The sequence below is a fragment of the Rhea pennata genome, chromosome 24 (assembly GCF_028389875.1).
Source record: "Rhea pennata isolate bPtePen1 chromosome 24, bPtePen1.pri, whole genome shotgun sequence".
Classification (NCBI taxonomy): domain Eukaryota; kingdom Metazoa; phylum Chordata; class Aves; order Rheiformes; family Rheidae; genus Rhea; species Rhea pennata.
This window is the reverse complement of record NC_084686.1, coordinates 1,638,207-1,770,560: the sequence shown is the minus strand read 5'-3', so window position 1 is coordinate 1,770,560 and position 132,354 is coordinate 1,638,207. Positions and strand designations below refer to the sequence as shown.

General features: G+C 57.7%; 11 protein-coding genes and 1 long non-coding RNA gene across 17 annotated transcripts; 8 read left to right on the top strand and 4 right to left on the bottom strand.

Moving 5' to 3' along the window:
• The first annotated feature begins 26,830 nt into the window (after window positions 1-26,830).
• On the top strand, window positions 26,831-29,283 carry LOC134150655 (uncharacterized). The gene is made up of 4 exons (XR_009960703.1): window positions 26,831-26,898; window positions 27,534-27,675; window positions 28,060-28,281; window positions 28,946-29,283. It is a non-coding gene; the product is annotated as an uncharacterized LOC134150655 (long non-coding RNA).
• Window positions 29,284-34,439: 5,156 nt separating this feature from the next.
• On the bottom strand, window positions 34,440-47,105 carry ZW10 (zw10 kinetochore protein). Its single transcript, XM_062594685.1, has 16 exons — window positions 46,970-47,105; window positions 46,658-46,792; window positions 45,424-45,525; window positions 45,160-45,237; window positions 44,861-45,020; window positions 44,255-44,404; window positions 43,372-43,563; window positions 42,544-42,707; window positions 41,706-41,888; window positions 40,969-41,207; window positions 39,432-39,503; window positions 38,289-38,458; window positions 37,564-37,694; window positions 36,898-37,029; window positions 35,383-35,585; window positions 34,440-34,575 (listed from the first exon to the last, which is right to left on the bottom strand). The coding sequence occupies exons 1-16, from the start codon at window positions 47,090-47,092 to the stop codon at window positions 34,455-34,457; spliced, it is 2,355 nt and encodes a 784-aa protein (XP_062450669.1). The 5' UTR covers window positions 47,093-47,105; the 3' UTR covers window positions 34,440-34,454.
• A 186-nt stretch (window positions 47,106-47,291) lies between these two features.
• Window positions 47,292-48,894, top strand: LOC134150592 (T-cell surface glycoprotein CD3 delta chain). The gene is made up of 4 exons (XM_062594633.1): window positions 47,292-47,582; window positions 47,690-47,821; window positions 48,222-48,265; window positions 48,568-48,894. The coding sequence occupies exons 1-4, from the start codon at window positions 47,297-47,299 to the stop codon at window positions 48,628-48,630; spliced, it is 525 nt and encodes a 174-aa protein (XP_062450617.1). The 5' UTR covers window positions 47,292-47,296; the 3' UTR covers window positions 48,631-48,894.
• A 2,604-nt stretch (window positions 48,895-51,498) lies between these two features.
• LOC134150555 (T-cell surface glycoprotein CD3 epsilon chain) lies at window positions 51,499-57,848 on the bottom strand. Of its 2 annotated transcripts, none has more exons than XM_062594573.1 (7): window positions 57,796-57,848; window positions 57,565-57,679; window positions 55,726-55,746; window positions 54,816-55,031; window positions 54,031-54,183; window positions 52,964-53,010; window positions 51,499-52,609 (listed from the first exon to the last, which is right to left on the bottom strand). In XM_062594573.1, the coding sequence occupies exons 2-7, from the start codon at window positions 57,611-57,613 to the stop codon at window positions 52,553-52,555; spliced, it is 543 nt and encodes a 180-aa protein (XP_062450557.1). In that variant the 5' UTR covers window positions 57,614-57,679; window positions 57,796-57,848; the 3' UTR covers window positions 51,499-52,552. The 2 variants fall into 2 exon arrangements, with proteins under 2 accessions (XP_062450557.1, XP_062450558.1); XM_062594574.1 differs by having other exon boundaries at window positions 52,964-53,005.
• A 5,604-nt stretch (window positions 57,849-63,452) lies between these two features.
• LOC134150634 (myelin protein zero-like protein 2) lies at window positions 63,453-68,411 on the top strand. Its single transcript, XM_062594696.1, has 6 exons — window positions 63,453-63,507; window positions 65,871-66,037; window positions 66,696-66,906; window positions 67,155-67,299; window positions 67,722-67,809; window positions 68,356-68,411. Exons 1-5 carry the CDS (start codon window positions 63,453-63,455, stop codon window positions 67,780-67,782), a joined length of 639 nt encoding a protein of 212 aa, XP_062450680.1. The 3' UTR covers window positions 67,783-67,809; window positions 68,356-68,411.
• A 1,329-nt stretch (window positions 68,412-69,740) lies between these two features.
• Window positions 69,741-75,961, top strand: LOC134150637 (myelin protein zero-like protein 3; the record flags this gene model as incomplete). The annotated part of the gene is made up of 6 exons (XM_062594699.1): window positions 69,741-69,765; window positions 70,701-70,867; window positions 71,861-72,071; window positions 72,848-73,013; window positions 73,846-73,909; window positions 75,926-75,961. Coding segments are annotated over 6 exons (660 nt in total), but the record flags the coding sequence as incomplete, so codon positions are not given.
• A 5,887-nt stretch (window positions 75,962-81,848) lies between these two features.
• Window positions 81,849-84,617, top strand: LOC134150475 (junctional adhesion molecule-like). Its single transcript, XM_062594399.1, has 6 exons — window positions 81,849-81,977; window positions 82,344-82,569; window positions 82,743-82,869; window positions 83,327-83,387; window positions 83,781-83,876; window positions 84,089-84,617. Exons 1-6 carry the CDS (start codon window positions 81,849-81,851, stop codon window positions 84,254-84,256), a joined length of 807 nt encoding a protein of 268 aa, XP_062450383.1. The 3' UTR covers window positions 84,257-84,617.
• A 1,454-nt stretch (window positions 84,618-86,071) lies between these two features.
• SCN2B (sodium voltage-gated channel beta subunit 2) lies at window positions 86,072-90,855 on the top strand. The gene is made up of 4 exons (XM_062594561.1): window positions 86,072-86,267; window positions 88,235-88,401; window positions 88,831-89,041; window positions 89,122-90,855. The coding sequence occupies exons 1-4, from the start codon at window positions 86,105-86,107 to the stop codon at window positions 89,319-89,321; spliced, it is 741 nt and encodes a 246-aa protein (XP_062450545.1). The 5' UTR covers window positions 86,072-86,104; the 3' UTR covers window positions 89,322-90,855.
• Window positions 90,856-94,951: 4,096 nt separating this feature from the next.
• SCN4B (sodium voltage-gated channel beta subunit 4) lies at window positions 94,952-100,642 on the top strand. 5 transcript variants are annotated; one of them, XM_062594714.1, is made up of 5 exons: window positions 94,952-95,008; window positions 98,949-99,112; window positions 99,748-99,973; window positions 100,107-100,236; window positions 100,325-100,642. In XM_062594714.1, exons 1-5 carry the CDS (start codon window positions 94,954-94,956, stop codon window positions 100,416-100,418), a joined length of 669 nt encoding a protein of 222 aa, XP_062450698.1. In that variant the 5' UTR covers window positions 94,952-94,953; the 3' UTR covers window positions 100,419-100,642. The 5 variants fall into 5 exon arrangements, with proteins under 5 accessions (XP_062450698.1, XP_062450702.1, XP_062450700.1 ...); XM_062594718.1 differs by lacking the exon at window positions 94,952-95,008 and adding an exon at window positions 95,021-95,102 and having other exon boundaries at window positions 98,949-99,090; XM_062594716.1 differs by lacking the exon at window positions 94,952-95,008 and adding an exon at window positions 95,082-95,102.
• A 2,426-nt stretch (window positions 100,643-103,068) lies between these two features.
• Window positions 103,069-107,716, bottom strand: TMPRSS4 (transmembrane serine protease 4). The gene is made up of 13 exons (XM_062594397.1): window positions 107,492-107,716; window positions 105,641-105,674; window positions 105,446-105,559; window positions 105,187-105,339; window positions 104,972-105,101; window positions 104,771-104,872; window positions 104,660-104,700; window positions 104,378-104,540; window positions 104,102-104,268; window positions 103,912-104,007; window positions 103,690-103,829; window positions 103,288-103,437; window positions 103,069-103,151 (listed from the first exon to the last, which is right to left on the bottom strand). The coding sequence occupies exons 1-13, from the start codon at window positions 107,714-107,716 to the stop codon at window positions 103,140-103,142; spliced, it is 1,527 nt and encodes a 508-aa protein (XP_062450381.1). The 3' UTR covers window positions 103,069-103,139.
• Window positions 107,717-113,970: 6,254 nt separating this feature from the next.
• Window positions 113,971-117,616, bottom strand: IL10RA (interleukin 10 receptor subunit alpha). The gene is made up of 7 exons (XM_062594719.1): window positions 117,475-117,616; window positions 116,701-116,821; window positions 116,417-116,595; window positions 116,115-116,281; window positions 115,854-116,004; window positions 115,650-115,765; window positions 113,971-115,557 (listed from the first exon to the last, which is right to left on the bottom strand). The coding sequence occupies exons 1-7, from the start codon at window positions 117,536-117,538 to the stop codon at window positions 114,673-114,675; spliced, it is 1,683 nt and encodes a 560-aa protein (XP_062450703.1). The 5' UTR covers window positions 117,539-117,616; the 3' UTR covers window positions 113,971-114,672.
• Window positions 117,617-121,716: 4,100 nt separating this feature from the next.
• Window positions 121,717-130,670, top strand: TMPRSS13 (transmembrane serine protease 13). The gene is made up of 13 exons (XM_062594713.1): window positions 121,717-121,741; window positions 127,117-127,288; window positions 127,562-127,663; window positions 128,326-128,448; window positions 128,533-128,662; window positions 128,887-128,979; window positions 129,074-129,117; window positions 129,352-129,511; window positions 129,614-129,786; window positions 129,944-130,042; window positions 130,127-130,269; window positions 130,344-130,496; window positions 130,599-130,670. The coding sequence occupies exons 1-13, from the start codon at window positions 121,721-121,723 to the stop codon at window positions 130,611-130,613; spliced, it is 1,428 nt and encodes a 475-aa protein (XP_062450697.1). The 5' UTR covers window positions 121,717-121,720; the 3' UTR covers window positions 130,614-130,670.
• Window positions 130,671-132,354: the final 1,684 nt, after the last annotated feature.

Sequence of the window (132,354 nt, the reverse complement as noted above, 5' to 3'; positions counted from 1 at the left end):
TCCGCGACGGGCGAGTGAAGGGGAACACACGAACAACCTCTCCTGAGCAGGGAAACCAGGGAGCACGTTACTGTGGGAGCCAGCGGGCTGCTCTCTGAACGCCCGTTCCTGGCCGGGATTTAGGCAAATCTGAAATACCGAGACACTATACACACAAACCGTGTCCTTCCGTCTGCGACTCACCGCCCAGAGCTGTGTGTGCTCAGCATCGCAAATACCCTATCATCCCTTTCCAACTTGCCCTTAGCACAAGGTCAGTGGACCAGTAACCCTTTTTTGGCATCCCAAAATGCTCAAGGAGTTTTTTTTCCCTTGTTGGTGCTAACAGTAAATTCTGAAGCTACTTTTGAAAGCAGAGAAAGAGGAACGGAAAGACAGGCAAACGCACAGGGTTCATTTTGCCAACCCTACTTGAGCCCCGGGAACAGGAGCAAGGACCGAAGCTCCTGTAGCTTCCTCAATAAAGTTGCCCTAGTGCATCAAGCAGCCCTGCTGTGCCGCAGGCAGAGCAGCATCATCCATTGCACAGCAGTCTGGAGAACCCCAGATCCCCCAGCTTTCCTGGGTGACCGTAGACAGGTAAATATGAGCTGCAAGTGTCCTGCACTGTTAGGTCCAAGCAGTCCTCAGGCAGGCAGCTGCTGTCATAGGTCACCTCCGAAACCCTGGCCTTAGCCCTGACTTCTTCCTCGTCTGGAAAGGGACTAGCAACGCTGCCTTCGTGACTTGCCGGGAAGGAGGGAGCCCGCGTGAGGGCACGGTTTGGGTCAAGCGGGTTTGAGTCCCCGCTCTTTGCGGTCTCTGCCGTGTCCCTTAGCCCCTCGGTGCCTCGGTTCAGCGCGGGTGAAGCAGCGGTGAGTTTGTCCCCGTCGTACAGAAGCGCTGCGCGGACGGCACACGAGGCTGGGAGGCATTCAGATGCTATGGTAACAGGAGCTGCATAAGTATCGTGGATGAATGAAAATTGCTTTATCACTGCCGTTATTTGTTAGTAGATGAGATGTCCTATTTCCTGTGCTCAGGTGTCCCTTGCACTAAGTTTTGCCATATACTGCAATTTATCAGAAAAAATTTCATTAGGATTAAAGAATGCGCGTAACAGGCTACATGAATATTGGTAGCAGGTGTCAATGAGCGTGATTAGAAAGGTACTTTCCTCTAAGATTAGGACTAAATTAGAGAGTTTTATTAACCCCAGGGCAGTCCATCTCCGCTCAGCATACCGAGCAGGCCATCAGTGAAAAAATACCAGCTTGTTAAACCCACAATGTAACCAGCTCTACTTATAATTGCCGAAGCGTGAAGTCATCACGCAGCAGGGCGTCCGTAGGTAGTTCGATTTAAAGTCGTCACCGGCCGCCCGGGGCGCTTTGCCGCGGACACACGCCGAACCGCTGCGCAAGCCACGGATTAGCCGTGGAGCTGCCGTCTAGCGAGCGGCCTCTGTTTTTACCGCCGGAATAGGGCACTGCAGCTTGCCGCAGCCTCCTGCTTGCCGCATGCCCCGTCCAGCTGACACGTGCAGCAACAGAAAAGGAAAGCTGTCAGATTTCCCCATGAGAACTTAAATTTGAATCTCCTGATACGGATGTCTTTACATAGGTCCAATGGATTCAGGGGAAAATGCAAAACCTTACAGGCTTCAATTACAGGATTATTTAACCAGCGAAAGTGTCTCCTGGCCCTGCCAGTGCAGGACTGACATCTCTTGAAGTAGAGAGTCATTGTCCTTTCCAAAGCCTCCCAGTTTGGAAGGAACGCTGGGAGTAAGATGCTCACCTTGACATACCGTAGCAGGTTATTCCACAGCTCTGGTAGTCCCTGCTTTCCACTTGTTCTATCCATCCTTGCCGTATTTTTGCATATGGTTTGATAAAGGGTTGCAGATACCTCTTTTTCTCCAATTCAACCTCAGGGAAAAATAGGAGAATCTACGGCCGGGATGGAAAGCAAACTAATCACTTAACAAGACCTAATTATCGAGGGATTCTCACACGGAAGCCGTCCCTGGGTAATGGCCACTCGTTATCGGGTGAGTATAGGAAGACAATACAGTTTTAAGAAGCTTAATCAAGAGGCAAAATACTGGTAGCATCCAATAGCTGAACCCTACTTGATCAGAGCTTGAGTGGGGAGAGTGCGGAGCAGTTATTTACCAAGGGTCCTTGAGAAGCTCACTGGGTAGCTAATTAGACAGATTTCCACCAGCAGCTCTCCCAAGACCTGGTCTTTTGTAAACATCTGAAAACTAGCCGCGCAGGTTCAGCAGTTGTGTTTTTGCACTTCCTCGTTTCTTCTCCATGTGGTGGCCGGGGAGGATCCATCTGGACGGAAACCCCCATCGGAGGAAGCTTCGGGGCTGCGGGCAGGAGTCCCGGGGAGCAGCCTCCGGTCTCGCTCCTGCAGCAGGTCGCCCTGAGCACAGCGCAGCGCCAGGCAGGACTCCGGGCTGCTGCCCTGTGCTAGAGATGAAGGTAGGCATTGCACTCAGAGCAGAAAGGATGCAGGAGCCGTGCCCATGGCTGCTGGAGCTGCTTTTCGTCCTCTCCGACCCCAGGTCTCTAAGTATCCATCAACTTTTTTGGCCTCTGCACGCCAGAGAGGCTATTTTGGGGCGCCGGGCAAGGGCTGCTGAAGGATTTGCCTTCAGCGTCTCCTGCTGCCTGCGCTCATCATGCCGGTGCCAAACACAGTTGTATCCAACAGCGTCTCTGGTGCTACAACAGAAAACCACTTTCTTTCGAAATCTTGCGGTCTGAATTGAATTAGCACCAAGACTGCTCCCGCCCCTGCGTGCATCGCCCTCAGAGCACCGACCGCCGGGAGGGAATTGCGCGGCCGTGCAGTGTCCGGCGCAGCAGACCACGGCTGTGGCCGAACCATTCCTGCTCGTTTGATCGCCGAGGTAACAGGATAGCTCACCTTAAAAACATTCGTGTTTGCGTCCCTACTTCCTGCAAGACAAGCGTAGCAGCGTTATAGCTGCAAAAGGCCTGCGTGCTCCTGCAGCTCCTGCCTCTACCTCCGCGAGCAACTTCTTCTGTTAGCATGATAAACACATGCTGCAGAGGAACAGTGCTAATTATGACCCTGTCACCTTCATCAGCGCCCCACTAATTGTTTTGGCTTTTTTTAATCTCGGTGCTTGGAAATGAAACATGATGTTTGGTTCTGAAAAGGAGTTGAAAAAAAAAGAGAAGAGTCACACTTTAAAATAGAAGCATCGGGTAGATCTTTAAGCTGGATTTGACATTCAAATGACAGAAGTTATAACTATTTTTGTGCCATTAAATCAAGGCATGGGAAGTTTTTAGAGAACTTTCTGGGACTGTCCATGGCTGCCTAAAGAGATGTTTCTATTTTACCAGGCGTTAATAATCAGGAGGAAATGCTAATGTGTGCTGAACTTTGCATGCAGGAAACTTTTGCTGAGCTCGTAGCAGTCACCCCCTTCAGGAACGCTTCCCCGCAAAAGCAGGATGAGAGCGAGCTCGTGCAATGGAAGAAGAGCGGCGAGAAGTTGGTCTCAGCAGCCCTTTCCTCGAGGCTGAAGGAAGAAGCGAGTTCGTGCCGAGCGTCAGGTTTTGGAGTTAGGCCCCGGGGCACCGGGGCTGCCCCGCTGCTGCCGAGCAGCAGCTCTGTCCCCAGAGCCACGCAGGCTAGGAAATCTTCCAGAGAAACCCGCAGGTGGCAAGTTTCCATCCCAAATCCGGGCAGCGAAAGCAGCTCCCGATGTTACGGACGTTCACCGTAAGCGGCTGTAAGACTGATTTAACAACTAGAGCAACCGCCTGAACGTTTGATTATATGTCACGATTAATTTGCAAACATAAACATACTTCGGAGGTCCGTTATTATCCCGCAGATTTGTTAAGCTCACGCATGTTTTGTTTGTAGAGGACGGCCTGTCTTTGGAGCTGACCCTGGAGCTCTCAGAGACACCCGTAAGGGCCGGCCCTTTGCGAGCAGCTCTTCCTTCTTGGCCCCCCTCCGCTTATTCCTTCTTCCTGTGCGGGAGGAGCGAGCCCTCCTCGCCGGAGTCCCCCCGGAGCCCGAGCTGCCGCGTTGGGAACGCAGCTGGCGCGTGCCCGAGCCTGCGTTACGGTTACAGACGCTAGTCCCTACGGAGTTAAGTCCCTGGGCTTTGGCGTGGGACGCTAGGGAAGAAGCTGCCTGAGGTTTCCCCAAGGTGAGAAATGAGAAATCGTTGCGACTATTTCTCTATACTGTGGTGAAGCCCAAAGCTCCCAAGCGCGGGCCACCGCCCGCTCTGCCGGGTGCTCGGTATGAACACGCCGGAAGATACGGTTGCTTTCCCACAGGTTTCACCGTCTGCAGCCGGGGGAGCTCCGGCAGCGAGGGGCACGAGGGGGTGGCACCCGTGGAAATGTGCTCTTGCGGGTCTGTCGCTCTCAAAGTGCTTGGGAAACGCAGGGCCGAGACAGGTTGGTTTTAACTGTCGCACGGCGTGCAAGCAAAACAGGGATCAGGATGCCGGGAGGGCATCGGGATGCGTGTCTCTGGATCCGAACGAAGAGGATCGGCCTGCGCTTCCTGTGAATTGGCGTGGATTGGAGGCAGAGTCATACATATACATGATTTGCTCTGCCACTGACGCACGGCGATCAAACACAAACTCATTTATCTTTACGATCCGGACTTTAATTGCAAGCCCACGTCTATCTGTGTGTGTAGGCAGACGGGAGCACGCTTCACCCCGCTGCAATTGGATGCCAGCTTTTGGGGGAGAAGGAATTGCTGAGAGCCGCCTTCCTCCAGCGCTGAAGCTCAGAGCAGGCTCCTCGGGCAAAGATACCTCGAGCTCGGCACTCGGGTTCGCTGGCCTTTGTCGCTCTTTTCACCACCGCGGCCTCCCTTATCTTGCAGTTTTATATTCAGCTTTGCAACATTTAACTCCGTCATACTCACATGCACTGCCCTTCCTCACCACACTATGGAGCACAATCCACCTGCTCTGCGCCCCCTCCACGCACGCCCGTGCCGGTGCGAAGCCCCAGCAAGCAGCTTGAGCCGGGTGGCGATGCCACGAGGGAGAATTGAGAGACGCTGAGCGCGAGGGAGAGACTGAGCACGACAGGTTCCCCGTGAAGGGAAGAAGCGGAGAGGACAGAAACCTGCCACAGCTTGGGAGAAGACCTCGACAAGGACGGACTACTAGGCAAGCGAGGGACGTGGGGCCACGCAGACGGCGTGCGCGTCGGTAGGGCGAGAGGAGGTTCGTTCTGCCGTGAGGGTCAGCCGGCTCTCGGTCTGAGAGCCTCGCGGGGTTAAACAGAAGAATCTTTAAATCTGCGGAGGAGTGAGACGGTAGTCATGCACGTGCCCGATCTCCTATTGCAGCTTTGCAGAAGGAATTTTATCAGCGCAGTTTTATTTTTTTTAGCTCAACAAAATTCCTTTCCTTTTTGATGAATAATGCAGCAGTGGGGAGAAGAAACAACCCTCCGTGGTTTAATACCAGAAGCAAACCTCAGCAGGGCGTTTTCCAGAGCCTGGGGGCTGTTTCCGTACGGAGCCCGGATGCGCCCTCAGGAAACGAGAGAAAAGGCTTTTTGCTCCACGCTGTTTTTAGCAACGTCGCTCCTCCTCCTCGGCCGGGAGCAGAGCCGTCGAGCGGACGGGGAGACGCCGTGAGTCCCGCTCGCTCCGAGTAACTCCGCTCACCTCGTTTCCGCGGAAGCCAGCGGTGCAATCCCATCCGTACGGAAAACAGCGCCGGCTGAACCCGTTTCTGGTTACGTAACTTCACGGCTTCATCTGGTGGAGGCTCGGTGCGAGAAGCAAACCGTCCTCCGGCGGATTTTCTAAGAATAAACCTGTTGTTCCGCCCCGACGAAGTCCCGGTCAGCGCGGGCCCTGAGCCGTGAAGCCATCAAGGGGCACAGGAGATCCATGTCACCCTCGGGTGCTCTCTCAGGGCTGCCTTTCCCAAAGCAGGCGGAATAAAATTTCGCAGCCTGCCCCGGGGCTTCCTCCGGCGTCGCCGAGCCGCGCTCCCCCGCCCTGCAGCTCCTCTCGCCTGCTCTCGCTCCGGGCGAGCCGCGAGGCGGGCGTTCGGTTTTTCAGCTCACGCATTCACATTTGCGAGTGTGCTAGAGATTTTGCTGAACTTTGCGCTTACGAAAGGGCTCCACGGTCGTCGATCACATTACAGTGAGTGCCTGAAAATTGACCTGCTAGTCACAGCGTGGCCCACAGCCTGGACCTTCCTCTCCCGCTTACCGTGCGAGGTGCTTGCTGCCGGCTTCTGGCAAATGGATGAGATCCTGCTCGGCACCAGGGGCCAGCCTCAGGGCGAGGGGAAGATGAATTAAAGGCTTAATGTCTTCCATTTTTGTTTGATTAGCTAAGAGGAAGAGGCACGAGTCCCTGCTCGCGTGCTACCGGAGGCCTCGTGTCGGCCGTGAATCACGGCTCCCAGCCGCCGCGCTCTGGTTGCACGTCAAGTTAATTACGATGTCGTAGTAAATATTCTTGCAAGCCGAGCCCATCAATTACAGCACGCCGCGCGCAAGCCGCGCGACTCATTTTCCATCGCTCCCCCGAGACAGGACCAAGATGAGAAAACACAGCTCGAACGAAATGGGCACGGGTCACGGGGCCGGGAACGTCTCCGGGAGGAGAGCCAGGAGCCTGCAATGGGTCCGAAGGGTCAGACTCTCTCTGCCCGGCAGCCAGGTGGTACCGACAGACTTGAACTTATCGGCCAGACTCTCTCGGGTACGGCAAACAAATCAAAGTTAGCAAGCAGTCGATAAACCAAAATGTACTTGCACAAAGTCTTAGAGGAAAGTTAAATAATCCTAAACCTGCGAAGGACCAGCAACCAAACAGAGCTTTTTCCTTGTCCTCATTCCTGACGGCCTAGTGTCAAGCTTTTCTGGCCGCCTGCGCACCGTAACACCACGCAGCCCCCGCCCGGGCAGGCTGTCGCTGGTCAAAGTTTCTCGGTGACCTGGCGCTATCCCACAGGGGCTCTGAATTGCTGTTGGCCTTACCGGTTTCCGCTCGGAGCGTCGGCGAGCCGAGCCGGGCCGCGGACACCCCAGGTGCACGCGCACGGCCGTCGACGGCCGGGGCCCGGCTCGGGGCAACGGGAGCACCGCGAGCCTTTACGTTTCCCCTCTCCGTCCCGCTGCAGGCCGGCCGTTCCGTCTGTCAGCAAGCCGACGGCGCTTTCTTCTCGGCTTTCAGCCTCCTTTTCTTAGTTTTAGAGCCTACTACATCAGCGAAAATTTCTTCTCGGTATTTGCTTAAAGACAGATGGAAAGGCAAGGAGGCGATGCCGTGGGAACCTCCAGCCAGCTTTTCTTTCGGTATTAAAGCCTGCGACTGAATCGATCGGTCACTCGCACGTCGCTAACGCTCGGCAGACTTCCCTCGACGCTGACCCTGCCTCGCGCCCGGGGCCCGCGTCCTCGGAGCGCTCTTTGCTCGAACGGCCGCCTCCACCTTCCGCCCCCGGGCGCGGTCTCCCAGGGAGTTATCCGAAACTTGTCCGGCCAGCGACTCTGTCTCGTAAAATTTCTGCCCCCGGATCTCCCTCCTGCCTCTTCTTTCGTCCATACGCTCAATTTCCCGCCAGCAAGCGGGCGCCTCTCGCGGGAAAACCTGTGCAGACCGCAGCCGCGGTCAGACCCCGCGGGGAGGGCAGGCACCGCAGCCGGCCAGCGGCAGCCACGCTGGGAGCTGCCCAAGGCTGTCTTGGAGATTTGGAGCAATGACAGGGAACAAAAAAACTTCGCGCTTTAAAATGTCAAGTAGCGTCTATGCGAAATCCTTCCCAGCCGGGAGGAAATGAAAGAAGCCGGAGCAGTAAAAAGGAGGAACGCCGCATCCAGGGGCACGGCAGAGCGCGCGCCTGCTGCAGCGTCGCGTCGCCCTGAAAAGGAGCGGGCGACCGCTCCCCTCCTCGGACAGGAGAACTGAATGTGGCGTCCCCAGCACGTGCGCGGCGTAAGAAGAGGTTGGGCGCTGCGCCTTTCTCACGCGGAAAGGAAGCCGCAGGTACCGGGCCGGCGGCGAAAGCGAAGAGGAAGGGCGGCGCAGGCGGAGGAGGCGCGAGCGGCAGCAGCTGAATGCACCGCGCCGCCTCTCCGAGCCACTCCGCTTGGAAGATCGTCTGGAAACGCGGGAGATGGCCTGGTGCTTTTTATAACCGCGACAGGGTGTCCGGCGGGAGGAAAAGGTGCGATCGCAGCGAGGCTCGCCGCTTGGCAGCTGCGCCCGCCGAGCACGCGAGCTAACGTGAAAGCTACGCACACTTCCCCCGGGCCCCCCCCTTTCCGTTACGTGCGGGCTGTCTGCACCGACGACCGAAACGGGCCAATTCCGCCAACGCTCGGTGCAGCATCCTGAGCACCTGAAGGTCTCTGCAGCCCCGCGGGGACATTTACTAGGTGCAGCAGCCCCTCGCTCAGGGTGCGCAGGAGCTGGCCGGGCTGCGCGCTCGCTGCAGCCCGGGCGTCGGGAGCCGAGGGACGCGGGCGGCTGCGCCTCCCCGGCCGAGCCGCGGCCCGGCCGGCAGCCTGGGGTCCGCACAGAGGCGAGCAGAGCGCTGGCGTCTCTGCGGGTAGGAGGCGGCCCCGGGCGAGCGCTCCTCTCCCGTCGGGGCTCCACGGTCGAACCGGGGCCCGCGCTCGCCCCGCTCCTGCTGCTCCTCCGACTCTCTTCACACGCTTTCTCCCCTCGAAGTTACAGGTTTGCCCTGTCCTTGAGCTGGCTGATGAATTACGCTTATTTTGATCACTATAAGCCAAAGCCTAGACAAGGAGACCATAAAAAATGACACCGCACTGATATCAACCTGTCATTACTCACATTATTGACCGGCCAGTTTGCAGTAGTCTAATAAAGAGGAGAACACTAGTTGCTCCAATAACAAACATGCATCAGGTTATAAAGCTATATTATTTGCCACATTTCCAGAGCGATGCTCGGTTTTAATTTTTGTCAGCAGCTGAGCGCTTAAGAAGGGTTCCTGGAAACAGAGTTTATTCGGCCACGAAAGTAAGCAAGCGATGCGCTCGCCTGTCTGTAGGGCTGTGCGATAAACTAAATCTCCAGGTGAGCAACAGTAGCCTAAAGAGGGGCGGTGGGGTGCAAAATCACCTGGTCCTGGCTCCTCCCGACCCCCGCCCCTCCCTGTGCTCCGCCTCCGACTCGGAGGGAGCAGTCGTTCCCGCTGCGGAAGCCTTCTCCAGGGGCGGAGGAGGACGGCGGCAGAGCCGCGACACCCGCTCCCCGCGGCCGGCGAGGGGGTTCGGTGGCAGCAGGGCTCTGGGAGGCCTCTGGAGAGCCGAGCGACGTCGAACCTCGTTTTGAAGGTGGCACGAAAGCCGCGCCGAGATCGCTCGTTGCCTGTCTGCAGGTTTCGCAATCAGCTGAATACGCTGCAGGTTTGCTCTCACCACCTAGCAATGGATTTAATGCCATTAATTAAATTAATAGTAATTAATGCAATTAACTGAAGCCACGTTAATGCTGAGCATGCAGCGCAACGTTAGCAGATGTCTTCTTGGCAAGAGCTGTTAGCATTTCAGGCTGTAACTCGGCCCGTGTCGGCCGAGCGGCTCGAGGGCGCTCGCCGGGCGGGTCGGGGAGCCGCGCTCCGCCGGAGGGAGCGCGCGGTGGGGGGCAGGCGAGCCCCCCCTAAGGCAACGCCAGAAGACCCCCCCCCCCCCGGGACCCGTACAGATGCCGTCGGCGTTTCGCGGCGGCCGGCGCTCGCTCCGACCTCTAATCCTGCAGCGAGCCGCCGAGGGGGATTCCCTCCAGGGCTTTCTCTCTTGCGCTTCCAGCTTTACACGGCAGAACAAATTTGCTGCCTCTGCCTTGCTGCGTGTTGCCAAGCGATAGCAGTTGTGGGGGAAATAAACGTATTAAAAAAGAGAGAGACTGGTGAGAGGAGCCCAGAGGAGACGGTAATCTTCATAAAGACAAACCTAATGAGCCGGAAAGCGGCAGAGAAGCGAGATTTTGCCGAGTTCCAGTGAAATCATTTCAAATAAACAAGGGCTCCGCACGCAAGGGATGAAAGTCCCTCATCGAGAGAGGCGTCCGCATCATTCCCGCACGCAGCAGGGGCCTCGCAGGGACTTCTCCCCCTTTCTGCTCGGTAGTTTAACCTTTCCCCGAAGCCTCAGTGACTGTGGGCATGGCGGGGGGGGGGGAGCTGGAGCAGGCGCCCGAGAAGCTCGGCCGGTGACTGCTCGGTCTGGACCCTGCAAGACCGCCCCAGGGCTTCGCCGTATCCGGCCTTTCGCCCTCAGCGTCGGGCGCTCTCGGGCCGGAGGCGGGAAGGGGCGGGCTCCCCGCCCTCCTGCGGCCGCCTTTCGGGGCGTGCGGGCTGCCGCCGCGTCCCCTGCCCGCCCGCTCCTCCGGCCGCTGAGCGCCCAGCCCCGGGTCGCAAGCCGATCGGTTGGCCCTCTCTGCGCTTTCCGGCGGTGACAACTTTGGGAAGGTTACTGCTCCTCGAACGCTTAAAATTCTCCGTTTGCAGCGGCATTTACCGCTCATTATTCGCAGCAATTGCAGATTCTAATTACAAAGCTGTTGTTTCTGCTTAATCCAAACCTTGGTAAATATTAATTTGACGCTTATTCCCCCTGGTACCTGGCAATACTGTGCTGTTATAATTGCTTATAGTAGTTGTTATTTATACGAGGCAGTGCAAAAATAGCACTTTACTAATCGTGCCCTGATTTATCCGTCCTTCCCCGCCCTCCCTCGCCAGCGCCCGCCACGAGGCCCTCGGCGCAGCGCCCTCGAGAGCATCGCACGAACGCGGAGGAGCGGAGCGGTTCCGAGGAGGGGACCCCGCGGGACGAAGGCGCCAGACCGTGTCCCCGCTCCGCGGCACGGCGTGCCCGGGGCCAGCAGGAGCAAAACGCACGTCCCGGCCTCACCGTCCTTGCGCGGAGCAGCCCCGAGCAGCTCCCTCTCCTTCGCACGGGCGGGAGGGCACGGCAAATCCCTCCTCCGGCTGCGCGTGAGCCCGGCTGCGCGTGAGACGGCAGCTCAGCACCCCAACGCTTCGTGTCCCAGTCCCGGGATCCGCCCATCGCAGTGCTGGGGTGAGGGAGCCGGGTGGGATCGGAGGGAAGAGGCCAGGAGCCAGAGCCGGACGAGGAGGCGAAGGCCACGGGCACGGCGAAGAAGCTCACGGCCACAGTCACAGGCTGGTGTTTGCTAAACCATCATCTAAACAGTCAGAACTGAACACTGATTTTAATACCTGCAGTCATGGTTTGCATGAAAATCTCTCTGCAGATATACTGTGGTTGTCATCTCTTTGTACGCCCTTTCCAAAAAAAGCCCCGCAGCAGAACGGCTCCCAGGTTTTCAAACATAAAGCAGCAAGCTATCGGTCTCCGCAAACCTCAGCAATGAAGAGCGGCAAAGCCGCTGCAGGAAATTTTGTGGCAGGCACAATTTGTCAGGAATGCCGTTATCAACAAGCAATTGGCTGCTGTGATCAACAGGGCTATTTTACGAATGACACCTAAGAACCCCATAATAACAGGTAAGGGAGTGGTGTCACGTACCTCGTGCAGGCTGCATTTGCATGTGCAAAATGCCCTGATATGCCCTAAAATAAGAGGGGGGAAAAGTCCATCTAATGCGATGACGCTCTGAAAATGCGGTCTGCTGTTCTGCCCGCCTTTCAGAAGCGCAAAGTCTTGACAGTCTTGACCAAACGTGTTTCCTGATGTTGCTCCTGAACGTCAGCGTATAAAAGAGAAGGAGTCACCGTGAGCGCGGTATGTCGCACGCCAGGCAGGTCCTCCCGGCTCTCCGGCTCTACAGCCTGGGCTAACCGCCGTTTCTATACGCCTAGCGACCCGGTAGCGCTCTTTAACGGTCGCGTCCTTCTCCGGGGACGTTCAGCGGGAGGTGAGGAGCGCTGTGGCCTCTGAAATGTAAGCACCGAGCGCGGGGTGGGGGGAAGAGCCCTCCCAGCGACTGGGCTTTATGATTTATTGCTTTACGGTTTGGCACCCGCCGCGCAGGGCAATTTGCCGCAGACCCCCTTCTTGCTCCCCCATCCTCTTCCGGATGAGTTATGAGCAGACGTTCGCGCCCGGGCAGCGCTAATGCTGCGCGGCGAGGACCGGCACAGCCCGATTCCCGGGGCGCTCGTGGAAGCTGCCGGTCCGTGCCCGACCTGCAGCCCACTAGTCTCCTGTAGCGTCTCTCTGACGCTCCAGCAAGCCACTGAAATGTGTAATCGGTAGCTGACGGTCGTGTATGCTGGCTGCTGTTTTCATTGCTATAACAATGAAAGTTCATGCCGGGAATGCATGTGGGAATTTTCACTTTTTTTCCCCGGTAAAACCTGTGATTTCTACCTGAGGCTGAGCAGAAGCAGCCCAGACTCACAGAGGCTGGCTCACACCATTTTAGCCTTTTTTTTTTTTTTTTTTTTTTGCAATATTCAGGAGATGCCTCTGGTGCCTAGCCCCGCTGCCAGCAGCGGAGGGGAGTCTGCGCGTACCGCACCCCGGGGCCGCCGGCCGCCCCGCCGGCACGATGCCGCGCGCGCAGAGACGCGCGCGCCGCGCCGAAGCTGCGGGGGAAGCGGGTCGCCGGCGCCGCCGGGCCAGGCGCCGAGCGGCCGAGAAAAGCCAGCGCGACGGTCGCAAGCCTCAGCTTCCTTTGCATAAAGTATTATACAGTCTTTGTTGTGTGATTCTACGTTAGGGTATTTCTTACCCAGGGAAGAAAAGACCTCATTCCCAGCGCCGTTTAAATTGCGAATATATAACTGTGCGAGCCTAATAATATTCTTCTCACAAAGCCTATTTTGTTTACGTATGTTTGCTGCTTTTTTGTATTCATTCGTTTCACTGTTGATTTAACCTTAACGTTATTAAAGTTGCTCCGATTTGCTCTACTTAAATCAAAATTCTCCAGGTACCGTGCTTTTGGCAAGAAGTGCCAAGCCAGCTGCTTCCTCTTGCTTTTTACCATCTCTAGCGCCTCACTTGATTGGCACCGCTGACGTCGCCAGCAGGAGGGCAGCTGGGGGTGCTGAGGGCACTCAGCGGGGGGCAGGATTCGGGCCCGGGGCCCATGTGGCCGTGGGGCAGGGCGGATAAAAGGCTGGAGGGAAGAGCTGCTCCCTCAGTCGGGAGCAGGCTGAGCCCAGGACGGAGGTAGCAGGTGAGCGTGGCGGCCGGGACGGGGCCCGCGCCGGCGGGCTGGAGGCCGGGGAAGCTGGGAGGATGCTGGCCGGGCAGCGCCTCGGCTCTGGCGTGGACAAAACGTATTTCCCCCGGACCGTTTTCAGCGGGGTTATTTTAATGCTAGCGAGGACCTTGAAACGTTCGCTTTCGCGTGAGGAGGAGGGAACGCCCGTGCCCGAGAGCCCTCGCTTCGGTCCTCGGAGCTCCTCCCGGCGAAGCTCCCGGTGCCGCCCCGGGAGGCGACCGCCGTTGGCGGGCAGCTGCCGGCGTTGCTGCCGAGCTGCTGCCACCTGCACTGCTTGCTGCTTTTCAGACGTAGCTTCTGCAACTACGTTAAACAGGTTTCCGCCCGGATCGGAGGGAAATTTTCTGGAAGTGTGTCGCTCCTGCGTGGGGGTGGTCTCCTCCAGGTGGACCACCCAGGAAATGGGGGCCTCTGTTCCCCGCGTTAGCGCCTGGGCGCCGTGTCGGAAGCGGAGAGGCGGCTAAAAGGAAGTCTCGGACGTCTTACTGCCGGACAACTGCTTCCGTGTCTGAAGGCAATCTGACTTTGCAGAAATACGTAGTCATATGCTCCAGTGCCTGGCCTTATGGAAATGTGTCCTTCAAGGAGTGAAAATAATAGCGTTCCTGCGATGCCGTCTGCTTCCCCTTTCCCCGGGGTGCTCGGGACAATAACCGGTTCCGGTCTGTGGGAAACGTGACGAGTGTCAAAACTGTCTTTCGTTGCTTCCCTTCGTCTCACGGAGCGACAAATGTTGCTAGAGTGAAAAGCGGAGACGCAGACCCGTTTACGAGCGAACGCAGCCCTCGGTCGCTCCGCCCGAGCATCGCCGAGGTCGGAAGCTGAAGCGAGCCCCGACCCGGGAGCGCCCGCGTTGGCGGCACTGCTCGGCCTCGGGCGTTTTTTTGCAAGCGCAAAATGTTTCTTTACAGTTGTGGGGGTTTGAGGACTGATGATAGGAAAAATAATCCTCAGTGAATTAACAGCAATTTGTATCAGTGTCCTGTCTGGGGAGTCTTATCAGCGAGCTGCTTTTCAAAGTGAAGTCGCTCCCAAGGGAATTGAGCAAGCTGGTAGTGCTGTGGCACAGCAGTCCCGAAAGTCGCTCCTTGCCGCGCACAGCCGCCGTCCGTCGCGGCGCAAGCGTCGGCGGTGCCGTGCAAGTAGCCGGGCCGGGTAACGCTCTCCGGAGCCGCTGCGCGGCATTCGCGGCGGGCCGGGAAGCTCCCGCCCCGGTGCCCGACGGCGGCTCGTGGCTCTTTGCCCCGGTTCGTTAGCCTTTCCCTAGGCTCTGCCGGTGCGGCGTAGCGCTTGACGGCGTCTTAGGGACGCGGCCCAAAGGACGGTTGTTTCTGGCTTGGAAGAGGCTCGGGCTGGAGGACGCGCTTCCCAAGACCGGCCTCCCGAGCGGGCTCTGCAGCGGCGCGACGGCGAAGGAGAGCGCTTTCCAGGATCCCGCGGTGCTTTGTCCGGAAGCTTTCGATCTCGCTCCGGGGCTACGGAAATCGCATCTTCCCGTGGAAAACACGAACGTCCGCAGGAGCGGCGTGTCACGGCGCAGCCCTGCCCTGCTGCCAGGCGCGCGTCCGGTCCTAGGTTGTTTATCCTGTCCTGCCCTCGAACGGGAAAGCGCCGGCAAGCCGCGGCCGAGGGAGGGGGCGCGCGGGAACGAAGGGCGAGCGCCGCGTCCCGCACGGCCGTGCTCGCCGAGCGGCGCGGCGGCGGCGGCGAGCCGGAGCGGCGTGCGCCTGCGAGGGCAGGTGCCCAGCGAGCGGCGGCCGGCCGGCCGGCAGAGCAGGGGCCGCGCTTCCCCGGCAGCTCAGCCGCGCGCGAGGGGGGACCGGTGCGTGCGGAGCGAGGCTGCCCCGAACCGCGTGCCGGGGCTGCCGCGCGAAGCAGCGGCCTCCTCTGCGGCAACGCCGCACGCAGGCCGGCGGGGAAGAGCTGGCTGCTGGGTCGGACGTTTCTTTCTTGCCGTCTCCAAGTCTTTTCCCCCAGCACAGTTTCGGTGGAGCGTCGGGAAGGGAGCGAGGGAGCAGCAGGGCGCACGTGCACACGCGGCATCTCACGGATGCTCCGGGCAGGGGCTGGCGCTGGGTGCAGCCCTCCGCCAGCCCTCCCGTCGGAGTCGGGGCAGGGGGCGGAGGAGACGTGTCCTTCAGCGAGGCTGTCCAGGGCCTGCTGGGAGCGGGTTTGCCGCGTCCCGACAGCAGCGATCCTTCGGTCAGCAGGTACTTGCCGGGGAAGTGCCGCATCGCTCCCTCCTCCCCCTCCGCTAGGGCTGCTGTTCCTAACTGACAACTTTCCCAGCAGGTCTGCTGAAGCCACCGAGGGTAACGCGTGCACCGGCTGGACCCCCCGTCTCCTCCCCGCCTCCAGTGCCCTGCTCCACGCACGCACTCTGCCGGTTCCACCTTTGGGCCGAGCAGCTCAAGAACCTCTTTGCAGGGGAGGTATTTGCTGACGAGCTGTTCAACGCTTAAAATCTAGTTACAAATACGGCTCTAACTTTGGTCCATTTGCAAAGCGTTGTTATCAAACGCTGCCTAGTGAAACAAACCCGCGGTAAGTAGCCACGCTGCGACTAGGAAAGAAATAATCGGCCGTTATCCGAGAGCCTAAACGGCGATCGACGCCGCAGCGGCGCCCGACCTCTGCTGAGGGTGTGCTGCGGCGGGGACCGAGGCTTGGCGCTACGGTAATGGGGTAAGACGTCTGTGAAGGTGAATGGTGAAAGGTAGAGCGTTTGGAGGCGAGCGATTAGGTGCCTTCCCCAAATTACCTATTTGAGCCCTGGAGCAATTTGTTGGGCTAGCGGTTTCCAGCTGACAGGCCGGCGTTTCATCCTTTCCCGGAAGGAAGCGTGGCCGATCCCGGGAGGCTCTCGCCGTTCCTGCCGCCCGGGCGCTTCGTGGGGGACGTGCCGCAGCCGGGCCTCCGGCACGTGTCGGGGATGGAAAGGGGTTGTCGCCCGCGTCTGAGTTCTGCTGCGGGTACTTTACCCGCAAACCTGCTGCTGCCTGAGATCAAACCGAAGGCAGACTGTAAAACGGCAGAAGGCCTTGAGTGGCTGAGACCAAAAACTGTGGGCAAGGGCCTTAAAGTTGCAGTAAACAAAGCCGGGTGATGCTGTTTCACCTTTCCCCCTTAGCTGGGCTACAGAAAGTAATTCCCTGTCTCCTGAAGACTTAAACTCACTGTGACTACTGCTGCAGGATTATGAGACGCTTTTGGTATTGTTGTTTGAAATAGGGTCGATCCTAGCAAAAACCTGGATTCTGTGCTGCGTGTGGAGGTTTTTCTACCTTCCCCCCCCCCCCATGGTGTTACTGAATGCTTTGCTCAAGGGACCGTCCTGTTTGGGGCTCCTGTGACATTCGGGCCTCCTAAATTTCTGCGCGGGACTTTCTTATGAAGCAGACCACCTTTGTCACGTGTGCCCAGAAGCTCTGGGGCCGAGCAGCGTTTCGAGCCTGGTCCCGAGCGCTCCCGGAAGGTGTTGTCGAGCGTGAAAGCGCCGACGCGCTCTCAGGAGTCCCGCCTTTGGTTCCTGCAAACGGTCTCCGCTGTGGCCGTAGCCTTGGGGAGAGAGACCCGGGGCTGAGCTCGGCAGCGCACGTGGCCGAATCCCGGGCGGAGGCTCTTGCGAACGGCCGGCGTGCAGAGGGCTCCCGTTCTGCTCCCTAACTGTTTGCCAGATGCCTGCAGGTTAGTGGATAGCGTCTGCTTTTAACAGAGGCAAAATGCTTTGCTGGTAGTGTTTGGCCTCTGGGTACAGCGCCGTGGCAGCAGGACGTGCGGGAGCGTCTGCAGGCCCGGGTACAGGTTTTCCTGGTGGGGCCCACGCCTCTTGGGATAAGGTCGGGTCCAAAGAACAGATGCAGTTGGCTCTGGAAACATGGTGTGAAGCGGGAGGCTTAAACAGCTCAATCTGTTTCACTTATTAAGAGGAAGGTGAAGGAGCGAGCGTATTCCTTATGTCCGTGTTTACAGGGAGGGCATCCTGCCTGCTACCAGGTTTTTAATCTGGCAGGGAAAGGCAGAATGAGCAGAAACGGCTCGATGGAAAAGTCAGACAAATTCCAATTAAAATGAAGTGCAGACTTTAAATCTGATGGTGTTTAACTGCCGCAACAAACTACCCAGGGAATTAACGCTCCTCCTTCCGAAATCTTCAGATCCAGGCCGCGTGTCGTTCCGGAAGACGTGCCGGAGCCGAGCGCGGGCTGCTCAGCTCTGCGCGGGAGCGGCCGCGCCGGAGCTCTGCGCTGTCCGGGGAGCCAGACCGGAGGATTGCGTCTAGCGTCGGAAGTGTGCCGCATAGCGAACGCTTCGCCGCAGCTGCGTGTGCAGTGCGGGCGGGTGCAGGGGAGCGGGCAACGCGAGGGAGCCCCTGGCCCCTGGTCCCACCGGGACGGGAAATCCGTCTAACAAGCAGAAAGCAGCAACAGCGACTGGCGCGGGGAAACTGTGCCAGGGGTGTCTCTGGGTGGACGAAGGTCTTTGTTGCCTTTGAGGCTTTGATGCGGTGAGGACAGTCTCTTCTGAAGAGGTCTTTTTTCTTCTGGAAAGCAACTGAGTCTCTTGTTTCAGGAGAGTAAGTCGGGATAACATCTCATTTAACAGTTATGGTAGCAGTTCCTCAGCGATGCCACAGAACCCCTTTCCTCTTCTCTCCCGGTTGGCACGCGCCGTTCAGTAGATCCGGTAGTGCTGGAGCCGCCGAGCACCGAACAACGCGGGAGCGGAGGCTCGCCGCTCCCGCTGCCGTAGGAGTCGTTTCTTTAAGTTGCTTTGAATAATGACCTTTTTGCTCGGGACGAACCGAATGTGGAAAGCGGAGAGGAGAGCCTCGCCCTCTGGAGAATCGGCGTGGAAAAATCCACGTACCGGGGAAGGGGAGACTCTGAAAGAGTGCAACTAGTACTCGTGTAATTGCACTGTGAATTCATCTGGTCCAAAAGGAGGATTTTCAAAGCAAATTTAACATATGGCGCTGGAGTCCAGGGATATAATTTATCAGACTGCTGCACTTCCGTGGATTGTGAAGGGCATTTCTTCTGCCGCTGAAGTAGAAGCAGAGAAAATAGAGCCGGGGTAAAGGAACGGTAAATGTTCCCTCACCTCCCCAAACAACTGAGCTTCGGGAGGAAATCGAGCTATTTGCAAATTCCAATCAAACTCAGCGGATAATTTTGGCTGGAGAAAAAATCGTGTATTCAGTGACTAATTGTAATGTTTGCAGGAAGCGAGGGACTCTCAGCGGGTAAGAAGAGAAGCGCGGCGGGCTGTGAAAAGTTATACGAAGTAAAATGCTCCCAGGAGGGAGGGAGGCTGTTAGACTTGAAACCTCATTGGAGTAACGGGTCATTCGTGTTCCGGAGAACGAATTCAGCCTGGAACGGAGCGTGGGCGGGTGGGACGGGGGGACGGTCTCCCGGAAGCCTGGCACGTCTCGTTCAGCCTGGTGAAATGAAGGCTGAGGAGAAAGTAATGCAGAGTAAACGTACTTGGGAGGAATGGGGCGGGGGGGGAGAGTAGCTCGAGGGAGGAAAGCAAAACTCCCTGAAGGGGAAAAGTTCGCTCGAGACAAGTAAACACCGCTTTAAAATGCGAGAAGGAAACTGGCACGTCTCGAAGCGTCCGAGCTACAAGGCTCTGGAGCAGCTTGCTAACGGGAGTCATAGGAGCAAGAAGGGTAACAATTTTAAGATGGCTTTTGATGAACTTACTAAGAGGATAATAGGATGCTTAGCAGAGACAAGGCTGAACTGCACTCGAGCCTGCAGAGAAGGTGTTTTTCGGTTAAGGGTTTTGAATTGGCCATCTTGTGCCGTCCAGGGTATTAGCGAGGTGCTTTCGGAATGTTTTTCTTTCTCCGATACCTATTTTTTCAGTCGCTAAGCCAGTCACGTGTGCAGGGCATTACAAGGCTCAGCCCCCGTCAGTCAGCGCAGAGGAAGCGCGCGCTGTCCCGTGCCGGCGAGCACCCGGGGGGAAGGCGAGCACCCGGGGGGAAGGGCGTTCCCAGCCTCCTCAAATCGGGCGGCAAAGGGCAAGATGTGGAGACTACCTGCGGTTTTACCGGCGTGCGTCAGGGCCAGCCAAAGTCACTGCGGAGAGGCTTCGCCGGCCACAAATCCCGGACCTTTCCGCAGGCCCTGTCTCGCGCCTGGTCGCCTCGCCTCGTTCCCGGGCTCCCGCGGGAGAGCGTGGCTCTCTCCGCCCGTCTCGGTCCCCCAGCACGGCACTGCCGCGGCCCCGGGTCCCGCGGTGCTCGGTGCTGTGTCGGTCCCGTGAGAGTCGCTTTGTAACTCCCGCGGAAGCGCGAGAATGCGGGGCCTGAAGGTTTTGATCCGTCGAACTCCGAGTGCGTCCGGAGGCTTGCCGAGCGCTCTCTGCCGGCCCAAGGGACGGTGAGCGGGAACGCCAGCGGCGTCGCGTTCTCAGCGGAGCTGAAAATGCTGCCGTACCGGTTAACTGCTCCCCGGTTTGATTGCTGCAGGGGTTGAAAGCCTGCTTGCGTTTCTCCAAGGGGAGGCCCGCTTCCTGACCAAACCCCCCACCCCCCGAGCTCAGGGCAGGGAGATGGAGCGAAGAGGGACTGGGGAAGCACGCCTTTGGGCTCTGCGGCTCGGGGCCAGCTGCTTTGCTTCCAGGTGACAGCATGTTCCGTCCTTTGGAGTGCGGTTTTGCAGACTAGAAGGCAATCTGTTTGTTGGCCTCTCTTCCTGCATGTGGGTAACCTCTGCGTAAGGAAATGCGCGTACAAATGTGAGCTCAAGAAATGAGGCAGACGATGTGGTTAGCAGGTCACCGCTGGACCCGTCTCCTCTTCCTAGCTCCCCTTGAGACGTGTCCGCGTGCGAGCGACTGGCCGACGACTCGGGGTGTGAGATGTACGGAGCGCCCCCTCCCGAAAAGCAGAGCTGGAAGTGTTGCGAGCAGGTCAAGGGCAGGTCTTCAAAGCCTGGAGCGACGGAGAGAGGGCGGATCTGCCTTCCCCAAGCATGTCTCTCCAGGGTGGTGGGGTCTAAGCGGTATTAAAAGTTTTAGCGGTGCGTATGCACGTGTCGGGCGGATGTCCGCGCTCTCCAGTCCTGCAGCTGGCCCAATAACGACCGAAGAAGCAGAGTCACTGAGCTGCTTGCTCCTTTTGCCTCAGGTCCCTCATGGCTTCTAATTTTGAGAGGTTTCTAGAAATCCGCGCCTTCTCTAAGAGCGGCTGAAGAATGCAGAGTTGGCGTGGGATTTTCTGGCGCGGGCTCGGCTCCCCCACGGCAAGCAGCCCGGGCGAGCCCCGGCAGCCCGTTAGACGCGTCGCCTCGGCTAGCGCCTTCGTGCGGGCCGCTCGCGGGGAGCGGGCGGGCGTCGGAGTTCAGGGTGGGCTTCGGGCTCCGTGGTGGCCCAGGTGGCACCTGCAACGCGCCCGTGCGTGTCCCAGGGCGGCTTTGCCGCTGGTGCCGGCCGCCGTCCGGGGAGCTGCGTGCAAACCCGGCCCCGAGGCTGCAGCTTCCTGCCGGGCACGTGGCTGTAAGCGCGGCGGAGATGCTGGTGAACCGTCCGACGGTGTCTTTTCCTTCCCTGGAATTTGGGCGTTTGCAGCAACGTGTCAGGAGAAAGCGTCAGACCGCAAAGCGACGAGATGGACCGTGTTCGGAAACGGAAAAGAGTGAGCGTGGTAATAATTGCTCCTAGCAATTACTCTCCTTTGCCTCGTCTCTGAGAAATCTCTCGGGGTGCCTTCGCACCTGAGTATGATAAAGCTAGTGGGAGCATTTCATCTCTGACATCTCGAAATTCTGTGTTTATTAGGTGATTGAGGAGACTCCGGGGTCTGCGCCCCTGCTGCCCGTCACCCCTCCGGAGAAGCGCAGAGGAGCGAGGAGCGAGGCGCGACGGGCCCTGCGCGTCGCCTGCGAGGAGGGCGGTCGGGGACCGGTAAGTTGGGAGCATCTCCCTCGAGGAGGGCTTTTAGGAAGGGAAAATGCACCGTTCAGTAGTAGCATCAGGAGTTTGCCCTCGCTTCTCAGAGCGTCTGGCGGGCCTGAGACGCCTTTTTCTTTGCTCCTGTACCTTTGGTGCTGGATAAGGGAAATCAGTTTGCAGAGCTGGCACTGGCTCGTTGCATTTCCTCGCTTTGCTCCCGGAAGTCTCGGCCTTTGCTCGGGCACCTCCGGGGGCGCGGTTTCTGCCCCCGCCCCAGACCTAGGCGAGGTGCTACGATCTTTGCTGAGAGTTGCCTCTAAATTGTTTCCCCATTTGCTTTGTGTGGTGCCAGCTGCTCTTTACATAAATGGCTGTATCAGGTTCTTAGGGTAGTTCCTCTCCTCAATTTAGTCTCCCGAGAAACTCATTTTCTTGAGGTTGCCTTCGCTCTGCTCTGTAATCCTTACGCAGCAAATTCTCTCGGGAAAGGGGCCGGAATGAGGCAGAGGCCGCTCTCTGCTTTGCGTGAGCCTCTGTGCTGCAGCAGGAGGGGTTGGAAAAAGCATCAGGAAAGCGGATGCCCTTACTGTAGTGACAGAAGTGAAGGGTCTGGGGGATGGGGGCAAAAGCAATTTAAAAGGAAAGAAGCGCAGGTGCCCCGTGCCGCCGTGACGGTCGGCAGCGGGGGAGCGAGGTCGAAGCGGGGCGCTGCCCGGGCTGCCGACGTCGCTGCCTCTTCCCCGGGGTGATTCCTCTCCCTCTGTTAGGGCGTGAAGCTGCCAGTGCTGCGTGTCCTGCGCCAAAGCTGAACCTTACCCACCTGGTACCCGAGTGTGGGAGCAAGCCTGGGAAGCGGTGAGTACCTGCTCGTTAATGGATGTTGATGTTGCACAGGCTGCTCCCGCCCCGGCGGCCGTGCAGGGCTGGCAGCGCGCCCGCTCCCGAGCGGGGGCCTCCTGGCCGGGCTGTCGGAGGGGAGGGAAGAGCAGGGGGAAGCTGGCGCGTGTGCGAGGCCTCAGGGCCGGGGAGAGCTGCACGGTCGGGTGTCGGGCCGGGTGCGTCGGCCCGGAGAGGGCGCTGGGAGGCGGCGGCTCTGGCGGGGACGCGCCGCTCTTGGCCTCGGGCGCTCGCGGGCACGCGGACCCTAACGCCGCTGTAATGATGTATTGCGCGCAGGGCTTTTTTCGCTGGCTTTGCGAGGATGACCTCAGTGGCGGGGAATACGAAATAAATCGCTGGAATGAGCGGTAGAGTGACAACGTGTCAAATCTAGACTAGCAACTTTTTAGTCCTTGGAAATATCTCGATAGGACTGGACATCTCTCTGAAATACGGAGAGATGTGTGGTTCCGTTAGTTTATATCCTGTGTGCACCTGCCCTGTCTAGCTTCCTTTCCGTCTCCGCATCCCGCCGCCCGAGGCGAAGAGGAGCCTTTCTGGACGGTTTCCCGTCCGGAGGGTTGGAATAGGGGCCTCTCTCGGAGAGTAGGCGCCGGCCGAGACGGATGAGCGGCCAGATCCGGTCAGGCGCGTCCTACCTGTTACGGGGACGTGCGGGCTACGTGTTGCGAGGCGCAGATTGAACTCTGCCCTGACCGTGATGGTATGCGTAGGGCAGAGCCATCCTGCCCTTTTCCGGAGGGCTAAGGGCAGAAAGAGCGCGGCGGATCTTGGCTCTGGGCCGTTACGCGCCTGAGGTTTGGTCGCGCCTCTGCGTGCCCGGCGTTGGCTGTGGGCCCCCCCCCCCCAGGTCTTCTGGCGGTGGTTACTACGGATTTTGTTGACTGCGGCATCAACGCTGGGAAAACATGTGCCAAACGTCCAGGCCCATTGGTTGTTTTGAGACTTGGCAGACAGCTACCGGGGTTAGACAGGTTTTCAGCTGTACTTTTTGGCCATTTCTCTCATTGCAGGCTAACAGAAGCTGCCTTATCTCACTGAGAAGCGTGTTTGCTAGACGGGAGACCAAATGCAGAAGAGAGGAGCTGAGGTGAAGGGGGAAGCGGTCCTACGGACGGGGCCCGAGGCGGGGGGCAGGAGGGGGTCCCGAGGCGGCGGCCGGGGCTTCTCCGGAGCCGGCGGCCGCACCGCCTCGCTCCCCGCCTCCGGAGAGGCTCGGGGAGTGCAGCCCCGCTGAGGGCAGAGTTTGGTGGTGTTGGGCGTGACTGTGGGGCTGCTAGCAAATTGGGGATTTTGTCAGCTCTCTTGCAAAGAAGAGCTGGGAGTGTGTGGAGAGCGGAGCAGGCTGAGGAGGCTGTTCTCCTCCCCGTTGCGTCTGGCAACGCTCCCAGCTGTCCTTGCGGCCTTTTCCCTGCCTCTCCCGAGGACTGCCAACCCTCTATCTCTAAGCAGCAGGAATGTTTTAACTGGTGAGCAGGTGGGGGTAATGCTCCTGCCCTTAGCAGTGTTTGTAGCAGCTCCCGCTTTTCTTTCAAGCAGTTCTCTGCATCGTTTCTTCCTCTCCAGGGTCCTCGCTGCACAGGCGGAGCCTGTCCCCTCTGAGGAGGCTGGCGGCGGGGCAGCTGAAAGCTGGGGTGCAGCCGGTTTGTGCGCGGCGAGGCGGCTTGGGTTCCCGGCCTGCGGCCGGTGAAGCCTCTGGGGAGGCCCCCGAGTTTCCTCTGCTCTCTGTCAAATCAGAAAGAAAGAAATGGCGAAAGTTGGCGGTAGGTAAAAGCGCCCTAAGGAGCGCTCCCTATGGCGGTGTCTGGCGCCGGGTGGGAAAGGGCGATGGTGGAGCTGTGCCGGCGTGGGGGCCCTGTGGTGGGTGAGCCCCGATGCTGGGTTTTGCCCCGTTCCTCGGGCGCTCCGCGGGAGCGCAGCCCGCCGCTGCCGCTCGCCCTCCGGCAGCCGCCGGCCCGGCGCCCCGGCCCTCCCCGCTCCCCTCGCCTCTCGGCCGCGGCGCTGCCGCCCGTCTGCGCGCCGGTTATCCGCCCTGGTTTCCTCTGCCTGGGGCCGGTCCCCGTGGAGCTGGACGAGGGTGAGCTGCGCAGGAAGCCTGCGGTTGCCCGTGCCTCGTGCGCAGCCCGGCTGCCCCTGGCCCCGGCTGCTGCGTGGCTCCGTGCCTCAGCAGCTGCCGGATCGGAGAGGGCGCGCGCCTTCGTCCCGGGGCAAACGAGTCCTGCCTGGCTTGATGCTGACCTGGCTGCTTTGCACTAGGTCTTCTCTTTCTCAGCTCCTCTGGGGTGAGCGTGCTCTGCTGGCGGAGACTTTCGGGCCTCTGGGGTTTTGCCGTGGATCATCTGCAATTTCACACTGCAGCGCCTCAGGTATAAGTAAGTGGTAAGCACTGGATGTAGTTCTGGGCCCAGAGTGGCGGCTCACGTGTTGCTTCTCTGAAGGCGAGCTCTTCTGGCGGCTGGCAAGCGTCGGGCTGCTCCGCCTGGACGCGGTCTGAGGCTTTGAATGCAGCAAACGCAGCTGGGAGCTCCCGGGGCTCGTTAAAGCTGAAATCCTGTTCTGCCTCTGCGGGGGCTGTCCGGCTGTGACAGTGTGGGTGGGAGAGCTCGGAGACTGTGGGGAAGACTGTACAGGTGGAGGACATGCGCTATCAGGCTGTTACTGCTGCCTCGGCGACGGGCCAAGTGTGGAGGGCAGAGCCGGGAGCGCCTCCGCTTTTTGGAGCGCAGAGGTCTACGAAGCAGGCTTGCTCTGAGTCGTGTTGGAGCTGGGGAGGATTTGAGTAGAAATCGGCTTTATTTCAGCTCTGAGACGGACACAGCCAGAGCCGCCTGCTGGCTGTAACTGGGGGTCATAGAGCATGCCGTGAGGCAGACGGGAGAGCTTTCCTCCTCCGCTGCGCTGCTCCGGGTGCTGCAGCCGCTGTCCTGGCCGAGCGTGCCTCACAGCAGAGCTTGGCTTTGCGGCGGGGGGCGAAGGGGCCTAGCTTCTGTGTTGGACAAGGTGGAAAAGAAGAACTTGGCTCTGTGTTTTAGCCTGTGCTCTGGTTGCTCCAAGGTCTTTCCAGGAAAGATAAGGCCTGCTCACTGGGGTTTAAAGCAGCTCTCCCTTCCTGAAACAGCCTTTGCCGCTTGCCTTGAGGAGATGTTGCTAAAAGCTCCATGGCCCATAGTCCCTGGGGGGAAAGCGTGCTGGGCAGAGAACGGTTCTTGGCTCCGTCAGGCCGAGCGAGAGGTCTCGGTGCACGCCCGCACAAAGCACGTGGCGGCGGCGATGCCCGAGGACCTGGCTGTGCAGAGCCCGAGCGGTGCCGTGCCGGGTGTCCCCGTCTCGTGCGCTGCTCGGCAGGCCCCTGGCACCCGTGGGACCTGCGGCGCGGGGCGCTGGGCTGGCAGCGGGTGCCGCCCTGGGCAGCGCCGGGTGCCGGGCTTGCTGGGGATATGTGCCCCGGCTCCAACGGCCAGCAGCCCTCACGTGTTGGGTCTGGGGAGGAATGTGTCGGGTAGGGTGCTGAGAAGGCAGTTTCAGGTGCTGAGAAACCACTCCTCTTGCTCATCCTGACTGAGTCAACTGCGGGCGAGTTTTTGCTTTTTGCCGCTGGAATCTGAAGTGTGTCATTTGACAAGGTAGGCCAGATCTTTGTGTTGATGTATGGGGCTGTGACGTGATCAGCTCTGACAGTGTTAGGTGAGAGGAGCTAATGCCCGGCCTGGCGCCTAGCAGCGGTGCTCTCAAGAAGGAGAGCAGCAGGCTTTGCCTTCATTTCACTGGCTCCTTCCTGCCAAAGGTGATGTGCGGGGCAGGGTAAGCTGAGGTGGTGCTGTCGTGGCCGTGTAACCCGCAGGGGCCTTTTGGTGCTGCTGGCAGTGTTGGTGAAAAGTATTTCCATCCATTCTGCTGTCATTATGTTTCCTTCCTGTGTTTGTAGCTTTTTGGCCTTGTTTTCAGAGCAGTACTGGTTCTTGTAATTGATAATTTCAAATGCACTCTCCCATCTTAAAAGCAATTAATGTGCATAATTTTGCTTGCTTGCAGGAGGAAAGTAGTGACTAAGGTGCTATTTCTATCACATGGTCAGTGAGTTTTAAGAGGGGCTGGGCGAGAGCAGCGTGGAGCAGCGCAGCAGCGCCGACGTGCTGCTGTGCCCGTGCCTTGCTTTGTGCGTCGGCAGCCCGGTGGTTTCTGCAGCTGGCCTGCGGCACCCTGTGCCTTGCCCCGCAGAAGCGGGCACCCTCTGCGTCCTGCCTGGGCTGTTCCTTGCGGGGAGAGTCTGCGTGTTTGCCGTGGAGCCTGCGGCCTTGCATGCCTGCTAAGCTGTGCTGTGGCCAGAGGGTGCAGAGCTCATAGGGAGCAGCTGGAGCCGATCCAGGTGCTTTGCAGTGTCTTGGCTCCATTTCTGCACTCCTGAGTGCTCACCTGGCGTCTCTGCTGGTGCTTCCTATCCTCCAGCACTACCTGCAGTTGCCAGCGGATGGGAGACGACGCCAGCACTGGCTGCTACAAGAGGTGAGCAGGGGCTGGAGGCAGGGAGCGGTGGGACGGTCCTGGGGTGTGGGGTCTACTGGGGGGCAGGGCGGTGCAGGCAGCTGAGGAGCAGCAGCCCTGCGCAGGGGGCTCCCAGCCAGGAGTGGTGTCTTGGCTTGCAGCCGGCAGGCTGTGGGGGTTGAAGCGGGGGGGCTGCAGGCAGGCTGTGCTGTGTATCTGTTTTGAGGGCTCTTAGCAGGAGCCCTGGCTGCTGCCGCAAAATGAGGAGTGCTGAGGTGTCCTTTCCCGTCAGCCAGGTGCCTTTCAGCAGCCAGGAGTCAGCTCTCGGGCCAGCTCCCGGCTTCCCATCTGCTGCCCCACCTTCTCTGGGTGCTGGTGGGTGCTGCATGCTGCGAGTGGTGGAGGGGGGCTGCCTCGCACGGGTCTCTCTGTGCATGGCTGCTGGGCGTGCCGGCAGCGGGGCTGGTCTGCAGGAGCGCTGGCACCCCGGAGGTGTGGGGTGCTGCAGGGCTCTGCCTGCACGTGGGGCTCTGCTCTGCTGCCCACCCTCCACCTGCCAGCTCAGGGGGCAGAGGCGGCTGCCTGCCAGGTGCTGCCTTGGCTGGAGGGGCGCGTTCCCCAGGGGCTCCCAGCCGGCGTGGTGCGCTCCTGGGAGCGGGAGTGGGGCTGGGGTGGGGGGGCGTGGGGGCTGGCCCTGGACAGAGGTGCCCTTCAGTGCAGTGCTGGTGGCTCTGTGCAGAGCGTGTGTGTGCTGCTGGTGTGTGTGGGGAGACTGGAGCTGTGTGCAGGAGGCCTGTGTGCCTGTCGCCTGCCTGCTGGGACCTGCTCCCTGGTGCCCAGTGCTGGGTCTCTGGCTGGGGTGACGCCTGGCCTGGCCACGGTGAGCTCCTGCTGCGGCCCCTGTGTCTGCCTCCCCCGTAGGGTGCGTGGGTGTGAGGGCCGGGCTGCGTGTGGGAGAACTCGCTCCCGCTGTGCAAAGCGCCTCTGCTTTTCCTGCCTCCCCGGTGCAGGTTGCCGAGATGCTGAAAGAGGCGCTTGTCCCCCTGATTGATCGGCTCCAGGAGGTGCGGCAGCTGGTGCATGTCTGTGGGCGAGCTCACTGCCAGGATGCTGTGTGCTGGCTACCCGCATGGGCAGATTGGTGCCTGCCAGGTAACGGCCGCCAGGGCCGGGGATGGCTGGGTGTGCGCAGCGGGCACGGGCCGTGCCGGGGCAGGGTGCAGGCCTGCCGTGCCGGCGTGAGGGGCACCGTGGGGGGCCTGAGCTGGGAGCTCCTGCAGGGAGAGCAAGGGGCTGTGGGCCTGAGGCATGTGTAGCAGAGTAGTAAGGGGAATTAGGAGGTGAGGCTCTGTGAACTGAGCTAGCAAGAAGTTTGGGGGTCCATACCTAGCTATGTGCTGTAAACAGTTGGGCGGCAAAATGTATCCTCAGCATCCTTGAGAGGGGAGGAAGCATGAGCACTAGCAGCTTTGCAGTGCACAGCTCCTTTTGGGAAGGATGGCGAAAGCAGTGCATGGCTATGTTGTGGTTTCACAGGCAGGAAAGCCAACTGGAATGGAGCCGAGCTGCTGCTGGAGCAGTGCCAGGCCTTGCTCTGCCTTGCAGGGCGACAGCGGGGGCCCCCTCGTTTGCCGGGATGGATCTGCGTGGTGCTTAGTAGGCATTGCGAGCTGGGGCCAGGGCTGCGGGGAGACCAACTGCCCAGGGGGTCAGACCGATCTGGCCCAGCTGCTGCCCTGGATTTATCACGGCGCTGAGGTAATCTGGAGCAGGTGGGTGAAGGTGTGTGTGGCCTGCAGAAGGCTGCAAAGCACAGCGAAGTGTGCCCTGGTGCATCAGCACCCCTTCTTGGTGTAGGTACTGGCAGAAAAGCAGAGTCATTTTAGTGAGTCAGGTCTGTGCAACTTCTGCAGGACTAGGGAGAGACAAGGAGCAGAAGAGAGCTGGGGTGATGCAGACCCGCAGTTCCTCAGCAGGGCCTTGCGACTGCCTTTCAGTACCTGGCTCTGGGATTAAGGCTCCCGCTTCTGGTGGTCCATCATTTTTTTTTTTTTTAATATAAATCAGAGCACAGCTTTGGGCAGGAAAAAAAAAAAGAACAGGTAGTAGCCAGCAGGGATTTGAAGCAGCTTGTTGGTTTCACTCTATTTGCAGATGTAAGAGACACTCCTGTGACCTAAAGTAGCATGTGGCTGTCGGGCAGCTGCAGCTCTGAGCTCCTTCATTGCATTTGAGGCTTGGTATATTTGTAAGAAACAGTGAGAAAGTCTGGACTGTTATGGCCCTACACTTGCCCTTGGGGGTGGGATTTGCCCTTATTCCTTTATTTATTCATTTAGAGTACTAAGTGTCTCACACTAGAACAACCTCCCACCCCACAAGATATTATTTATTTATTCTCCTCTTGTTTTTCCCTGAGCAGAACTAAGATCTACTAGAAGCAAAGGAAGGAGATGATACCTCCAGGAGCAGACGTTCATGAAGTATGCCTGGACTGTTTGTCACTTACAATTGCATCTGTACCCCCGACAGAGGCCTCACATGACACGGGGATGTAGCACTGACAGAACCCAGTCTGTGCAGTAAGTAAGTAATGCGACCTGCTCATTAAAGGGTCAAATTGAGGAAGAAGTGCTTAATAAGGAAGATAGAAAGCAGGAGAGCAGCATGTATGGTCAAGCATTAGCTCCATCAACCCTGTGTGTGCTGGGTGCTAATAAGTGCTGGAAAGAGGAGGGGGAGTGCTTGTAAAAAAATGCTGACTGCTACTTTAAAGGAAGCTTCAGTATTCCTGACCTGTGCCTGAGTGCTGTTTAAGCCCCACGGCCAAAAATAATAACGCTGTGGGAGAGCTGTTGCTTGTAAAAGTTTCTCAGACAGTGTTACCTACCGCTTATTAGTTGTAAGTTTCACAAGGTAATGCTACCCAATTTTTGCTGTTTAAAGGAAAATTTCATTAAAACCCTTTGACCATTTTTTTGGCTTTCCTACTTTCACCGCTTTCTTAAGCAGGTTTGGCTAAGAGGTGTGCGAGGGTGTAAACTGTACTTTGTTGCTTATATTTCATGTGATCCCTTCCCATTTTCCAGATAGCTAGGCAGGTGCTAAACTGATTTTAAGCACTGATATACATTCATTCACCCTTCCTTTTAGACACCATATAGGGAAACTTTCAAAGCACCTGAGGAGCAAGAGGAGTACAGGAGAAATCCCTTGGAAGGAATTGAGCAGAATTTGAAAATGCATAATTTGTAGATTATATCCTGACTTTGTTTGCAGCTCCAGTGAGCAATGCTCTGTATACACAGAGGTGTGTTCATCACCTACAGGAACATTCTCCTGTAAGACTAGGCAGACCCTTCTCCTATAGCCTAGTGTAAGTAAGTGACCACTTACTGCTTATCTCTGTGTAAGAGTAGCACCTGGAAGGAAGTAGGTCACAGAGGTTAAGAGTAGTACTTACAAAGCAAGTGCAAATACTGTATGTAAGTGACCACTTATACTTACCTAGACCTTTACACCAAATGGCTGAATGCTAAGTACTTGCTTAGTCCATGGGCTGCCTAGTGCTTTTAATAGACCAGATGATAGCTGGCTGTCCCTTCCAAAGGCTAGTCCTTCCTTCCTTCCTTTGATATGTGTGCTGCAACTTCTTCACATGTGTGGGGCCAGCTGTCATCCAGGTGCTGAGGGGGCTGGGGAGGGGAGACCCTTGTGGTCCGCCTGTAATGAGCACAGGTGTGGGGGGTGAGAGCGGGCCTATTGCCCCTCAGTGCCTCACTGATAGGATGCATCCTGCATACAGGAGGGCAGCCCCAAAGTGACTGCTTTCTCACTGAGTAAATGGGGGGAAAACTGCTTGCTTTTAAAAAAGGAAGTTGCTCTATGTAATTATTTTGAAAGACCTTGGGAGATCCTAAACTTAAAGCAGGTACTTAAAAGAAGGAGGTGATACTTATAGCAAGAGAGTAACTTATAAGTGTTAAGCAACTTACTCTCTGTATGAATTACCTACAAACTCCTTTTCCTCCTTCTTTCTTCCAAAACATTGCTTCCTTTGGAAGCAATAAGTTACTTGCTTTCTTACTTACGTACAAGAAAAGGTCTTTTACTTAAAAAACCTTGCAGGACTGATGTTAAGTAACTTTCAGTACTGAAAGCAAGACTCTGATGTCTCAACCCTGGTTGTTGTAAGCACAAAAGCGTGTAAGTAAAAGCAAAGCAAGTACTTACATAACTGTCTCAGTAAGTAGACCTTGGGAAATCCAAAGGAAGTTAGCAAACATGTAATTACAATAGGTGTCTGACAAATAATTACCCACACACCTAAAGAGAAAGAAACTCAACTCAACCTTACTTCAAGTACCGACAGGTTCACTGTTTAATGTCTCAACTCCTCCTTCTAATGTCTCAACCTTATGATACAAGTACTTACTTTTAAATTAGGGGTTTTACCCTGAGAAGCACGTGCTTCTCAGGGATTGCAATACCTTGTATGACCCCTTGTGGAACTAGTGTTGAGGCCCTAGTTGCTTACTTCAAAACCTCTTCTTAGGTGCCTGCTTATCTTTTCATTGTCCTTTTACCTTCAGCTCTTTATCTTACAGGACTGTGAGCAGCTTGCTAACTTTCTCACAGAACAGCATCCCCAAAAAGGGAGTCAACACAACAGATAAGCAAAGCCCTGTGATCACTCACAAGGAGACAAACCAAAATAAAGAGACAGAAGATGACCACGGCCTTCCTCTCCATGACCACCAGTGAGCTTCAGATGAACCCCCTAGGAACTCACACACTGTGTTGTAATCTCCTGGTGCATCCCACACATAAGGGGGGGCAGACTATTTAAGAAAGTAAGCAGCCACAAGCAAAACAGCACTGGGCAGCTGGGGAGTCTCTCTTATAGTATATGTGTGAGGGAGGTGTGTGTGTGCTTTCCTACTTTCAAGAAAGTATAAGCATTTGCAAGTTTGCTGTTGGCAGAGCTGAAAGAAGACTCCTTCCATTGAAAGTGAAGTGAAAGCGATAGCATGTATAAGGACAGGATTCCCTCAGTTGCTTTTGACAAAAAAGCAATGTGACCTAGGTTGAAGTAAGTACTTATCCTAAAGAAGGAAGTAGCAAGCACTTCTAACCTAGTGAAAACAACTCCTCTCACTTGTCTTTGAAAGCAAGTTACTTAAAACTTTTCATAAATTTAAAAGAATTTTTTCATAACTTCAGAACTTACTTACTTTCTTTGCTGCCTTTTTCTTGACTTAAGAAAGTCAAGTGACCCAAGACCTCAGAAGTAGTTTTCCTGCTACCTCCTAACTTCTGAGACAAGTGAGATTTCCTTCTCAGCAAGTAAGACCTTTGATGAAGTTATTGAATAGCAGGGAGGTTAAGACAGAAGTGGACTTACTTTTCTTAAGAATTGTTCACTTGAAAGCAACTTTCTTTCTTACTTAGCAGTAGGATCTTGTAAAAAAAGCAAATCATGTGATTTTTTAAGAAAGTTGCTGTAAAGAAAGTAAGAAAGTAACTTTCTCAAAAGAAGTCTAAAAACAAGCAAAAGCTAAAAATTGATTAGCTGTGAAAAGACCCTATGTTGGGTTGCTTACTGTTACTTCTTTTTTCTGTCCTTTTCTAGGTAAGAAAATTATGAAGAAGTACTTCAAATCACTGCTAAAAAATTATCTGCTTTGCTTTAAGGTTAGTAAGTAAGAAAGTAGCATACCTCTTTGAGCTCTCTCACTTGATAATGGCCTTTCTTCTTTAAAAAAGAAAGACCTTCAAATGCTTGTAAGAAGACTTGTGAAAGTAAAGAAGACCTTAACAACTTTCTTTACTTTCACAAAAGTATCGCGTACTACTAAAAGTAAAGGTCTTTTATCAGAAAGACAGAAGGAGGAAAAGCAGGCTTGCTTTTCCTCCTTCACTGTCGAAGGTTGACTACCTCAGACTGCTTTCTAGAAAGAGCCCTTTCAGGTCGTGTCAGATACTGCTGCAACTGCATTCTCTACCACAGTGATGCGGAGTCCAGTTGGAGGCCCATGGCTTGCAGCATCCTGCAGGGCTCAGTACTGGGTCCCATCCTGCTCAACCTGACCCCCACATCCAGGTCCCTGATGAAGGAGTGCCACCTGCACACCTTTGCCCAGCTCACCCACCAGCTCGGCAGCATTGGCAGAGAGAAACCTCCCAAGGCTCAACAAGGGCAGCTGCACTGTCCCCCACCTGGGGAGGAATAATGCCAGGCACCAGCACAGGCTGGAGAGCAGCTCTGCAGAGCGGGACCTGGGAGCACTGGTGCGCAGCAAGCCAACCATGAGCCGGCAACAAGCCCTGGCGGCTGAGAGGGCCGCTGGTCCCCTGGAGCACGCCGGGCGGACCACCACCAGCAGGTCGCAGGAGGGGATCCCGCCCCTCTGCTGGGCCCCAGCAAAGCCGCACCGTGTCCGGCCCCGGGCCACGCAGCCAAGGAAGGGCCACGAGAGCCACGCCTGGTCAGCCAGGGCAGGAGACCACGGCGGGGGGGGGGGGGGTCTCACCAGCATGCAGGGGTACCCAAAGGGAGGGCATCCAGGGCACAGGGACAACCTCTTTTCGGCAGTCCCATATGACGGGACAAGAAGCAACAGGCAGAGCTCAAGGCGCAGGAAGCTCTGCCCAACTGCAGGGGGGAAGGATTTCTTCTTCCCCAGGAGAGTGACGAGCCCCAGACCAGGTTACCCAGAGAGGCAGTGGAGGCTCCTTCTCCAGAGATGGTCAAGGGCCCACATGGATACAACCCCCTGTGCCATGCTCCAGGTGACCCTGCTGAGCAGGGAGGCTGGACTCACAGAACCACCAGTGTTAGAGAAGAGCATGGAAGGGACCTCTGGAGATCATAAAAGGCTCTGTGTTGAGACTGTGGTAGCTCTGACACCTACAGTCTATTTTTAATGAATTCTATTTGTCTTGCTTTGCCAGCTGTGGAAGTGAGTTCACCCCTTCCTTTAATCTAAAAGTGAACAGTTCCAAACCTTAAAGGTATTTTAACCCAGTAATGTTTTGCACTTTTACCAGTACAAGAAAAAAAAAAAAGTGATAAAAGCACAGAAAAAAAAGGAGTATTTATGGAGTACTTACATACACCAGGAACATGCTTCTGCCCTCCCTGTCCCCATCCTCCCTTGATTTTCCACTCTTGCTCTTTCCTACATGTGTGCTCAGATTTCCCCTGAGGGGCAGACCTCAACTGTTACCTCTCCCAGGGGACTCTATTATGCAATTTGCATAGATCAAACCTCCACAGCTGCTCTAGAAGAACAGCAGAAGCTCTCACAGTCTTATCTTACCTCAGCAATCCTTGCAGTGTTAAGTGTTGATTAGGGGTTTTCTGGAGGGGTTCTCACAGTGGGCAGCCAGGCCCCCAATTAAGCCATCCTGAGATGACAGAGTGCAGCACCACATCTCTTCCATGACTGCCCCCATGACAGCAGTGTCAGCTCTTGCAAAGAGATGATGGATAGAAGATTTACCTGAATTTCCCTATGCTGGGCTAAGAGGAAGTTCAAAGCAAGCAGCATAGAATTCAGCAGACATCATCAACAGCATCTCTTCACCAGGCATGTATGCCCACCAGCTCATGAAAAACAGCTTGGGCCTGGACTGGAGAGCCCTGGAGACCGTGGCCAGAGATGGCCACGTGAATGGAGCTAGGGCTCAAAAATGTAAACAGAGCACAGCCAGTTAGGTTTGGTGGGGTTGGCCTGGGGCCATTGAAGGTGGGTCGCATGTAGACACTTTTTTTTTTCTTCCAGTCAGGGCTCCAGGAAGCACTTTGAGCTGAGGTTCTCATGTATTGTTTGGATGCCTGAGGGCGAGCTGTATGACCCTTTTGTACTGGTATATCACAGGATCACTCTTGCTTTATCAGAAAACGCAACACATAGGAGTTAACAAACTTATTTAATTTTGGCCAGTGCCGCTGCTCTCCTTTCCGTGTTCTGGAACAAGGCTCGAATAAGGCTCTTCACTTCAGCTGGGGAGAATTCAGCCGCAAGAGGTCCTTTCCCATCCGCCCATCTGAACATCGGGAAAAAAAAACATCATTATTTATTTCACCAAAGTGCACAACAACTCCCTACTAGGTGAACTGTACAGCAAGTGCTCAGAGGGGCTATTTTAAGACTGCAGTAAATGCAGTGGTTTAACTAGTCAGCATCTTAGTGATCTGGTTTGTAAAAGCATATAGAAGTTAGATACAGTTAGCAGCATATTACCTCCACACAACAAATTGTGTCCCACAGGCAACCTGAGTTAGACAGGTCTATGTGCTTTGTTACCAGAGTCCAGCAACAAAACATGAGGTGCTTTCCTTTCCCTTTGAAATTAGGGCTACAGCCTGGAGTTTTTAATAAACAGGAAAAGTTGCTCTGCCCACAAGGTTCTCACCCATCTCCCAAACCAACCAAAAAAATTACACAAAACAAAAACTTCCCTCCTCTACCTCTGTCTGGGCCCAAAACTTTCTTTTTGTGTCTCCAACACCATTCCACCAGCAACATAGTGGCCTAAAATGAAAGGCACAAGCCATGGAGGAACTGGGGAAGGAACAGCTTTTCTGCTCTGTGACCAGCCTGAGGAGGACATGGTTCCTCACCATTCAGATGGCAAGTACGAAAGGGAGTACAAAACACACACCAAAAGAGAAAGGTCAGAGGAGCCAATGATACCCAATTCTCAACCTGCTCTGCATCCCTTCCTTAAAGGTATTGCCTCCACAAGAACAGGGTCCCCTGACTGCAGCACCCTGCTGCTGTCAGAGCGCTTCCCAGCTCTCTGTTACTGAAATAAAGGAGCACCAGGTGCAGTGAAAGTTAAGACACCTACTGATCTACTATCTCCTGGAGGTTGGCTTGCAGGATGATCATCAGCTCCTTGAACGTCATCCATTTCTGCACATAGACCGGAACCTCTTCTTGAAATTTCTTATTTTTGTCCTCTTCAGGGAACGGAGCGAAAACTTGGGGCCCTTCTTCAACCATGGTCCTGCAAAGCGAGTATAACCTATCTGCATCCTCAGCAGAGATATCCTGGAATTGAACACACATTACCACAGGAACAGTTAGATAACTTTCGGGAGTACAGGGCAGGAAGCAAAAGGAAAACCAGCAGCTATGCAAACACAAAAAAGCAGTGCATGGACCACACTTGCTGAAAGCAGCCATTCAGGAAATAACGTTCTCATGTCAACATAACTTAATCCTGTACAAAGGCACAAGTTTGCCTCAGTCCCCTCAGAACAATCATCATCTCAAACAGCAAGCGTTTCCTGGTAAGACAGAGTTGTTACAATGAAGTCCAGAAAGTTTTATAAGAAAACTGCTCTGATTACTTGGATTGTGCCTGCCAATAACTGTGGCTTCATTATTGGCCTGGTGTAGGTATCCTGCAAACTAGCCATTACGGGGGAGAGCCATTACCAGCTTACTTCATAGCAGGGAGGCTCTCCATACCTGCTGCACTTACTTATACTCAACACCTACAAACATGACAAACCTCTCTGCTTAAGACAAGATGAAGTTTTCATTAAATCACAGTGGCAGTTTCCACTTTCTCTGTTTGATTCCCAGTTCTGGGTGTAAGCAATTGCCAGGTTATGCTCAGACAGACACTATAATGATGTAACCAAAATACCTTTTCTAGGTAGGAAACTTTAGGGTTATCAGCATCTGACAGTTAATTATCCTTCTATAGTACATAAGAGCTGAGGCTTTACAAAAAATTTTTGCTATGACACTAGAACCTGCTTTATCTGTTCTGATGCAGTTGCAATCTGTACATCTCTTATCTCTGATTTTAATGAGAGATAAAAATGCTGAGCCGTGCACTAAAGCAGTGTGTGCTTCTAGGGGTGACAGCAGACATTCTTCATCATACATCTGAAATAGTCGCAGAGCAGCAGAGGTTACCTCACCTTAAATTCTCATAAGACAGCAGAAAGTATAATGACATTCACAAAGCCTACACAGGAATCTGAGCCCTGGGGCCCTTCAGTCTCAGGACACCAGCTACCTTACTTACCCTGAGAAAGAAGAGACCAATCCACAGAGTTTTTTCCATACAGTAGGAGTGGCATACCTAAATCCAAATTGAGCTGCACACAAAGCCACTTCCCCACTCAGCCCCCTGATTATACAGTTACAGTATCACTGTAAGAGTATATATGGTCTCAAGCAGATGCAAGTTATGGGTACCCTGGAAACTGCTCACACACAGAAACCCAGTTACCAGCTCTGTAGCAGATGATACCAGTTCCCCTGACATCTGATTTGGCTACAAACTTCCAGAGGCCCCAAATCCTAGTCATTAGCCACATTTGGTACATCCATCTCACGCAGTTACCTCTAGGGCAGCGATCCTAGTGACAATCTCTGCGAGGGCTGTGTTCAGCAAAGTCCCCATAGCCTTGCAGTATACATTCACAGGAAGGACATCTTGCCAGACTTTTCCCAGTCTTTTCAGCTGGTGCAATACCTGGAAGATAATGCATAGATAGCACGTAGCTGTTATCAAGCAGACTATATACCAGATATACTCCATGGCAGGGTGACTATCAATGAACAGAACCCAGCTTCAAAAGAGGAGTAAGGCAATCCATTATCAAGCTATCACATGCAGAGCAGACGTTCCTGGAGGAAAAAAAAGCAGTACATTCAGTTGGCATTACAGTGCAAAGGGCGTGACCTTTTCAGACATGCGATATATCTTTTCCTAGAAGACATCAAATACAGTCATTTGGGAACAAGTCTTCCAAGGTTATTTCAAATGTAAGAATTTTTTTTTTTTCTTCCCACCTTGGAGCAAGAACAATTGACCCCAGCACGCTTCAATTTCAGAAAAGAAAACATAGCCCAGGGAGAGAGAATCTAGGCCAGCAAGGACAGCTGTTTTCAAATTCCACTCCACCAAAACACCACACACTTCCCAGCACTGAGACTGCACACCGTACCTACTCACGGACAACAGCTACAGACAACAGCGTGCTCGGCCTCAATTCGCTTGGCTTACCTGTCTTATTGCTTTGTTTGCCGCACAGTAGTTCTCCTCATCATCCATATTGGAAAAATTCCTGGCGCTTGACAGCCTCTCCAGTATTTCCCCCTTCTGCACTCGCATCTGGGCCAGAAAACACTCCATTCCTTCAGGAGCAAACAAGAGCAGAAGGAAGCTACAAACCTGCTACAATGCTTTGTTTTCAAAGCAGTTTCTAGTCTCCAGTCAGCCTCATACAGACAATTTAGCCAGGCCTGCTCTGTCAGTGACAGATCCAATTAATTTCTTGCAGAGCTTGGACTGCCACAACACTTATGAGAAAGAGCCAAGTAGCAAGGGTCATCGTGGATGAGAGGCTCCTGTGAGGCTGATACAAGTACATCTCAGATTGCATTTCCATAGAGTGACCTAAAGAAAGCATCAAAAGACAGAACAGCAAATCTCAAAATACCCGGTGAGCACCGCAACATCTCACCGGATAAGAAACTGTTCTGGAAACCACACGCTGGACAAAGAGAGCCAGGCTAAAAGGAGGAGTCAAGCCCTAAAGACCATCTGGCTAGACTCATAAAACTCTGTCAAAGCACATGACACACAAAGCATGAAAATTCTTAAATAAGACTCCACTGCTCTAGCCACTAGCCCCACTTACTTATACTTTAAACCAGTCATCAACAAATGCCAGAACAAACTACCACTGCACATGCCAAAATACTTCCACATTGTAAAGGTAGAATTACCAAGTCTCCTAAACCCAGGTACCATATCTACAAAAGTCGCCGTTCCATCACACAGGATGCTCGTCAGGCGGTACCGGAACTGGTGTCCCAGGGTGAGCAAGTGGTGCGCAATGTACATGCAGTTGTTGTGATGAATGGCTGCAAGCTGGGGCAGTTTTTGAAGGTTCTCTCTGTCCCAGGAACAAGGAAGAGAAAAGAAGGTACTTTTTTAGACCTGGCTCTGTTAGAGATTTTCCACACCCACCTCTGAGAAACACAGGCTCTGTCTCTGACAAACGTTGCAGGTATCTAACTGCGAGCAATGCTTTGATAACAATATTAGTCAGCACAAAAGCATTCAACTTCCTGTCAGATGCACAGAAAACCTTAGACACAGAAATGGCATTTCATGGCTAGAAAAACAGTACCTCAGCATTCCAAGTGCATGCTGCACCACACCATTTCTACCAGACTTCCAAGCAGGAAGGTACTTTGTTACAGCATGTTGATAAGGGGGGGGGGGGGAATAAAAAGGAAGTCTTCTCAAAAATTACACCACTGATCTCAGACACAATCCTGTATTTTTTAAGTAAGTCTTTTACAGACTGCTTGTTCCTTTACAGAGAAAGGATCAGGAGCATCAGCAAACATCTGAATCGGACCCAATGTCAAAGTTTTGTGCCTGGATTCAAACACAATTGTTGTAAGAGCTACTCACAAACTATCCACAGCCACATAACCGTTCAGAATATCTTACGGGCTACCCCTTGTCCATGTCAAGGTGTGAATCCATTCTAGTAACCCAGTGGAAGGGCATCCTAAAGTTGCGCTGCAAGACTCCGTTAGGTTCTGAGGACAAAACTTTAGCTCCTGTTGCTTGAGCTGCATGTACACAAGGGTCATAGAATCAATGTGCCTCATGTTACAGATGTATTAAAAACAATCATCTCCTGACTCATAAGACTGCAGTCTCAGAACCTGCAGAAACTCAGGCAAATACTCCGTAGGTAATATTTAACAACAGGTTAAGAGCACTAGCTTTTTCCCCACTGGAAGAAGGCTCTAAGTAATCTGGCTTTGGCAGACAGAGAGTAAGTGACACACGCTAGCATTGTTCTCTCTGCAAAGCAGGCCCAGGTAATACACACAGACACACACACTTACTTGTGGTATGTTGGCACTACATCATAAAACAGCTGGAATATATTCCTCACAGAGTAGAAGAGCTGTATACAGCTACAACAGAAATAAAGGCTCACATCAGTTTGTTAGTAAAAACAACTTTTGTTTTCTGTTGCATTCTTCTCATTCAGCAGTCAAGAATACATAATTTACTGGAGATTAAAGACATTTTGAAAAAATGGCTAAATGACTCTCCTTGAACCTTCTGAAAATCCTATCTTTGAGGTAAGACCAAAAAAAAAGGGGGGGGGGAGACACAAAGATGACAACCGCTGCTGCCGCCTCTTAATTTTCAGTCAAAGACCCACTTCAACTACAAGCTTCGGCACCTTCCAAAACTCCCCTTTTCTCACTTTGATTTGCACCTAAACAATACTCCACACGGATAAATCGCAAATATAACATCCCTTTCTCACTGACAAATCACAGAGCACAGAAACCGATGAAAGCGCCTGCACTGTTTGTTTTCCGTTTTTCCCTCAAAAGCTTCTCCAAAACAACCAACCAGGTTTTGTTAGTGGTGAGGCACATTTTCCTTACAGACATGAAGAAGGAATTGTCAGGATAACTTACAGCAATATCAACAAAAGCAGCATTCCGGAGAACTAACAAAGGCTGCTTGCAAAAGCTGCGATGACCTTGTCCCACAGAGGCCAGGCACCTGGCAAGGTCCGCGCTCTGAAGTTCAGTGGGGCAGAGGAGCTTCAGACCACACCTCAGAAGGAGACGCATGAAACCCCACAGACAAGGGGATATTGTCCCTTCTTCCAATAGGTGTGTGCAACACTCAGCCCTCTCTGCCACAACACACTGAAAGGCCCTCAGTAACTAGGAAACTCTCTCCCTCTGCAGATTTGCCATCTCCGCTTTACGAAACAGAGCAAAGCCTTGTGTACGCGCTTCCACAGAACGCCTGAGCGATTTCGCCAGAGAGCCCCGACAGATGCAGACCTGGAGTTCTTTGCTTTTACTCTGCACGTACGCAAAGAGCAAATAAGAAGTCATCTAAGAATGGGCTCCAGCACTTAAAAGAGGAGTGTTTTTTTTTTTTTTTTTTCCCTCCAAACCAAATGTTAACCTTCTCTAAACAAGCAACATCTAACACAGGGTAAAAATCCTAATGTGATTGGAGCAGCAGCATTTCTCCCACCTAGGAAACTGGAGCCACGAACTGCCTTAGGCACACCACAGAGTTACCCCACTTTCACTGCTATAGCAGTTAAAATACAATAAAAACCTACCCGACCGCTCCCTGATAACACAGGCCCAAAAGGCTGCTTGGGCAGAGCACTGCAGGGAGCATCCTTCACAGCTATTCCTGGTGTACCACTCTGCTGCACATACCCAGAAACTCAGCCTCCAGCCAAAACACACACCTCTTTTAACGATCCATTCTAATTTTTGGACAACATTTTCTGCTCTTCTAAGTTTATTTTACCATACTAACACCTGCTTAGGGCTGCCAAGGGCAGCAGGTATCTCACACCCAAGAGCTAGGCTGCTGTTACAGAATTCTTACCACTGATCTGTGCTGGCTGTAGCCTCCAAAAGCGTCTGATAAGCCAGCCCCATTAGTTTCTCGACTGATGAACTGATGCGGCACGTGGGTAGAGAAAACGTGTACTGGCTCAGTTTAGATTCATTCTCCAAATTCACCATCTCATTATGTGGAAGTTTTGACATTCTCTGTGTTTTTACATTATCTCCTGCCCCAGGATCAGGAAGTCTCGGTAGGGCTACAGAGGAATCAGGTGTGATCTACAGGGGAACACGAGAGAGGCATCACATAATTTAGAGCCCACAGAAAGGGGACTGCACAAGACAACGAAACACCCGCTGACAGAGATTTGAGACACTAGATAGGCTGCAAGGCTGCAGAGGTCTCCGCTAGAGCACACCTGGTTTATGGATGATTCAGCAGTCCATGAACCACAAACTACACAGTGTTTCATACCTAAAAGCCAGCTCTGTTATGTGATATCTAAATTTTTCTTGTGCTTTTGATGACAGTCAAAAAAGCCTATAATACTCAAACCTCAAAAATTTTAAGAAACACCATGATAGCAGAATAATCCACTTACTTAAGCATCATTAAAAAAAAAAAAAACACACACACTTTGCCAAAAATCCCAAATAACCAGAAGAAATCAGTCCCACATTAAAAAAAAAAAAAACCTCAACTATTTTAGGCAATCCTTCTTTAGCTAAGCTATTTTTCCACATTAAAAAAAAAGAGTATATTGTAACATTACGCACCTTTACAGTATTGTGTATTTCTGAGGTCATCAGCTTTCTGGCTGCCACAACAACATCCTGGCACTTCTTGTTAGCAAAGTGGGAATTGACATTACGGGCGTATTTCAGTAGGTCAGTTGTGTCTCCTTTCAAAAACTGCATGTTCTTCAATGCTTTTTCAAACTCCTCCGTGGATCTAATCACCTGAGAAAAGCAGACATAGGTGCTACGTTAACACTTGTGCACTCCAACTCACAGTTTTCTAAAAATCCAACGCCAAAAATAAAGTAGGGCATAAACTCTTCCACTCAGCCAAAAGCAAAGTAGGAAACTAAGTTTCAAGGGACCCTAACCATCTACCAGTTCTTCAACAACGCTTTTGAAATAGCCGGCTCAGTTTGAGGGCCAGAAAACACAATAGTACTTGCTTTGCACTGCAAGTTTGTTCCCCCTGACTTTGCGGGCAACCTGATTCCTAAATCAAAGGAGTTATCTAGTCAGATTTCATTGCACGGGCCTACTTGCGGCAAAGGGACAGGAGCGTTTGTACTATCACTGCTTGTGATAGTACACAGCCCCCTCTTCAGGCAACGTTGTCTGGCCACCCCTCACTAGCAGCAGTAGGTTCCGTTTCATTCACTTAGATTTTTAAAAATCTACGTTGCCTACACAAAAGCCCCCGTGACCATTACAATCAAATACAAATACAAAGTCAAACACCGCAGTAACTTTTCAGCCAGCCTGGCTGGCTTCCTATTTCACATGATTCCAGATCAGCAATACAGAGGAGAGACACCTTCTGCTGAAGCTGCCCACCTGGAATTTCTGCCACGTGCATCTGAAAGATTTGGAGCCCTACCTCTACATATTGCTCTAGCTTGCTGCTATTGGTTGGAATTGAATTCACCAGACAGTTCTGAATGAGGCAGTCAGATAACTCTTCCCATATCATATCGCCCAGCAGCTCTGACAGCGTAACCTTGCGTTCCTTTCGGTCTTCCGCACGCTCCTCAAGAGGAACATCTGTATTCGAGAAAATTAATGGATTTTAATACACCTTTCTCCTGGACAAGGCCCTCCATCGGTTCACTCAATCCCTCCTGTCAGAGCAGCATTGCTCAGCTGTTCCACAACCGCTATTAACAGAGGTATTCTTCATATCTAGGCCTTACCAGGCGTGTGGATTCACTCACCTACCAAAAGACAACTGAGTTTCTGTGCAGGTTGAGCCTTCCCTGGCATGTTTACTTTGTGAAATGCTAGCAAAGCTCAAACCAGTTTCTAGCCAAGGGAAGATCCCAAATGGAAACAGCCTGATTGAGGAGCTCCATGGACTGCAACACGACTCCCACCTTTAAAACCTATGACACGTACAGATTATCAGTGCAGCAACTTCTCTCAACAGATCCTTCACCATAAAAATTTCCTTGATTCTTCAGAGCCAACATGTATTTCTTTCATTCCCATAGTACAAATGCACTGCGAGTGCTTGGACACAGCCAAGTACAGTTTGACAAGGTGCCAGGCTGCTCAGGAGCACGGCACAGCAAGTTAAAAGCTACTCAGGCCTTACACACAAACCAATACTGCTTAACAACCAGATGATCCAAAAAGCTTTTCCTACAATTACACAATCCGGGTGCCGATCGGCAACTCACTCCAGCTTCAAGAGGGAGAAACTACCTACTTAGTAGATACTTGTGAAGAACTTCTAGAATCAGCTTAATCTTGTCAAAAACCTCCACAGGAGAGGCATTATCCAGGTTAGGTTCCTCTGACTTAAAGTGCAGGACGACCACATCTGATTGTTCTTCTACCAACGGCCAAAGAGACGGGTAGGAAATCAGTGGCTTCAGGATGTGCTTCAGCAACAGCTGGCCTGAGAAAGGGGAAAAAAAAAAACAAAAAAAAAAGTTTTCAGCAGCAGAGGGCAGGCTGCTTGCTCCAGTGGGGCCCACTAGAGATTACTTTGGTTACAGGGATTCTTCAGATAAGGCAGAGAAAATGCTCCCTTGACTCCCTGTATGAGGAAACAGGCTTGTGGTAAAAACACTAGGTTGGTTCTCATTCAGGCCCACTTTACTCAGGTGAAACACATAAGGAGGCCTAACAGAGAGTAGCACACTTAATCAAAGCAAGAAACAATCTAAACAGCCAGCAGCATTAAATTCTATCTTAGCATCCGGCACGCTTCCCGATTTATAAACACCTGGGAAGGCCGCAACCCTGAGACTGCACAAAACCAACAGTCACGCTCCTTACAGAGAAAGAGGCTGTAACTGGGAAACCAGTTCAAACATGAGACCATGAAACCACATAGCCACAACTTACTAAAACAGTTTACTAGAATAACCTGACAGGAAAGGATAAATAATTCTGGGCAATTTCATATTAACAAGAGCCAGAGGTTTTACCTCACGCTTGCTCGAAAACACATTCCCAAAAGAGCAAGATATCTCCCAGCATTCCGACGTGGATTTGGATCTCAATATCCACCTTGAAACAAATCTGAGCTCACATCCACCCAGGCTTCTACAGCTATGTGCAACAGGAACCAAGGTCTATCTTACCAAAAGTTTTAAGCTTGCTGTGCAGTTCTCCCAAGACAGCAAATGCCTGTAGCACAGAGGCAACAGGCGGACCAGCAATCTCCTCCTCTTTGGACGCCACTGTGCATAAGTGCAATTCTGAGTGCATCACTGACTCCAGGCTGCCGCTTTCTAAAGAAAGAGAAGAAACATCTCTGCCAGAGTAAGGCCAAACCTAGAGCAGATCTGAGAAGCTACCGCATTGCTTAGGTAGGAGATAAAGCCAACTCTCCGTTCCTACTGAACGGGGTTCCTAGAATGCCTGGTAACCGCTCTGCTGTTTCATCAGCTTCTAAGAAATATCACCCAAGGAGTCAGATGAACATTCAAGCCCAGCTGAAAAGCTGCCAACTGCATCAGACTGCTTGTGGCGGGACCTAAATACTCTGGAGCGGAAAGAATTTCAAAGAGCACTGCCGCTCACCAATCCCCCTCAGTAGGATGATGCAAAAGGCAGAAAGAACTCATTAGATCACCTTTAGTTTAACATTCCTAGTTGTGCAGAACTTGCAACCACACTTTTTTCAAATAATGAAAAAGAAATAAAAAAAAAAAAAAAACAGTGAAACCAACTAGAGTTTTGTGTACCTTTTGAGGGAGGAAGCTTCCACTCAGCCAACTTCTGCCACTCCTCTCCTAGATGATAGAGCATATTCTGCGTCTGCACCGTTAGCTCCGTGCTGAGCGCTTTCAGGATCTTCAGCTCAAAGCCCTTACGGGACTCCAGCATTTTCAGGCTGCTTCGTGCCTAGCGGTAAAGGCAGAAACAGCCATACACAACATACGGACAACCGACGCCCCAACGGCCTATTAATAAACAGTTCTTGGGAAAGGCGTTGAAAGTGTTTATGCACAATATTGCCACGCCCTTGAGAAGCCATCATTACCTTTTCCAGTTGCTGAGCTGCTACGACATACTTCTTTTCCAGCAATGCAGTGTTATACTCCTTAATAGCTGTATCAAACTGCAACGAACAAAGGAAATCATAGAAAACTGCACATCTGCTATAAGACTACAACTTGTTAAACAACATGGCTAGAGACAGGAGCTACAGCTGTTTACTCAAAAGAGAAGCCCAGAACAATGCTGTAGGCTGAGCAGCAGGGAGGAAAACAACCGTTTCATGATTCTAACCCGCTCCCTCACTCACCTCTTGTAACTTTTTCAGAATACTCAGAACCAGCGTGTCTCGCTCCAACTGCTGCTTCAATTCAGTAAATTCAGCAACAGCAACATTTAGATCTCGCTGAACCTACGATAACAGGCACGTCAGTTCCATTAGCATGTGGATGGTGATGTTGAATGCTGATGCTATCTGACACATCTCCTCTAAAAATAAAAAAAATATACAATATTTAAAGTTCTTCTATTATAAGACTAATTTAGGAAGGAGGTAAGAAAGACTTAAAATTGAGTCTATCCGCTCTGGCATTCAATACCGACCGTGTCTTCCTCTTATAGGGTCACCTATTTTACTTCTTGCTAGAAAGCTCCTTATCAGCATGGGAAACTCTAATAACCGTTTCCTCTTTAATACATTACAGTTTTTTTAAAGGGACTATAAGAAAAGTTACTTTCAAAAAGCAGTTTAAACAACTCTAGCAATCCTTCCAGTTACCCGTTTAAAGGGTAAGAACATTTGATCTGAGCCTAAGGTTAATTGTCAATTAATAAAGTTACAGAGACCATGGAAAATACTTGGCTTTTGGACCACCAAAGGTGAAATTTACTCCAAGAGAGTGAATCTGACCTGGCCGACAGCAGAGCCCCAAATACAGCACTGGTTAATGCAAGGCCCATAAGCTGGGTATCTAACATTTGCGTTTTCTCCTAGTTTAATCGACGTGTTGTTTCTTCCCCTATTTGTTTGCTGCTCATTGCATTGTGCTCTTCTGGGAAGAAGAATGCCACATACCAATCCTTAAACTCATCATAAAGTCAATCAAAGGAGAAAGGAAGATGTAGAGAACAACTCTATTCCCACCTGTGGGACCTGCCCACATTTTCCACAGAGACTCCAGCAGACACACACAGCTACGATTCAGGTGGCACACACTTAGTTCCCATCTCTACAAAATCACTGCGCAACCAACACTGGGCCATCCCACTACCGTGGGCTTGCGATTTTCTACTGCACGGTTACAAGGCTGTTCCTTCTCTCCCTCCTGGAGGCACAAGACACTCTTCCAGTGAGGAACAGCAGGTAAGCGCCGAGCTATCCCTTGATTACAACTCTTTGTGCACACCTCTGGCAGAAAACACACCCGCGCAGCAAGCATCATCTCAAGGCATTAATGAGGGGCGATGGCCTCGCGGCACAGGGGGGCAAGGGGGCTCTGCAAGCCCAGACCAAGCCCCCGAGGGCCGCCGCGGGGGTGCCTGACCTCGCTTTCGATGCCGGCCCTCAGCAGGTCGATGCTGCTGGACAGCCCGTCCACCTGGGACACCAGCTCCTCGGCGCTCTGCATGCTGGGCAGGAACTCGTGGTACTTCTTGTTAATCATGTTGCAGACTTCTCCCTGCGGGGCGGGGGGGGGGGGGGGGAGAGGGGGAATTGGGGGGCTCGGTTACCCTCCGGCGGGGCCCGTCCCGGCGCCCCGCGAGCGAGCCGGGCGCAGAGCTCTGAGGCAGGGCGCAGCTCCGCCGCGGGCCCCTCGCCCGCCCGCCCGCCCGCCCCCGGCCCCGCGCCGCCCTGCCTTCAGCTCCTCCACGCGGCGGGAGAGCCGCCCGATGCGGGTGCCCAGGTCCTCCTTGTCGAGGCGGCCCGAGTGCGCCAGCACGGCCGCCACCAGCGAGCCCGCCGCCGCCGGCACCGCCATGGCCGCCGCCCTCCTCCCGCCGCCGCGCGGCACCACGGGAAGGCGCTACGGGTGCCGGCCGCGGACACGCTTTCTGCGGCGCCGCCCCGCCCCGCCCCGCCCCGCGCGGCGGCGGCTCCTCCCGGCGGGCGGGGCCGCGCGGGCGGCGGCGGCGGCGGCGGCGCGGGCGGGTCGCGCAGCGCGGCGCAGCGCAGCGCAGCGGGGATGCGGCCGAGGCGGGCGCCGGGCGGCCGGGCGCCGCTCGCCGGGCTGCTGCTGCTGCTGCCGCTGCTGCCGCTCGCCCGAGGCGAGGTGCGGGTGCGGGAGGCCGGCGGGAGGGTGGCCCTGGAGTGCGGCGGCGGCGCGGCGGGCGCCGTGTCCTGGTGGCGGGACGGCAGCGAGGTGGGCAACGGCTCGCGGCTCGAGCTGGGCTCCGCCTACGACGACCCGCGCGGCGTCTACACGTGCCAGTGGCAGGGCGGCAGCGCCTCGCTGCAGGTGCACTACCGCAGTGAGTGCCGGCGGGGCGCGGGGGGCCGGGGGGCGCGGGGGGCCGGGCGCCGGCCGGCCCTGAGCCCTCGGGCCCCGCCGCGGCGCGTCTCGGCGGGCTGTTCGCAGTGTGCCAGAACTGCATCGAGGTGGACGCCGCCACCGTCTCGGGGATCGTCGTCGCGGACGTGGTGGCCACCGTCTTCCTGGCGATCGCGGTGTACTGCATCACCGGGCACGACCAGGGGCGCATGTCGCGAGGTGAGCGCGGGGCGCCGCGGGGCGCCGCGGGCCGGGAGGGCGGCGCAGGGCTGCCCCCCAGCTCAGCTTCCCGGGAGGAGCCGTCGAACGCACGGCCTTCGCCCAAACGGCAGCCCGGGGGCAGCGGCTGGGCAGGCAGCGGGAACTCGGGAATGCCTGCTGCCTTGCACGGTGCCGGAGCTCCTTGAGGGCCACGCGAGGCAGAGGTCGAGGCCCCGGGCTGGGCCCGCGGTCTCCGCTTGCGCACGGGTGGTAGGGTGCTCGGGGCTGGGGCTCTCCGTCATTCCTCCCGCAGGAGGTAAAAAGCACAGGGCTGAACGCAGCCCGCTGCTTGGGTTGGCTTTCAGATGCTCCCCGCACAACTCCCCCTGATCCTTGACCACAGTCTTTCTTCATTTAGCTTCTGACAGGCAGAACCTGATTGCCAACGAGCAGCTCTACCAGGTGAGTGCGCGTGGGCTCTGACACCTCTGCACGGCGTAGGGCTGCGTGGCCGGACGGCTGCGATGGCCCAGCTGCTGAGAGACACGTAAGGCCTCAAGACAGCGAGCCACGGGGATGCTGTCGCGATGCTGGTGATCGCTTTCTGTTGCCGAGTCCACAGCTGGCTCCGCTAGCGTGACCCGGAGCGTGGGGCGGGCTCAGCTCCCCTCTTACTCTCTGGGCGTGAGCTCCACGTATAAGAGCAAAAAGCTGGCCAAAGGCCAGCCACTGCTGTGCCTCACCTCGCCTTCTCCTTCTCCTAGCCCCTTGGCGAGCGGGATGATGGACAGTACAGCCGGCTGGCACCTGTCAAGGCGCGCAAGTGAGGTCGGAAGACGCGTGGGTCTGATGATCCCTCCGCACCAGGAGTAACATTACAGCAAAGCCGTCGCCAGTGCCCGAGAGCACAAGCAGCCAGGGTAGGACCGCAGCACCGCCTTACTAAACTCGCTGCTGGCAGAAGGCTTTTTGCCTAGAAAGCCTTCCAGCTCCCCGGAGGCCTCCCAGGCTGGGCTCGTACCTCTCCGCTCTTCTCCTGACCTGCTGTACTTTTGTATTTCTCTGTCATTAAAGATGAACCTCTTTCGTAACCTCCTGTCTACATCAGTTTCGTTGAGGCCAGGGGAGCCGTGCAGTGCTGCTGGGGGAGGCGTAGGCGTGACGTGGTCTGCCTGGATCCCTGCAGAGCCCTAGGGCTCCCGCCTGTCCTGGGGGAGAGCGTGGAGCTGGCACAGAACCGCCGGCACAGAAAGGTGCCCGTGACCGTACCACCTCTCTGTGCCTGGATCCAAATGACGTCTGGGCCGTTGAAGCTGACGGGCAAAGGGTGGGAGACCCTGTGAAGGGAAAGGGCTGCTGCTCCTGCCACTGGGAAAGGCCTTGTCTCATTATGCTCCCCTTTCAGAAGGGGGAGCGGGGACAGGAGGAGCACAGCAGCATTTGGCAGCACCTGCGCACCTCGGCCCCCTGCACAGGGCTGGGGGGCTGGCAGGAGGGCGCGTGGGAGGTCGTACCCTGTGCACATGCAAGGCTTGGTGTCTAATTGCAGTCTCCAAACTGCAGAGGCCTGCCAACTCTCCGGCACCCAGCCAGCCTGCAGGCTGCCCCACTGCTTTGGAGAGAGAAGCATGAGCAAAGAAACAGCCATGCTGGCTCCCCCGATCAGGTCGCGTGGGCTGAGCCCAAGGCAGAAATGGAAATGCAGAGGGGGCAAAACTCGCAGCGGAGACTGTGCAAAACACTTAGCAGCAGAGGAGGCAACGAAGGCCAGGGTCGGCCCACGCTCCCCTCACTTGCGATGGTTTCTGGAGGGTGCCCGCCCACTTCTGGCTCGCCAGCCCACGGGACGGTGACCTGCTTCTGGGAACAGGCCACAGGGATCTTTTGCAGGGCATTGGGCAAGCCTTCTTTTGCGCCCACCAGCCCTTCTAGTGCGCTGACCACAGGATGTGGTCCAGCAAACATTCAGAGCCTTTCCCCTCTCAGCCACCTTCCCTGAAACTGAGCAGCACGGAGTCTCCCCACGCCAACTCAGCTTTTCCGGGCCAAGCTGCTGCTGCCCAGCTCTGAGCACAAATAGCTAGTGCAACCTGACCAAAGTAGGAGGCAGATAACAGATAATAGGACTAGCTAGCAGCTAGAAACCTCCGAAACAAGGTTACCCTCCGTGTGCCAGCTGCACACCCCTGTAAGTTGTATTTTTCTGCTTTTCTAAGAATCTAGGTGATGGGCTTTAGAGAGCACCAAGCTGTGCATTGACCTGGGACTCAGTCATGTAGCATAAGCACCAAAAGAGCTAATGCTCGGTGAAAACTGGCCACAAACGTGTGACACAAGGTCTCACGTAGAAAATGCGTAACACGGGCCCTTGCGCACGTCCTTACAGGAATACATGCGTGATCAGCCTTTCGCACCACGACCGAGACAAGCAGATACTTTTCTATGGTGTCAGCTCTTTAGGCAACAACATTCTGCTCTTCATCGTGGCAGGATAATACTTTGGTGACTCTTCCCATCCAATCTGCTCCACTCACACGGTCGTTGCAGCTAAAACATGCCAATATCCTCCTTCCGTCTGCATAGGCTTCTGAGCAGGACTTTGGAATCTAAACAAGTGACCAGAAGACTGCCTTGCTCGTCTCATCAGACCTCAAAATACTTAGCGATGGGGCAAACCACATCCAGACTACTTTCAGTAGGGGAAATCCAAGACAGAGTGAGTACCCAGCACTCAAGTCAGAGAGCAGGGGAACGTTTATGGCTAGTCCATTTTTGGGAGGTTTGTCTCAACACCTCACCTCTGGGGGGGACACAGAACTGTGTCTCTAGTGCAGCTAGGCACAGTGACACAGAGATGTTGTCACGGTCTTGCATCGATCCCACCGAGATAAGGAGAGCGTGGGATGACAGAGTTTGCGGCAAACACTAGCAAACATGCAGACGCATAAACGGTGTCAGAAGCGCTCGATGCAGCTTGGACAAAAATCTAGCATGAGGACCCAGCGCGGTCCACGCTCCACCTATCCCACTTGTGGCAACGGGCCGTATGCCTGGGCTGAGCAAGCTTCTTCAGGGCAGTGTCACAGCAGCACTGGTAATCTGCAGAAGCTAGGAACCTGGCCCAGAGCCTTTTCAGAGCTGCTGCTCCTCTTATCTTGCAATCTCCCTCCTAGCTGCATAGCACTTTGCATGATGAACCCAGCTGTGCTGCCTCTAAAACCACATCCTCCAGGGTAAGCACAGCGATCTGAGGCATGAACCTTGCTGCGTGTTTGTCCCCCCAAGTGCTGAAACTTCAGGGTTAAACTAGCCTCCCCCACCCCCTTACTGCTGCCATTTCCTCTCTTATGAGCTGCCTCTCTGCAGAGCAACAGAAATCTGGCTCGCTCAACCCATGCACCTAGCCCACTGCTGCTACTTCGGAAACTGCGGCTCCTGTTCACCCCCCGCCCTGCTCTCAGACCTGCTTTCCTGGGCTGGGTTTGATGGTACGGTTTTGTGTGCCAACTGTCTGCCCCATCCTGCCACATTCCCACCCCCTTCCTACGCTCCTGCAAGGTGAGTCAGCGTGGCCCCACAGAAGCTCTCAGTCTCTCAGACTTCTCCTGAGCTGGGAACTCTCTTTTTAGCAGAAACTGTTTTTCTTCAAAAGAAGAAAAATAAGCAGGAAACCTTTTCCAATGCACATCTTGGGCAGCTGTCTCCCATTTTATTAATCTATCACAAGTTTTTTTACTGTACATGATAAAAGTTAAAACCAGTCTTTACCAATGGCAATGAGGCCTGCATCTTACTAACAGAGAGATTTCGTCAGAGCTGAAACAGGAAAGTGCAGCAATAAAGGGCAGATCCCAGATATCTATACATGGAGAAACAGATAAATTTTCTACTCAGGAAAATGAAACTCCTCCAGTAAACATTCCTGTACAGCCCCTAGGGTACCGTATACTCCACAAAATGTTTCTGTCCTGGACTGCGCTACAGAATAGCAGTAAGAATGGAGTCTCTGCCCCAAAAGTCTCTGGAATGAGAAGGATACCCTAGCAAAAGAGTGAGATGTTCTCTTGGACCTGGTAGGTCCGGGCATTACCTGTGTGGCCCCGATGCATTCTTTGTCATGGTGGCTGACAAGGCTGGGGATGACGAGGCCAGGCTCCATATACTGGTAGAAGAGTTTCTCTTTTCTTTTAAGGCAAAATCATTTCTCTGACTAAAATATTTGCATCCAAAGCGGTGGCTTTTCTAATTTGTGTTTAACATACTGGCTGCCTCCATTCCTTCCGTCACAACCCCGGGCAGCAAGAGCCAAGACAAGCTATGAATACGAGAGCAGCACAGGGTCAGAAGCCAGAACCATTACTCTGCAGCTGCCACCTGCCCAGGGAGGCACGAGGAAGGAGTGGAGGCACCCACGTCAGAAACAAGATAGAGGAGAAAATCCTGAGGCAGAGAGAAAGAAGTGTGAGGGAAAAGGAGGCCAGGAACCGCAAGTAAGGCTGCAGCCCTTTAATGAAAGGGAAACCTCTTGCCAATGTGTTTGTCTGTTCCTTTTCTCCAATGTCAGACTGAAGACACAAGGAGCACGTCAAGGTGGGACAGCTGATGGCAGCAGGGTGTCTGTCCTGTGTAGTCATCTAGCTTATCTCAAAATGCCTGGGCCTCAGAAGGACAGCAGAGATCCAGAATCAACCTGGGCGGAATCACTCGGCCCCTCTGCCACTCTTTTCCAGCCTGACATCCGTGGGAATTTCAGAAGGCCCTGGGTTCCAGGCCTGCATACACTTCCCGCTGGCCCTTCCGGATGGGCTGTGGGAACAGCAGAGATGTTAGTTTGGGAATCCTCATTAATACACGCTCAAACACTCCTAGGTGTTGGTCCACACAACACCCAGAGCAAACCACAACAGAGAAAGCAACTGTAGTGCTGCCCCAGTACTATGTACAGCGCACCGGCAGCTGCAGTTCTGCTCCTGACTTTCAGTGTCACGACTAAGAAGAAGGGGCTCCACTCAGCACCTCCTTCTCCTCCCCCGGGAAAACTTGGAGGTTTACTAGATGCTTCTTCAAAGGAACAAAAAGGACAAATGCTACAGATTCCCAGCTCTGGCTATCCCTCCCTGACCAGCAAAAACAGATGGAAAACCTGCAGGTTCTCCATACCTCATAGTCTGGGTTAGGAACAGGAGGAGGACGCTGCATCTTCTGACCTGCAACAGAGGAAGACAGAGGTCATCCTTGGTAATGACTCTTATCCCATAGTGCAAGGGACTTTCGCAGAGACGACCCCAGGCTAGTACACACTATAGGCCCACTCACGTGGCTTTATTACGAGCTTAGCATTTTTAAAGAACCAATTGATGCAGTCGGGAGGCTGCACGATCACTTATCAAGAAATTGTGAAGAAAAACTTGAAAACATGAAACCGCTGCGACCAGAGGCCCCGGCTACACTGGATCTACACTCCCCAGCTCAGCAAACCGCACAGGCATGGACACAACATCACATTTCTCTTGAACTCTCCTGAGCAAACAATACGGAATTTACAGCTGCTGAAAGCTTCGTATCAGCTTCGTGAGGACAAGGGAGAAGTAGCAACGCCTGATCCTCACGAATCCTTGAGTAGTGAGCACCCATGGTACTTTTCTGACAGGAGGCCCCCCCGGCATCAATGTCCCTCTCAACATTTCTGAAACAAATCTGAAACAGCAGCATGAGGTTAGCGCCTCGCATGACTTTACCCTATGTTTGCAATCCATGCATTCTGCTGCTGAACCCACTGTGCCACCAGGCATGACTTCAGAAGCCATAAAGTCAAAATTATAGTTCTAAAAACATCGTGCTTTCTAACCCCATCTTCTGAGCGCAGGCCTGATTCTTGGTCTTTGACCACTTGAGATGGCAGCAGAGTGAGCCGGGGCCAGGCCGGGCTTGCTGGCTACACTTCTAAGCTGAGCATCCACTGTACAGCGCTTGCTGCAGCACAGACTCACTGCCGCTTCACAACAGACTGCGAAATGGTTTCCTGTGGGCAGGAAACCTTTGACACAAAATGGCAGCTGCACCCATATCATACACGAGACAGCCCACAGCAACAGATGTGCCAAACAGGAGCGGAGGAGCCTGACAAGGCCTTGGAGGCCCAGAAGGAACGCAGGCTGCTCCGTCACTACTGGGGACAAGTTCTCAGCATCTGCACGGACGGCAGACGCATCTGACGCAGCTCTTACCTCGTGGTCGGCTGCTGGCACCGGTGTTTGCTTTCCCATTCCTGTCCTTGCTGAAGTAATAGACCAGAATCAGCACCCCGAGGGTGATGAGAAGGTCCGCAATGACGATCCCCGTCACAGCTAAGGTGTCCAGCTCCTCACAGTTTGTGCACACTGCCAGAAGGAGAGGTGAAGGTGTTCAGAGACAGATACCTTGACTCTTTAGCATAAAGAGAGAGTTACAGGTCAGAGACATCATAATCCTGGTGAGCTCCCTGCTCACAGTGTTCAGGCCTCACTCATCTGCTTAGCGTTCGCAAAACAGATGCAGCTCTGAGTGGGAAGGAGAAAAGACCAAAGGGAAATAAAGGGAGAATGGATAGGCTATTCCATCACCCTGCCCATTTCCATCTGCCAACAATTCCAGGGGCCGCTGTGTGCAACAACCTCACCACCCTCTTCTGTTCTGCATGACCTTAGCAGGAGCATGCAAAACATCTCCTAGAATATCATTGCTCTGCTCACGCCTATCTAACTCTGAGCTCAGTCTACCTCTGCTCGGTTCCAAGACCTGAATGCAGAGCAGCTGCTCTAATTTTCAGTGTCTCAGAGGTTTAAATCACTGTGTCGGGAGGGAGCGAACCTCTCCCTGACTGCACGCTGGATTATAGAAGACAGGCTGCATGCTCCAGATGCGAGCCTTCCGTCTGCAAGACAAGAAGTGCCTCCAGCCTTTGTGGCAGACATTACCCATCTACCTTTAGCCCATGCAGAGTTTCTCATAGACAGAGCACACTTTCACTCACCTCTGGCATTCAGATACATACGATGCTTCTGAGCACCTGATGAACAACTCACGTTGACAGGAGAGCTGTCATAGTCCTCTATGACATATTTCCTCTCATTGTCAGCCGGCTTTATCGTAGGTGACTCCCAGCGTATGTTGCCATCAGTCAAGGGACATGTGATGGTCACCGTGGTTCCAGAAATCTCCACGAGGAATCCTTCAGTGGTAGTGGGGTCTATAGGAAGGGAAATCAACATTACAACGGGCTTCTTGGACAGGCCACCCTCAGTCCCAGAAGTCCAGCTGGAGAAGAGCCACCTGAGCCGTCCTTGTCTATCCAGCTTCTGGGAAGTTTCTGAAGTGTACTGAGGTTGGGCATGTCAGAGAAAAAGAGACAGGCAGACGCGGGAGGAAATAACTTTCAAACTTGCAGGACGATTTATAAATTCCGCACCCTGCCTCCACCACGGTAGTTTGTTTTGCCCAATCTTTGATTTTACAGTAAAAATGTAAATTCCCTGTGCACGAGTTTTCCGCATAGATTTTTCTTTAGTTTTTACACCGATCTCCTTGCAACACCAAGCAGTATCAAAACACCATCACTGAACGTTCAATTTCACGTCAGAGAGTTTGGCCATACGCCGCTGATCATATGCTTGCTGGCCTGTGCGTGGATCCATACGCTTGCTGGCCTCTGCAAATGCCATACTCTCTCGGGAGACCACTAAAGATAATTAGGGGCAATTCATAACAGGTGATTTTTTTTTTATTCAGTGATAACAGTAGCAACTAATGAACAGAGAATCTTCCCCTCCTAAAATACTGCTTGAATTCAAATATTTCTACTTGCCTCTTAGTCCTCCCTTGTGAGGCATCTGCAGTCTTCATATTATACTAAATAGTTAAGAATGCTGGTAAAGTACACTTACCTTCCTCTGCTTCAGCACCCTCTGCAAAGGAAAGAATAACAAGTGTTAACACATCTGCCTGCTGTTATCTTATTGCTTGCTGATCTCTGCAAATATCCAACCCTGCTCGCAGATTACTGGCAATAATTAGGGATAATTCATGAGTGCCGTTTTTTCAGATCAGTGAGAACAGCAATAATTAATGAACGCAGAATTTTTGGCAATCTCATAGTATTTGCCGATTTCAAATATTTCTGTTTGACTTTTAGTCCTCTCTTGTGGGGCACCTGTGGTCTTTTCATCATACTAAATAGTTAAGAACTCTGGTAAAATACACTTAGCCTCCTGTGCAGCAGTGCCAACTATAAAAGAAAGAAAGAATAACAAGTGTTAACAAATTTAGGAACTGGTATCTGATACCTTTCCTACCTCAGGGAAATCTTTCCTGAATTCAGTTGCTTGAAAGAGATGGCCGCACTTCTCTGAGTTACACGCGTTAGAAGCGTTAAGTTAGCCGAGACAGGATGTTGCTTTGAAAGGAAGTCTTTTCCTTGGGAAGCCATTTTTAAAACAGATTAAAACAGAATGGAAATTTGACCGGCTTTCCAAGTCTGGCTAAGAAAAAAAGGTTTATTGCAAGGTGTAGATTCAACACCTTTGCCTTGTTGCCGTAGAGCAAAGACTGCTGGAAAATCATGCCTTGCTTCTGCAGTGAGAACCACCGCCCTCTGCAAGAGGGTACTCACTGGAAGATTGGACACCAACACTTGATTTACCTTTATGAAGTGGTTTAACCTACACAATCATTCTCTTTGGGTAGGAAATGAGTAGCTCCAGCGAGCAGCTACTTCTAGAGCAGGAGCACTACAAAACCAGTTTTTGGAAGGTCTGAATCAGACCTGTGATTTGCTTTAAGGATTTTCTATTTGTTGACAGAAAGTAACACAAGTAAATAGAAGACAGAGCTGTGCTCATGTACTCAGCTCTGCTCTCTCATGCCAGGTAACGCTTTCTTTACCGAGTGACTTGTAACCAAAGTGTAGATTTGAAATTCCACAGGTATAGGGCTTGGCTGGAAAGAAGGTGATCTGATGCTTTATTCTTTATACAAGATGAATTTAAATATGAAAAAGAACAGGGCATTGCCAAATCAAATGTTTTCTACCTTCTCAAAGAATAGCAGTTGGTATTTGCCACACATTTGGCAGAGTTCCTATAGCCTTATTTAGGTATCTTCTAACTGTCTTTCAGACTTACCTCTCATAGTTACCAGCTTCTTCACAGTCTTTGCAGATACTCTGCACTTTATCTTAAAAAAGCTTTCCAAATATGGGTCGACTTACCGTGGCAACACAAAAGAATGCTGCCACTCCCATGTTATCACGGTGTATCTGAACACAAAATGGAAGTGATCTCCCCAGGACCATGAAACAGTTTAAGAAAAGTGCATAAATAAACATTAGAAACAGAATAAAAAGTAAAGCCTCGGGTTCTTACAGTACATGCTGCTGCAAAATGTACTGCCTTCAGGCTCCAACTCCTACACTGCATCCACAGTGCTGCATAAATTTTTGAAGACCAGGTGTTTTAGTAAATTAGCTAGCAAGCAAAAATTCCCTAGGGACCTTAGGGTCTTTGTTCTAACCTGAGAGGGTTGGATTCCCACGTCCCTGTCCCTGCACCTGAACTTTGAGGGGAATACTCAGTCTGAAGAGCAGCGGCTCTACAGGCACTGTGCATGACAGAGGACGGGATGGTAGGTACTTTGCAAAACCAGGTGCACGCTGCCCTGCTTTCTTCTCGGCCACCGCAGGCAGCCGCCCTTCTGATTCCCACGGGCGTCTGGCTGGCTGTACTCACCCACTCGCAGCCGGAGTCCCAGAAAAAGCAAGCAAAGCTCAAACCTCATCCTTGCGTTCCTCCTTCTCCTGCTCTTCTCTGCCGTTCCTGATCAAATCGGCATCACTGAGTCTGGCTGTGAAGGAAAAAGAACATATTGGCTTTTCAAGTTCTGGTTTACAGGTAAGAGGCCTGATATTTTTTCCCAGAATTGTTTCTGGTGATGAACTGAGCAGCGCTGAGGAGACTCACTGTTTCCAGTGAAACCTGCAGGCGGCCAAGAAAGACACAGAATACGTATGATAAAATAAACGCATGCCAGGAAGTGCAGAGACTCAAAATGTCTTCACTTCTGAACGTCATTGACAGCAAGGGTTGGCTGCTCTGCACCAGCCCAGTTCAAGACTCAGGAGAACTGCTGTAACTGCCTCAGGAGCAGTAGGACTGATGAACAAGCCCATGTTAGATTTGCCTTCAGGACCATCCTAACAACTTTTTAAAGTGAGCATTTCTGAAAGTTAAACTGTTGCAAGCAACTTAGCGTAGTGAGGGAATAAACAAAAGAACCCAAAATACTACAAGAAGCTCGACAGCTAGAAACACTCTATGGCCAGCAGAAATGAGCCTTTAAGCTCCTTGAGGTAGCACCGGCTCCAGTGATTGCGCTTGCTCGGCTCCTGGCATGCCGCTCCTCTGGATGCTACAGGAACACAGGTCATCAATAGTGGTAATGATATGGACAAAACCAGAGTAACAAGACCCAGAACAGGGAGAGAGCAAATCTAGTAAGGAAGAGCTGCGCATCGTATCTATAACTGAGTTAACCGCCCAGGCTTTATGCCGCCAAGCCTAGTGCCAACTGGGACGGGGCTTGCTGACTGGTTCAGCCCTCTGTCAAAAGCTGTCTTGCAATTGCTGCTGTCTTTTTCTCCGTTCACACAAAACCCCAGCGGGGGCTTTTAGTCACTGATGACACGATCTGGATTTTAGCTTTGTTCTTTCGCTGTAACATATCCCATCTGTTCCTGCTGCCTCCTCAGGAGTGGCATTGTTCTCCCACTTGCCTACTCGTCACCCAAACTTTCCTCTGCATTCTCATGACAGCGAGGAGCACAGTGAAAGGAAGGGTGACTAAGCACCGTAACACATGCTGCAAGACTCTGAACTGGAGCTAATGCTCTGCTCCAGGCAGATATTCGATGACATTTTTTCTTTTTGTGAGAGAATGTATTTAACTGTTCTGTTTTCTGTGTCTCTTCAACTTCAGTATGACAATGCAAAAACAATCATACATTTTCATGTAGCATTTACACTCATGTTATGAATTGCACCTATCATAAAACCTGCTTTATTTCCTTACCTCACATTTGTTCCTGTCAACTCGTCGGCCAAGTATCCCCTACAAGAGGGAAAGGAGGAAAGGTTAAGTCTGTTTGGAAAACTCTTTTGCCTTAGCAGTTGCCAAAAGCTGTAGGGAACATGGTGTGGAAAATCCCACCCGAAAGGCTGAGACATCCTTCCGTGCAAAGCTAGGAGGAATCCTGACCCTGCGCTCAGACTCTGCTGCCACTATGCCTACACGGAGAGGTTGCACCGTGTTTTTTGAAAGTTTTCTATGCACTAAGTTTTCTTGGGTCTAATAACCCGGGTAAAAGCAGACTGACTCCACTAGAGGGGGCTCCCACCCCTTCCAACGTGCTCTGCTCTCACACGGGTCACTCCTGCCTGCCTTCATAAAGCAGAACAGAAGGGAACCTTCTCTTTCCAGACCTCTACCTCAGGCAGACAAAGCCCTCCACACCTGCATGGGGCTGCGGCAGGGCTTTGCTTCCAGCAAGGATGCTGCTGTGGGCAAAATGGGAACACGCTTACTGTCATTCTGTCTCCCTGCACTTGCAGCCTACAGAAGTACTTACGCTGACAGAGCTGCTCAAGTGGCTGTGAGAACAGCAGGGATTTTAGGGAACATGTCCAAAGGAGACATTGCAAAGCCAGCCAAGGCTCCCTCCTTCCGCAAGAGTGCTTTGGTTCTGCTCCCCCATGGATGTCTGAATTCCTTCCAGATGTCTGGGAGGATGGAGCCAGCTTCTTACTGCTTCCCAAGAGCTCACCACTTAACGGCGTTGCTAATCACAGTGCTGTGGGGCTCTCTTTAGCTGACAGACATTTCTTTTACTTTTTTAGTACTGACAACTTACTAGTAAGTATGCCTGGGACACAGTTGCATCATAGCAATCAGAGTCAGCACCTGTTTTGAAACAAAATGTTGAAGGTTAGTAACAGACTTTGCAAGCAAAGATCAGAAAAAAACCCTCCTCCCCGTCCTGTGTGTTAGGCACATGTGGTCTTAACTGAGAGCCAGTATTGCTGCTGCACGGCCAAAGTGAAACAGCGCAGTTCCAGCAAGAAACACACTTGCTCTGCTGGCCTGTACACAAGCTGCCTGAAGACAGTAAATTGCTGCAGTGTAGAAAGACGATCTTAGGCAGCCGAAGCCTTGTCTGTGGGAAGAATGTACGGCTGCTGTGATCACTACTGTAATGAAACACAACACAATGCCAAGGTACTAAACTTGAAACTCTTACAGCCTGACCGCTGGATGAGCCAAGTGCCTGCAGCATGCACTGCTCCATCTGTAGCTGGGGGAGCCTCAGCTTTTGATGATCAGCGTGTCATTGGTGGCACCCAGCACCAGGGAAATTCATGAGCACGTTCCAGAAACCAGCTCACCCATGCTGTGAGCCAAAATCATACGGCAGACTGAGGAAGGAAGCTGCACAGCCCTGCTGCTCAACTCTCTGCTCTAACCACACACCTGTGCTCCTGGTTGAACATGTGAGTGGACAAGCACCAGAACCAGAGGTGTATGCCTGGTTCTCTGGCCTGCCAAGTCCTGTGGCACTGTCTAGAAAACATTCGTTGATTTTGAAGCTTTTTGTGCCCCTACGTTCTGAGCATGACCTATGAGTCGAGAGTCTTAGTAGCAGGGCGTATCTGGAGTCAGAGCAAAGAATTTATCAGATAGCTGCCACTCCACGGCCTTACCGGGCGACTCTCGGCTTTTTGAGATTTGAAACGCAGTCTTTAGACATTGTTGTCTCAGTCTGCATTGGCTTTTTATCTCCGAGACATTTTGGACAGATGGAGCCTGGGAACCCACCACACACAGCTCTAGGTTTTACTAGTTGCAGCTTTTAATGTTTTTTTACCATCCCACTGAAATGGAGTGAAAGCTGACTGCTTGAGCTGACAGGTAGAGCAGAGGCCTGAGTCGTGCTCTCTGGCCCAGGAGAGAGGGCGGAACTAGCTGTCCAAAGACAGCCTACGGGAGCTGCGCCCTCCCCACCGGAGAGTCCTGTGTCAGCATTCTCAGAAAATGCCACGGCACTAATATGTTTTCCTTCTCCAGGGCCCATTATAAAAATGCATTTTCAGGCTTCAAGACTTGACAGCTTCAATTTCCCAAAGCACAAACTCCAGGAGCCCTATTTGGGACCACATTTCCTTGCTTTGCTGCAGTGCGCAATGCGTTGAATAAACCCTCTCTCCTCTGAGGAGAGCCTGTCATGACCAAATGTTTGCTCTAAAACCACTGCCATTAAAACAGATCAGCTTCTCCCAATACAAGAAAGTATTGCTTGGGAAGACTGACCCAGTCTCCTTGCCCTGAGAAAGGATACGATGGTCAAAAATCACAGCCTGTGCTGAAGCTCTGCAAGTTCAGACCTGAACTGAGGTTGCTGAGTGGCACTTACAGAGCAGCTCCAGCACTACTAGGAACCTGCAAGCTGTGGGATTCTGCAGAATTGTCATAGGGAGGACTTATCCCAACCAGGTCTCGCCTGGGTACACTGATTATAGTGTGCGCGCTCTGATCACACACGGTGTGTACACAGAGCGCTCAACGTATCAGAGATGCATCAGTTTTACACATATGCATAATAGTCTTAATCCAGATGAAAAACCCCGTTTTCCATTCCCCTTGTCATTTTTCCCCTCTGGAATGTTTTTTCCCTCACTCCTTCTCATTTTTGCAACTTCATTTCTTCCCCCAAGTTTTTTACGTTGTCATAAAAATCAGCACCTTTTCAATCATATGGGAACACTGGGAAATCCCTTTCCACACTTCCCAGAACAGCAACAGAACAATTATTCATGTTAACCTTGTTTTCTCACCTCAGTTTTGCACAAAAACCTCTCACCACCTTATTCCTGCAGGTAACTTTTAACTCTAGGTTTGAATGATGCTTTTTTTTCCACAACAGACCAACCCCAGCAAACTGCCTGCTAAGCACTGCCTTACAGGTGTTTCAAACAAAACCCCCAAAGGAAAAAAAAAATCCTCCACTTGCAACCCCCGCAGAGTAATAAATTCTTACGGTGGCAGTGGAAGAAATTTAAATGATGTTTTAGAATAGTAACTGAGTGGAAATCTGGGGAGATGCCATGACGAAGGGCTAATATACAGCCAAATTATTTTCGTGGAAATAGAGGTCATGGTATCTTTGAACTGTTAGCAGTGACATGCTGGCAGAGACAGGGTTCCCTGTGCTGCTCTGTGGACAGCTTCTGTGGCTGAGGACTCAGCACTTTCTCTTATGGCCATTTTTTTAACTTGAATTTTAAAAGATAAAAATACATTCAGTACTTTCCTAGGAACTGCTGCAAGGATGTTATGACAGCGAATGAGAAGAGAGATGCCCATATGGTTGCTCATTACCAGGAAGTCGGAGAGTCCTGCCGCTGTCCTCTTTCCATCAAAGCCTTGTTCTGGCCAGTTGTAACGTCCTCTCAGTGCGCCCCAGCTAACCCAAAACGTCCCAACTGGAGCGCACACAGCTGAACAGCAAGACCACCCTCGCTCTGCACCCTGGTCCTCAGCTAAAGGGAACCTTTCAAAATGCTCCAAGTTCGTGCAGCTCTCCCTATCCCTGCCTTGGCACCACTGCAATGACAGTTAGCACCAGTGACAATCAAAGCTCATAACCTAGCATGACTGTTTGGAAACAGTCCAAGGACCAGATAACAACAGAGCCACAGCCAGCAGCAAATTCCGCTGGAAAGTGATTTATGGCCCTCTCATGCAAACATCCTTATCTCGCTAACACACATGCACAACTCAGTTCCACAGTCTGACAACTGCCACACTCCACCGGCAAAATATTCTGCATCCCATTGAGTTTCTCTAGTTCCCTGTGCTGCTTGTTAAGCAGCTGTCCCCAGCTGTGCCTGGACTGCCACTGGGCTGGACTCATGTCCAGTGTAATTGTCTTTTGACTTTTCCACAAAGTTTTCAAGCACCTGCTAATTCAGTCTCACAATTCTTCTGTGGGATGGCTGCAACTAAGTAACCTTACAGAATGATGACTTCATTTAACTGTAGAAATCTGCATTTCAGTAAGACATTTCCATCCTCTGGATGCGTGCGTTCATTGCTGCCACAGACCTGTTTTGGCTTGCTTTTTTCTATTGTTCACAGGTTTCACTGTCAAACAAATAGCCCTCATCTCCTTAGGCTATAGGCACCTCAAGGCAAATTTACTTTTAGGAGCAAAATTACCTCCCACAAGAGGGGAGTGGTTTCAAGTGGAAACTGGGAGGAGGGATGATTGCAACACAAAAGAGCAAAGGAATATGGGAGTAGAAGAAATCAATCTTACCTTGAAAATCTCTCTCTTTTACCTGCAGAAGTGAGCTGTGCTGGCCGCACCTTGCCTTTCAGCGCCTGTGCAGGGGAGTGCTCTGTGACTCAAGCAGGAGGAAGCGCTCACATTGCCTTGCAGGCCAGGCTGAAAGGAAGGAATTTGTTCTAGTTTCCCAGGAAGGTTTTCATGAACTCATCGGGAGCCCCAAACGAAGTTCTTTTTACCCGTGCCGCTTAGTCTCCGGAGTACGAACTTGTCTTCCTGATGCATGGTCCCAAGTGGCTGGGTGCTGTGCTCTTCCTTGGGGTACAGCTCCGAGGTAAGAAAACCTGGTTTCGTCTGGCCTCAGTTGCATCTTGACTTTCCTCTTCTGCTCAGTAAATTACCAACCTCATTAAGGCAGTGACTTTATAGAAGTCTCAGACATGTTGTGGATGATTACTGCGATTCTTTCGGTCTTGGGTTCACTGCGAGCGACATGAAGTGATTGAGTTTCTTGGACAAACAGGTTTAGGTGTGTTCAAGTGAAAGAAGAACACTGAGCTCATTCTGAGCTCCAGTTACACATCTTTTCGGCCCCTGCCTCGCTCCCTGCTCCCGGCAGGACTCTGGACTTTACTCTTGGATGTTTGTTTCACTGTCTTTGTTACTAGACAATCAGAGCTTATTAAGCAGGGCTAGGTTTAGCTCCTTTATGCTGCAATGAACCCAGAACAATAATAAACTTACTTGAATTTTCAGTGGTTCATATCAATGCAACCGGAAACAAAATTTGGTCTAAGAACACCATGTCCTCCTTTTCCAAACACATCATCACGCAGATACTTTTGGTAACCTGTTGTGAAAAAATGCTTTATATTCAATTCCTACATTTGCTCTTTTTAAGAAGCTTAAAGGGAAAGGAAGAAGTGATATTGGCTCTTTGGTTGTGAAACATGATCTATGCCAATGAAGTTTTCAAATGTAAACACCTTCAATGTTTTGGCATTTCAAATATTTTCTCCTTAAGAGAGGAAATTATTTGGCAAGAAAGTTTTGGCAAGAAATTATTTCCAAAAAGACAAATCCATTGCATATTCAGATTATGAAGTACACTGACTAGACCACAGATCTAAAGATTAGACTGCCTATCCAGCTACTGAGAATTATCACACAAAACCAAATAGGTAATACAGGAAAATATACTAGCCGTCTCTGTTATAAAAGTACACTCTACTAGCCTAGATAAGCTATTTTTCGCTTGAGTCAACACTGTGGTGGGTTAATTTACCTTCCTATAGTGACCAAAAATTATTGCTAGTTTCTTTTTTTTTTTTTTTTTTTTTTTTTGCTGGGTTACTTCTACCAGTGAGTAAAAGGAAAGTTATGGGAGTACATGTTCAGGAACAAGGGGGACTGCTACTGGCAGTAGCAGCATGATTATTAAATCGTATCTGTTGTTTTGTGGAAACTAACCCAGATGAACTAGGTTTTGACAGTTCAGAGAGCTGAGGCGATCAGGAAAGCAACACAGTGATCATAGAGGAAAAAAAGTGGGAACCTACAGCATCACTGGTTTTGTAGCAGCAATCTGCTAGACTCGCTGAACTGTTTATAGAACAGCAGGGCAAGCTAGAGGACGACTGGAGCTTGAACCTGAGCAGCATCTCCACAAACAACCCTTTTGCTTTCTTATTTTCCATTTTCCTCTTTCTCTGTCTTTATGCTCTCTCTTTTACTGCTTGTCTATCTTCCTGGGTAGCCTAACTTGATACTAACTTATTTTTAAGGCAGCAGCTGTGGTGGTTTGCTTAACTAAAGAGGATGTTTCTTTGACAAACAAATGCTTACAGATTTACCATGAGGATTTCCTGCACAGAGTTCCCCAACCTGTTTTGACTATAGCTGTCCAGCAGTGCTGTTCTCAACAGGCACTTCTCGCATTAGTACGAACAGCTTTTACTATAATAGGCAGGACACTCAAACTGATAATACAAAACGTATAAAGGAAAGTCTGTCTGGCCTGTCTGGGATGGGTAACGGCAATTGTTTACAGGTGCTCAGCAGTGCTACCTGGAAGAACACGGCTGCCTTTCTAAAGGGAATTGCCTGGGGAGTATAGTGCAGTAGAATGTGATCACCTGTGAGACGGTGACCAAGACCAGTGCAAGAAAAGTTAGAAGGCATCATTAGTGCCCATCAGCAGCAAACGTGTATTGCTAGTGTTAATTGCACCTCCCAGGTGTCAAGCTTTTTTTATCCCAAAAAGGTGAGAGAGACATTTCCCCCAAAAAACAATATGATATCTATTGCCCTTACTGACAAGTGTTTCTCAGTGGCCTCCACTCAAACAGTTGTCAGACCTGTACACATTTACCTGCACAGTCACAACTCTCCCAAGAAAGCTCTGTACCATCCATCCACTCAGATGAATGCAAACTTCCCCCGAAGCCAGCACTGCCAGGCTTGCGTGGCTTTCATATCACCAAAAGCCAGGAAGTACATGGGATCTCTTGGAATTTGCATATGTAAGACTGCACCCTCAGTAATTAAATCTGTAGCCTTGTGATCATCAGGTTAAACATTAGCAGGAACAGATAAGGCAAGCTTCATCATAGCTTGAGAGTAGATAAGAAAAAGCATTGAGTTTACTCCCAGACAGTAGTTTTCCTTAGCTCTAACCCCTTGCTGTTTTCCCTGCAGCACTGTGGCCTGTGGCAGCTGTGGAAGTTCACACTTCCAAGGAGGTGGATGCTGTGAATGGAACTAACCTCCGCTTAAAATGCACCTTTTCTAGCAGCAGCCCTATTAGCCAGCGACTGTCGGTGACCTGGAACTTCCAGCCCGAGGACCAGAGTTCTCATGAGCCGGTGAGTGAGACCTTTACACTCCATTTCACTGATGCAGACTTGCTCGAACAAATCTCTCCCAAGGCACAGCACTGGGTAAGCCCAGTGACTGTAACAAATCCAGGTGTAGGTATGGGCAAGCACAGCAGCTGTGCACAGTTATGTACATCTTGGACTGTCTCTCTGCTATTCAAAAAAATTAATGTAAGAAAAAGTTTTGTTTCAGACTCTGGTTAAATAAACAGTTATTATTTTTAGTTTTATGAGTAAGCAGGGTTAAAGTATCCTGGGCCTGATGAAACCATACCTGCTCCTATCACAGTTGAACCTTATGTCCAAGCTAAGGTTCTGCACTGCCTGGACTTAAGGAATGGATTGCGTTGGCTAACGTGGCAGAGTAAGCAGGTAAACAAGTACTGTAAGATAAGTGAAAGACAGCCGAACAGAGCCTAACACAGCCTTAGGCTTAAGCCAGACAGAGGTAGCATGGCTGACGGAGCAAAGGTACTATCACGCTGAGGAGTGAAATGGCCTCAGAGTTCGTTGAGAGGGACGAGTCATCACAATTCTCCTCTCTTGGGCCATGTGCCTCTGCCTGTGCCACTCGACTTTCAGGCACTGCTTCCATCACACGTGCAGCACACTGCATAGCAGTGACAGTTTCGTTCCTTTTGTGTAGGTATTCTATTATCTCAAGGAGCCCTACAAGATGACTACGGGGCGGTTTAAAGAGCGAGTCACCTGGGATGGGAATATTCAGCGTAATGATGTTTCCATCATGATCTGGAATTTGCAGCCCTCTGACAATGGGACATTCACATGCCAGGTGAAGAACCCACCAGATGTTGATGGCACAATTGGTGAAGTGCGACTCAAAGTTGTGCAGAAAGGTGAGAGGCCAGGAACTGCCCTCAGAGGTCATGTGAAGTTAGCTACTGCAAAGCATTGTCAGGTCTTCCTCCTCATCTGGGAAAATGTATGGAAGAAAAGGGATTATAAAGAGAATGTGGGAGGAGTTAATGGCTACAAGGAGAAAGGAGCCCGAGGAAAGGTTTTTCAGACGATACAGGTTCCCAGCCTCATAACTGGGCCCCTCAATATGTCCCTCTTGCTCATTTACCTGTTTCTCTCCATGCAGTGCATTTCTCAGAAATCCACTTTCTGGCCATGGCCATCGGGTCGGCTTGTGTTCTGATGATCATTGTGGTGATAGTCGTGATTTTCTGTCGACATCATCGGAAGAAACAGCAAGAGAAGAGGATTGAGGTGGCAGACACAGAACTGTAAGGACAGAGGAAAGAGAAAGGCTGCTGGGAAACATGGTCAAGTGCATCTTCATGGCCAGAATCACTGGCTTGGCTTCTACACTAAGTATCTACAAAACTGCCAACACAAATAGCAATAACTGGCTGTTTACTCACAGTCAGAACAGAGTCCCAGGATGAGTGAACTGTGGAGTCCTCATTTAGCTCTCGCCCTTCAAAGTGGCTTCCCACTCAGAGTAGGAGCCAGCTGTGGCTGTGGTGGTTGGCAGATCACTCCACTCTTTCCTCCATACACCTGATGCTATGGTTGCTATCCCCGTAAAAGGCTTATTACCTTATCATATAACTTCTTGTTATATGTTATATATGCTATATGTAACTCTGAACCTCCTGCTGCTGCTCAGCATATTGGATGCTAATTTTTGCTATTTTTTTAACAGTACTGAAAAGGAGAAGCTGAAGATTAGAGAAGAAAAGGAAGCCACTCCATTAGAAGACTAGAGGTCTTTAACAGTATATACAATGCAGGTATCTATTCAAACATTCTGTAATTACTGTCCCAGGGTTACGGCAGGCTTTCAAAGAAGGTTTTACTTAGGTATTTCACCTCTGTTCATAGTTAACAGGTCATGGTGGCCATAAACACAAACTACTGAGACCGCAGTCACACTTTGCTCGTGGAAGAGCCTTCAGAGAGAGAATGCTGACTGAATGGCAGTGGAGGCAGAACTTCCTCCTAACCCCGGAGGAAGCTTCTCCACCTTAGTATTGAGGGTTATTGCTAGGAAAGCCTGCACTGCTGCTTTCCACTGCTTACCTGTTCTGTGCATACAGTTGAGTGAACTGATTTCTTTTCACCAGTTTTGAATCAGCTTTTTGATTCAGTTAATATTTACTGTTTTAAATTGCTACAGGAAGACTGAAACCTGTTTGAGGATTTGCTAGCTTTGCTGAAACATTTCAGCATAATTTTTACCACTCAAATTCTGAGGTCACCAGTTGCATCTACTATTTTAATTTTCAACAATAAACATAGTAACGTACTTCTGTTTTCCTTATCATCTTTCTTCTTAGGTACTTCTAAAGCAGATGGTGAATGCTTGTAATTTCAGTTGTTAGGACACAGCTGAATTACAGACGACTCATGCTGCAAGTATGGTGTCCCTCCTCAGCCTGACATTCTTTCAGGAAAAGAGGGTGACACTAATGTAAGTTGCAAGGTGTTATTTCCTTCAGTGAAGCAAAACAGGAGGAAATTGCCCCACGAGCAAGGAACTTCTGGTCTTCATACCTGCAGAATTTAAAGAAATCTGCTCGGAAGAAGAAAAATCCCCCAAGATTTGAACAAAATGCCAAGATAGCTAGCTGGAGATTTGCAAAGTGTCCGAGCAAACACATACTCTTGCACCTTAAAAATTAAAAGGTACGCTTGGGTTGACATTCAAAACTTCTTGAATGTCGCTAAAAAAGAAGACTCTGTAGATGAGGGACCGGAGGAGCGGCTAGTTGCTATAAAGTGTTTTAAATTCCTTTGCTGCTTTACATGGAAAAAGTTACAGTTTGGGAACCTACGCAGTATAACGGGGTTTAGCAATGGATGTTTATGTCACGTTGAGCTTCTGCTAAGCTTTGTAAAACACGCCAGCTGGAAACACCGCCTTCCACGGAGCAGACCGCGGCCTCGGCCGCTCGCCTCCTCGTCCCGCCGCCCTCCTGCGCTGCAGGTTAGCCGGGGTCAGCGCGGCCCGGGCTCCCCAGAGCGGCACGCGTAGCTCCCTTTCCCTGGACGCTGCTTATTGATCCAGGCTAGTACCGTGGCAGCGCGTCCTACCTTTGATGCGTTTGCCACATCTTCTCCGCTCCAGCAGGCTTCTTCGGCCGGAGACAGAGCCCCGAGCTGCTAAAACCAACAGAGCTTTTACTGTATTTGACCAGTGCTAAATCAAAATATCAGCCTGTTTGTGTAAAGAGCATCTTTATGACTTTATGACTTTACGTGTAACGTGCCTGCCGCATTATCTGTTTGCGCGTTTTCTTTTTCTATCACACGAGTCATCAATAAACCTGGTCTGGGCACAGCGGTGGCAGGCGGCCTGGCTGCCGCAGCGCTGGGGGAGCACGCGCCTCGCGGGGCTGCCGCCGCCGCGACGTTAAAGCGCCGCTCCGCGCGGCCGGCCTCCGCCGGGCGCCAGGGCCGGGCTCCCCGCGCCCCCAGCGCCGCCGGCCGGCCGGCCTTGCCCCCCGCTCCGCGCCCCGCAGCCCCCGGCAGCGGCCCAGGCCCGGCGCGGCCCCAGGTGCGCGGCGACGCCCCGTCGCCATGGCGACGCGGGGCGGCCATCTTGGGCCCACCCCCGCCCCCGCCCTCACCTGCGCGCCCGCAGGTGAGCCGCCATGTTGCGGTGCTGAGCGGAGCCGGCGCGGCCGGGATGCGGCGCGGCGGCGGCCGCCGCCGCCTCGTCCCGCGGGGGCTGCTGCTTCTGCTCGGTAAGCGGCGCGGCGCGGGCGGGGGCCCTCCGCGGCGGCCCTCCGCGGCGGCCCGGATGCGCCTCGCGGGCCCGGCGGCGGCGGCGGCCGGTAGCTTTGTGCCCGCAGCCGGCCTCTGCCCGCCTTGGTGCCGCTCGGCTGCCCGCGCCGAGGCCTTTGGGATCGCGGGCTGGCGCGGAGAGGGGTTTGCTGCCAGCTCCTCCGTCCCGCGTTGATAGCTGCCCGAGCAGGCACGGGAGCGGGTAAACCTGCGCAGATACCTGCCCCGGCCGAGCCTGGCCGGCTCCGGCGTCCGCTGCGGCCGGCGGGGCAGCGCTGCAGGGGGAGCAGAGCACCCCAGTAATAGATTCTGGCAACCCGGAGCAGGAGGCGTGCGGCGGGGAAGCGCGAACGGTGCCCTGGCTGACGGGTGGGCAGGAATGCTGCCCTGGGCTGCAGCATGCCCCCTCGCAGCGGAACGGGGCAGAAGCTGCTGCACAGCATGAAAACGAGCAGCGCGGGGGCTTGCTGCTGCCGAGTGGTCTTGACCCGGGACGTGCGCGAGTTGCTGGCCATGTCAGCTTGGGGCGAGTCACGCAGGGCCAGAACTGCCCTAAAGGAGCCTAAAGCTGGCACTTGGGAGCTCCTCAGAGAGTCCCCGATTGAGTTTCTCAGCTCTGTAACCTGTGCATCTCCACATCCTAATAGCTGTAGGTTTTTGGTGGTATTGTCCAGATAAACACTTTTACTGGGGCTAATCTCAATCCAGCAGAAAACAGACTAGGGGACTTGTCTGGGTTTTTTGTGAATTTTGTGATGGGGAGGTAGCCACTGCTGTGCCCCTGTCTTTGAACTGAGGTCAGGTGGTGCATGCGTCAGTACTTCTGGGGCACCCTCGCTCCTGTGCCTTGCAACAAGAATCTAATCCTTGTCTTTTGGACTTGTTCCTCCGTCAGGTGTCTGCAGTGCTCTTTCCCTGGAAATTAAAGCCAGTTCTAAAGTGCAAGCTTTCACTGGTGAACAAGCATTGTTGAAGTGTTCATTCACATCCAGTTCTCCCATCACTGAGAGCCTGACAGTAGACTGGACATACCGACCCCTCACGAGTGGTCACATGGAGACAGTAAGTAGAGCGGGGAGCCTTTTCTAGTGGAGACTGGCCAGGCCTCTGTGCATGTTGAAAATCCTACCAAATTTTTTTTTCCATTTGCCTTGGTGTGCTTCTCTATCACTTTGTGATTTGAGACTCTCATTGTTACCTTATCTCCTATGCAGAATTGCTTTAGCGTCCCTTGGGCAAAAAGCCCAATACATAATAGCATAATGATGATAAATTACATCTTTGGCTTTTGACAAGTGCATATTGTATGCAGATATGAATGGAATAACTGTGAAGAAACTGATTGAGAGGCTTCTTGAAAGAAGCTGTACCCTTGCAGTCCTGTCATGTAGTTGCCTGCTCATATATCTTGTCTTGGAGTGATAAGAACATGTGTGTAATGACAGTCTGAAGAGAGCAATGATGACAGTCTCTAAGGTCTATGGACTGTTACTTCGTCTTGTTGGCACCGTTGTGAAAGCTAAGTGTTGTTAAATAAATCGGAAAGTGGAAATCTCTCATTCAAGGCAGAAACATAAAATGCACATCTTTGGATTATCAGTGATGGCTACTGCCTGAAGAGTTTGGGTTCTTTGTAATGTCCTTGTATCTAGAACAACTTCTGCTTGTGTGACCTGTGGTCTGCTAAGTCTCCCTAGACAGGACAGCAGGTGAAAACTGCAGGAAGCAGAAGCTAAAGAACTGCACGAGGCTAGGAACTTGCTTCTGTTTCTCAAATGAAGATCTGCAAAAGGGAACAAGATGGTCGGGGGGGGGGCGGGGGGACAGCGATGGATGCGGGGGCTGAGGCCAGTTGATAGAAGTTTTGGAGACTTGATGAAATGGGACTAATTCAGAATTGCCACGTAGGAACCCAGAGAGGTCTCCTGTATAAGAAGTATTCCATCCATCTTTTTAACGTGTATTCTTTTATATTAAAAATCCAAAGAGGGAGTTTACTTTGATTTCTTAGGAGAGAGTTTTATTGGAGCAATTATTGTCTTTACCTTCTTCTAGATTTTTCATTATCAATCTGTGGCCTACCCAACAACAGTGGGAAAGTTCAAAGACAGAATATCTTGGATTGGGAATGTTGCCAAGGGTGATGCTTCCATTGCTATCCAAAGCCTAGTGATGAGTGATAACGGGACCTTCATCTGCAGCGTGAAGAATCCTCCGGACGTGTACCACAACATTCCCCAGACAGTATTGATAGTTACGGAGAGGGGTAAGCCTCCATTTCAACAATAAGCCCTCATCTACGTGATGCATTTCATCTTTGTCAGAATATTACAAGCTGAGCATCACATGTGAAACTGGTTTCCTCAAGCTCCACGTCAGAATTTCGGCAAGAGTTACCTTAGCCCTTCTTTCTTAACCTAAATATACTGAGAACCATTTAATTCATTAGGAACAGGAAGTGATGGAGGAAACTGCGGTGAAGACAGAAAACAGAAATGTACGTTTGTTTAGCCTGAGCACGAACAGGACGCTTTCCCTATAAACAACAGAAGCACAGATCACCCTGAACATCGTGAGGGCTTAGCACATATGCAGATTTGATCAAAGGTGACTGGTTGCTTTCCTGGATGCTCAGTGCATAGTTCAGGAATTCCAGTCTTCCCATCTAGCAACAGTAGAATAAGTTGCACTGTATAAGAAATATTCGTCTAAAAATGCTATCATACCACAAATACTTAATTTAGTAATGCTCCATTTCCTTGTCTGTCCTACATGTGAGAGCTGCCCTAGATTTGCAGTTTGAACATGCTGATAAAGATGCGTTGTGACTGCCTTCCATTGCAGATTTTGTATACAAAGCACTCTGCTGAGCAGGATATGGGATAGGAGTCCTGCAGACTTGATCACAAGCTGTTTCAACTCTGCCAGCTCTGTGTTTTATATGAAAAGGCCAACAGCCTGTGTCCCGGATGACTGTCGCAGGAACTAAAGAAAGTCATATTTTACTATTGATACAGCCGGGCTGTTCTTACTCTCTTGCAGGTCTTTCCTTCCAGCTAACTTCAGCAATGCTGTTGTCCATATTAGTATTTCTTCCCTCCATAATTGTGGTCATTCTGCTGTTGGTGAGGATGGGAAGGAAATTTGGAGTGCTGAGGTCGAAGAAAAAATCTGGCTGCAAGAAATCCTCCATTGAAGTGTCTGATGAGTAAGTTCAGGCTGGAACCTAAATCCTATTTTTCCACTTCATCCTGTAGGCACAAGACTTCTTTGCAGTCCTTCATTTTTTAACCCTCAGCACTTGCAGTTTTGCCACTGAGATCTACTGCTCGTGAGCCTAATTTAGCTAGTGGTCAGCAAGCCTTTGGAAAATCCCTGTGCTGGAGCATAAACTACATGCTATATATCCTCTTTTTTCTGTTAACAGCATGAAGTGGTGGAACTGAAACAGGTTATGGTTAGAGAATTTTTCACTTCTGTGTTGAGATTTATTTCAGCCTATATCAGCAAGATATATTGCTGATGTGGGTTTTGATATCTAGTGTCCATAACAACACAGGCTAAATAATGCCAGCCAGTTCCTTTGATAATGGTGTGAGCAGAAACGCCAAGGATGGAATGGACTCGAGAGACTGAATTCCCTTCTGAGCTGGAGAGGATGCTCTGCTAGCAGGGTTCAGCATGGTGGTTGCATTGAGAATAGTGAGACAACACTGCTACTGCTGGAATTGAACCTGGTTCTGCACTGAGTTCATTACTAAAATTTAGTGCAGGTTACTACAGTATTTTGGTTAGTTTTGTAAAGTTTTCCAAGAGCAACATTTGTTGTATACTCTTTCATAGCACTTGTTACATGAAATGCCTGCCTTGGAAATAAGGGACCTAACCCTTTTTATTCCTTTTGAATTTGCTATGCAGAATTAAAGGGCTGAGGAAAAGCCTTCAGTTCAGTGTGGCAGAGGTAGAATTCAGTCTGTACGAGACACAAGTGCGTATGTTGGGGGGAAAGAGTCCAACCTAATCCTGTGCTTGTTCTGCAGGCCTGAACACGCAGAGATGGACAGCTGCTTGGGGAGCCTCAGAATCTGGTGCTGGAAGTGTGTGGTAAGTGAAAGTTGATGTTTTCGTAAGTGGTTTTGTCAATTTCGGTACTCGGGGGAGGTGCTGAGAGCAGCAGGTAGGGCTGCAGAGAGGCATCCCAGGGGGCTAGGCTTATGCTCCTTGCTGTTTTCCACAACTGGGCTGTTGGAAGTGAGAACTGCTAGTCAAACTAGAACCCCCAGTCATTCCTGGGGAGGAAAGTTATCCTGAGATACACCAAACTGATTTTTCATTTGATGTACGTATTGCAATCAAAGCTCGCATCTCAAGATGAAAATTCAGTGTTTTAAATGGTAGCTACTGTCCTGTGTACTTTCTGTGAAGTCTCTGCAAAGCCAGGTTTGGGCTCTATGTTCTGGATTTGATAGTTCTGTAGTGGGGAATGGAGGCAGAAATATTTAAACCTGCTTTGTTTTTGCAAAGATGGGAGCATGCAGTCTTGCATCGTTCTTGAAGATCTCCCTACTTGCGCTGTTTTGGTCACAACAATCCTGCTGAACTCTCAGGGTTTTTTGTTTGTTAGGATTTTTTGTGAGGTGCAGGTTGTCTTCTAATTCTGTTCACCTGCTACTGTAGTGGCTAACTCTTGTTACTGGGTATGTGTTGTACTGGAATTGCTAAATGTTCTTCCCACTTGCTATATTTGTTTTGTAAAAAATGCATCTGAAGTTCTGCATGCTGGCATTAACTGCCACAGCCAAAAGTGTATCATGCTCCAGAGATAAGCTCCTGAATATGCCTAAGTTGAGTGGTTTTTTTGTTTGTTTGTTTTTTCTTTAATATCATACAGAGCAAGGTGCACCTTTGTAATACATAGTCAAGGAGTATGTTAAGGAATTAAATACATGTTGCTGTTTTAATGCCAGTGATTTAAAATGTATTAAATGCATGAGCTTTCAAACTGGTGTATGCTGAGAGTTTCTATGCTTTATTAAATACAGAATAAAAAATGAGCAATTTATACAAGTTACCTATTACCTATGAAATATTTGAAGTCCTAAACCAGATGCAATGGTTGCAAAGTAGCAGTATCAGGAATGAGAATTTTTAGAAGTGTGAAAAGCAGAAAATCTTTTATCCAAAAGGGGGAGTTGCCATGGGAGATGGAAGGGCTGTTGCAAGTGACACATGCTGGGGAGCAAGGAGGCACCGTGCCAGTATTGGAAGTGGAGAGGGGGAAAAAGTGGGAGCCCAGATTCAGTGAGAGAAGTGCCATCAGATAGTTGGAGATCTAAAAAAATGGAAAAGGTTATTGTCTTTTCATCCTTCAAATGAAGGCAGATTTGAATGCTATAATTCTGTTCCTTTCCTATTGAGTATTTTGTCAGTTATTTGAAACTTGACTCTCTGATATCAAAATATTTAGCATAGCAAGTTTCTGGACACCCTGCCTTACTTGTTTTAGTATTTCTGCTTCTTGAAGTGCCTGTCACATGCCTTTTTCATGCTTAATATGGTATAAAATAATGAAACTGTTCAGACTAAAAATGGACTGCAAAGTTGGTGAGATTTCCTGGGTAGGGCTGTTATATTTGAACCACTTTTCAAGTTGAGAGCTGCAGTGCTGGAGCATGAAGATGCCATAAAATGACTGCTATGGTTAAAAGAACGGACGATGGGGATCTGAAAGTCTGCGGTTGGTCATACCTGAAAAACGCAATGACTTGGGCTGCTCTGGGCCTACTCTGTAGGAACTAGTGGTGCTTTTTAGGAAGGCTGGTATCTGCCCTTGGTATGTTTCGTCTCTTGCTTGAGGTTTAGCTGCTGCTTCTCTTAAAACATGCTTCCCATGTTGATTATGCAGTGGCAATTCATCTGTGTTTGTCTGTGACAGGTCAGACAGATCTAGCTGCAAGTAGTTACGTAACTACAAGACATATGGCTTTTTCAAGCACACCGTTTGGGGAAACACTTAAGCTCTTGTCAAAAGCCTAATAGACTCAGAATTTTGTTGAAGTCGTGAATTGCTTCACATATTCACACATGGACTCAATTTCTTTCTCCATACTCCCTGTTTAGGACACGGATGAGGAAGAGCCATACTGATGAGTGACCAAAGCTATGCATAAAGAGCGAAATTTCAGCATTGAAAATCTTGGCTAGATAGGTACGAAGGCTGCTGGATAACCAACACAGATTGAAGGAGCTGCTCTGCTCTTGAAGGGTTGGAAAAATAAAGCTGATGGGATAATTCATTTTTATTCAAGCACAGAAATGATGAAAGATTTTTGAAATCTTCTAATTTATTGGAAAAAAAAAAAACCTCTTAAAACCTCACTTCTCCAGTGCCCGCAGTAACCTCAGTGCCTGCAGCAACCTCAGTGCCTACAGTTGTACAGCTTGTTACTTACCAGCAATCTGACAATGCGTATTTCTTTGTTTACATGCTCATCTGTTTATTGTCATGGTGATATCCCTCTTTTTCTGTGCCCTTGCAATCAAATTGCCTGAAGCACAAACTAATCCAGAGCAATATGGCAGCTCTCTAAGGTGATGATCGCTGTGCATTGGCAAAATTTTCTTCTCAATTCTTTTGGAACATATTTGCCAAAGACTTATACTAGCTTGACTAGATTGGTATTTGGCACGCTTGGTCTTTGGATTATGGGAACCAACTGCATTTTAATTGTTTCTTGGGGTGATCTGCCATTTAATTACAGCATGACCACTTTGTTCCTACTGTTTTCTGATTTTATTTTTAAGTCTGTTTGCCACAGTACTGTTATCTTACATTGTTGCCTTTAATTTTTTTTGTCCAACAACTGCATCAGTACCTGCACCTCCTAGTGCGTGTAGAAGTGAAGCCCAATTCACATATAACTGATTTAAAATCAGAAATGCAAATGGGGACTGTGGACCTGGGATAACGTAAAACCCTATCTACCTCAGGCATTGACTGAAGACAGTGTTCAAAGCAAGGCTCCATGTTCAGGAGAACAATCATGTTGTTTGTCTCTTCTAGGTACAATTTTAAAGGAACAGTCAAACATGTCGGTACTGCCCTGTAAGAGAGAGAGTACTTTCTCTTTCATTAGCGTTATTCAATAATGGATATCATAGATGAGAGCAGTGGAATTCCTCTCTGTGTAGTACCCGAAGAGCTCTACTTGTTTTCTGTATGTGGCATTGATCAAATAGTCCCTTTACATATGTGTCAATGTTTACTGCCAACTTTGTGCCATTACTAATAAACTGCTTTGTTTCCTTTTGGGCTGCAGGTTTATTTATTTATGGTCTTTATGGTTGATACAGGTAAATGTTGCAGAGTTATAGGAAGTCATAAACCTGCCATTCTGCCCAGCTGCTTACCTCTAGAAATTGTTCTGTGGTGATGGAATTGATGTTTATGAAACAGACTTGACTCAAAAGGGAACATGTATTCTGTCCCCATTTAGGAGCTTTGCGATGACTGCCAATGTTGACGTGTGTTGGAGTCACTGTAATTGTCCCTGTGTTCCTGACTCTGCAAAGCAGGTTAGCTGTAGTCCTTTGCCTCCAGATAAAAAATATACTTTTCTTTTGCCTGTAATAAAATAATATTTAGAAAGTTGGTGCTTCCTGGTGACAAAATACTTCTCCTAACCAAAACTGTCCAGAGAAAGGATGTTGATGGGACTGATTTTACAGCCCAGGGGGAAGTGGCTTTGCTGTTCCACTTTCAGGAACAGTATGTAATTCAGTTCTTTCTGGAAATGAGTAACTGCTCTTGTCTATAAAATGTTTGCCTTTAACTGAGACCACTTTAAATAGTGGACTATATTCTAGGCGCACCTTTTTATGGTCCAAAGCTAGGTTGCCACCTGGAAGCTAATAGTGTTTGGGATTGTGAATAGTTTTGAGCATGAGCAAAGCTTAGCTTTCTCTTCCTTTGCTAGCTGCATGGAAGTTGCTCTGTGCTCCATTAAAACCAATTTACTGGAGTAGAATATGGCAATTGCTGTGGTACCCCATAGGAAGGGAGAAAATGAAAATACGCTTTTAAAATGACTGGGGATTGGGGGGGGGGGGAACCAGCAGAAAACAACCTATGCTGTGTGTCCTGTCTTTGTGTTTGAAAATAGAGAAGCAAACTATGCCATGAAAACATTGTTGACAACGGCTTTTTGGCCATAAGATGCCTGCTAAGCTGTGGCTCCTGATTAACCTGCTCTGATCCCCAAAAAACTAAGCCAGAGGGGAGCATAGGTTTCTTGCCAAGAATCTCTCCATTCGTGATTTGCTACATAATGACTGCTCATATCTGGCTGCTGCAGTCAATGGACTGGGACTGAGTCACATCTTGTATCTGTGGTGAATGTCTTCTCCTTATGAAGCTGTACACCTATTATCTGCACTCAGGCACAGGTACACATCTGTAATACTCCTCACCTCTCTGTACTGGTCCCTTCTGCCTCCTGATTTGTCAGTACCCCAGTCTGGCTGTCAACTTCCTCTTGCAAGTTACAAGTGACCACCAAACTGAACCTGAAACAAGAGCCCTGAAACCAAAGGCTGCTAACTGAGTAAATCTCAAGAGGATTTACTATCTGCTTCATTCAGAGTCTCTGAATTAGTCACTGAAGAACCCTTCACACAAGACAGGTTGCCTGCCTCAGGCCACATAGGGTGAGTATTGTTTGCTATAATGTTTACTTTTTTTTTTTTTTTCCTTTTCCTGAAAAGAGAATGGGGGAGACTTAGAAGTGCTCAGAGTTCAGATCCCATGTGCAAAAGTAGGAAAACGCAAGGGTGGTATGTCTGCATATTTCATTTTCGATCTATTCAGTAAAGGTAATTATCCTGTGGAGGAATTTGGATGCGTCAGTATTGTATTAACCGTAACAGCCTTGGTGAGCGGGTGCTGCCTTCAGATGATGTGCATGGTGCACTCATTTACTTGTGCATGCCGCAGAAAGAGACCTGGCAAGCGTGCGTTCAAAGGCAGGATGAGAATGTATTCTGAGAAATAGGACAATTCAGTCTAGAAAGGATTTGAGGAAAAGAGTCACAGCCTCTGAATAGCACAGCAGCTTGAATGTAGAGAGCTTTGGAAGTTCCGAGCATAAACCTCACGGGGGGAGGGGGGGAGTTCTGCGTACTGAAGGCTATTTTGTTTTTTTAAGTTGGCTCCTAGTTGGAATCTGGAATGGAGGTGGTCCTGGAAAGCTATGGCTCTGAGAAGTGCTGCACCAGCTGAGAGCTTTGGAGCTGAGCATGAAATCTGCTGTGTTTGTAGGTCATGTGTGCGCTATATTCAGAGCGAGCATGATTTGCACAGTAAATTGTATCATGGCAGAAATGCAAACAGCATATTCAAACCACATGTTTCTTTCCCCTCCGCCTCCAAGAAACCCAACACCCAAACAGCTCTTGTTTTTGAAAGGCAGATTTGAGAGAATCGTAGCAGGCTTGATGCCACTTCTCAGGATTTTGTTTATGAAAGGAGGAGGATGATGATGAAAAGTAGAGGTGGTTTTATGTCATTGACTGTAGGCCAGAAAGCCATGCACATACTGCGAAGGCTTTGTGACTGTTTCTCAGCTTAGAACAGACTTGTGTGTCCTCCAGCAGCTGCTGTTGGGCCTGCCTGAGTCTATAAGGGCGTTTAGGAGCTTGCCACACTGAGAAAAATGCATTGGGAAAGAAAAAGGAATTATCAAGCACCTCTTGCATTTTAATCCATGCGTGAGCACTGGCTAGCTTACTGCTGGTAATGACAGTTCTTCCTTGGGCTTCAGGACATTTCTACCGTATGTAGAAAGAAGAGGCCAGTTTTCATTGTTACAGAAGTTGCAGAGGGTCAAACTGCATGCAGTGATCAGACGGCTCTGTTTGAACAGACCCTGGAGGATTCAAGCAGAAGTTTTCACCACGTGCAGCGCCCTGAGGCAGGAAATTTATGCCCAGCATGAGGGGTCTGTGTTTTTAGGATCTGTATCCAAACTTCTCTGAGTGTGTAATAGAAAAAACCATTGCATTGCTATCTGAGCAGAATTAACGTTTCTACACGTCTCAGTTCAGCAGCTAGAGACTCGACCCTCAAACCACCGGAAAGTTTCATTACTTGGGGGAAATGCAAAGGTGCTTCAGGCAGAGCCCTCCCCTCTCTCTCTCTCTTCCTTTCTAGAGCTCAGAGCACTCACAAAGAAAGCAGTATCTGACATTTGTGCTTCACTGGGTCTCAGGCTCCCACCTGTTAACAGTGCTTTGTGGGGCTAACTTCAAGAGCTTGAACGTCCAAAGAAGTACCGGTTGCATCCCTGTCCAAAGAACTGAAGAAAGTGTTCTACTGACTCTGTGGTTCAATTCAGTTGTGAGCAGTTGGCGTCCTTTGCCAGGGAAAGCTGACCTATGTGAATCTTCTGCTGTTCTTTTTAGAGTAAGATGAAGGTGTTACTGACCCTGCCTCTGATGCCGACGTTGCTGGGTAAGCTGTAAGTCATCCTGGTGCTTCTATCCAGGTGCTTCTATCCACCTTGTGTGCTTTCCCCCTTGCTTTTGCTGAAAGACCTATCCAGTCTCTTCCTGCTGTGAGAGTCTCTCTGGTGGAAATGTTACTATTGGGGATTTGCAGGCACACAGGCCTGGGAGCATTAAGCCTGCTCCTGGGGACCAGCAACTCCTCTGATCTGTGCGTGCTGTGCGCTCCCTTCCTGCCCAGCTTACATATTAGGCCTTGAACTGCAAGTGTGTCCTTGTGTGGAGACCTGCCCTTGCTCTGCTCAGAAAGACTAGAACTGCTTTGCAAGTCTAAATGCAAGGAAAGGCTTCCAAGGTATTGATTTTGGCTTTGCTCAACGCAACTGGCTCCCTTAGGCTCCTCTTCAGAGCCCCTTAGGCATATTCTTCAGTTTGGTTCCACAGATGGTCGAGCCTAAAGAAACTTGTTTGGGAAACTGTAGCACTTTGCATTTATTATTCACAGGGCACTAGACAAGTACTGGGTGTTTTGTCAGGGCCTAGTCCTCAGTGGCTTGTGGAAGAGCGGCTAAGACACCAGGAAACATCTACCTGCCCAAGCAGCTCCCCCTGAATCAGCTCACTGCGTCCTGACAAACGAGTGCCAGAGATGTTGCTCCTCTTCCAGCCATATTTTGGCAGTGCTTTCTCTTCCTCCTTGCGGTCTGCATTGTTTCCCTCTTCTCAAGGGCTCTGCTCTGTCCTGCTTTTCCAGGCATGCAGCTGCATCTCTCTGTTGCTATTTTGACTATGTGGACGTTGGGGCATGGAGGGTTTGTGCTGGTGAGCCACATGGATTTCTTAGGCCCCGTTGCTTCTGTTTCCTAACACACGCTTTCTGGCCCCCCATCTCGGCAGCTGCTTCACGCGGGCTGTGTCAGCTCCATGCTCTTTGATGTTCCTTTGTTTGTTTCCCCTGACTGGTTTCTCCAGAAACCTTCAGCAGTAGTTATGTGGCCACACAAGTCTCAGGCCCAGGTCAGGAGCCTGTGAGCAAGAAGTAAGGAAGCCACATGGACAGGTTATGAAAGGAGGAACTGAAATTCATGTTGAGTTGCCTCTGGCCTCATGAGATGACAGCAACACTGGTTCTCCCAGCCACTGACTCACAAGAATAACCCTGCAGGAGCCACAGCCTTTGGCTCCGAGAAGCGAAGGGCTGGGGCTGTGCTACGAGTCCTGAGGTGACTTTTCTGCCTTTTCTTCTGCATAGCTTGTTCAAGGAGCACAGCAGCCCCAGTTGCTGTGCTTACTCAGGCCGGGGAGGACGTGCTGCCCTGCCTCCCAGACACACCAAGAGCAGGCCTCAGGGAGAGGCTTTGCCTGTACAGGGAGGAGGGCCTCGCTGTCATGCTCTGCACTGGCCAGTCCCTTTACCCCAGGCTTTTCTGGAGCATAGATATCTGTGGGGAGGGGCAGGCTGCATCTTGTAGTCCTCCCTGGACTCATTCTGCTCTCCTTGTCCCTGGCAGAGATATGCAGTGGGTTGGCTGGCTGGGTGTTCATGCAGCCTCAGCTCCAAGCCTACTCTGGGGACTCTGTCCTGCTGCAGTGCCACCTCCTAGACTCGGTGGCCAAGGGCTGGACCATGGTGAAAGTGGACTGGCTGCGCGTGCCACGAGCTGGAAAGCAGGTGAGTCAAGAGCGGTGGTGGGACTGACGCAGGGGTAGGTGGCAAGGTAGGACAAGTGAGCAGGTCAGCATCACTGCTCTTGGGAGGCTGCAGGAAAGCCTGCCTGGCCCAGGCCATGAGGTGGGAAGACCCCTATCTGGTGGCTGCATACTTCCACATGCTGTCTGTGGCCCTGCAGCTCTCGGCGTAGGGTGTTGGGGCTTTCCACAGACCGTGTGGGAATGAGCTGGGCTCTCTTGCACACAGAGCACGCTCACTGAGGGCAGAGGAAGTCAGCAGATCAGAGGGCTCTCGCACAAGGAACACACACAGGCAGTGCCCTGTCCCCTAGGCTCCTTTCACCTGATGCCATCTACCTCCTGGCAGGAGGAGATGGTGTTTTATTACTACAGCAACCATAGCATCCCCGTGGGCCGTTTCCGGGACCGGGTGCGGTGGCAGGGGGACATCTCACGCTGGGATGGCTCCATCCAGCTGCAAGACGCACGGGTGAATGATAGCGGCACGTACGTGTGCGAGATCCGGCTGCTGCAGCACAGCAGCATCTTCAAGAACCACACGGTGCTGCACGTCAGCCCCATGGCACGGAGAGGTGCGTGCCCTGCGACAGCTCCCTCTCGCATCTCCGTGCCCCGTCCCCCACGGGCCCTGCAATGCAGGGGAGGGACGGGGCCATGTCTGCAGAGGCTTTCAGCCCTGCCAGCACAGTTCCTGGGTGGCAGGGCTGTGGTCCACGTGCCTCCCTGCCTTGTGTCTCCACGGCAGGACACGGAACAGCGGGTGCCCAGGCCTCTGCAGCCCTGGGGAACGCTGGATTTTGGAGCATGGTTGTGGGCTGCGGCTGTGTGGCTGTTGTGCTGGCTTTCCTGGCAGGACTTGGCCTGAGGAGGAGGTACCACTGCCAGCTAGCAATGGGTTCTCAGGGCTGAGCAGAGCATCTCCGCGGGTCCCTCCTGCACCTGTTCTCCCTGACCAGCACCGGCCTGGCTGCCCCGCATCCGGGCTGCAGCTGGGGGAACCGGAGGCCTCATCCCGGCCAGCGCGTCGCCCTGCCGCGAAGCGGGGCTCGGGCTCGGGCTCCTGCTGCCCTCTAGTGTCGCGCTGCCCTGGCACACCTCCCCCCTGCTTCCCGATCTCCCGGGCTCCCTGCTGCTTTGGGAGACCCGCACCCTGCGCGGGAGAAGCCGGGGAGCCTGCGCCGGGCACTGCGCGCCCGCAGGACAGAGGCAAGGCAGGGACGGCCGGGCTGGCGTGAGGGCACTCTACCGTCCCGGGAGAGGGAGGTCGGGGACAGGAGGAGCCCGTGACGCCTCTTGCCTGAGCTAACGCTGCTGCTGCCTTCTCTCCAGGTCTGCAGCCAACACCGCTCCGAAGAGGAGCGGAGACAGCGGCAGCAAGAGCAAGGCGGAGGTAAGAGCTCCGGCGGAGCAGGCCGATCCGAGTGGAAGCGCCCAGGCCACCTCGGCGGCAGCCAGGAATGAGGGGAACGGCGGGAGGGGTGGCAAGGGAAAGGCAGGGATGGGAAGCAGGGGAGCGCGAGGGGGCGCGGAGCCGGCCAGCCCCCCGCAGCGAGGGCACGGGCGGGAGAGCCACGCTGGCGGCCGGAGCGAGCCCCGGTCCTGCTGTCGCGCTCGGCTCGCCGTTAGGAGGAGATACGGATGGAGCAGTGAGCCGGGGGAGGCTCGGGGAGGGAATCCCGCGCCGGGCAGGCACGACCAGCCCCGTGCTGGTTCTGCGATCGAGTGGGAAGGCCCCTGTGCGTTTGGCAACTGCTTGGTCCCAATCCTGATCTCCTCCTGACAGGAAGGATTTTACTCCTCAATCCCCGAAGCTGGGGCACCCAAGGCTGAGCAGGACGCAGGGAAGAAGAGCAGAGCTGAGGAGACCTACATAACCATGGTGAGGGGCTGAGCAGCCGCCCCGAGCTGGGGCAGGCGTGGGCAGGCTGCCTGCGGCGGGAGGGCTGCAGCGACCCCCGGGCAGGGCCTCCCCAGGGTGCTGGCGTGCAGGGCCCGCCGGGCCCTTCCCAGGCCGGAGGGCAGCGCCCTCACCCCTGCCCGCGCCCGCTGGCCCCGCTGCCTGCTGAGAGCGTCACGCCTTGCCCCTTGCAGCACCCCTCTTTCTTCCATGAGAACGGCGTTTACGTGGAGCTGACCAGGAGGGTGATCCCGGCGGAGTGGATGGACGGGAAGAAACAGAGTGACGGAGAAAGGAAGCAACCCGACAGCAGACCGCTGGAGGTACCCCCTGTGCCCCAGGGGGGCGGCTGCAGTGTGTAAACTCTACCCAGTACGTGTACGCAAGACACCCTTGCTCCCACGGACAGGCCAGCAGCTGCTGCGGGCAGCCCTTCCCCTGAGCACTGGTGCCACTTTGCTGTTCGCTCCGTGCCAGAGCTGCTGCTGGGACTGTCCTCTGCAGGGGGGCTGCGGGAGATGTCTCTGGCTTTCTTCTCCCAGACCCCCGAGTGGGGGCACAGCAGCACAGAGCCTCCGCTCTCCAGCTTTGATCCTGGTCTGCACAGCTCCGCGTCCCGTGAAAACCATCTCCAGGAGAGCCTGCAAGGGGAGGGAGGGGGAGATGCGCTGCAGAAGCGGTGCAGCTGTGCCACTGGTGTCTTCTGAAGGTAATAAAACTCCACTGAGGCCCAGAGAGCCTGCCCTGTTCCTGGCTTCCTTTTACTTGCTGCTTAAATAGGTGAAGCCCAAGCGTGCCAAAACCTGCTGGCCCAGGCCCGGGGAGCACCGGCACCCATACGCTGGCCTTGCGCGCAGCCCCCGACTGCGCCAGTCGGCAAGCGGCCGAGCCAGCGGGGCCATGGCGGGGGTCCCTCTGCAGTGAGGACAGCCCCCCCCCCACCCCGGGCTGCAGCAGCAGCAGCAGCAGCCGCCGGGGGCGGCTCCTCGCCCCCGCTGCAGCGCCCACGGGGGCCGCGCGGCCGGGGGAGCCCGGCGCGGCGACGGGCCCGCGCTGCGGCCGCGCCGGCCCCGCTCCCCGCGCTATGTTTAGCCGCCCGACAGGTGCGGGAGGAGAGCGGGGGCCAAGGCCCACCTCCGCCGGCGCCTCCCGCCCGCGCTGCTTCGTTTCACGTCCACACCCCACTCTCTTTTCCCGGGCGAGGGGGAGCGCGGCGCGACGGAGCCGGCCGGGGCCCCGCGTGCGGAGTGGAGCGCTTCTGCACCCCCTCCGTTGCCTCCCCCTCTGTCCCGTCGCTTGCTTGCCGGGACTCTTGTGTAGGACCCCGGGCTCTTGTGCACAGGGACCGAGATGTGCCCCGGCTCCAGGATGCCTCTTGCTGATGCTGCCGTGGAGAACTGTGCCGCTCTGCTAGCTGTGGTCCGCAGGGCTGGAACTAGCTGGCCAAGTGGCGGGAGTCAGTGGCTTTCTCATCGGCATGGGGTTGCATATAATATTCCTACTCCAGCCCCTCCGGCCCAAGCTTGCTTTGGGTGGTGTGGGACTCCTAAGGTGTGGAGGGCACCAGAGATCTTCCTCAACTCTGTTACAGCTGGGCAGAGCCTCCCATGAGAGCAGAGCTTCCCATGGCCAGGGAGGTTGCCCTTGGCTGACGTGCTGCTGGGGAAGGGTCAGTGGTGCTGGTGGAGGCTGGCACCCTGGCATCCAGCTGCCCCTGCGTCAACGCGGAGCGGGCAGGCTTGCCGGGAGCGCTTCTCCCTGCTGCAGGTCCCCCGCTGCAGCCGGGCCCGGGCCTGGGCCGGGCACGCCAGCGAGGCCGTGCCGTGCAGCTTGCCTCCCTGCCCCGATCAGCGCGGGGCTGAGCGCGCGCCGCAGGCGTGCGGCGGGGCCGGGGCTGCCGGGGCCAAGCTCGCTCCAGCAGCGACTTTGCCCGCCTGGAGCAAATCTCTGCGTGAGGCTGCTCCTCAGCTCGCCCGGGCGCTGTGGGAGCCCCTCAGCCGTGGGGAGCGACGTGGCGCTGCCCCCTGCCCCGGCCTGCAGCCAGCCCCCGGAGCAGGATGAGGCCAGGAGCGTTCGCCTTCTGTTCGAGGGAAATTTTTCCGCCCTCCCGCTCGCCGGGATGAAATCCACCAACCACAGCATTTACCGATTCCTTCAATGCAGCGCGGCTGGGGCCGGCCATATTGTGCTGTGGGAGCAGGGCAGCTCCGATGTTGTATGTCACCTGGAAAAAACCCCGGGCGGTCGCAAAAAGCAAACCACAACCCACACCACCTCCTCTGCACACACAAAAGCCCTTGAAAATGAGCCCGGAAGCTCGGCTCCCGCAGCCCGCCCTGTGCCTCGCTGGCCTCAGCTTGCTCCTCGCGCTGGGTAAGTGCCGACTCGCCGCCTTGCATGCGCCCGGCTGCCAGCGGCGAGCGCCCGGCTGCGGAGAGCCGCCTCGCTGGGCCGGAGCCCCCGCCCGGCCCGGCCCGGCCCGGCCCCGAGCAGCCCCCGCCGGCCCCGCGGGTGCCGGGCTGCGGCTCGCCGCTGGCGCAGGGGGGCACGGGGCCGGCGGCGGGGCGCGGGGGGCCGCGCGCTCCTGCCCTGCGCCGGGCCGGGGCGGTTTGGGGGCCGCCAAGCGGGGACGCGATGCCCCCGGCGCGGCGCTGCGGCTCCCGGGGAGCGAGGGCGAAGCGCCCGGCACAGGCTCTTGCCTGCAGCTTCACCTGCCCAGCCCTCGGCTGCAAGGTGCGGCGTGGCGGAGCGTTCGGGAGCACGCAGAGCGACCAGCGGCGCGGCCGGGGGCAGCCCGGGGCGTTCGACGATTTCTTTCACCACGGCTTCGCCCCCTGCGCTTGAGGCACCCCGGGGGCAATGGCCAGGGGTGCGAGTGCTCCCCGGGCACGTGCCTGCCGTGCGCTGGACCCTCTGCTGCGGAGCGGTCCTGCAGTGCAAGCCCTGGCCAGGGCTGGCCCGCCACGGCAGAGCTGGGGGCGCCCAGAGAGCACCCGGTGGCCTCTCAGCCCCCTGCAGAGCCCCTGGCACCCGGGGGACACTGCACGAGGCCATGCCGCTGCCTGCTGTGGGCACCCAGTGGCACGCACAAGTGGGAAGCTGCCTCCAGAGGCTTGGGCACGCACGGAGGGCACCGCTCTCCTCCCCCGGAGAGGCAGCTCGGGGGTGCTGCTGCTTCTCACCTTGCTGCAATACCTGCAGCACCAGCTAGCCAAACCTGCCCCTGCAAAAGGACTCTTTTCCGTGGCTGCAGCGTGTGGTCCCGTTCCTGCCCTGTTTGCACCCGAGCAGATCAGCCGGTGTGGCAGCCCCTGCTTCACAGGCAGCAGACCTGGCCACGGGGGTGGCGTCAGGAGCACGCCAGGGAGGAGGGACGAGAGGAAGGAGGAGCAGCCTGGGGGGAGAGCAGCGGGGGCCTGCCAGTGTCCCTGTCCCCGCAGGGCGCCACAGCCCGCTTTGCACTCCGTCCCTGGCCGCCTCCGGTTTGTCCTGCAGGCCAGGGTTGGCGAGCAGCTGCTCGCACAGGAGGCCTGTCCGCAGTGGGCGCTTTCCCCGCCGTCGGCTGGGGAGGACCTGCTGCGCGTGGGCACGGGGCTCAGGTGCTCTCGGGGCAAGCCTGGCTGCTGGGGGCCGGGCTGGGCACCCACCTGGGTGCAGGCCCCAAGCCGTGGCCTCCAAGCCGCTTCGGTCTTTGTTCCAGTCCCATTTTGGAGGCGGGCACAAGGTGCATCTGCAGTCGCCCTGCAGCCCCCAGAGCCTGGCCTGGCAGGACCTATCCCTTGCTGCTCTAGTGCATCCTGCCTGGAATGAAATCTGATGAGCACAGCCATAAATTTCCCAGCAGACGTGGCGCTGAGCCCTGCACGCTGATGCTGCATTCGGCCCTTCGCACAGCGGTATTGATTCTGCAGCAGAAAAGCCTTGTTTGAGCAGTGAGGAGCAGGGTTTGCCTGGAGTCAGCAGAATTTAGTGCTAGGCAAGATCAGGGCAGGCAGGGCAGAGAGGGTCATCAGCCTTTGCGGAGCAACCGGGCTCTCTGCCTGGGCTCTCTCTGTCCGGCGCTGGGACAGTGCCAGTGCTGGGGCTGCTCCCCACACATCCCCAGTTGCTGCCTGGCTGGGCCACGGCCTTGCTGCTGTCGTGCTGTCATGGCCAGGCAGCCAGCATGGTCAGTGCGTGGACCTGCCTGAAGGGCTATGCCAGGCCCCGGAGGGAGCTCTGCTCAGCCACCTGGGTGCGGGGGGAGAGAGAGAGAGACCAGCTCAGCCTGCGAGGTAGCCGCAGGTGCTCCCTTTCTAACGTCTCTGCATCTCTGTTCTGGCTCTCCACGCTTGCGGCAGTGCCCACAGGGCTGGGCATGGAGGTCATGGCTCCTGCCACCATCAATGCCTTGAATGGCACCTCTGTGAAGCTCTCCTGCACCTTCAACTCCTGCTACAAAGTGGAGAACAAGCAGTTCTCTCTGAACTGGACATACCAGGAGTGCAAGAACTGCTCAGAGGAGCTGGTGAGTCTCTTGGGGGCTGCGGCGCTGCTGGGAGGTTGTGGGAACAGCTTGAAACAGTTGCCTGGGTTCCCCCAGATCCCAAGCTCCCTTCTTATGCATCGTCCTGTTATCTGGTCCTGCCCTGCCACAAGGAAAAATAGCAACCAGCTGTGTAAAGAGCTAGAGGCCAGGGTGGCCGCAGCGATAGGGCAGGGTGGGCAGGCCTGGACGGGGAGAGGTGCCTGGCAGTGCCGTGCCAGGCAGGGACCCTGTCGCGGGCATGGGCAGGGGTGAGCAGGACCCTGGCTCCGGCGGCAGACGGGGAGCCGTGCTGCCCTGGGGCGAGGCGCAGTTCGGGCCGAGCAGGGCAGGACGGGTGCCTGGCCAGGGAAGGTGAGTGCTCTGGGTGCCAAACGCTGTCCCCCCTCCTCTCCCTCCCGGGCTGCCCAGTTCCTGCAGTTCCGAATGAAGATCATGAACAAGCAGCTGGACCGCTTTGGGAACCGGGTAGAGTTCACCGGGAACCCCACCAAGTACGACGTGTCCTTCACCCTCAACAACGTGCAGCTGGAGGACGAGGGCACCTACAACTGCTACGTCCTGAACCCCCCGGACCGGCACCGGGGCCACGCCAGCATCAGCCTCAAGGTGCTCACTGAAGGTCGGTGCAGAGCGGTCCCCTGTCCCGCCGCTGCCTCGGCCAGGGACCGCCTGCCCTGACCCCACACCCTGTCTCCCCAGAGCCCCCCAAGCGCGATTCGACGGTGGCCGTCATCGTGGGTGCCTCCGTCGGCGGATTCCTGGCCGTGGTGATCCTGGTGCTGATGGTGGTGAAATGCGTGCGCCGGAAAAAGCAGCAGAGGCTGAACACTGACGACCAGAAGACAGAGGAGGAGGGGAAGACGGACGGCGAAGGCAACCCGGATGAGGGCACCAAGTAACCCCCCTGGGCTGCCCTCCCTCTCCACCCCTGTACAGCGTGTCCCCCTTGATGTGCTTCCCAGAGCAAGGATTGCCGTCTCCCCCGAGCATCCCTCCCTCCATCTCAGTAACCAGCCCGGCCTGGAGCAGGGCGTGGAGAGCAGGTCCCCTGAGCCGGGCCGCGGCAGTGGGCGACGCGCAGGGCTGGCACGGGGCACGGAGGGAGGCAGCGACATCCCTGCGTGCGCAGGGGCAGGAGCAGGAGATGCCCCGTGCCTACATGTCCCGCTAGGAAGAGCGAGCCGGGCTCTGCGAGCAGCCCACGGTGCTGCCGCTGTGCCCTGGCATGGAGGCTGGCGTAGCCAGCTCCAGGGTCCCGCTGGCTGCCTGGCCCCTCCGTGCACCGAGGCTGCTGCGACAAGCGGCCCGTGCTCCTTGGGGCTGTCCCAGCCTGCTCCGCAGACGGTAATGACCATCAGCCCCCGTCTGGCTCCTGAACTCGGCTGCTTTTTGGAGCCGCTAATGGCCCCCAGAGCGTAATGGATGCACCCTTCCGCGCCTCGGGCTATATTCGGGCCTGAGCATCTCAGCCAAAGGAGCTGGGTTGACCTCTTGTGCTTGTTTTGCCATTAGGGTGGGTAATGCTAATGGCCAACGTTTTGCTGATGTGCCAAGGCACGCTGGTGGGGAGCGGCGAGGGGAGGGTGCTGGGGAGGAAGAGGAGCTCCAGGGCGCCTGCTGGGCAGGACCGGGCCCGGGCCCAGGCCCGGAGGCAGGGCAGCTCCCCGAATCCCCAGGCAACCCGCCGCGATGCCAGAACCACCTTTCCCGACCTCCCTTCGGAGCGCACCCGCTCGGATTCGTAACTGCCACGGCAATGCACTGCCAGCCAGCCCGGCCGCAGTGCTGGGCGCCGGCCGCCGCGGCCCCCAAATCCCTGCTCTCGCCCCCGCCCCGCTCGCGGCACCTCGCCGCCGCCACGCGCTCCGCAGCTAGGTGTGAGCAGCGGCAGCTCCGGGCCCCTGGCCCCGCCGCCGCCGCTTCCCGGCGGGGCCCTGCACGCCCGCTGCCGCCTCCCTCGCGCCCCCCGCCCGCTGCACGCCTCCGACCGCTTCCCCCAGGCTGCACCCGCGCGCACCCCGCCGCGCGGCCGGTTCTCCGCGGTGGTGCCCTGCTCGTAGCTGGGGCCCGAGCAGCTCCGCGTCGGCCCAAGCGTGACAATTTTGTGGCCAAAGGTCTCTGGCTGTTGCACCCGTGACCAGTCCTGCATCCGCCTTTCATTTCTGTCATGCACTGCCCTTGGATTGCAACTTGCCAATGCAGCTGGATGTACATAGCTGTACACAACAGAGATAATCTCTACGTATATAAATATATATATATGGACAGGAGGCACTATTGTTGGTCACGACTATAGTTTTGGGTTGGTGCCTTCTGCTGATTTTGTTTGCCAAACGCTGCTAGTGTTGTTTTCACCAAAGCCTGAGTGTAGGATGTTTTTATTGCTCTTTGTACAGTTGAAAACAAACAAAGCAGAGAACAACAAAACACTAACTTTGCCTGTGCTGCCTTTGTGCTGGGGGACCACATCCCCACTCTGCCTTTGCACCCGTTCACAGGAAGGCCAATGGCCCTGGGAGCCCGGGGCTCAGCACCGCTTTGGGGTGGCTCCGCGCGACGGGAGAGCGCCGTGCCGCCCGCAGCCCTGCCCCGGGAGCTCGCCCGGCGCATGGGCAGGGTGATTGGCACCCGTCACGGGGCTGCTGCGCGGCCCAGCACCCAGCCACGGCGGCAGGGAGAGGCCGGGGCGCCGCTAATGAGCACACCCGTCAATCTGCCTGTGCTGGAAGCACGGCGGTGCGGGAGCCCGGCAGCTGCCCCGTGCCCCCCCCAGCTGCCCGTGCATCCCGCACTGCGCACCAGCAGCTCTGGCCGTCGCATCGCCCTGCGCGTGCTGCAGCTCCCCTTCTCCTGGGCAGAGCTGAGCACGCGCCCCGCATCAGCTGTTCCCCAGAGCCCTGCTTGGCACGTGCTCTCGCCGCTCGGAGCACCCCGGTAATGGTACTTGACAACGGCGCAGAGCCCCAGCTCCTCCAGCTCCTCGCCTAGCCCAGCCCAGGCTCGCTGGCTCCCTGCACGCCTCGCCGCGTGCCGGAGGGGCTAGCTCCACCAAAAACCACCCCTTCTCGCAGGCACCTCTTCCTCGGGGAGCAGCGGGTGCGGAGCACCTCTGACGGCAGGGTGCTGCCGTGCCGCAGCCCTGCTGGCTCCGGGAGCTCGGCCGGCGAGGCTGCAATCCGTGCCGCCGGCGCTGCAGCGGGAGCGAGCAGCTCCCCGCTGCGTGGCCATGCGCAGCGAGCTCTCGGCACCGCTCCTCCGCGGCTGGCCCTGCCAGCGGCTCCCCTCCAGCCCTCCTGAGCGGCGAGCGTGGCCACGGCGAAGGGCGAGGGGAGCACCAGCGTTTGGGGCCCTCGGGGACAGTCCCTGGCCAGAAGGCACCGAGGAAGGCAGCGCCCCGCAGGCAGACAGCGAGGGTGAGCTCGCGCCGCGACGGCGGAGCAGGGGCAGCGCCCGCAGCCTCCCAGCCGGCTCTGGGGCGCAAGGCAGGCTCTGGCCCGGGAGCAGGCGCTTCCGCAGAGCACGTAAAGGTGCCCGGGCTAGCCGGGGTCGGGGACCTTGAGGAGCGAGAGCGCGGCTCAGGAAGTGGTCGTGGAAGAGGGGGGTGTGGGAAGGGGCACTGAGGGCAGCAGCGGCGAGCAGGAGCTGGGCACAGCCCTCCGGAGACTGTCTCAGGTTGTGCTGGGTCAGGAGGAAACTTTCTGCTGGGACACGAGGCCACTGCTCTGAGTTTCTGGCGGCCGCCTCTGCAGGAGCTGCCTCTGGACGCTGCTCCTCCTCTCCGGCTGGCTTTACGGGAACGCGAAGGGGGGCGAGGAGCCGGAGAGCAGCCCTGCCGGCTGCGGGAGCGCGGCTCTGCACAGGGCGAGGGGGTGGGCGGCGGGAAAGCACCGCTCCGGGGGCGCCGGGGAACGGTAAAGGCAGCCAAGCACTCACCCGCAGTCCGCGTGCCGCCACCTCGCTCAGCTCCCAGCCCGGCGCGCGGGGCGCCCGGCCCGGCCGGCGCTGTCCTGCAGCGTTGGATCGCTCCCAGCGCCTCCTGCCCGCTGCCAGCTCCGGGGCTGCCCGGCCGCCTTGCTTTTTAAAGGTCACAGCCGGAGGACCTTGCAGTAAATCTAGGTGCTGATGGGAAGCTCTGCTCCGGCGTCGCCACCTCCTCCGTCGGCGGGGGGCTCTGCCTTCCCCGCTTCCCGGCACCACCTGCCTCCGGGCGGCTCGGGAGGGGGCCGGCGGCTGGGTCTGCCCCGGCGCAGAGCCGGGCCGGGCACAGCCGGAGGGGCTGCTGGCGCGGGCGCCGCGGGGCAGCCGGCCGCGCTGTGCCGGGAGGCTGCAGCCCTGCGCGCGGCAGGCTCCGCTCAGCCCTGCCCCACTCTGCATCCACGGGGAGGCAAGCGGGAGCCCACCGCGGGGAGCAGCAGCTTAACCCTCCGAGCTCCGCTCGTGCCGGGCGCTCCTCACCTGGCAGTGAAATGTGGGAGCTGGGGGTGCGCCGGCCCCGGCACCACCCCGGCAGGCTGCAGGCACGGGCCAAAGAGGCATGGAGCAGACGCGGTGGTTCCTGTCCCCCCAAGAACAGCTCTGGTGACAGCGGGCCAGCTCGAGGGAGCCTTTGAGCCCTTGCTTCCCGTCACGCCCAGAGGTGACACCGGCCAAGCAGAGGGTGCTGGAAATCAGACACGGCAGTTTTGTGCTGGTCTCAGCAAGAGGAGCCCTGCAACGTCCCAGCCCTGCATCCCCCGGGGCTGGACCTCTCAGCCGTCTTGCCAAGATCCCGGGGCCGGCTGCTGTGGGATGCCCTTGGCACATGGCCGGGGAAGGGGAGGGCGACCCTGGCACGGGGCTCGCGCAGCCAGCCGGGCCGCGGGAGAGCGCAGCCTTTCCAGGCCGTGGCAGCAGCAGATGTCTCCTGAGAGCAGCCTGCTGAGCATGACAGCTCTATTAGGCTGCTGCGGCCAGCGACCCGTGGCTCCGAGCCCCGGAGGGCACGGCTTGCTCCGGGCACTGCAGCGGGAGCTGCACGCACGACGCCAGGCTGGCGGCCGGCAAGGAGCCCGGCCCCTCCGCAGGTGTTCAGTCGGGAGAGGCCACCCCAGGTCTTCGAGCCGTGGCCAGGGGACTCGCAGAGAGTGCAGGTGGCACCTCGTCCCCTCTCCAGCCAGCGCAGGAGCTGCTGTCCCTTCTCAGTGCCCACGGGCTCGGGGCAGCACATCTCCCTGCGGTCCGGCACGCTTCTTCCCGCCGGCACGGCGTGGGGCCCGGCTGCCGGGCACGTGAGCTCCCAGAACACTTTCTGCCCGTGCCCGTGCCCCCGCCAGCTGCAACGCCCCTGCATTTACCGGCAGGCCCTCCCAGCTGGGTGGTGCTGCGAGTCATAGCCTCCCCCCAGCAGAGCTCTCTGCGGCTCTGCTGGTGTGATTCACCACGGCGCTTTGGGCAAACCTGTCCCAGTTTTCCCCATCTTTTTGGAAGCAAACTTCACAGGCACCTGAAAGCATCCCAGGAATGAGTCCTCTGCATCCCGTGCCCCTTCCCTGCACCAGGCTATGAGTGCTACAGCTGCAGCTCTCCAGCATTACAGTTCCCCACACTCCTGCTCCAAGTCCTGGAGGCTCCAGCTTCGGTCGTACCTGCCACTCTGGCTTCAGCACCGCGACCTTGTCCCCCAGAGCCCCCATGCAGGCTCTTCGTCTGGGCACCAGTGCCTGGTGCACCGCTGCAGCGGTGACAGGCCTCCCTGCACCCCTGTGCCCGGCTGTCACCCCTAGCCCAATTAGCAAGCCTCCGGCAGATCCAGGGCTCCCCCTCCCGTCTCGGCACATCTCCTGCCCCACTCCCAGGGCCTGCGGCTCCCCACACCTAGCCGTAGCCGTCACTCAGCCTCCCTGCGAGCCGCCTTTGCTGCATCAGCAGTGCGCTCCTCGCCGCTCCCGCAGCGCTGGCTGCCAGTGCTGCCCTGCTCACGCTGCCTGTACTTTTCCTGCCTCGCTCGCCAGCTCTGCAGCTCTGGCTCTTCAACCTGCCAGCGATGCTAGCATCCTCTCCGACTCCCCCCGGGACGCCCCAGTGGCCGGCAAGGCCTGCCGCTGTCCCTCTTTCCCCCTCCGTCCTGCCCCTGCCCAGGTGGGACAGAGCGAGCTGCAGAGGGGGCCGGTGCCAGGCGGAGGCCCTGCCGGGTCAGCTCCGGCGCGGGATGCGCCGGCTGCGAGGCGGGGGGGGGCACGGGGATCGGCGGCCCCGCCCCAGCGCTCCGCGGTGCGCGCAGCCGGGCGCGCAGCGGGGCCGGAGCGCGGCCGGCCCCCCGGCAGCGGGGCGGCGCGGTGCGGTGCGGCACCGCCCGGCCGGCTGCGCTGCCGGCGCCGGGGCAGCCCCGCAGCGCCGGGCGCGGCGGGGCGGAGCGGGGCCGCGGCGCCGCCTCCTCCCGGCTCGGCGCGGCGCGGCGCGGCGCGGCTCCGCCCGGCTCGGCGCGGCTCGGCGCGGCGGGGGCGGCCAGAGCCGGGCCGCCGGGGGCCAGCACGGAGCGCGCCGCCCGCAGCCATGGCCCCGCGCTCGGCCGCCGCCCGCCGCCGCGCCGCGCTCGCCGCGCTCCTGGGTAAGGCCCGAGGCGCCGCCGCCGCCCGCGCGTCGCTCTCCGCTGCTTTGCATCTAGCCCGCCTGCAGCACGGGAATCGGACGCCGCCGCTCGGGTGAATTTCCCGTCCTTAAGCGCTAATACGGCTATCTCTGCTCCGCAGACGGAGGGTCCGAGGCACTGAGGATAAGTGGCTTGTCCAAGGTGACTTCGCAGCCGAGTCCGGGAGAGGACTCTGAAGTCCTGCCTCCAGCCCCCTGCCCTGCCTGCATCAGTCGCTAACATCACCAGAGCTTTCTTCTGCAAGCGCTGCGGCTGCGTCGCGCTTTGCCCTGCTCCGCTCTGCTGCTCTGCGAGCAGGGACCGCTGCTACCCGCCTGCTAACGTGAACCGGGGAAATAGCCGTAGGGAAGCAATGCGCTGCTTGAACACAGCCGCCAGCACGCCCGCCGACAGGTCGCTCTTCTGACAGTCCATTTTGTGAAGCAACCATTTGCATGCGCTTCTCCCCAGCTCGGGGACGAACCCGTACCGCAGGGCCGCCGCTTGGAGCATGGCACACAGACCTGTGCATGGGGACACCCGAAATCCCCCGCCCCACGGAGAAGGAAGGAGGTTTGCAGCCATTCCCCTCCCTGCCGCGGGCCCCGCTGGGGCTGGGTCCAAGCCACCTGCATCCGTCAACACCCGTGGCCGCACTCCTGCTCGTGTAGGTCATCTTCCTGCTAACGGGCATAGAGGGCCTAAAACTGAGGGCTGCATTTGCAGCCCGCGCTGCTGAGAAACTCCCTGTGAGGCACTTTACAGGGCATAGTTTGTAAGTGCATTTTAAATGAGCTGGAGACACTAAAGGCAGGTAAGTACCAGACTCCCTGCAGGACTCGGGTGCTATTCCCTGCTCTCTTTTGGAAGTCCCTGCTCAGATAAATGCAGTGCAAGCTGCTTTCAGCAAGGGAGGCTGAAAATGTAGTGCTAGGAGAGACTCAGAGACTCTGGGCAGAAGGAATGCTGTGGGCGGAAATGGGAATTTTGGCTGGGCCGGGAGCCTGGAGGTGGGAGGGGAGAGCCTCTGTGCAGATCTGCGTGGCCGAGTGTTTCAGAGACGTCTTTGCTCTCCAGGGACTGGCAGCGGGCAGCCCGGCTTTCCCCGTCGGTGCTCCTGGGAAGGGCTAGACCTGGGCGTCCCGGCCCGAGCGAGCGTGCCCGGGCTCGGGGACTCGGCGGAGAGCCCAGCCCACCAGCGCTGCTTGCTCTCTGTGCCGGGAGCTCGCGCTGGTTCTTAGGGGCAGCCTAAGTTTCTGTGGAGCAGTGTTTCCACAGCCCGTGGCTGTTCAGGTGAATCCCGCGTGCTCTCCCCGTGAGGCCAGTGGTCCCCAGACAGGGTCCTGGTGGGTGCAAGAAGCCGGGAGGGTTGGCTGCAGCCCTGGAGTGAAATTCTTGCTGTGGCCCTGGCCAGGGTTGGAGGGCTGTTGCTGCTCTCTCGGAGGCTGTGTCCTGGGCTGCAGGTGCAGCACTACCGCGTGTGGCTCGGTGGCTCCGGGACCCCGTGCAGGGGGACTTGCCCGGCGTGCTCGCCCTCCCTGCAGCAGCAAAGAGCAGGCAGCCAGCGCTCCTGCGTTAGCAGGAGTGGCTGCTCCCCGGCTCTGCTTCCTCCGTTTTTGGGGAAGAACTGTGCCTGCAGGTGCAGGGAGAGGTAGGCTGGACCCCCCACGGGGCTGGGCTTTTCCTGTGAAGCAAATGCTGGCCTGGAGAAGCTCAAAGTAGGGTGCTAGGGGTGCAAAGTGCAGCAGCTATGGGCATAAGGCAAAGCAAGGGTGGCAGCTGGGGTGGCAGGTTCACTAAGTGATCTACCAGCCTCCCAACGTGTTTCCCTCTGTGCTTTATTTAGTGGTAACATATCGCTTGTGTCTTCCTGAGACCACAGCGTGACAGGAACAAGATCAGCCTCCATTTGCCCCACACATTCAGTTCAGGTTATGCTCATGATGTTATAATGGTGGCAGGCAGGATTAAAAGTGTTACAAGCTGCAAGGAGTCATCTTTCCTGTAAGTAACTGTCCCCTTGGAGGGACCTTCCTGCTCAGACGTACCTGCCAAGCCAGGCGTCCCCCAGGGAGCAGCTCTGATCGCCCTGGGACTCTCCTGGCCCTGACGTCCCCTCCGTAGCATGCTCACGGTGTTGGAGCCTGACAACTGCGGGAAGCCTCCGTTCAGCAGGGATGGCTTCCTCGCGGTGGGGAAAGCCTCTCCAGCAGAACGGAACATGCTTCTTTGTAAAGTTAAGTTACCGTTTTGCTGCAGTGCTTGCAATGCAGCACTGCAGCAGGGACGGAAGCCCGCGTGCGAGGCTGTCAGGCTCAGCCTGGGTGAGGCGTGCCTGGGGAGGTGTTAGCGCCGGCACGTGTAGGAGAATAACTAAGGAGCTGAAGCGGTTGCGGAGTTGCCTCTGCTCTGCTGAAGCTGAGGGCAGTCCCTCTAGGTTCAGGTGTCAGTGGAGTGGCAGGCTGGCTTGAGGGCACGTCAGGAGCCGTGGGACTCAAAACCCTTCAAAACCCTTGGGTTTTTGCTTGTTTTCCCTCGGAATCCAGGCTTACAGCCTTCTCTTTGGCAGCCTGAGGCTATGGTGGGGAGGGCGCGGAGAGCGCCTCGTGCTACGCGGGATACGGGGCAGAGCAGTCCGAGCCCCGCACCCCTGCCTGGCCGCGGGCGCGAGGCTCTGCTGCCACGGCAGGGAAGTGAGCACCGTCCCGGGGCACGGCTCGAGGGACAGGCCCCCAGGAAGACCCCTCTGGCTGGAGGGGGCAGGCAGCCCCAGCGAGAGGCTGGCCCAGGTGCCCCCGGCCGACGGGGGAGGCAGGGAGATGGGCTGTCGTCTGCCTTCTGCGGAGGCGCAGCCACGGCTGCCCCGGGAAGGCAGAGTGCCAGGGCAAGGCTTTGCAGGGACAAGGGGTCCCTTCTGCCGCGGAGGTCTGGGGAGGAGGAGGAGGAGGAGGTTCTGCTGGCTTGTGGCACGTGGTGCAAGCAAGCCAGGACCGCGGTATGGGACTGCTCCCCTGGTCCAAAGCGAAGCATCTCTGTGCCCACAGGAGGGGGGTCGTGCAGATGCTGCTGGCAGTGCCATTCCCCTGCGCGCAACCTCGGCAGCTTTCAGACGTGCCCTTGGCTCTCACCGCTGGGCTTGCATCTGCTCCTTCGATGCATTGCTTTCCGCTCTGCTAATGGGGAGGAGAGGAGCGGCAGAGCTGCCTTCTGCAGTTTGAAGGTCATCCGTTGGCTACCACGGGAGGCGAAGCTTTCTGCCAGGCAGACTTGCTGGGATGCTGCGCCCAAGCGCTGCACAGGATCTGTAAGGAGTCTGCTGCACCAGCTCACCCAGAGCCCTTCGATAGGGGGGGCGGGGGGGGCAGTCCAAGTGGCAGCCAGCCAGCACGGAAATACTAATTAGTGTTTGAACTCACTGCTTTAAGAACAGAGAGCTCTGCTTTGCTTTGGGCATTTTTTTCCCCCTTTAAGGCTTAGCTGAAGGCGTTGTGGATAACATGCAAATCAGGGGCTTTCATTTGCATGCCTTCTCCTTGGTGAGATGATGGCTCCCCTTGAATCCGCTCTGCCTCTGCAGGGTGCCAGACAGCCCGCTGCACACTTTCTAGGAGCAGGGAGCCCTGCGTCTGCCGAGCTGCCCTGGCAGCCCGGCGCAGGCTGGGCCAGCTCCCCCCGCCAGGTCCTGGGCAGCTCGGTGCATGGAGAAGGCTGGGTCCTTGGCTGCACGTCCCCCTGATCGCAAAGCACGTGCTCTTCTTCGCATGGGCCATCTCCAGCGAGAGCGTCGGCGCCTTGCTCTCCCTGGCCAGAGCCAGGCAGCAGGCCTGGCTGCAGCGCGGCCCGGGGAAGGACAGGTTGTGGCAAGCCGGGCTGCCTGCCGGCACGGTGTCCTCACTCTCTCCTCCGCACTCCCCACCAGGTTGGCATATCTTCTCCATCGTCTTCACCTTGGAGGTGTCAGTGGGGAAGACCAACACGGTGATGGCTCTGAATGGCTCCAACATCCTGCTGCCCTGCGTCTTCACCACCTGCATAGGCTTCCAGGACCTGGTCTTCACATGGTATTTCAACTCGACAGAGATGGTGGGTGGCTCTCTGGGCTTTGCCTCTGCTTTCCTGGCAAGTCCTTGTGGGTTTGCCCAGCGCAGAGCAGCACCGCGCTTCGCTCGTGGTTCCCTTCCTCCGCACGCGGGTGCCTGCCAGCCGGGAGGGGCTGGGGCTGCGTTTGCTCCCGGCGCGTCCAGCTCTGGGGGCACAGGGCCGTGCAAACAGGGCGACTCCTGTCCCCAGGCATGCTTCTGCTTTGGGGTGCAAAGCTGGTCTGGGTGCTTCGCTGCTCAGGAGCTCAGTCATTTCTGTGAAACTCCTTGGTACCAGCTTGAGAACCAGTTTCACTCCTTTTGCTCAGAAATTGGCTATTCAGGAGCAAGTCTGCGCTTTGGGCAAAATATGGTTCATTTTCTCCTCTGGGGCTGCTCTGTGGTTCTGCCTCCTGTGGGGAACTTCCTGCTCTTCAGCTTATGCTGTGCTCTGCGCTGCGGTCCTCACCATCGCTGCACCGATCTCCTGCTTCCCCGGTGGGCTGTGGCTCTGAGGCCCTCCGCGGCCGCGCCTGCTCCGCCGGGGCGTGCGCGACGCGTGGCCGGTCACGTCCGTGCGTGCGCAGGAGGGGCAGGGCAGGCTGAGCCCCCCAGCCCCCCGCCTGCCCGCCCCTGCAGATTTACCACGGCAGGATAAAGAGCAAGGCCTCGGAGCCCCTCCTCGTGGGGCGCAACCCCCGCGTCGAGTTCGTCGGCTCCACCACCGGGAAGGACAACAACATCTCCATCGTGCTGAACGAAGTGGACTTCAGCGACGCCGGGAAATACACGTGCCACGTCAAGAACCCCAAGGAGAAGAACGCGCAGCACAACGCCTCCATCTTCCTCACCGTCGTGCACAAGAGTAAGTAAGTCCCGGCGCGGTGCCGGGCGCCGGCGGGCTTCCCGGGGACGCCCGCAGCCCCGGGGTGGGGGCGCCGGCGGGGGGCTGCCCCGCTCGCCCTCGCCGAGCCCGCTCCGGCCCCTTTCTCCGGCAGTGGTGGAGACGGACAACACCGTGACGCTCATCATCGTGGGCGTCCTGGGGGGGGTCATCGGCCTCCTCGTCCTCTTCATGCTGGTGAAGAGAGTCGTGCTGTTCATCGTCAAGAAGGTGCAGGACAGGAAGTGAGTGGGGCCGGCGCCGGGGCCGGGGCGGGGGGCGCCGGGGCCGGGGGCGCGCGGCGGGCCCTCGGCAGCTGGCCGCTCTCCGCAGGAAGGAGTGCCTCGTCAGCTCCTCGGGCAACGACAACACCGAGAACGGCCTGGCGGGCTCCAAAGCGGATCAGAAGGCGGCACCGAAGGCGTGAAGCCGCGGCGGCCCCGGGGCCGGGGCGGCGAGCCGTCCCCTCCCGCGTCCTTTTTAACGCTGCCCGCGCTTGAGACGTGCTCCCGTGCCTGCAACCCGCACTGCTTCTCGGAAACGGCTTCAGCTGCTGCGCGGACGGGGAGCGTCCCGCCGAGCCGGCCCGCGAGCCCGGCGCCGGGACGGGAAGGAGGAGGGGGCGCAGCGGCGCGTGCCGCGGCCCCGGGCCGTGCCGCGCCGGCAGGCTGCGGGGTCCCCAGCGGCCCCGGGGCGGCCGGCGGGCAGCGCGGGATGCCGCCTCCCGCGCCTCGGCCGGCCCCGGGCCAGCCGCCCCGGGAGGCGCTCCCCTGCGCCGGCGGCCCTCCGGGCCTTACTCCCGCTCCCCTCTTTTTAAAGCAAGGCACCTAACGCAGAGATGCTTTCCAAGCTGATCTGCCCAGGCTTTAACTCCTTAAGCAGATTTCTTTCTTTTTTTTTTTTTTTTTTTTTTCTTTTTTTAATACTAGACTCCCGTGGGAAAAAGGCTGCTCGTGTTGCCCCTTCACCCGAGGAAAACTGTGGCACTCGGTCCACAAGGCAGGGAGGGAGCCCGGTCGTGCCCCGGCGAGAGGAGCGGGCTCGGGGCTGCTCCAGCCCGCTCCTGCTCCTGCCACCGACCGGCTGCGTGACCTTGGGCAAGTCACTCTGCCTCTCTGTGCCTCAGTTTCCCCAGCTGTAAAATGGGGATAATAATACTGCTCTACCTCGCAGGGGCTGTTGGCTAACGTAGCACGGTGCTCTGGGACCCTTGGGCGAGGGTGCTGCAGGGGCAAAGCTGGAGGGTCTTTGCGCTGCTGGGGTGAGGGCCGCGCAGGAACCGCCTCGGCCGGGTGTTGCGGGTAGGCTGGCCGCCGTGCCCCGAAGGACGGGCTCGGCGTGGAGCACGCCGGCGCGCAGGCGCGCCCGCTGCCCGCCCGCCCGCCGCCCCCACGCCGAGGGCCGCCGAAAGCCGCGCCGGGCTTGGGAGGCGCTGGAGACGTGACGCGCAAACCACCCTGTTCCCGCGGGCTGTGCGGGGCTGGAGGGGAGAGAGTTAATTTTGCAGCTGAAGGTGCCGGTGTGCTTTAGGAGGCGATTTGTTCCCCGTTTCACCTGTGCTTGCGGGTACGCGCCCGCGCCGCCGCGGGACAGGCCGCCAGGCGCCCGGCGGGTTTCCTTGGCGGCTGGGTAAATGGGAAGGTGGGAGTCAGGCCCCCGGATCCCGGTCTCACCTGTGCCCTGGGGAGCTGCGGGAGCCTCGGGCAAATCACTGGGCTGCTCTGTGCTGCAGTTTCCCCAGCTTCCCCAGGGACGGCAAACCTGAGCTACCTCGGAGGAGCTGCGAGCGAAGCGCCCGGTGCTCCTCGGGCGAGGGGCACTCCGCACGTGCCGGGAGTTATTAATGTACCATTGCCGCTCGGGAGAGTCTAGGCAGGAAGATGCGAGATCCCCCAGTTATCCCGTGAGACCTCCAGCCCATCCTTGGAGAAGACCTCCCAGGGGAGAGGACAGTGAGGGGAGGAAGGGTGTTTTTTTTTTTCTTTTGAAGAACTATTTTTAGCTGTCCTAACCTGCCAGCATTTTTTAGACGGTATCTGGACCCAGCTCCACTTACCACAGGATATGCAATGCTGTACTATGCATGGATTATTCCTCTGGCTTGAAGGAAAAAGTCAACATAACCCATCTGGAAATGTATCTCTGCCTGTACGCATGCGTGTGCGGGTGTTGCAGGCAGCGCCGCGGGCAAGGGGCTGGCTCGGGAGCCCGCGCGGGGTCCCTGCCGTCCCCGGGGCTCCTGCCACGGGCCGTGGGGACGGCTCCGCTGGGGGCCTGTGCAGCGGTGTGACCGCCACGGGCGCGCTTAGGTGCATGGAAATGCACGTAGGAGACGGCTGCGAGTGCACCCAGGGTGTGTGCAACACGCTGTGTTCAGACCTAAAACACATTTTGCACTGTAGAGTTTTAGCTAGCTTTGCCTTGAATGAAATAAAGTTTATGTTTACTAGAGAAACTCCCTGGCGCGTGGCTTCCTGGGGGTGCTTGCTGGGGCCCGGCGCCTGCAGCGGTCCGCGGTGCTGAACGGGGCTGCGGCCGCTCGCGGTGCTGCCGGCGCCCGGGGCCGCGCGGCGGGGCCGCGGGCAGAGCAGGACTGTCCCCCGACTCCTTGTTTTGCTTAGGAAGGGATTAGAAACGTGCAGGCACAACCAAGCACAGGGGTGCCGGAGCGCGGCGGGCGCCCGGGCAGCGGGCAGGGTCCTGTCGGCACCTCGGCCGCGCTCCCGGGTCCTCGCGCGAAAGGGGCACAAACCCCTCACAGGCTGCGTGAAAAAACAAATCCCTTCTTTAAGGGGGGGGGATACGTGACAGCACGAACACCGCTTCTCCCTGTAAACTAAGACAGGGCGACTAATCCAAGCAAGCGGCAGCTTCCGCCCGCGGGCACCTGCCTGGTGCCGCAGGACCGGCGCTGGGCCGCAGACTAATCTCTCTCCGGAAGGCAGCTGGAGCCGGTCGAATTCCTCGGCGGTGTCGGGAGCCTCCGTCTCCTCGGCCGCCCTCCGGCGTGCTAAGCCCGCGCGGGGTCCGCAGGCTTCGCTCGCTCTCGGCGGCTCACGATCCGATTCCCGTGCGCGGCCGGGGCCGGGGGAGCCAAGCGCGAAAGGGACGGGAGGCCGGGGGCGGAGGGGGACGCGTCCGGCGGCTCTCACAGCTCCGACTGCAAGGGCAGAGAGGCAGAGAGGCCCGTTGCGGACGCTGCGCCTTGCTGCAGGGCCGCGGCGGGGGCTGCGGCCGCCCCGGCGGTGCCCGCGGCCCCGTGCCGCCAGCGCCGGCGCGCCGGCGAGGGCGCTGACCCTGCGGACGGTGTAGATCCAGTTGAGGTAGGCCTGGACGCTGGTGTAGACGCCGGGGGTGCCGGGGCTGCCGCAGCCCTGGCCCCAGCTGACGATGCCCACCACGTGCCAGCGGCGGCGCGAACGCAGCAGGGGCCCGCCGCTGTCGCCCTGCGAAGCACGAGCCGGCCTGAGCGGCACGCGCGCCGAGCCTCCCCGGGGCCGGCGAGGCGCGGGGGCCGGCACGGGCACCGCGGCCGCGTGCGGCTCCCGCCGACCGCCCCGGAGAGCCCCGCGCCGTCGCGCCACTGGTGCCCGAAACCCATCGCGTTTGCAGCTGCTTCCCGCCGACGGGAGGGCTGCGGGAGCATCCGCCGGCGCTGCCCGCCGGGGCGCGGCGGGACGGCGAGCGCGGCCCCGCACCTGGCACGTGTCCACCCCGCCTTGCGGCAGGCCGGCGCACAGCATCTTCTCCGTGACGTCCCCATGGTAGGCGGCCAGGTTGCAGCTCCGGGTGTCGACCAGCTCCACCTCCGCCTGCTGCAGGCTCTCGGACAGCGTGCCTGCGCGCGGGGCGCCCGCTCAGGGCGGCAGCCCGGCGGTGCCGGCACGCGGCGGCACTCACCGTGGGGCCGCGGCACTCACCGTGCTCCCGCGTGTACCCCCAGCCCGTGACCCACAGCGAGGCGCCCGGGCGCAGCTCCTCATCGAAGTAGGGCAGGCAGACGGGCTTGCTGCAGGCTGCGGGGCAGAGCGGCGCCGGCGGGCGGCCGGTGAGGCCCGCGGGCTCCGGGGCGGGCGCTGCCGGCGCCGGGCGGCTGCCGCCCCGTCTCACCCGAGAGGCGCAGCGGGGAGCGCAGCTTCACCAGGGCGATGTCGTTGTCCTTGGGAGAGGCGGGCGTCACCTCGGCCAGGAAGACCTTCTCCACGGCGAGGCTGGCGGTGCCCGAGAGCAGGCGGGAGCCGGCCTCGGCGCGCCAGCCGTGCACCGCGGGGTTGTTCCTGCGCAGGGACACGGCCGGCACTGCCCACGCCGCATGCCGCGGCCGGCCCAGCCCGGGGCGCGGGTGCTGGCAGGGGCGGCAGTGCCGCGGGGCGCCCGCTGGCTCACTTGAAGCAGTGGGCGGCGGTGAGGATCCAGCCGGGGTCGATGACGGCGCCGCCGCAGATGTGCTCCTTCCTGTACTGCAGGCTCACCTGCCAGGGCCAAGCCTCGATGGCCGCCGGGCGCCCGCCCAGCACCCGCGGGGCCCCGGCGCTCTCGCCGCACGCCTCTGCGGCCGGTGCCGGGCGGCACGTTAGCGCCCGCGGCAGGGCAGGGGAAGCGAGCGCCCGCTCCGCCTGCCCTGCCGCCGCCGCGGCTCCTGCGGGGCCGCGGCGCCCTCGTACTTACGGGAACACCGGAGCGAGACCGCGGAGCCCGAGGGGCACTGCCTGCAAGAGGCAGGGCAGGGGCTGGCTGCGGGCAGGGCCGCGGGCCCAGGCGCCCGGCCGCGCCGCTCACCTGCCCGCCTCCTGCAGCCGCAGGCTGCCGTTGCTCAGCGCGACCTGGCGCAGCGCCGCGGCCTGCCCGCCGCCCGGCTCCACCGCCCCGACGGCGGGCGGGCTGCAAGAGACCGCGCAGCAGGCTCAGCCGCCGCCGCCGCCGCGCCCCGGCTCGGCGCGGCTCAGCCCCCGCGGGCTCCCGGGGTGTGCGGGCTCCTACCTGCCGTAGCCCATCTGCTCACAGGCTGCTTTCGCCAGCAGCAGGGTGAAGCCGTCGTGGCAGACCCAGCACCAGGCTCCGGAGAGCGGGTCCAGCACCTGCAGGGCGTCCCCGTCCCTGGAGACGCGCACTAGGGAGGGACGCGGAGCCGGGCTCGCCGCGGGCCGCCCGCCGGCGGCTCCCGGCCGCGGCCCGGCGCGGCGGCCCCGACTCACCGCCCACCCGCGGGCCGTCGGGGACCCGCCGGGCGCAGCCGGCCTCGTCCTCGCCCCGCGCGCAGTCGGCCCGGCCGTCGCACACCCGCTGCAGCGGCAGCAGCCGCAGGGGCCACCAGCAGAAGTAGTAGTAGTGTTCCAGGTAGGTCTTCGCTGGAGGGAAATGGGGCTCAGCGCAGGCGCGCGGCGAGGGGCGCAGCCGGCGCCGGCGAGCGCCGCTCCGCGGCTGCCCGCGCCGGGAGGAGGGCGCGGGCCGTACCGAAGAAGCCGACGGCGACCACGCTGGCGAGGCCGAGCGCGGCCGCCAGGACGGGGACGCCGACGCGCTTGAAGGACCGCAGCGCCGCGGAGCCCGCCGGTCCTGCGCGGGCACCTGCGGCGCGGTGCAGAGCGTGACGGAGCGGCGCGGGGCTCGGCCCCGCCGCGCGGCCGCCCCAGCGCCGCCGGCCGTTACCTCGGCTGCCCAGCGGCCGCTCGCAGGCTTCGTCCTACGAACCGGAGGGGACAACGGGTTAGGGAGCAGAAGGCACGGGGAAGGAGCGGCCGGGGGGAAGGGAGGGCGTACAGCGGCGCGGGCGCGAACGCGAGGCCACGCCGCGGCTCCCGCCCGGGCGAGCCTGGCCCCCCGCTCCCGAGGACAGTGCTGCGCCCGCCACGCAACTGCCTGCTCGCGCTACAGCCTCGCACAGCCGGCGTGCGCCGACGGGAGCGCTGCTGCCGGCCGGCGCCCCAGCACCGCCGGGGCCACGGGAGAAGCCAGCCCGGCCCCGGGGAGCCCGGCGCTCGGGGCAGAGGGAGGGCCGTGCCGTGCCGCGCCGCGCCGCTGCTAGGAGACATGGCAACAGAGCCCCGCCGCAGCGAGTGTGAACAGGGCGCTGCTCCCTCCTGCTGCCTCCGGCTGCCGGGAACGGCCCCTCGCCGCGGTGCGGCGCGGCACGGCACGGCACCGCCAGGCTGGCGCGGCTCGGTGGCCGCTCGCTTCGGTCTCGGGGGGCACGCTGCACGCTCCCCCCTGCCCGATTTGGCCCCCTGCCAGGGCCGCGCTGTCGGAAGCTGCTCCCTGGCTCTTTGTGTTTTGCAGGTGCGCTCCTGCCCTTCCGGGGCTATGGAAAGCAGCGGGTTTACGTGTCGCTTTAACGCTCCCTCCAGCCCTGCGCACCATCATTCCCTCTGCTGTTGTTTCTGGTCTCTACCGTGACAGGTAAGGCTTTGCTTTTTCGCAGGGCCTCTATCCAGCACGAACAGAGGTAAGAGAGACTGCAAAGCTGCTGTAAACCCACAGATCTGGCAGCAAAAATCAAGAGGGTTTGGAGTTCAGGAGCCTGTGCTCTTCCTGCTTTCATTTCCGAGCCTTTAGGAGCAGCCTGTTCCCCCCGGGCAGCAGAGGGCTGGAGCTGTTTGCGTTGCTGTTTCAGAGGAGAGCCGAGCCCCCGTGCAAGCGCAGCGCACGGCGGCTCGGCCTTTGAAGGGAGCAGCAGCGCCTGGAGGCCGGGGAGGCTGGAGGGGCCGGGCTGCAGCCGCCGCACCGCACCGCACCGCACCGGGCGCGAGGCAGCCGTGCAGCCCTCCCTCCCTGCCCGGGGCGCTTGCTCTGGGCGTGTTTGGCCACGCACGAAGGCTCTGCCAGCAGGATGGTGAGGGGAAGTGCCAAGTGATTTCAGTTCTGGTTAGTACACAACGATAGCCTGCATCTGAAGAGCCAGAAAGCGCTGGGAACGGGCAGGCAGCGTGGGACGGGAGCGCGTTGCCAGGTCTCCGCTGCCCTTCCCAGGCCGCTCCCGGAGCCCGTGCGGTGCCTGCCGGAGCCCCGGGAGCTTTGCAGCGCCGGCCGCGCTCGCAGAACGTCTTGCGTCAGCGCGCGGGGCACGGCCCGGCGAACGGCATCCTAACGGCTCCCTGCGGAAACGGTGCCGGGGCTCGGGCCGTGCCCTGCTGGCTGGCTCTTCCCCCTAGCCCCTGCCTCCAGCTGCTGAGTTTTTTGCCTCTCCTTCCGCCCGTGACCCTTGCCACTCTCGAGGCAAGAGCTGCACAGGCTAAATGAGCCGCGGCTGCGGCCGTGCCAGCCCCCATGCCTACGCCAGCCCCATTTCCTCGGGAGCTCCTAGCTACCGTAACCAGGTCAGCTCCGTGGCCTGAGCCCCGGCTGTGTGCTAACGGGGCCGCAGCGACCTCGGGCCGTGCCGAAGCCCGCGAGCGCGAGCCCGGCGGGGGGGCCAGGGCTGCTGGCAGGGGCACGTTCCTGCGCGACGCCCAGCCCCAGCGGTGCTCCGCACCCGGGACCAGCTTCCCCCCCCCGGTAACTCACCATGCTCGTCCGGCTCTGAGCTCTCCCGGGGAGCCGCGGGTGCCCCGACGGCAGGGAGCCCGGGCGGGTGGCGCTCCCGCCGTGCCAGTCCGGCCCGGTTCTGCCCGTGCCCTGGGAGCACTGGGGCAGGACCGCCCCAGCACTCCTTAAAACCCTCGATGGGAGTTGTGAAACAGGAATCGTGATTTGTATTGTAATATAACACCGGTCTATCAGCAGCACCATCACCTGCAGTAATCTCTGGAGCATCGACTGCTGGGGAGTGACTCACTTGCTGAGCTGCTGTCACAAAATAACTTATCAGGAGTGAACTGACTGACAGGGCGAGATTTTTTTGTGCTGCTTTCCTGATGATAAGAGGAACCACAACCATGGTGGTTGCCCGTCTCTTCCGCCTTGTTTTCTGAAGCAGAGACCTTAGGAGGTGGAGGAGGAAAGGGGAAGAGTTTACGCACGAGGTTACCGGGCCATGATGCTCCTGTCCTTCAGGTCACCAACTCGCAGCTTCCATGCCTGGTCCCAGGACGCGGCTGGCAGTTAAAAGGAAGCCGAGCTGATGTCCTGGGAAAAAGAGCGGTTTGCCTTCGCCCACTTGCACTGGCGCTGCCGGGCAGGATGGGCGCTCAGGCTCGGCCCGGGCCGCCCCACCAGCAGCCCTGTCGGTCGGGCTGCAGAGACGTGCCGGGGCGCTGCGCCGCGGGAAAGCGGAGCTGCAGGCAGTGCTCGCAGGAGGCGGGTGCTGCCCTTGCCAGGGTCTGCGGCCACGGGTGCCTCGGGCAACGGCTGGCGCTGGAGGAGGCGGCAGCGCTTGCTCCCGGCGCAGGGAGCTGGATGGGTCAGCGAGTCTGCAGGTTGTGGGCAGGCCTCGCTGGCTCCTGGCTACAAACACCGGCCTTGGGCAAACGCATGCTGAAAAGGGAGCGTGTGCAGGGCTGCAGCTAATTACCCTCCCCTCCTTTTGTCATCAAACTTTCCCAACGGCGGGGGAGAGCCGCGGCTGCCAGGTGCGTGCCCCGTGCCAGCGCAGAGGCTGCGGAGCGTCACGTTCCCGCAGCTCCCGGCCCGGGACGCATGCCGTCCTGTGCCCGGGCGCAGCGGGGACGCCGGCTGCGTGGAGGAGGGAGCACAGCGTGGGGGGGGCACCCGCGCGCGGTCTGCGGGTGAGGGCCGTGCTCCCCGGGCTCCTCCGGAGGCGCCGGGGCCGGGCAGGCTGCAGCTTTCGCAGTAAAAGCAGGTGGCTCAGGAGCAGGACGCTGCTGGGCTGGGGGGGGGGCGGCCGGGCGCTCTGGAGCGAACTGCAGGCACCACGCGCAGAGCCACGGCCCCGGGGCGCTTGGCAGAGACCCCTCGCAGGGGTCGGGGCGAGGGGGGCCGCTCGCGCGGGGCAGAGCATGGCCCCCCGCGTCCGCGGGGCAGGAGGTGGCGCGGTGCTGGGGCGCGGGGAGCGGCTCTTCCTCCTCTGAGGCTGAGCGAGGGCTTTGAGGAAGCAGCTGAGGTTTGCAGATGTTATGTCACAGCTCCGGGCGCCTTCGGGCTCGGCTTCCTGGAGCACGGCCGCCCTCCTGCCCGGGGCACCCGTCCCCAGCCGCTTGGCAAGGCATGCGCCTCAGGGCTCCCCGGTGCCGCGCGGGTCAGGCCCAGGCCAGGCTCGGCTCACCCAACACTGCGCGGTCACGCACCTCGGCAGTGCAAACCCTGGCTCTTGCTCGCAGATCCCCTGACTCTGCCTGCAAGGGGCTCTCCCCCCGCAGCCACCCCTGCCTCTCCGTCGGAGCTGGGTCTTGGCGTCCCCAACACTTCTCCGTGCTGTTTCCCCCTGCTTGCCCTGTTCCCAGGCTGTTAATGGTTCTCCCTGTTTGCTGTCTTCTGTCTGCAGCCACGGAGCTGGTTCCCGCTTCCTCCCGCAAGCAGGCGGTGATTCCCACCTGATCCCCAGGTTGGGGACCCGGGGCTTTGAGACGATGCTCAAGCCCGGTGCTAAGAGCACTGTGCCATCACCCTGCGCAAGGCCACACCATGGCAGGCAGCCCCGAGACCCCGGGCCACGCTCCGTGCCAGACCAGCCCCTCCGGCAGCAGCCCGGCTGTGGCCCTCTGCCAGGAGCTGGCACTTAGAGGATGCGGCAGCTCCGAGTCCCACCAGGGTTGGGAGCTGGTCCCCCTTCTCCGCTGGCCTGGGCCAGCCGCTGCAGTACCTCCCGGCACGCACGCTGCGAGACGGAGCCCAGGGCAGGTGTTCTGGTGCCTTTGAGAAAGTATTTTGGCACGATGCGGGAGCCTGGGCTGTGCCCCTTTGGCTGTGTCCGGAGCTGGGGGCTCCGCGGGGCGCCGAGCACGCCGCCGTCCTCCCACCCGCTGTGGCTGCGGGGAGAGCGGGCGGTTTCGGCCGCTGGCTGCCGCGGGAGGCTGCCGCGCAGCACGGCTGCTGCATGAGTCACTGCGGGAGCCGGCTCCCGGCCTCGCCCGTGCCGCCCTGCGCCGGTCCCAGGCTCCCCGGCGCTCCCGGCTCGTGCGCGGCCCGGCCTGGCCGAAGCGGCGTGCATTGGCGGCCCACGCGCGCCAGCCCCCCGCGAGGGCACGGGCGGGCTGTGCCGCTCGGGGCAGAGCTGCAGCGCGAGCCGAGAGGCGGCAGCGCGATGCGCAGCGGCTCCTCGGCTGTTCGCCGTGTCCCGTCAGGTGGAGCGAGTTCTGTGGGTTGCGGGAGGATTCGGCGTGTTGCTCACTGTGTAAACACCGTGACCATGGGGGAAATGTTCTCACTCCACCGGCATCTGCCTAAATGTGGCTGCTGTTGGGTCGTCCCTTTCCGCTGTCTCGCTCCCGGCGCTGCAAGGTGCGCCAGCCTCTCCGTGCACCAGGAGCTTGCCCTAGCCCCTCCGTGCATGCAGGCGAGCGCCGTGGGGCTGTCTGCGCCTGGCGATGGGGTCAGACCCCGCCGCGATAGCGGAGACGGGTCCGTGGTGGTGCTTGCACTGAGAGTTAGGGGGGCAGGAGCTGGCAGCAGCCGCAGAGACGCGCAAGCAGTGCCGTGCCGCGCGTCGCGCTCGCTCTGCGCAGCGGGGACGGTGCCGGCGGGGCAGCGGCAGCCTTTGCTCCGGCCGCGCTGCGCCCGGGCGCGCCGGCAGCCCTGCAGCGCTGCCGGGAGCGGCGGCCTGCGCTGGGCCCCTGCGGCGGGCAGCAGCCCGGCCGGCCCCGGCAGCCTGCCTGCCTTCGCCAACGCATCCTCTAGAGGGAACTGCCCGTCCAGAGACGGGGCTGCGAGCCTCCCCGCCGCCGCCGCCCTCGGCCCGCTCGCGCCTGCCTCACCTCCGCCCCAGCCGCCGGCAGCCTGGCAGCTGCGCCCCGCCGCCCCAGCCTCGGCCTGCCGCCCTCGAGGGTCTTGTGGCCCTTTCCCAGGGCGCGTGGAGGAGCAGGCTGCTCCAGGAGCACCGGGAGAGTTGCTGTCGGTGCCTGCAGCCTGGACACGATGCTCCCCTCCCGGCGGCTCTTCCCCCAGCCGGCTGCTGCCGGGGCTGGCCGGGAGCGCCGGGGCTGTGGCGGAAGCCCTGCGCCGAGCCTGCTGCAGCCTCCCCAGGGCCGAGGCTGTGGTCAGTGGTGTGTGACACATCGTGGGCAATTCCCCGAGCCGGAGGCTGTTTCACTTCTCCCACGGAGCCCAGCGGGGAATGCACATGTCCTGGGGTGCTCCGGGGAGCATCCTATCACCACCGCGGTGACCCTTCCACTGCCGGCCGGCCGGCCAGCCACCCGCGGGACGTGGCAGAGCACCTCCCGGCACATCCTTGGGCTGGGAAAGCTGCCAGGGCCACAGCGAGGATCGCAGGGCCCCGAAATGGGGCAGGCAGGGCGGCAAAGCGGCGCCGCGCCGCGTGTGCTGTAGCCCCGTAGATGCCGTCCGCCCGCATCGTGGGGTGGCGTGCCGCGGGGGTGCCCGGCCCCTGCCCAGCCCCACCACGGCCCTGGCGCCCTCCCGACCACGTGCAGAGCCGGGGCCTCGTGCAGGCGTCTCGCTGCAGAGCCTCTTCTCCCTCTGCCTTGCAGGACGAGAGCCCGCCAGGATGCTGGGGCTCGCCGTGGGACTCGGGCTGGCCCTGCTGGTCCTCGTCCTGTCTGTCTACGCTTTCGCCCGGTGCTACCAGCGGGGACAGTGCTGGCACCGTGAGTGCAGGCAGCGCGGAGGGGCGGGCGGCCAGGCGCAGCCCAGCGGGCTGATGCATGCTCATCCCCGCGAGCTAGCGGTGCTGGGGAATCCTCCTGCGGTGCAGGGTAACGCTGGGGTGAGCCAAGCCAGGGGACGCCACGGAGGCGGTGCGCAGGGATGCCGGGAGCAGCGAGCTCTGGCTCTCTCCTTCCCACTGGGTGACAGCCTCCCTCCTTCCCCTCCCCAGGGCCCGACTTCATCTTCAACCTGTACCACATTCGGTGAGTGAGGCCGTGCCGAGGGAAGCCCCACGCCCCGGGGCCGGCCGGGGGCTGGCAGGGTGCATCGCACCCGTGCGTTTCGGTGGGGCAGCCCTGGGCGCCGGGGTAAGCCGTTGCAAACCCTCGCCGGTCCCACTGCCCTGGAGCAGGACGGGGACCTGCCCGGCTGCAGCGTGCCCCGGGGAAGCCCCTGCAGCCACGTGCCCGGCCGGGCTGCAGCGAGGCAGCGCAGCCCCCTGACGCCTCCGCCGTCCCACAGCGGGCTCCGGGCAGTGCAGGTGGAGCTGGCGCCGCCGTTCACCGTCAGCGGCTCCCTGAGCGAGGCGAGGAGCGGCTATGCGCGTTTCCACGACTGCGGGCCGTGACGGGCGCAGGTAAGGCATGGCCCCGGCTGCCGGCCTCCCGGCGGCGGGGGGAGAGCGCGATCAGTCCCCCACTCCCCACGCAGTGCCTGCCCTGCTGCAGCGGCACGTCTGCAATCCCCCCGTGGGCCGGGAGCTGCGAGTGCCCTTGTGGGCTGCGTGCCTCTGCGCCTTGCCCCAGCACAGCCCCGCCGGCTCTGCCGGAGCCGGTGCCCTGTGCCTGTGTTGCCTGCTCGTGGCTTTCCCAGACTTTCCCCAGGGTATTCCCAAAGTTTCCCCTCCAAAAAAGCCTTCCCCATGACTTGGCCTGTGCATGCTGTGGGCAGTCGGGGGCTTTCCCTGAGTTCTGGTTTTATTTCCCACCTCGCAGCTGCAGCGCTCCCCACCCTCAGCCGGAAGAGGAGCGACTTCCCTGTGCTGCCAGGGATGCCGGCGGCCCCAGCCCTCCCCGGGGCCCTGCCCGCTCCGCGGCGCGAGAACCGGCAGCACCGCGAGCTCGTGCCGTCGCGGGAGCCGCGCGCGGGGTCCCCGGCGGAGGCTGACGCGGGGGATTCCCGCGGGAGCTCGGCACCCCGGTGCCCGGGGCTTGCTCTGCCCTTCCCGGGCCGGGCAGCGCAGCGCGCTCGCTCCCTGCCTGCCGCCCCGGCTGCGGGCTGCCCGCCGCGGCTGGGCCTCGGCCGGGAGCAGCTCCCGCCCCGGGGTCCTGCCTGCGCTCTCGGACCCGGCTTTCCCTGGGAATGTTTCCCTGAGCCAGCTCCCTCCTCACCTCCGGTGGCCACCGAAAGAGCAACCAAAACCAGCCACAGGGGAACTCCTCTGTTCTCAGTTCTTTAAAAAACAGCCCCTGAATATGCTGAATTTCTACTGAAATGAAACGGTGCAGGGTTTGCTCTTGCGAAATGTCAGTGGGCTTCACACCCCGCTCGTGGGAAAGGCTTTTTGCACGTGCCAAGACGGGGTGCGCACGTGCTCAGCTCCCAGGCTTCCCTGAGGAGCGCGGTGCAAGGCGAAGGAGAGCGGGCAAGCGGGGTGCTGGAGGAGCCGTCGAGAAACACCCTCCCTGCGTGGAGCCCCGACGAAGCCAGGCAAACGCGGCAGCACCTGGGGATCCCAGAGCGCGCCGCAGGGAAGGTCCGCACTGCGGGTCGCCGGCGCGAGAGCCGTCCCTGGCTTTGTCGCCAACACGGGAACCAGCAGCGCCTGACGTCAGCGGCACAAAAAAAGCCCTGCTCGATCTTGATGACTCGCTCTTTCGGAGGAAGTTTAAAAAAAAGCTCGCGCAAAAAACCCCGGTCTCCAAAATACCAACAGGCAAAACAGACAGTGGAAATGAAACGACGAAGGGACGGCAGACTACACGGAAAGCCGGAAGCTTGCACCAATCTCTGCATAAACCGTTCCTCTCGGGAATCGGCTCCCCCCTCACCGCAGCGAGCGGCGCAGCAGCCCCGGTGACGCAGGAAACATATTTTTGATATCAGTAATGTCATGTCAGACATAACACAGGGAAACTTTGCAAGGCAGCAACAAACATTCTCCTCGCACAAGTGATTCATGTTTTCACCTGAAATAATACTGTGCATCTAGGTTTCCATCGGCACTTTCAATGGGACTACCCATGGCAAAGGTGCTATGAAATGAAGTGGCTTTTGGGAAAGTTCTCCGGTGACCTGGAAAGTAGTTGAAGTAGTCCACAGTAAGTCTTTGCTGTTTTATTTCTGTTCCCATTTCCACATAGAAAACATCCACCCCTCTTCCCAGAAAACCAGACTGGTCCCGCCGTGCCCCGGGGGCTGTCCAGGCTCTTGGCTCTCACGTGCGCCTGCGCCTGCTGCCTGGGCACCCCGGCAGAGCCTCGCCTGCTCTTGCCCCTGCAGGGAATGCTGCCGGCCTGCGACACTTGCTTCAAAATCTAGTCCTCAGGTCAGTACAAAACTGGAAGTTGCTGGATTTGCTTTTTCCAGTTCTGATGGGGAAAGGCACTTTCTCCTGCAAAGGCACGTCGCCTTGGCTCTGGGGGAAAAGTCCCTGGGTGAAAACGAAAAGTGCAGCTTCACCTTAGGCAAGGGCAGGCAGACAAACGGACCAAATAAATAACACCGCCTCCTTCCTGTATTTACAAATTAAATAGAATAAATAAGATGTCCGTGCAAGGCTGGCTGGGCGCCTGCCGCCTCCTGGAGCAGGGCAGCCGCGGCCGGGCGAGCGCTCGGGGGAAGCCGGGGGAAAGCGGGCGCTGGAGCGGCCGCGAGCGGGGCAGCCGGGCGCCCCGCGGCCAGCGCCGGGCGGGGAGCCCCGGCTCGCGGGCTGGGCGCTAGCTTATGGCAGTGGCTGCGCCCCGGGGGCAGCGGCTGGACGAGGTAGGTGGGTAGCACGCCGGTGGGAGGGGGTGGCTCTCCTAGCCCTCCGCCTCCGGCGTCGGCTTGCCCTGCGGCGGCAGCCAGGCGGTGGTGCACAGGCTGGAGAGGAGGGGCAGCGGCCCCGGCGCGGCGCCCGCGGGGCCGCCGAGCTCCAAGGGCGGCTTCAGCAGGTCGGCGATGCCGAGGGTCCCGGGGGCTCCGTGGCCGAGCTGGCTGGGAAAGCCCCAGGCCGCGGGCTCCCAGGGGCAGCCGGGTGCTGGCACGTCCTGCGCACGGCCGCGGGCTGCTTCGGGAGACGCCTGCTTCAGGTACCCCTTGGCCACCGGCAGCTCGGAGGGGTCTAGGTCCAGCGCAGCGTCCGTGCTGCCGGGACCCCGCGCGGGCCCCTCGTCTCGGTGCCCGCTCTGCTCCACCGTGCCCTTGGACTGCTGCAGGTAGCCCCGAAACTCCACGTCCCGTGGGCTGTCCTCACCGGCGGCGGCGGGGCTGCCGTGCTCTGCCGGCGGCGGCTGCACTTCCCCCGCGGGCCGGCGGCCGGCGCACCCCAGGCGGGGCGAGGTCCGCTCCAGGCTTATGCCGCTGTCCTCGGTGGCGGGCAGCGGCCCCGCGGCGCCCCGGCCGGCGGGGCCCAGCTCGCAGGAGGGGACGCGCAGGCAGATGCCGCTGTCGGTGCTGGTGCCGCTGCAGTCCCCACTCCTGGCGGCGCCCGGGCCCACCGGGCGAGCCCCGTCCTCGGGCAGCGCCGCGAGCGCGCGGTCCCGCGCCGGGGGCTGCTGCAGCGCGCCGGTGCTGCCGGCCGGGCCGCCGGGCTGCTGCGGCGCCTTCTGGCACAGGAAGAGCAGCTGGATGGGGTCCGCGTCCGGCCTGGCCGACGAGAAGTGCTCCTGCTCCACCCAGAGCGAGCCCTGCTTCATGAAGGACTTCTGCGGGGCGGAGGAAGGAGAGGGGTGAGGCGCCGTCGTCGCTGCTCGCCGCCTGCCTTCCCCGCGGCCTGCCTCGCGCCGGGGCACCTTACCAGTACGGACGGCGGCCTCACGGGCTTCTTCAGGTACATGCAGACGAGCAGCGCGCCCAGGAGGACCAGGGGCAGCAGGGCGACGAAGCAGATGCCGACGACGCTCGGGAGCAGCTCTGCAAGGCAGCAGGCGCCCGGGTGAGGGGGCGGCGCGGGGCGGCCCCGCGCCGCCCGCCCCGCGCCGCCCCGCGCGCCCCGGCTCACCGCTCCGCGTGCCGACGGTGACGCACTGCTCGGGCGTGCGGGCGGTGCGGGCCTGCCGGGTCGCCACCTCGGGCTCCACGCTGACGCAGTACTCCGTGCCCCAGAAGAGGTTGCTGATGTTGAACTCGCTCTCGGTCTCCAACACCTCGTGCTGAAAGGAGCCGAGGGCGGGCTGGTACGCGGGGAGCGCCGCGGCTCTGCCGGAGCGCCGCGCTGCGCCCCCGGCCCGCCTGGCAGGGCGCCGAGAAGCTCGGCTCTCACCGTGTGGTTGTCGCGCGCCCGCCTGACGTACGCCCTGTAGCGCCGCACGTGCTTTTGTACGTCCTCGTACTTGACGGTGCGGTTGCCGGCTCTCAGGAGCAGCTGCAGCTTCACGCGGATGGTGTTGCCCGTCACGGCGAGGCTCTGCCCCGCGAGCCGCAGGCTGGCTGCCGACGAGCCGGGGGGACGCGCGCGTTAGGCCCCCGCTTCGCGCGGCTCTGGGAGCTTCCGCAGCAGCCGGCGGGGCCGCGAGCACCCTCGCGCCCGGCGCGCGGCCGGGCAGCCGCGCACGCCCCACGTACCGTCTTTGGGCGAGAAGGAGCTGGTCCTCCTCCACGGGGACGTGCGGTTTCCGGAAACGGCCCTGACCTGAGCGTAGTAGCGCCGCTCCGGGTCCAGCGTGTAGTACGTGAGGTCGCACGAGAGCCCCGGGATGCTGGTGCAGCTCGGCACCGCCGCCCAGGAGAGGTTGGTGCCGTACCTGCCGGGCAGCGGCAGCGGGGTGAGAGGGGCGCCGGGGCTGCCGCGGCGCCGGGGCCGGGGCCGGGGCTGGGGCCGGCCCGCGCGCGCAGGCGGTGCTACTCACGCTCTGTGCTGCACGTCGTAGCGCACGTCGGCGGGGGAGCCGGGCCCGGGCTCCCAGCGCAGCAGGTGATGCGCCGTCTCGGCGGCGAAGTGCACGCGCTGGGGGCTCGGCAGCCCCTCACCTGCGGGAGCAGAGGCGAGCGTGAGGCCGGCCCCGTGTGTCCCTGCCTTGGGGTAGCCGCGGGACCGGGACGATGCCTCCGCGGGCAGGCTGAACCCCGCTCTCCCGAGCGCCCGGGGGGGAGCGCGCCGGGCACCGGGGCTCAGCCCATGCCCGGACAGCCGGGGAGGGGGCCCGGCGTGCCCCTCGCTGCCGGCTCGCTAGCGGGAGGCGCCGGGCTCCCTGCCGGCACCCAGCCTTCCTGTTTTGCTTTGCTGCTGCCTGCAAGAAACACCCTGCCTCACACCTCCCTCCCGCCTGCGTTGCCCTCTCGTCACCCAGCAGCAAAACACCGCCAGCTGACGCCCGTCCCCCGTGCCGCGCTCGCTTCCTCTGCCGCTGCTGCCCCAGCAGCGACGGTGCTGTCCGGCAGCGGTGCTCGGCTGCGTGGGGCGGAAGGCGAAGGAGAAAGGTGTGGGGAGAGCGCCGAGCCGAGCCCCGGCCCGTGCCAGCGCCCGCGCCCGCGCCGCCAGCCCCCGTGCGGAAGCCCAACCGCTCCCTGCCCACCCAGACAAGGCGCCCTCCTGCCCCGGCGGCAGCTCGGAAGGGAGACGGCACGATGTGGCACGGCATGGCACGGCACGGCGCGGCGTGGCGCGGGCCAAGGCAACTCACCGAGGATCTGCCGGACGAGCAGCAGGGCTAGGCACAGGGCCGGGGCCGCCGCGCCGGGGGCCATGCCGGCTGAGCATCCTCCGCGGGCGCCTGGCCGGGCGCTGAGCACTGCTCCGGCGACCGCCCCGGCGCTTGTTTTTCCCCCGGAGGCTGGCTCAGTGACGTGTCGGCAGGCGTTAGCGCAGCGGGAGGAACGTGGCTCTGCAGCGACTTCCACTTCTCTTTGCTGCCCACCCACTCGCTCGCCGCTCACCTCGCAGCCCGGAGTGGGCATTTCCTGCCGCCAGCCCGAAACGTGGACCCCGGGGCTTTTCTGAACGCAACGCTCCCCCCCCAGAAAGGGAAAATGGAAGTAAATCATGTGTCCGCCCGCGCCTCCTCATTGCTAAACTGGCTGTGCGCGCCCAGCGCGGGGGGCAGGCGCTGGCCCCGGCGGGGCTTTCACCGGGCGCAGCGCCAGCCCCGCGCCGGCCCCCGCAGCCCCGCGCCAGCCGGGCTCCGGCCTCGGGGCCGGGGCGAGCGCGGCGCGGCAAGCCGAGCCGCCGCTCTCGAGGGCTTTCCTGTGCAAAGCGCGGGGGCTCTCCTGCGATGAAGGGAGACTGGAAGAAGAGGAGAGGACTTTCCCGCCGGGACCGAGACAGAAAGCGCGAGAGGAATCGCGAGCGCTCGGGACAGCCTCGGAGGGCTCGGAGCCGGTCCCCGGGTTGCAGGGGGCGGCGGGGCCGCAGTGGCGCCCGGTCCCCGGGGAGCCTTTGCACCGGGGGGCTGGCTCCGGGCTCCGGGCTCCATTCTGCCGCATCCCTGAGTGACCCTTCCTGCGGGAGCCCCTGGCCTTCCTCCCGCCGCGGCCCCGGCAGAGCACCGGCGAGCTTGCATATACAGATGAGAAGCAAAAGTACTGAGGTCAAAATGAGGAAGGAGGGAGTGCTGGGGAGGAGAGGCTGTGGGGCACGTCCCGTGCGGGTGGGCACGCAGGAGCTTGGAAGAAAGGGCTCGCAGTTCAGGAGAAAATGAAACAGGCTGAGGAGATGTGACAGCTCTGCCGCCTGTCCGTGCCCAGGCTGCCGCTGCACAGCTGAGCCCACCAGCCGCGGCCGTGCCCGCGGCCCCACCGGCGCTGCAGCGGGAGCAGCACCGTGCCCAGCACGGTGCCCGGCGGCGAGGCTGCCCGGGGCTCGTGTGGCTCCCGCAGAGCTGCCTATCCGGCTGGTCCAGGTGTGGGTGCTGCCAAGCACCCCTGGCTTTCCAGCCGTTTCCCCGCGTCCTCTGGGAAGCACTGCTTGGGATCCTCCACCGCTCCAGCTCTGCATGCCATCGGCTCTGCGGGGTAGCCCTGGCACAAGGAGCTGCAACGGGCACGCAGGCAGCCGGGACGGGACCCCGGCTGCAACCCCGGTCAGCCCTGTTCCTGGGGAGGAGGAGAAGTTTTGAGTTCGGGAGTCAAACCAGCACTCGAAAATGTTATTGTTTCCTTTCATCTTCAAAATCACTGAGTAATTTTTAGGTAGGAATAGCCACCTTTTTAATAATCTGGAAATCACCTAAGTCAGAACTGCACCCTGGGTCTTTCCGCGAAGCACTGCAGCAAAGCAGCGAGGAGGCCCGCAGAGCAGCCTGGCCACGGCCCTGTCCTGCCCTGGTTCTGCTCCTGGCCCTCGGAGCCCACCCAGGCGTGCAGCCCCCCACGAGCAGGCTCAGAGGGCCGTGGCAGCAGCTCACGGTGGGTTCACACATGTCTCAGGGACAGACCTCAAGAGCAAAACAGGTCTGCCGGCTCCGCCGCTCACCTGCCCGTCTGCTGCTCTCTTGTGCTTTGCCCACATCCTGGATCCAGCACTGGCAGTGCCCGGGGCTGAGGTTGCCACAGCCCCAGCAGCTCCAGCAGCCACAGCACGGGCACACCGAGAGCGGGAGCCCGCATTGCTGCCGGCAGCGGGCACCGAGCCCTGCAAGGCAGAGCGGCCACCGCTGAGGTCCCCTCCTGGGCTGCTGCGCCGGCTGGGCACAGTGACAGCTCTGCATGCCGGAGCCTCAGTGCATCTGCCCTGCAGCTGCAGGGCTGCCAGCGGCTCCGCGGGTGCCTGGGGAGCCCTGGAGAATGCCTGGTGAAACGGGATTTCCGTCTTTCCTTTTCTGGGCTTTTTCATATCAACACCCTTGGTTGATTCAGAGTCGGGTATCTCTGACCTCCACCAGCATCTGCAGACCTCGGGCAATGCTCGACAGGGTGCATGGGGTCCTGGAGTTCACCATGCCATCGCAGAGCTCGACACAGCCTGGGCTGGCGGGCTGCAGCAGGACGGAGCGGAGAAGGCACCTGTGAGCAGAGCCCCTGCCGTGAGCCCGCACGGGCTCAGGGCTGCACTCGTTAACACCTCTGTAGCTAGCTGGGAGGAGGGGTCCTGCGGGGCCACACATGGGGTTACCAGCAAGAAGGTGCAGGATTTCACCAGGAAAGTGTCAGGCACTCATGACCTTTAACGTCACGTTGCTAGAGTCAAGCCCAGACACACAGTTCCCTGTAACTTGATTTCTGTAGGTGGCTTTTCAGAAACAACAGCAAGAAATCATTCCTGGAGTTGGTGCCTGCAGCTGCTGAGAGTCACTTTCAGCAGAGGATGCATCAGCTCGGGCATCTCCCTCCAGCTTTGCATGCCAAAAGGACAGGCCACTCCAGGGAAGCTGCAAAAGCAAAAAGCAAAAAGCAAGGAAAAAAAAAAAAAAAAAAAAAGAGCTGCAGCATATTCCTCTTCAGTTTTCCTGCAGACCAAAGGCTGCTTCCAAACCCATGCTGCAAGCAAAGGACTCCAGAGCAGCTGCCCGCAGGGAGCACATGCACCATCCGCTGGCTTGCGTGAGCGGGACAGAAGGGCCCAGGGCTTGTGGCAGGTCAGGGAATGACACAAACCAGCAGCGCGGCAGGGCTGCGCACGGGGCACGAGTGCTGCTTGGAGGCACAGGGAGTCTGCAGCACAGGGTGAGAGGCACCTTGCACTGCACGGCCTGGGGACCTCCTCGGGCACTAGCAGGCACCGCTTCAGGGATCAGAAAGAGGAGCTGAAACAGGAGTAGGTGCTGAGAGGAGCCACGAAGGGCACAGGAAGGTGAAGAGCCTGTTTTACAAGGAAGACTAAAATAGCTGGGCTCAGCGGTGCAGTGGAGCTGTTGCCATCTGTGGATATGGGGGAAGAGGCAGCGGGGGGAAGAGCTGCTCAAACTTGACAGTGATCTTGGCAGAAGAAACAGGGATAAGCATGATGAGCATCAGGTTGGGCAGGATCCACCCAGGGCTTTTGTGCCTTGAAATCACAGTGAGGATTTGAGCAGGTTTCCTCCAAGCTTGGGCAGCCTTGCTTTTCTCCTGCCCTTCCTATAGGCATGCACGGATGGGGAGACAGATGAACAAGGGACTTGTACTATGAATAACGCTGGGAGAAACGTGCCTGGAAAATGGAGCATCGGGGCATCACAGGGGCATGAAATCTCCAGCAAGCCCTCCTGAAACAACACCGTTAGAGAGGCTGTTGCCCCTCAGCTGAGCCACGTGCTGCCCTCCGGCATGTCCGTGAGCTAACCCTCGCGGGCAGGCAGCCGGGGAAGTGCTTCTTGCAGGTGCCAAGCCTGCCCTGGCGCCGCTCCCCGGCTCCTCCTGGCAGCAGGAAGCACAGAACCGAGTCGGGCTTCTCCTCTTCTAGAGCTGCCTTTTCTTTCAGGTCCCTCAAATGTGAGTTCTGGCTTAACTGGAGCATCTCCTAGCTGCCACCGACAGAGGAAGCAGAAAACCTCCACTTCTGCTGCACAGAACTCAGGAGTACCACGCTGTTATCAAAAACGTTGAAAACCCTCTAGGGAAACAAAACAAGAGGTGGCGTTTCGGGGTGAATGAAACGTTTGCGTTTTCCTTGAAGCAAGATGTCCTTGGCGTGCTGGGCGAGAGCGGCTGCGAGCCCCTCACCTGCGGCCAGGCCTTCGGCCTCAGCCCGGTTCCGTGCAGCGAGCCGTGCTGGGGCCGCGCCGGGGACGGGGCAGCTGTTTTGCTTGCTGTGCCCGGAGCAGTTGGGAAACAGCAGCCGGCGGAGCGGGGCAGCAGGTCGGACTGGTTTCCCTCTGCACCCCGCACTGGCACTGACGTAGGAGCGTGCTCGCCAAACAGACTCTGCCCCGTCCCCGCAGCCCTGCCTGCTCTGCTCCACGCTCCGTGGCCGAGGATGGAGCTGTGACCGGACGCCCAGCCCCGGCGCGGCAGATGGACGGGAAAACCTCTCCGGTAAGGCCAGGGGCAGCTCCCCAGCTCCCGCCTGGCCGGGAATAGCGCGGGTTGCTCGGTGGCCTGTAGGGAGTCGCTTTCTTCGGGGTTTCGTGGAGGACCTGTTTTCCCTCTTTGCTCTCTGGGGCGTTCCCGTCGGAGCAGCTGGCTGCTGCCGGCTGGGAGAAGGACCCGGGGCGAGCTCTGCCCTCGGACACGGGCGCTGCCGCCCGTCCGCGCGGAGGCAGCAGGGCCGTGGCCAGCATCTCCCAGCAGCGCTCCAGGTTCAGCTGGCGCGAGTGCCGTGCAGGTGCCGGCAATGCCCAGCACCGCTGCTTTTCCACGCCGGAGGGACCCGCGGCACCAGCGGATTTACAGGCTGCGCTGGGGGAGGCTCGTGGGCCAAACGGCCGCCGACGGGAGCTTGCGCTGCTCGGTTCACGCAGGGATGCTGCAGGCACCAGCTCCCCAGCCCTCCGACACTGAGCATCGTCTTCCTGCCGCCTCCATGCCACCGTGGCAAGACCGGTGCCTCCCGCCGGCGCTCCTGTGCTGCTGGAGCATGCAGGCGCGGTTATCTGGCGGGGCGGACGGCGCTGGGGAAAGCGGGGCTGGCGGTTAGAGCCGCCACGGGCCTGCCCTCACTCCGCCGGGGCCGCCTGCGCGGGCCGGGCCGCGCTCCATCCCCAGGGACGGTGCTGCCGCCCGGCCCCGTCGAGGCCGGGAGCTCCTGCGTGTCCTCCAGCGGGCCGCTGCAGCCCGGGGCGATGCCGCGGGCCAGCCGTGGCACCCTGCCCTGCGAGAGCACGGCTGCGACCTGCGTGCCTCCGTACGCAGAAAACCACCCAGTACTGGGCATTCCCACTGGGCAGCCCGGCTGGTTGCTTGGGTTAAGTGCGCCATTAGGAGCCCGGCCTAGGTTCCTCCCTCGGTTCGGTAACTGCGGGAGAGTCACCTCTTCCCGTGCCTCAGTTTACCCATCTGAGGAATGGGGTGAGCAGCGATTACTCATCCCCGGGAGCATTTTGTGAGCTCTGCCAGAAGGGCGCCTCGCTCCGGCACGAGGCAGCCCGGTCCTGCCCGCGCCGGGCTGACTCAACCTGCGCGGCTCGTCATCTCCACTTGCAAAACGGCCCTGCGTGGGTCAGGATTTCACTTCCCTGCGCGCTGCCCCTTTACCGCACCCGGGCGCGCGCAGCCCCTGCCCGCGGCCGTCCCTGCAGCCCCACAGGCTTTGCCGGCCCCTGCCGTGAGGACCCAGGCGCGGGCTCCGGCCGGCGAGCCCGGGGATGCTGCGGGACCGCGGCCGGCGGCTCTCCCTTCCCCGGGAGGCCTGGCCGGGCTGCAGCACGCAGGGCTAAGCTGTCGCTGGGTGAATGGAGGCTTTCACGGCCGGGGGAGCGGTTCGTCCCCGGCGAGGCAGTGCACAATGCTGCTGTTGTTAGTTTGCTGAATTAATCTGCCGCGGGAAATCAACGCTAGCAGGTGGAAGAGCCAGGTCCCCACTCCCCGGCCCCGAACAACAGGGCTCCGTGACAGCAAAGAGCACTTGAGCGAGCTTGGGGCTAGTGAGCTCTGCTGGGAAAGGAGACGATCGTCTGCTTAGGCAGCTCCTTCCAGCTGATTTAAAACCAGCGTGCCTGCACAGTGTCTTGACACTCCGACTTTTCCGGTGGCTCTTAGATGACTCCCGAGACTTTCTGCTCCTCTCACCCTGAGACACCGCTTGACCTCGGGTCCTGTTGCAACACTGGCAGATGTTATCTAGCTTCCGCTCTCCCTCCCACTCCGAAACTGCAGCCAATTGCTGCCTTATCTCTCACCCCTGCCTCCCCAGCACACACAGATGCCTAGTCTGGCCCTGGACAGCCTTTGCATCGGGACCTGCCCTCTCCGGGCATGGACTTGGTGAATCTCCCTCTTGGGCGAGGAGGCACGCTGGAGGTCTGCGCGGAGGGTGCGTGGTAGCTCAGGTGCAGGGCTGGGCTGCCAGGCGGAGGGGATGGACTTCTCTAGTGCTGCTACCTGTGCCGTGGGTGCTTTTCCAGCCCAGCTCAGAGCCTCGAAGCACAGCTGAGTAAACCATGCCCGAGGTGGCGGTTGTGCCTGCAAAAGCCCTGTGAAGGGTCCCTACTGCAAGCAGGCACGGCCCAGTCCTGCTGTGAGCGGCTGGGGCCGGGCCGGCTGCAGCGCGGGCAGAGCTGGGCTGCCTGGCAGCAGCGGCGAAAGCCCCTGCTCCCCACCCTGTCCCTGCTCCGCTGTGGGAGAGCCAGTCCCGTCTGCGAGGGGACTTAAGCCCTTCCCCGCTTAAGCACAGGAGTTCGCTGCATGTGCTCCGCGCTCACGCATGCGACTTTTAGCTCCAGCCCACAGCAGCGCTTAGTGCTCCTGCAGCCCGTGGAAAGTTTGCAGCGAGGACGTCAGAAAAATGGCTCAAACCGCAGCCGCGCTCGTGAGAGAGGTGTTGCTCTGAGCTTGACTTTTACTCAGAAACCAGAAAGGCTGAGGAAATGTCTTGTGGCCATAGTTCACTGTCGTTTGGGTAAAGCACACTCCTCAACAGCAAAACCAACACTGTAAAGGCTCTGCTGTTTGTTCTCTGCTCCAGTGCATACTCCACAGTAACCAGTTATGCTGGTTGCTGGAGAGCCCTCGCTAAAACTTTTGCTAGCTTCTGTGACAGACCTTAAAGAAAAAAAATTTGAACTTCAGACTTTTAAGGAAATAGGCAGTTAGTAGTTCACCTGAGTGTAGAAAAGAGCATGCATTTCCTGCTAAGGGAGTAATAAGAGTGATTTAACCTGTAGTGCACTTGCATATTGATTTGAAATGCTTGCAGCCTGCGGAAGGAGATGTTTGAGCATCCAGCATCACTGATGAACTGGTGAAGCTGGGCTGTGTTATCCAGTATGACAGAAAAGTCCATCCTTAACAGCACTGCATGCTGCTGATCTGGCAATGTGAACTCAGCTTGCTGCAGGAGGAAGTGCGTGAAAGACCAGCCTTGTGGAGACCCCCTTAAAAATGCCTGCATTCATTATACAGTCTGGGGATTCACGAAAACCTCATACAGGTGTAGGAGGAGCTGTTTCCCTGGATAGGCTCACTGGCATCGGTTCTTCCCTTCGTTTGTGCCAGGCAGCGGAGCAGGAGCTGCTGCCGCCCCAGCTTTCCCGCTGGTCGGATATGCTTTCTAGCAACGGGTGCTAGGGCTCCCCAGGGCCGCGCTGCTGCACGCTCTCGCAATGCTTCCTGCACTCCCTTGAGCCACGGCAATGCAAGTGCTCAGAATAACTAGAGAACGGCAGCGCGGGGCCGCTCTCGAGCCCCGTGCTGTCGCAGGCAGCCCAGCACCGCTGTGCCGGCTCAGCCGCCCCGCGCAGACTGCGCCGGGGGCTCCCTGCTCTCCGAGCCCCTCGGAGAGCCCACGAGGATGCATCCGGGGCTCGCGCCTGTCACCACCGAGAAATGCAAGTGCAGAGGAAAGTGGGGGTTTGGCCGCCGGCCAAGGGACCCGCGGCTCGCTCCTCGCCGGGAGGAGGCTGTGGCACAGAAACTGCCCGCGCGCGTAGGCGGCTGGCGAGCTGCTCGCCTCTCTCGGTGTTAGCAAGAAGCTGCCGGGTCCGGCTGGCGAGCGCCTTGCGGGCGGCCTCTGTGGGCGCTGCCTTGGGTGCCTGCCTCTCCGCGGGTGCTCGGGCTGGGGGTCCCGCCAGCCCCCTCCCCGCAGCCCCTCGCCCTGCCCGCAGCAGGAGCCGCGCGGGGCAGGGAGGCCACGGCGCGCGGCGGCACGGTGACTCAGGGGATAATGCCCAGGAGGTGACACCCCGCGTTGCAGGAGAGGGCACAGCCGTCTTCGCGAAGCGCCAGCCTGAGCAGGCTCCCGACGTGCTCATTACAGCTCTTGAGATTCCTGGGTTGCGGCAGGAAACAGGAGGACCCAGCAAACACCGGGGGAGAAACGCAGCTGGAGGGGGGCAATCGCGTGGCAGCACTGGGGCTCTTGCACCTCTCTTCCTGTGCCTCCCACCATTTCCACATCCCCCTCACTTCCCAGAGCTGTGCACTGGCCCGGATGCATCTTGCTGGTGTGAGAGGAAGAAAGGAAATCTTTAGCTTTGGGGGAAACATCACCTGTAGCAGCTACAGGGCCCAAAATAGATGCAGCCCCCAGAGGGGCACATTTAAGGGCATCTCCTGGGACCAGTACAGTCTCCGGGAATGCGTGCGCAGCAGCGCACGACTGGCTTTGCGTGCACAGTGCGAGCTCCCCGTGCACGGGGCGGCGCGAGCGCCCCGGGAGCTCTGGGACCCCCGGCCCCACGGCGCAGGCGATGGCCGGGGGTCGGGGCAGGCGGCCTCGCTCTGCCGCTCGGCTCACCCGGCACCCGGCTGGGGGAGAGGGCGCTGGGTCCGGGCAAGCCGGGCTTTCCAGCTCCTTAGCACACAGCGTGTGGCTTCATTTGGTGAGATTCCCTTTGCCACAGGCTGGATCTATCTGCATAAGAGTGGGTCACGCTGGAGGCTCTGGGGGTGCTCAGTGCTGCGCAGGAGCGGCAGGCCTGAGGGCTCTGCACCCGCGCAGGATGAGGGCTCGGCCCATGCCTCCTTCTCGCGAGGCGGCTCGCCGGTCCGTCACTGCCGTGTGCTGGCTGCAGACGTCCTTTGCAGTTTCTATGAGCCATGCCATCATTCCTGACTGCTCTGAAGGTACTCAAGATTTTACGAGGGAAATCACAGTGGCAGAGCAAAGAGCACTTATTGTGGGCTTTCTGCACAGGTCACCTCTGAAGGAAAGCCAGAGGTTCTTGCTTATATAGGTGACTGCAACTGATAAAGTGCTTGGAAAAGAAGATCTTGAGAAAAGGAAATAAATATTCTTCTGCAAATTCCCAGATTGGGGTGACACAATTGCAGAACAGCATTCCAGGGTACAGGATGTTTCAGGGCTTGGAAAGCACTGATTATTAAGTATTACTAAATAAGAGTTGGAAATTGCACTGTATTTTCCAAATGGCTAATTAAAGATAGATGCATAAATTGGGGCACTAGCGCCGCGGAACTGAGCCACAGCTTGACTGACCCAATGCAAAGACATGGCCAGTTGCTCTCATCAAAATGATCAGTTTGGAAAATTTGGCCAGCAGCCTCGAAAAGGGGAAAAGCTCTATGGCAAAGATGCTCTGGGTTTTCCTCGCTCCCAGAAGGGGTCTGGCTCCTCTGCTTTGCGGGAAGGGCCGCCGCAGCACTACCTTTGCGTGCAGCTCGTGGTGCCGCGGGCGCGCACGCACCAGCGGCAAAGGCATCCCGGGGAGCTTACCCTCGCGTCGCCCCTGCCCCCGGCGCAGCGCCCGGGCTCTCCCGCGTGTCGCTGCTAGGAACCGCGTCCTTGCTCGCAGCTCCCTGCAGCACCCGGCAGCGTCCCGCCCAGCCTCCATGCCCCGCCAGCAAGCAGCATCTTCACTGCCCGGCCCGTGCAGCCTCGAGAAAGCGTCCTGGGCATCAGCTTCAAGCCCTACAGCCCGGAGCCCAGCCCAGCCCCGGCCCCCTGCGCGGCCTGTGAGAGCACACGTAAGGCGACGGCACCGAGCGCGACCCTGGCCGCGGCGGCCTCCGTCCTCGCAGGGCCGGGCAGCAGGTTGCCGCTGCCTCGGCCGGAGGCTGCTGCTTTCCCCGGGGGGCGAGGGAGGAGAGGGTGGCCGTGGCGGGGCTGGAGCTGCTGTGGGGCTCCCTGGGGAGCCGGGGACCCCCCGGGGGTGCCGGAGGGGAGCAGGGCGATCTGCACGCCCCGGGGAGGGCTGTGCCGGGGGGCTCCCGCTGACCCTGCCTCTGCCCCGCTGCCAGAGTCCTCCATGTTCAGAGCCCCCTGCATGAGCCAGAGGCGGCTCGCGCTCATCTTCTGCATCTCCATCCTGATCGTGCTGCTCGTCGCCCTCATCCTGCTGTGTGAGTCCCCGTCCTGCTCTGGAAACGCTCTGGGGAAACGCACCGGAGGCATGGCGGGCGATGGGGACGGGATTCCTCTTCCCATTTTCTGAGTTTTCCTGACATCTGGTGGATGCTGGGAACAGGTTTTCTGGAGGAACGGGGGTGGGCTCCGTGGCTCCACGCGGCTCTGGGTGGGAGGTGCTGGGGGCTGCACCCCGCTTGCCCTCTCCCAGGGATGATTTTGCAGGTGCCGTGCACAGCTGGCTAGCGCCCACCCTTGCTGCTGCCCTTGAGATGGGGTTTGCAGGCGGGAGCTGTCAGCGTGGGCTCGGCAGGACAGCAAAGGCGTTTCCTGGGCGCAGACTGTGCGGGGTCGTTCTAACTCCTTGTAAAATCTCGCTGCCCATCTTCCGTTATCAGCTGCTGTATCGGGAGCGTGGCAGGGCTGAAGCGTTTTGCAGGCTGAACATGTTGCTCTGCAGGAGCAAGTTAGAAGTTAAATGAGTTAGAAGCAAGCGAGAGAGGCTCACGGCAGCGGAGCCGCGTGCTGCTGTGCAGGGTCGGGGGGCCGGGGAGGGCTGGCCGGCCCCGCCGCGCTGGCTCCAGCACACGCGGCCAGGCCGGGGCCGGAGGAGCTGCCCGGCAGGCAGGGCCTCACCGCGGCGCCCGCTCGCTTCCAGTCCTGTTCTGGCGGTCGCAGACCGGCATCGTGTACAAGGAGCCCGCCGAGAGCTGCAAGGACAGCCCCGTGCGCTGCGACGGCGTCGCCGACTGCTCCCAGCGGAGCGACGAGCTGGGCTGCGGTAAGGGGCGCGGGGCGGCGCGGGGCCGGGGCAGCCCCCCGCCCTGGCGTGGGGCACCCACTCGCCCGCTGCTCCCTCCCGCAGTGCGGTTCGCCTCCGACCAGTCCCTGCTCCACGTCTACTCCAGCGCCGAGAGCCAGTGGCTGCCAGTGTGCAGCAGCGCCTGGGACGACTCCTTCTCCAGGAAGACTTGCCAGCAGCTGGGATTTCAGAAGTAATTCCCTGCCGAAGCCCTGGTGCGCCGGCATGCGTGGCGGCTGGTGCGCGGGGGGCATCGCTCTGGCCCTCCTCCCCAGTCGCCTCTGCTCCGTCCCCAGCACTGGGGCTTTTCGGGGGAAGCCTGGTTTAAAACAAGCAGCCTCTTCCTAAGGCAAGGTGGCATCGGCTCGGTGCCGAGCGCGGAGGGATCCTCACGTGCTCTTCCCTCCCTGCCCGCAGTGCGTCGCAGACCGAGTACATCCCCCTGCATGTCTCCGGCAAGAGCCTCACCGTGGCGGAGGAGCGGGAGACCATCCAGCAGAGCCTCAACAGGTACCGGGGCAGCGCGGCCCCCGGCGCCGCCCCTGCCCGAGAGCGCAGGGCCCGGCCTCGCGCGGACCCTCCGTCTCCCGCTTTTCCTCCGCAGCTCCCAGTGCCCCACGGGGAAGTACGTCTCCCTGCGATGCACAAGTAAGGGGGCAGCCGGCAGCGCCCAGGAACGCGGCCAACCGCGGCCGCGCAGCGCTCGGGAGCCTTCTGCCGCTGCTCCGTGGCAAAGCCCCGGGCAAACAGGGCGTTCGCCAGCCAGGCTCTCTGGGCGGCACGAATGACCAGGGCTGCGTTCCCGCGGGACGCCGAGCGCTGCCGGTGTCCGCGGGAGGCGGGCGCCTGCGCCGCCGCCCTGAGCCCCCCTCTCCCCTGCAGGCTGCGGGCAGCGCATTTCTGGCCGGATCATCGGCGGGAAAGAGACTTCGGCCAGCAAATGGCCCTGGCAAGTCAGCGTGCAGTACGGGCCGGTGCACATCTGCGGCGGCACCATCATCGACGCGCAGTGGGTGCTCACCGCAGCCCACTGCTTCTTCATGTGAGCCCCGGGGCCCGCGCGGCCCGCGTGCGGCCGTCCCCGCCCGGCCTCGCCGGCTCGCCGCTGCACGTCTCAGCCCCGGTGCCTCCCGTCCGCCCCCAGGAACAGCATGAAGATCCTCGACGACTGGCGCGTGTACGGCGGCATCTCGGACCTGAAGCAGCACTCGGAGGGCGTCCCCGTCTCCCAGGTCATCATCAACTCCAACTACAGCGACGACCACGACGACTACGACATCGCTCTCATGAAGCTCGCCAGGCCGCTGCCGCTCTCCGGTGCGGCCCCGCGCGGGGCGGGGGGCGGGAGTGGGGCCCGCGCCGGGGCAGGTGCCAGGGAAGGGATCGGGGCGCGCTGCTGCCGGCACCGGTGCCGGCTCCGGCTTGCCCGCCCGGGGGTGCCTCACTGCTCCCCCCACGCCCCGTCCCCCTGCAGCCCAGGTGCGCCCCGCCTGCCTGCCCGCCTACGGCCAGCTCTTCCAGACCGGCAGGTCCTGCTTCATCACCGGCTTTGGGAAGACGAGGGAGAACGAAGGTGAGGGAGCGCCGCTGCGCGCGCAGGGCCGTCGCGGCGGGCGCCCCGCGGCCGCGCAGCCTCACCGCCGCCGGCGCCCTGCAGATAACACCTCGCCGAAGCTGCGGGAGGCCGAGGTGAAGCTCATCGACTACAAGGTGTGCAACAGCGACAAGGTCTACGAGGGCTACCTGACGCCGCGCATGATGTGCGCCGGGTACCTGCAGGGCGGGAAGGACGCCTGCCAGGTGAGCCGGGGCGCCCGCGGGAGCGCCGCTGCCGCCACCGCCGCCGTCCTCACCGCGCCGCCCCTCCGCGCCAGGGCGACAGCGGGGGGCCGCTGGTCTGCGAGGACGGCGGCCGCTGGTACGTGGCCGGGGTGACGAGCTGGGGCACGGGCTGCGGCCAGAAGAACAAGCCGGGGGTGTACACGCGTGTGACGAAGCTCCTCGGCTGGATCTACAGCAAAATGGAGGTGAGGCAGCCCCGGGGCGGGCTCCCGGCGCCCCGCGGAGGGCCGCGGCACCCCGCCGGGCGCCCGGCATCGCCCCTCGCCGCCTCCCCTCTCCCTCCGCAGAGCGAGAACAACTAAGGCCGGGCGGACGCGGCGCCGCGCTGCCGGGCCGGCGCGTCTCCCCTCCCGCCGCCTCCGCGCTGCCGGGGACCCGCCGCCGCCGCCGGTGCTCCGGGACGCAGCGGCTGCAGGCGGGGAGCTGAGCTGGCCGGTGCCGCCCCGCGAGGCGCCGGCGGAGCCCGGAGCCCAGCCGCCCGCCGGGCAGCCCGCTTCTTCCCCGGGAACACCGCGCGGCAGCGACGAGTCGCCCGGCGGTAGAGCAGGGCTCGCTCCCGCGTCTGCAGGCGGGGAGGCTGTAGGAAGCACCCCTAGGTGACTAAACTGCTGATTTGTGTCTTTCCCCTCGCGGTGCGAATGGCCGGCCGAGCACCCGCTGCTGGGACCGCACGGGGCTGTCTCGGCACGCCGCGCGGGGCAGGACGGGGCGCGGAGGCGCAGGGTGCTGCAGGAGGTCCCGCGCCGCGCGGGCGCAGCCCGGCTCCCGGGCTCTGCTCCCAATAAACGCGTCCGAAGTGCTCCGCGCGGACACGGCTCCTGCGGCTCTTTCCCGGGGGCGGAGCGGCACCCGCGCTCCCCTCGGTGCGGGCCTGGGAATGGCGCTAAGCCCGGGAACAGCGTGGCGGTGCAGCTTCCCGGGGCAGCAGGGCGCTGGCGAGAGGAGGGGGAGCACGCGTGGGGCCCCGCTCCCCCCGGGGCCGAGCAGTCCGACGTGTGAACGCCGTGAAGCAGCGCAGCGCCCTGTCCTGCAAGGCCTGCGCACCCCGTGCAATACCCGCATCAGAGAAATGGCACTAACAGGCGTTTAGCCCTGGCTTTTCCCCTAGAGCAGGAAAGCAATTGCTTTCGCAGCACGCCGGGACCGTGGCACTGCACGAGTCACCTGCAATTCAAAGAAGAGCAGTTCCTGGGGTGCATGGGCTGTCGCGGATCGTCCCCTCCGCACCGCCCTGCAGGACCCTGCAGCTTCTCAGAAGTTACCGCGGGCCATGGAAAAGGTTATCCGTGGGCAGCGAGCTGTGGTTTGGGTTTGAATTTTGGGATAACAGATCTAGTCTGGCTATACGTGTGCAGAAAGCACCTACCTCCCCCTTGGAGCAGGCCCCAGCGCTCAGGGCGGCGCATGGCAGCGGCTCTCGACTCGCACCGAAACAATAAGTGTTGTTGCTTTTTGGGAAACACTGAGTCAAGCTAACCTCAAGTAGCTTTTAAAAGAAACAACCCGGAAGCCTCCCAGGGCTTGCTGTGAGCCTCCTTTGAAGGCACTGTGCGCAGAGGCCTTGGGAAGGGTTTCGTTTTACTTTATAATGTGTTTGCTGCCACTTGAGTTTACAGTGATAACTTGCTCCTTGCAACTAGCTAGCTATAGCTCAGGAGGGAGAGCGACTTTGCCATCAACACTGCCATGCAAAGAAACGCAGCTGCCCTTTCAGGCCTCCATCATAACGTGGCTATGAGCCGCCAGGGGAGGGGGGATCAGGGAGAGACGGCGTCCCACGCACACAGGGCGAGGGATGTGTGTGCCGAGCTGCATCGCGCGCGCAGGGGTGTTTCCAGGCAGACGTGTCCATGGGATGCACATGCTTCCCTGGGCTTGGCAGCGAGCCCCAGGTGAGGCGGTAGATGCAGCGGGGCAGCTTACGCTCCCGGGGGGCCGAGGGGGCAGCAGCAGGGCAGGGTATGGACTCAAGCATCCTGCCAGGCTGCACAGAAGCACTGAGTCAACCTGGAAGCTTTGCTGGGGCCTGACACAGCTGGGGCT

What these genes read in the sequence shown, in the direction of transcription:
- ZW10 (XM_062594685.1), bottom strand. Translation starts at nt 47,092, where the DNA reads ATGGCGGTGCCGGCGGCGGCGGGCTCGCTGGTGGCGGCCGTGCTGGCG. An exon ending in ACAGCCAGCACAGATCAGTG is followed by an intron (nt 39,504 to 40,968) that starts GTAAGAATTCTG and finishes TTTCTGTTGTAG; the next exon opens with CTGTATACAGCTCTTCTACT. An exon ending in ACCTGGGTTTAGGAGACTTG is followed by an intron (nt 37,695 to 38,288) that starts GTAATTCTACCT and finishes TTGCTCCTGAAG; the next exon opens with GAATGGAGTGTTTTCTGGCC.
- LOC134150592 (XM_062594633.1), top strand. Translation starts at nt 47,297, where the DNA reads ATGCGGCCGAGGCGGGCGCCGGGCGGCCGGGCGCCGCTCGCCGGGCTG. An exon ending in GCTGCAGGTGCACTACCGCA is followed by an intron (nt 47,583 to 47,689) that starts GTGAGTGCCGGC and finishes GGCTGTTCGCAG; the next exon opens with TGTGCCAGAACTGCATCGAG. An exon ending in CCAGGGGCGCATGTCGCGAG is followed by an intron (nt 47,822 to 48,221) that starts GTGAGCGCGGGG and finishes TTCTTCATTTAG; the next exon opens with CTTCTGACAGGCAGAACCTG.
- LOC134150555 (XM_062594573.1), bottom strand. Translation starts at nt 57,613, where the DNA reads ATGAGGTTTGAGCTTTGCTTGCTTTTTCTGGGACTCCGGCTGCGAGTG. An exon ending in GGGACTCCGGCTGCGAGTGG is followed by an intron (nt 55,747 to 57,564) that starts GTGAGTACAGCC and finishes TTTCCTTTGCAG; the next exon opens with AGGGTGCTGAAGCAGAGGAA. An exon ending in TTCCTAACCCAGACTATGAG is followed by an intron (nt 52,610 to 52,963) that starts GTATGGAGAACC and finishes CTGTTCCCACAG; the next exon opens with CCCATCCGGAAGGGCCAGCG.
- LOC134150634 (XM_062594696.1), top strand. Translation starts at nt 63,453, where the DNA reads ATGCATGGTCCCAAGTGGCTGGGTGCTGTGCTCTTCCTTGGGGTACAG. An exon ending in ACCAGAGTTCTCATGAGCCG is followed by an intron (nt 66,038 to 66,695) that starts GTGAGTGAGACC and finishes CCTTTTGTGTAG; the next exon opens with GTATTCTATTATCTCAAGGA. An exon ending in GAGGTGGCAGACACAGAACT is followed by an intron (nt 67,300 to 67,721) that starts GTAAGGACAGAG and finishes TTTTTTTAACAG; the next exon opens with TACTGAAAAGGAGAAGCTGA.
- LOC134150475 (XM_062594399.1), top strand. Translation starts at nt 81,849, where the DNA reads ATGCAGCCTCAGCTCCAAGCCTACTCTGGGGACTCTGTCCTGCTGCAG. An exon ending in CAGCCCCATGGCACGGAGAG is followed by an intron (nt 82,570 to 82,742) that starts GTGCGTGCCCTG and finishes TCTCCACGGCAG; the next exon opens with GACACGGAACAGCGGGTGCC. An exon ending in GGACTTGGCCTGAGGAGGAG is followed by an intron (nt 82,870 to 83,326) that starts GTACCACTGCCA and finishes CCTTCTCTCCAG; the next exon opens with GTCTGCAGCCAACACCGCTC.
- SCN2B (XM_062594561.1), top strand. Translation starts at nt 86,105, where the DNA reads ATGTTGTATGTCACCTGGAAAAAACCCCGGGCGGTCGCAAAAAGCAAA. An exon ending in CAGCTTGCTCCTCGCGCTGG is followed by an intron (nt 86,268 to 88,234) that starts GTAAGTGCCGAC and finishes CGCTTGCGGCAG; the next exon opens with TGCCCACAGGGCTGGGCATG. An exon ending in CCTCAAGGTGCTCACTGAAG is followed by an intron (nt 89,042 to 89,121) that starts GTCGGTGCAGAG and finishes CTGTCTCCCCAG; the next exon opens with AGCCCCCCAAGCGCGATTCG.
- SCN4B (XM_062594714.1), top strand. Translation starts at nt 94,954, where the DNA reads ATGGCCCCGCGCTCGGCCGCCGCCCGCCGCCGCGCCGCGCTCGCCGCG. An exon ending in CGCGCTCGCCGCGCTCCTGG is followed by an intron (nt 95,009 to 98,948) that starts GTAAGGCCCGAG and finishes ACTCCCCACCAG; the next exon opens with GTTGGCATATCTTCTCCATC. An exon ending in CCTCACCGTCGTGCACAAGA is followed by an intron (nt 99,974 to 100,106) that starts GTAAGTAAGTCC and finishes TTTCTCCGGCAG; the next exon opens with TGGTGGAGACGGACAACACC.
- TMPRSS4 (XM_062594397.1), bottom strand. Translation starts at nt 107,716, where the DNA reads ATGGTGCTGCTGATAGACCGGTGTTATATTACAATACAAATCACGATT. An exon ending in CGACGGCCCGCGGGTGGGCG is followed by an intron (nt 105,102 to 105,186) that starts GTGAGTCGGGGC and finishes GTCCCTCCCTAG; the next exon opens with TGCGCGTCTCCAGGGACGGG. An exon ending in GCGGGGTGGACACGTGCCAG is followed by an intron (nt 103,438 to 103,689) that starts GTGCGGGGCCGC and finishes CGTGCTTCGCAG; the next exon opens with GGCGACAGCGGCGGGCCCCT.
- IL10RA (XM_062594719.1), bottom strand. Translation starts at nt 117,538, where the DNA reads ATGGCCCCCGGCGCGGCGGCCCCGGCCCTGTGCCTAGCCCTGCTGCTC. An exon ending in TACGACGTGCAGCACAGAGC is followed by an intron (nt 116,596 to 116,700) that starts GTGAGTAGCACC and finishes GCTGCCCGGCAG; the next exon opens with GTACGGCACCAACCTCTCCT. An exon ending in CACCGTCGGCACGCGGAGCG is followed by an intron (nt 115,766 to 115,853) that starts GTGAGCCGGGGC and finishes GCTGCCTTGCAG; the next exon opens with AGCTGCTCCCGAGCGTCGTC.
- TMPRSS13 (XM_062594713.1), top strand. Translation starts at nt 121,721, where the DNA reads ATGGACGGGAAAACCTCTCCG. An exon ending in CGTCTCCCTGCGATGCACAA is followed by an intron (nt 129,118 to 129,351) that starts GTAAGGGGGCAG and finishes TCTCCCCTGCAG; the next exon opens with GCTGCGGGCAGCGCATTTCT. An exon ending in GAAGACGAGGGAGAACGAAG is followed by an intron (nt 130,043 to 130,126) that starts GTGAGGGAGCGC and finishes GGCGCCCTGCAG; the next exon opens with ATAACACCTCGCCGAAGCTG.